Source organism: Diceros bicornis, chromosome 9, assembly GCF_020826845.1.
Source record: "Diceros bicornis minor isolate mBicDic1 chromosome 9, mDicBic1.mat.cur, whole genome shotgun sequence".
Classification (NCBI taxonomy): domain Eukaryota; kingdom Metazoa; phylum Chordata; class Mammalia; order Perissodactyla; family Rhinocerotidae; genus Diceros; species Diceros bicornis.
This window is the reverse complement of record NC_080748.1, coordinates 31,827,681-31,971,859: the sequence shown is the minus strand read 5'-3', so window position 1 is coordinate 31,971,859 and position 144,179 is coordinate 31,827,681. Positions and strand designations below refer to the sequence as shown.

At 42.4% G+C, this 144,179-nt stretch overlaps 1 pseudogene; it reads right to left on the bottom strand.

Moving 5' to 3' along the window:
- Positions 1 to 86,110: 86,110 nt before the first annotated feature.
- LOC131409942 (tubulin alpha-1A chain-like) lies at positions 86,111 to 87,391 on the bottom strand (annotated as a pseudogene).
- Positions 87,392 to 144,179: the final 56,788 nt, after the last annotated feature.

Here is a 144,179-nt window from a genome sequence, read left to right as displayed (position 1 = left end):
CTCAGAATCCCCAAATTTAGTTCTCCAGCCTTTATCCCCTTCCCGAGCTCCACCCTCATACCCAGCTCTCTCCTCAGTAGCTCCATGTGGATGGCTAGCAGGCATCTCAGATTTAACGTTTTCAAAAAAGAACCCTTGGTTCCATAGCCACTGCACTCGCCACTCCCAAACCTACTCCTCCCCAGTCTTCTCCATCTTGGTAAGTGGCACCACTATTCACCCACTTGCTGTAAACCTAAAAGTCTTTCTCCTCACACACCCACATCTAGTCTGTCATCAAATTCTGTCAGTTCTACCTTCAAAATACGTTCATAATTGTGACCTCTTTCACCACCTCCACCTCTACCGTCAGCTTCCAACTGGGCTGGCCCTTTTATGGTCTCCAGGATACCACTCTTGAACTTAACAATCTTTTCCCCATACAGCAGCCAGAGTGACCTAATATTTAAATCGGATCATATTGCCTTCCTGCTGGAAAGCCTCCTATAACTTCCCATTGCCCTTAACATAAAACCTCAACTCTCTACTGTGGCCTATCCAGTCCCCTCTCAACCCTGTTGAGCTAAATTGCTCCTTCATTCCAGTCACACCTGCCTCCTTACTTTCCTCTAACACATGAGTTCTTAACCTTTTCTGTGCCATGGATCCCTTTGGTAGTCTGGTAAAGCCTATGGATTGTCCCTCAGAAGAAAGTTTTTAAGTGCATAAAATAAAATACATAAGATTACAAAGGATACAATTACACTGAAATATGGTTATCAGAATATTAAAAATCAAATTTGTGATACAGTAATATATGTGCCTCTTCATCAACATGTTACATAAAAGGACCTAGCAGCAGCTCTAATAACGATCATAATTTGAAGTCGTGATGAGCACAAATGACATTTGCAGATATCTGCACTAACTGTAACGTGATATGAAAGTGTCTGTGATTTCTATTGGTGACAGAATCGCAGATGCTGCTAATACTACTGCAGTTGGTTTGCCTATATTCGTTAGTGGAGGAAATGCTAAATTTCAGTTAGAAGTTAGTGAAAACAGAGATGTAATTTTTTTCCCATTCATCTTCGGCGACCTTTGATTCTACCCATGGACCCCAAATTAAGAACCCCTGCTTAACACACCAAGCTCATTCCTGCCTCTAGAACTTTATACTTGCTATTCCCTCACCTGAAATGCTCTTCTCTATCTCTGTGTAGCTCACTCTCACCTAACCCAAGCTTCTATCCAAAAGTTTCTTTCTAAGGAGTCCTTCTGTCACCCCCCTAGCTAGAACAGCACCCCCAATCCACCTGCCACACTCCTTCCCCTTGTTCTGCTTCATTTCCCCACCTGCCTCACCACTCTTTGAAGTCATGTTGCTTGTGTGTTTGTCTACTTGTTGACTGGCTTCCTAAAGGTAAGCTCCATTGTCTGCCTGGTTCTCCATGGTCTCTTAGCATCTAGAACTGGGCCTGGTACAAGAAAGCACTTAGCAAATATCTGTGCGATGAATGGCTGTAAAGGGATGAACACGATCTAGACTTCTAGACACATAAAAGTATGTCTCCTGGGAAGAGATGTTTTGTTCCAAATTCCAATCAAAAGGAACATGTTTCTACAGGTTTTCAATTTTTTTCAAAAACGGGATTTCTTTTTTTTTTTTTTAATTTTTTGTTTATTGCAGTAACGTTGGTTTATAACATTGTAAAAATTTCAGGTGTACATCATTGTACTTCTATTTCTGCATAGATTACATCATGTTCACCACCAAAATACTAATTACAACCCATCACCACACATATGTACCGAATTATCCCTTTCACCCTCCTCCCTCCCCCCTTCCCTTCTGGTAACCACCAATCCAATCTCTGTCCCTATGTGTTTGTTTATTGTTGTTATTATCTACTACTTAATGAAGGAAATCATACGGTATTTGACAAAAACGGGATTTCTAACAGGGAAAATATGTTCCATATTTTATAGTCTTATAAATAGGGTTCATGACACAGCTTGGGCATGTGCCTGGATCTCTACCAGAGGATTCACTGTTAGATTCTCAGAAGGTTGGCAAACCTTTATCACAATGAGCAATTACTTGGTTTGACTACCTCAATTAAAGTATAACAGATTACTTCTAGTAATAGCTATTTTCTTTTAAACTTGCTATTGCCATTTTGAATTTGGCTGACCCTGAAAGGGAATTTCATTGAATTGGCATTATACTTCATTCAAAAGAAAATAATATTATAGAGGAAACACAATGGTTTTTCACACTATGTGGAGACAAATCAACCCTTTATTGCAAGAAGTGGTTTAATACTGGACATGTGTTTGAGGCACTGGAGGACTTCCTGGTGAAAACTCATTAGCCATTAAAAATACGGGGCTTGAACTCAGGAGAATAGACCCAGCTTCAGAGATAAATGGGTGTCATTCTTGCACGTGGGATGCTGGAACAATGGTTCTGGGTGGCATTTCCCAGGTAGAGTGTGTAGACTAAGAGAAGGAATCAAAATTAGCTTCTAAAGAACTCATGGAAGAGAAAAAAATGAGAAGGAAAATTCGGAATCAGAAATATCAAATTGTTCAAATATCTATTTGTTCAAGTATAAATTGACTTACTAATTGCCAAAGGTATGTAATTCCTGACTAAGGAAGAAGAGAGAGGGAAAGGTAATACATATCCTATGACCTTTATAAAAAAAGAGAATAAGATGTTGCACAAAAGTAGCAAACAACAGCTGAAAAATGCTAATTATTTCTCATTTGCAAATTATCTTACAAAAGCAAACACCTAACTGGAAGAGTAGGCAAAATGTAGAGCTTGGTAAAGAAATCCAGAGAAAAATACTAGGGCAAACCTCAAGTGAATACAGGAATAACTCAGAGGGCTAAAAAGGCAAGTTGAAAAAAGAAAAACTTATTAAATACCAACCAGTGGATGTGTCCCTGCTGTACCAAAAAATTGTTGGCATTCCCAGAGTATCTGTGTTAAGTAACTGAAACAAAATGTTTTTTATTCAAACAACTGCATTTTGAACAGAAAACTGAAAGCAAAGTAAAGCAGAAATCATGCAATCCTGAAACAAATGGACATACATGTTGTATGAACGTGTAGTAGTGAAACACAGAACAGGAAAAATCACTTACATTTATGCAAGGGTTTTGCCTAGTAATCACTGGCAAATAAATTGATAATACTTCTAAATGGCAAAGAGTACAGACTAAGGTGCATTATGCTTGACCCTGATGAAAATAAACTGATTGGAAAAATTTTTCCAACTTTTCTTCTAAGTAAAACACTTTCATTTAATGGAAATCTCTCATAGAGCCTCAATATATAGTACAATTGAATCTGATTGAATCTGGTTGGGGGCGTGTCCAGAGCCCTGCCCTCTGAGCCTCCCCCCGCCCCCTCCCCCTACCTCCCCCCTTTCTCCTCTTCTCCCCCACTACACCACCTTGCTCTGGCCCTCACTGTAGGCAGAGGAACCTCTGTGGAAACACAGGGGTCTTGCAGCAATGTTTGTAAACCTCTCAATTTAGGAAGAAAGACACGGTGAGTGTGACACTGCAAGAATTTTAATTCATTCCTGACATTTGCTTAGTGACTTGATCCAACATAAATGTATCCACTTCTTAACTGGAATTGCTTTAAGCATCAGAAAAAAAGTCAGCTTGGGACCCTGATTCCAGTTTCTTTATCTCTGCTACAGCTGCCATATATGCACACATTCTAGGTTCTACTTCTATCTGAGCAATGGTTGCAGCTACAGCCCCAGCATAGTGGTGTGGAGGGGACGGGAAGGAGAGTGGCATTTTTCTACTCCCTTTCTGGAGAAGCCAGGGTAGGAGGTAAAAGAGGCTTAAGCTTCAAGACCCTTCACTTGCATGGAACCCTCCCATGACCCCAATTAATGAGTTGCACCAATCCAAAGAGTGTTGAAGATTAGTTACTATGCAAACTTGAACTCTCCTGAAATCTTACAGCTCACATATGAAAGAAATTTGATAGAGATTCTCCCAATCCTAAAAGTTTACATGACATGACCAATAACATGTTGTGAAGCCAAAAGAAACTTTTCTATCAATAATAAAAAACAATTTTCCATCAGTCCTGCTAGAGGAAAGACTGAATTATCTATTATCTCTCTAGAAAGTGATACTACAAAATCATGGTAGTATAAAGAAGCAATTAATAAGGGTGCAGCCAAAAAAGTAAATGTAGTGAAAAAGAAATTAGAGAGGTATACCAGGCAGTTAGGCAATAGAAAATGTTATGATATTTTTCTGGGTTTTGTAGTGTTTTGTTATTGGTCAGCTTTTTAAACATTAAAATTTGTCATGATTTCTTTTCTCATTCTAAACAAATATTTATTTTTGTACTTGACTTTGTATTTGGCATTTTGTACTCTTTTTATTAAAGATGGTGCCAAAAATGTTACAAGCTTCAGGCCCCACAAAGCCTGGATCCACCCCTTCCACCAGCACAGCAGATGAGGGAAAGCTACCGTGGATGGAAAATTCGAGGAATAGAGAGCAAGAGTCTTATTCTAGACCACATTCATAACAAAGGTCAGATCATACTCCCTCCCCTCAAGCCAACTGGATCCTTTAATACTCAGTTATCACTACATACTTGGAAGAAGAAAACTACTAGTGTAATAGGGATCCATCTTGCATCTAAGCTGGGGTTCAACTATAGTTATAAATTGTAAGCTGCTGGGCTAGGCCAGGAAGACATTTATTTGCATGAAGAACAGAGGAGCCTTCTGGGAAAGAATTCATTCTGAGGGGGAGCAGGGGCCTCACATGGGCAGCTTGACCCTATTGTAAGTCCTTGTCATTCAAGTTCTGAGTGTAGCAGAGTGTTTGTCACTTTGGACAACACATCCAGATGTAATGACTTACCACTCACACAAGACTCTTGTATGAGTCCTTTAGAGAGAAGATCTGAGCCCTGAGAAAGCAGCTTCCCTAAGGTCTCTGTATAACTGTAAAGGTGAATGAGACCCTTTCTAAGTGGAGAGGGGTGCAGAGCCAGGGCAACTTTGGCATCTTGAGAGCTCTACTGCTTTCCAGAGCTGTGGCATGAGGCAGCAGCACTAGCAGGTGTCTGGTTGGGAAAGAGTTCTGGTGGACACAGCAGAATAAACTTGTCTGTGAGTATATGGAGACTTCCAGAAATACTAGACGACTGAGGATATGTGGGCACAAACTGGTGAAATTTGTTCATTACTAAGAATGTAGTCTAGCTTCAGGTAGCTGAGGCATAAGGAAAGTAGGGTTATGTTTGTAATGACAGGGCCAAGAGTTGGGGTTCTCAGGGGTAACATAGCCAAGGGGCCCTGGGTATTACCTGCCACAAACTTGCTGTGTGACTTTACGCCTCTGCTTCCTCATGTGTAGAAACTTGGTGCCAGTGTCAGATAGATAATGTCTAAAGTGTCCGCCAGCTCTGAAACTCTGTGGTTCTAATGAAAATCTTTATGGGTCTTCCAGAGCGACATCAAGGAATTACAAGAGATTTTTTTTAGAAAAAAGTGTTAAAGAAAGGCTGGAACAAATTGATCCTAGAATTGTGATGTGTGTCACCTACACAACCTTACACAGTGGCCCTGTTCTGTCCCCCTTGTCCCTACTCAAAACAATTTAGTTCCAAATCCTATGACTGGCAGTCCCAGGAGAAGGAAGGGGGGAGGCACAGGAGTAGCCCTCTGCCCTGCCCATTGCCTTTTCCTCTCCTAGGAATGCGTTTTTTTTAAGTTGCTTACAAAGTGGAGTCGATGGCTTTCCCAGATGCCCTGCAATCACACAAGGCTGCAAACACCCAGAAAGCTCAAATGAATTTTAATCCATGTCAGAAAGGTTAGAGATGACAATAGGAAATTAGGGACTTGTGAGGAGAATTGAAAATCCTTAGCTTATTTAGGAGGATGACAGGCTGGGATCTCCAGTCTCTTGCTTTTCTGCTAAACATAGCTACTGCTAAAGAGAATATGGACCAAAATGTAGCTCAGCCTCTTTCAAGATGGCAACCTTCAGAAAGCAGGTGGCTCAGGTGGAGGGCCAAAATAGTACTCAAAGAAGAAAAGGAAGTCAGATTCCTTGTAGAAAAGTATACAGCAAACCAAATTTTCCTCAAGCACACCCATTGACTTCTGTTGACATTATTGACTTCACTTCATTGGCACCATTGACTTCTATTGAAGTTGCTCTAAGATACGGCAGAAAATGGCCCTAGGATTACATATCCCAATCCATGTCCATAGCAAGGAAATATTGTAAATTTGGTATGGATCTAAAGAAACCTGCTTTGAGCTCCTCTATTACATCCTGCCTGCGTGCTCTTCCTGCTGAGGCCCCGGGGCTTACTGACACGCACAGACCCCTGTTGTTCCTCTGGAAAAACTCACCTCTACAGACCTTTTCCTCAATTTATCCCCCATGTTTCCCTCTGTGCAATGCCATGTCCAAGGAGGAACTGATAGCAAAAACTCAGCAAAATTAATGTTTAGACCATTAAATCTCAACCCTGGCTGCATATTGGAATCACCTGGGGAGCTTTGTAAAAATGCCCATGCCTGGCTCCCACTCCAGACCAAATAAATTAGCATCTGGGGCTGGAACCAGAGCACTGGCATGTGTCAAAAGCTGGTGCAGGTCAAGGTATCCTCCAACTCTGAGAGTTAAATCAGTGATTCTTAAACTTTGCTCAAATTCAAAGCTCTTTTCTTTGAATTTCCACTCTTTAGGAGCCCCAGATTCTGGTTGCACATTTTGGGGAGATTTAAAAGAGCCCAAACTGCACCCTGTATCAATTAAATCAGAATTTCTGGGGATGGGAACCAGGCATCAGTATTTTTTAAGATTTCTCAGATGCTTCCAAAGTTTAGCTAAATCTGAGAACCAATGAGTTAAATGATAATAACCCAACACAAACGCCAGGATCTGTGTGGGACACCTGAAAGATACAATGTCTTCTAAGCCAGGGACAGGAAACCAGCAGAGTTTGGCTGGAGCCTAGTTGGTGGTATTAACAAATCTAAAGATAGAAAGTGTCAACCAAAGGGGTATGTCTTCGTGGAAGGAGAAAGTGGGAGTCAGAGGAAAAGAACTTGCTACGGGGAGAGTGCATGGGTGAGCTGGCAGGAACATCCAGTCCTATCTGTCTGGTAGGTCCATTCCCAAAGGGGAGATGAATGCATGAGCTTAAGAAAATTTGACACCCTTTGACATTAAAACCATTCCTCTAATATCCTCTGCTCAGGCTGTGTACTCAAGCTGTGTTCTCATTACCATTTGTCTTCCTATTTAGTTTCCTACTGGGAGAGAACGTGTTAGTCAAGGTGACACAAATATCCACTCTGCTTAGAAGTTCTTGCTTCTCATTGCAAATTAATAAATTGTGATTTTGGTTTATATAGCAGTCTCTTGAGAGCTTGACTGATGTGAATCTGTACTGAGAACCTGATCCACTCTCGCATGTTAATAAAGTCCAGTTTCCAAGTTTGCAAATAAATTTCACCTAAGTGGCATCATCTCAAAATTCCTGGGACTTAGCACAGAGCCTTTTTCGTGATAGCTCTCCACCAAGTTGGGATATCCGGGAAGACAGGGATCAATGTTTTATTCTTCTGTGTATCACCAATACCCACCTCAGATCTGGGACATTATAGGCAAGGATGAGAGTCTAAGTACTTACACCCATGTCAGGGGCACTGCTGTTTCCACACAATGTGAGCCCTGGTGCTGGAGCAGAGTCCTGGAGGCCCCTGTGGGGCCAGGTGCGAATCTTGTAGGTACTTGGTCTTAGGGAATTCAGAGGGTGCTTAGTCTTAGGACATTCAGGAGGTCAAGGGGGGTTGGTATGTCTAGGGTAAAGGGGGAATACTTGGAAGGCTCAGGGTAGTAACATTTTACCAATCAGTGTGGAAGTATTTTGATACTTTAAAAACTAGTAGATTTAGACCTACTGGTGCAGAACCGCTAAATATCAGCTTTGTTTGTAAGTAACAAATATTTGTTGATTAAATGAATATCTCTCACTAAAGCATCCTTGCCATGGCTGGTGGTACTCCATTATCTGCCCACCCCCAGCAAATGCCGAAGACTTTCTTTCCTAGAGCTCCTTGACAAATGCTCTAGGAAATTGCATGCATGCATGCAAATGCATGCACAGACCCATGCAGGGGTGTGACTAAGCACGGCCTTAGCTTTAGATCATGTAGCTGTGGGAGCTGGTTGGGTCTGGTGGCTGGGACATGAAGAGTGAGAAGAGAAAGGAGGGTGGCCTCCTCCCAGGATTAATAATACAAAGCACAGGCCTGCTTTAGCTTTAATTTAAAAAGAAGTTACAAAAGCCCCATGTCTTTTGCAACTGTGAAACACGCTTGGCAAAATCACTGTTCTTTATGTGGTATTCGAAAACTGTGTTCTAATGTGAAAGCAAAAAATCTATTAGTCTAATATTTGTGGCAAGGCAGCCCGATCAGATGAGAACAAAATTTCTGATCCCCTTGAAAGTGGATCTACTGTGATTTCCCGACAAAGCAACTGTCTAAGAACTGCCTCTTTAGCATTCTGCTCGAACTCTCGCCTACATTTGATATTCTGCAACAAGTGATCGCTGGGGGATATCACTGGATGAGGACGCTGGAAAAGACTTGTTTACCGTGTCATTCCTGCTTTGTCATTCTGGTGGTGATTTGTCCATTTCCCTCCTCAGGGCACTTTAAAGGGGTGTGTGCAACCAATGAAATAGAACGATCTAAAAAGTGCTTTATGGGTAATCGTGTTGTTACTTTAAATATGAAAATATGTCCGTCCATAGTTCTTTGTGCTGTCCAAAGTTTTGGCCTTTCAGACCTTTTCTTCAGCTTTCTTACCCCGCCCCCAACTCCCCACTCCCCATTCCCCTAAATTTTAGTGAATTGTATCTTGTCATGCTACTGAGAAATCTAGTCTAGAGGTGTATTTAGAGAAGGTTGGTGTTCCTCCTAAAATAGTTTATATTCTCACTACTACACAAATTATTTCATCACTTCTGGGTGTACACCATTAGAAAGAAGGTTATTTAGTGCCCACTAATGATAAAGAGGTGACGTTCTAAACAGATGGATGGATACCTATCATACCAAAAATATATCTAGAACAACTCCAAAGATGGGCCACAACAGCTAGACATTTGTTTCTGAGTTATTATTTTGGTGTCATCTTCCAGGCATCTTCGAAAGCTCTCTGCTGAGATAGAAACAGAAAATGTTTCATTATCTAAAAGGAAAAATCTATTCTATCTTGTGAGCCCACAGTGAAAACAGCACGTGAACTCAGGGCTGCCAGCGTACCCTCGTGCCAGCTGGTTCAATGGGCAGAAGTGAGAATGTTAGTAAACACTCTAATGAAAGGAAGTTGTTGGATAGTAATTAACATATGCCATTAGTATCTGTCCCTTTGGCCAGACACTGCAGACAGGCTGAAACCATACATACAAATGAATGTCTGCTGGGACTGTGTGGGGAAGAAAGGGGGACAGTGTCACTGTGAGCGGCTGGTGTTGTCAGCAGCTTTAAATCACAGGCCACTTAATAACAAAAACAGGGAAGGCTTTTGTGTTCCCAAACAATCATGTGACTGAAAATTTTTTAATTTTAATAAACATTTTTTCATTCTTGTTTACTTTTCTTTCACCTCAAAACATGCTGTTTATAGTCCTTTTTTTTTTTTTTTTTTAAGGAAAATCCTGACTTAGCTTTTTTGTTTTTTTAATCAGTGAGTACAGGCCTGAAACTTAGGGCTTTTTGTTTTTAAACCATAATTTCCTAATCTCTCCAGGAACAGAGGTGATTACATGCATCTCAAGATTTACATTATCCTTTTCTGGTTGACCTAAAATGGCTTATAAATCATGCCAACTACTCCCAAATAATGCCTCTCACAACATGGTAAAAAGTCAGAACTGGAAACACAGAGGCCACTTGGCTTCAATGGCCTCTTTTTGCCAATGGTTAACTGAGGCCCAGAAAGATGAACCAGTGTTCTCTAAGTCACAGGCCTGGTCCCCTGACCATTAGTCATCCTCTTGGCCCCTCCCAGGCCACTCTATCTCATTGCTTGCTTCTTTCTCACTTTGACCCTGACTCAGAGTGGCCAGTCTCATACTACTTTGGTGAGAAAAAAAGAGGCATTAAAAAGAGACCAGGGGCCGGCCCTGTGGCCTCGTAGTTGAGTTTGGCACGCTCTGCTTCGGCGGCCTGGGTGCGCAGGTTTGGATCCCAGGTGCGGACCTACACCACTGCTCAGCCATGCTGTGGCAGTGACTCGCACACAACGTAGAAGAAGACTGGCACAGATGTTAGCTCAGGGTGAATCTTCCTCAGCAAAAAAAACCAGAGAGACCAAACCACATTTGGATCCTTTATTTATGTGTGTTGATTTGCTGGGAGCACACACATATAGCCAGAAAACTCAACATTTCAAGAATACCAGGAACAGTGAGGTTTGGTGCCATTAGGCAATGAGATGTTATGAGGAGTTAAAACTAGAAAATCTAGCAGGAACAAAGGATCAGGAGAAAAAGAAAAGAATTAGAAATCAGAGAGATGACAGTAAAATATGAGTTGACAAGGAAAAGTGACTCCACAAATAAGTCGAATGTGAAAGTTAATAAATGATTTTCCTAATAAATTAATTTGAATGACTGAATTTGGGCCTTTGTGATAATTAAAGTTGGCTGAAGTTTATCTTTGTGTTGTCTTTGAAGAAAGAACTTACTGGGCCAACCCCGGTGGCCTAGTGGTTAAGTTAAGCACACTCCGTGGGTTCAGTTCCTGGGCACAGATCTACAGCACTCACCTGTCAATGGCCATGCTCTGGCAGCAACTCACACACAAAAAGAGGAAAATGGGCAGTGGATGTTAGCTCAGGGCGAATCCTCCTCAGCGAAAAAAAAAAAGAAAGAAAGAAAGAACTTACTAACTAAATAAAAGGTAAACAAAAGGATAGACAAATTAGTTTAACCTGCTTAAGATAACAAAATAACTTTCCAAGCATTGTTCAAGCTTTTTTTTTTTTTAATGCAATGTATTGCCTTTAAATGTGTAGCATCTACTCGCTAAAATGGACCAAGAAAAACCTTCATTTGCATCTTTTCAGTAGCATTAGTTCACCTCCCTACTGTAATTGAAAAATAAATGGCTCTAGTTGGCAATGAATTAAACCTGCCTTTCTTGAATAACATTCTGTGGAGGGGTGTAGCCAGGCTCAGAGGGTGGCGAGTGTTCTCTTCCTCCCTTGCTGCATCTCAGGAAACTCTCAGTCAATCAGGGAGAACTTCCGAGGAAGAGAAGGCAATTCAAGGCTGTCAGAGTGCTGCAGGTCCTGGAGAATCTTCAAGCTGGACTGCAAGGTCTCTTTCAGGCAGCTCAATCTTTTCTCTAGTCCATTGGCCTTTCTCTCAGCTGGTGACATCATTTATTCATTAACTTATTTGTTCGAGAACTTGTATTGCACGCCTCCTTGGTGCCAGATGTGGTGCTGGACAATGGGCGTCCATCTTTGAACACGGCAGAATGGGTGTCTGTCCTCATGTAGCTTTTTGCTGCTTTCTGGACTTGCCATTTGGTCAGATTCCATATCAGGTTATAGCACCATGAGGTTTAGTTTGTTGCTTTGGAAGAAAGACAAGTGAGCAATCAAAAAAGAAAGGATTTAAACAATTCATTTATACTATAAGTTTGCAGACCTCACCATGGCCCACACAGCCCTGGGTAGAGGGTGTGTGTTTATTCAAAGGTTCATAGACTGGAATGTAAATGTTAGTGCTTATGAAGGTGCTGGAGATCATCAGCAGGGAGAGATCATCTGGTACAGCCCTTTCATTTAACAGATGAGAACCCTGAAGTGCAGAGAAGAAAACAGCTCTGTTCAATGTTGTACAGAAGGTTCGGGGCAAAGCCAGCCTCCAGGGCTCTGTCTCTTGTACCAACTTTGCACAAAAACAACCAATGAAATCTTGCTTTGAGCAGAAACTACTTGAGAGTTAATAGATATGTATTAGGAGGAATGATGAACTGAGATGTTACCTAAAAACAGAACGCCAGAGAGTAACTTACGGATATCCTTCAAAATTGTTTATGAATGCTTATAAAATAAAGGTCTGGATCGGGTGTCTTTTCTGGAGGCTCAAATGTGAATTGAACACACTGAAATACTGCCAGAGTGGCCTGGATTGGACATGGGGAAGAATGGTAAGTGAATTCCAGCCTGCATTCCCAAGGTGGACACTTGAATCCTCTCCTGAAGATGTTTCCAACAGGAAAGAAAACCATTTGTTCCCGATGGAGGAGCGATGGTGACCAGGCAGGTGAATATACAGGTTTCTTCCCGGGATTATGTTAATGTAGAGGTCAGTGGTGACAAGCTCACATTCCAGGGCAGCAGAGAGAGATCCTAAAAAAGAGGACAGTGGCTTCAGCTCTCTGTGTGGCCCACTGTCTGCTCCTCTCTCCAGGTTTCTGTGTCCTGTGTGTGTTTACTGCAATTCTGACACACTTCTGTCCCAGGAACTGCCTCTTTCTTTTAATGATTTGCTGGTGCTCTCGTTGTTTTTAATTGCAAACATAATATGCATTTATTATAACAAATTCAAATAACACAGAAATATAGAGAATAAGAACTGAACATTATCAGTCCCTTTCCCCCACTTTGTGCTTCCTCTGCAATGCCTTTTCTTAGAGGTAACTGCTGTTAACACTTTAATGTACATATTCTTCCAGAAAAAAATACATTATATATATGTGCAATATATATGCATGTGTATATATGTACATACACAACTTATATTTTTATTTACATTTATGTGCACTTAAATAGAAAGTTGTTTTCAACATAAATTGTATCATACCATATGTATTGTTTGCAACTTGCCCTTTTCACTAAACTACATATTATGCATATTTTTCCATGATAGTACAATGTGTTACATGATATGGATATACTCCAATTTATTTAATGAGTGCCCATTTGATGAACATTTACGTAGTTTCCAATTCTTTACTTTAAAAAAATCACCTTCAATTAACATTAGGTAACTTTCTTGATTATTCTCCCACCTCTCTGCTTTAAGCTCAGTTATATAAATGCACCACCATATCCCAGTCCTGTTATAAACACTGACACTGCCATTTGGTACTAGTGAAGTAATTGCTGTACCAAATGAAGGGATAAATATGAGCTTTAAAATGTCATAAAATCAAAAGATATTAAAGGAGTAATACCACCATTTGTCATCTGTGGGCTTGCCTGTTGTTTTGGTCTATTTTCTTCCCCCAGACAGCTGCTACATTTTACCTATATTTCCATCAAAAAGTTAACCTAAAAAAAATTAAAACCAAGTTCATGTAATTAGTTTCGTTACACATCTCATTGAAGATGTGAGCGCAGAGTAGACGTTGCTGAGCTCTGCCAGGGTCTACCTCACAGTGGACTCCCCGTAAATATTAAACCAACCACAGATGCCAAGCTGAGCTGCAGAGGGAACATGCGTTCGTCAGACCTCCATGGATCACCCACTTTGTACAAATTTCTGAAGGTTTACCAAAAAAGATAAGACAGAGTCTCTGCCCAAGAACCTTGGCTATAGTAGAAGAAGTATACACAAAACACCAACGAAAACACTGAAAAATGAATTAAGTGTACAACTGACAAACAAGCGAAGGGTGAGAGTAGGGCACAGGAAAGCTTCACATTCAAAAGGGAAGTCACAGGAGTATGCATTTGATCTAGGCCTTAAGCACAATTTTGATGGCGAGGTGATTCGTGGAGAGGGGGTTCAGGTTAAAGAATAAGGACGTAGGGTGCAAATGCAAATAACTGGCTAGGGAGTAGTGAACAATGAGTGATACACTCTGTCTGGAAACCAGAGGCTACGGAGGGACTTAGTATGAGGCTGGAAAGACACTGGGAATGGGATTGTTGAAGGCCCGTGATTGAGAGTGTAAGGAGTTTCTGTGCTATTTGGTAAGCAATGGTGTTTCGCGACCAGTTTAGGAATGTGCTCCGTCCCTTGCTTTGGGAAGATAATCTGAGATGGATCTTTAAGAAAAGCAAGAGATTGAAGGCAAACAGTTGGGAGATTTTTTGCAATAATCTGGAGGGGAAATGATGTGCTAGCTCAGGTCCTCTGAGAAGCAGATTGTCTGTCCGTGTCAGAGTTGTGTTTCAAACACCAGCTCTAAAAATTAGATCTGTCATGTGTACCAATGCATGAAGAATGTCTTGTGCTACCACCAATATAAATGAAAATGTGGCACAATTTGGAGAGTATTTGGTTACAGAAGGCATGAGAACTGGAAAAAAAGAAGAAATTTCTGGTTTGTTTTCAGATGATCAAATGTCTAATCTTTTCAGTCAATGCCACTGTTCTTCTTTATGTGACACAGTGACTTTTCTAAAATTTCATAATGATGAAATTTTAAGTTGGTGTCTCTTTTCTAGTTTTCATGCCAACAGGTAACAACTTTCCTGTATTCCTAGTTTTCTTACCTCATATTCAGCCTGAATCAAACTACATCTGCAGTCTACTTTAATATTGAGTGCTAACAAGCATTTTACAATTTTATTCTCCACGGTAGTGTTACAAGAAAGGCCCCATTCATTCACTCATCAAATATTTGAGTACCCATTATGAGGCAGGCACTGGGAGTACATTGATTCTAAAAAATGGCAAAGTCACTGTTCTCATGGAGCTGAGCTGACACTCAAGTGAGATATAAAGACAATAGCAAACAAATGCATGGTTCTGTAACATAATGACCAATGGTGGTGAAGACTAGGTGGAAAAATAAAGCAGAGGAAGGGAGTGAAGGCATAGAGAAGTATGATGGGGAGAGGGACGGGTGGGCAGGGAAAGACCCTCTGAACAGAAGCCTGGATGAATGAAGGAATGAACCACGTACAAATCGAGGAGAAGAGCATTCCAGGCAGAGGCGACACCTACTGCAAGACTACCTGAAGACCAGTCTTCAAAATTGTCTATGAGGTGAGACTGAGCTAGTACAGAAGGAAAAGCAAAGAGGGAGATATGGCTGGAGCCACATGAGCAAGAAGTAGGAGGAGAGGTTGGGTAGGACCCAGAGGCCAGATCACTTGGGACCTTGTATACTTTGGGATTTTGTTCCAGGTGTGATCAGACACTGGAGGATTTTGAGTAGACGAGTGACATGATCTGGTTCACAATTAGGATCTCTGTTTTACAGTTGGGGAATCTGAGGCTCAGAGAGGTAAGTAAGTTGCCCAATGTCACATAGAGGTTAAGTCTCGGAGCGTGGGCTCAAGTAATGTTGGTATGAGTCCTATCCTATGTGCCTGACCATTTGTCTTCACTGCCTCCTTCCTCACACAATTGCAAGTCAGCACAGCTCACACTCACCATTAGTTCCTGCTCCCAGCAAGAAAAAAAAAAAGTCCATGGAGCAAACATTCCTTGCATAAAGAGAAGGGCCATTTTTGTGCCCTACCACTGGAGTCATTCCCTTGACCACCAAGCTCTAGTTCCTCTGTCTGCCTTGACTCTTCCCATTTGGTCTGACTTCCAGACCCTGTCTTACTGCTGACCACAGATGGCCAGACACTAGCCCCTGGAAGGACTTCCTGATTTCACAGCCTTTGACTTCTTTTTTTTTTTTAATTTTTTGTTTATTGCAGTAACATTGGTTTATAACATTGTAAAAATTTCAGGTGTACATCATTGTACTTCTATTTCTGCATAGATTACATCATGTTCACCACCAAAATACTAATTACAACCCATCACCACACACATGTACCGAATTATCCCTTTCACCCTCCTCCCTCCCCCCTTCCCCTCTGGTAACCACCAATCCAATCTCTGTCCCTATGTGTTTGTTTATTGTTGTTATTATCTACTACTTAATGAAGGAAATCATGCGGTATTTGACCTTCTCCCTCTGACTTATTTCACTTTGCATTATACCCTCAATGTCCATCCATGATGTCACAAATGGCTGGATTTCATCGTTTCTTATGGCTGAGTAGTATTCCATTGTGTATATATACCACAGCTTCTTTATCCATTCATCCCTTGATGGGCACTTAGGTTGCTTCCAAGTCTTCAGCCTTTGACTTCTTAACTTCTGCAATCACTTTCAAGACTTGAGGAAAAGTGGCAGTGGTGTTGGCTGTGGCATTAGAATGTTTGCTTTCAAGACCTGGCTCTGCTACTTGTAGCTGTGTGGCCTTGAGCAAGTTACTTAGCTGTCGTCAGCTTTAGTTATCTCACCTACCAAACAACACTAAGAGTATCATGGGAGGTGTTGTGAGGAATGCTGTGAAATCAGCATAGAGCTCTCCATGCAGCGTCTGGCACACGGTGGGTGCTCAGCAGAAGTGAGAAGTGAGCCATTCTTCTTGACTGCCTTCAACGCCTCTGTCTCTGAAAAAGGATCTGACTCTCTGCCGTGCTCTCCTGGTGGTTCCAGGTCCCCTTTCCAAGTAGCCCTCTTGCAATGTTGCACATTTTGGGTTGACCACGTGAAAATCTGGTGAAAAATACAAGAGGAAGAAGAGAAGTGGTTTTACCAGGAAAAAAAGTCAAGTTGTACATCTCTTTTCATTTTCATTCAAAATGATTCTGACAATTACTTTGGAGCCACATCCTCTTTTTTAGGTTGTATTAAATTGTGGATGTAAGACCTGAAACCATAAAACTCCAAGAAGAAAACATAGGCGGTAAGCTCCTTGACATCAGACTTGGTGATGATTTTTTGGATTTGATACCAAAAGCAAAAATCAACAAGTGGGACTACATCAAACTAAAAAGCTTCTGCACAGCAAAGGAAACCTTCGACAAAATGAAAGGCAGCCTACTGAATGGGAGAAAATATTTTCAAATCATATATCTAGGTTTAATTCCAAATTATAAGGGTTTAATTCCAAAATGTATAAAGAAGTCATACAACTTGATAGCAAAAAAACAAACAATCTGATTTAAAAATGGGCAGAGGATTTGAATAGACATTTTTCTAAAGAAGACATACAGATGGTCAACAGGCACATGAAAAGGTGCTCAATATCACTTATCATCAGGGAAATGCAAATCAAAACCACAATGAGATATCACCTCACACCTATTAGAATGGCTATTATCAAGAAGAAAAGAAATAACAAGTATTGTTGAGGATGTGGAGAAAAAGAAACCCTTGTGTACTGTTGGTGGGAATGTAAATTGGTGCAGACACTATGGAAAATGGTATGGAGGTTCCTCAAAAAATTAAAAATAGAACTACCATATGATCCAGCAATTCCACTTCTGAGTATTTATCTGAAGGAAATGAAAACACTAATTCAAAAAGATATACACCCCCATGTTCATTGCAGCATTATTTACAATAGCCAAGACATGGAAGCAACCTAAGGGTCCATCTATGAAAGAATGGATAAAGAAAATGTGGTGCGTATATATATATATATATATATATATATATATATATACACACACACACACAATGAAATATTATTTAGTCATAAAAAAGAAAGAAATCTTGCATTTGTAACAATATGGACGGACCTTGAGGGCATTATGCTAAGTGAAATAAGTCAGACAGACAAAGACACATACTGTATGATCTCGCTTACATGTGGAATCCAAAAGCAAAAACAAAAAAAAAAACAAAGAAAACCCAGAACTCACAGATACAGAGAATGGATTAGTGGTTGACAGAGGTGGTGCAGAAGCGTGGAGGGATGGGCAAAATAGTGAAGGGAGTCAAAAGGTACAAACTTCCAGTTATAAAGTAAATAAGTCCTGGGATGTAATGTACAGCATGGTGAGTATAGTTAATAATACTGTATTATATATTTGAAAGTTGCTAAGAGAGTAGAGCTTAAAAATTCTCATCACAAGAAACAAAATTGTTACTATGTGTGGTGATGGATGTTAACTAGACTTACTGTAGTGATCATTTCCCAATGCAGTGGTGCGCTGCCGCATAATGACGTTTCAGTCCACGATGGGCTGCATATATGACGACAGTGGTCCCATAAGATTAGTACCATACAGCCTAGGTGTGTAGTAGGCTATGCCACCTAGGTTTGTGTAAGCACACTCTATGATGTTTGCACAGGAACTCATTTCTCAAGATGTATTCCCGGCATTAAGCGATGCATGACTGTATATACACACATTGAATCATTATGTTGTACACCTGAAACGAATATAATGTTATATATAAATTATGTCTCAGTAAAAACATGATTCTAAGAAGTACTTCGGAGCTACATCCTCTTTTTTAGGTTATATCAAACTCTCAATTTATAGGAAAAAAGTATGGCAGGTTTTAAAGATCTATAAAAAATAGGATTGAGCATTCTATTCCTTAGAAGTAATTGACACCAAAGAACATATGGTGGACAGAGGTTCTCAGAGTTTCTTAATTACCTCCATGTACCTTTGGTAGCAGTTTCTAGAAAATTTACTCATTTTTAGGGCTAGTGAATAGCATTTGGAATATAATTTATGTGTTGTGATTGGACTGAGCATGTCATGCAGAGGAATATTTCCATGATTCTTGTCTTTAAAAAATTTTTTTAATTTTTGTATAATTTTAGACTTTAAAAAAGTTGCAAAAATTTGACTAATCCAGTGAGTTCCCATATAGTCTTCACTCAGTACCTCTAATGTTAACACCTTACATAATCATGTTGCAATTAGCAAAATTAAGAAATTAGCATTAATATAAAACGGTTAACTGAACTACAGACTTTAATCAGATTTCCCCAGTTTTTCCACTAATGTCCTTTTTCTATTCCAGGACGCCACATTGCATTTAGTTGTCATTTCTCCTTGGTCTCTTCCAATCTGTTACTGTTTCTTGGTCTTTATCTTTTGCGATCTTGAAGTTTTGAAGACTACTAGTCAGGTATGTTGTAATATGTCCCTCAATTTGGGTTTGTGTGATGTCTCCTGGGTATCTTGAGGTTATAGATTTGGGGGAAGAACACCACAAAAGTGAAGTGCCTTTCTCATTGCATCATATAAGAGAGTAGAAAATATTGGTAAGTCTTAATCACCAGTGATGGTAACACTGATCATTTGGTTAAGGTGATGTCTGCCACATTTCTCTACTATCCTGTTTCTCCTTAAACTTTCACCCACTAATTTTAGCGTTCATTTAGTGCTTACCCTGGTGTTCAAATGATTCTACGGTTTCCTTCATTCCTTCTACATTTATTAACTTGAATTCTTCTGGAATGAAGAATTGTCCTTTCTCTCTCATTTATTCATTTACAACACTATAGACTCATAAATATTTATTTTGTTCTTGGCATTATAATCCAATATTACTGTTATTTATCTTGTTGCTCACATCGTTCCAGCTTTGGCTATCGGAAGCTCTTTCAGGTTTCAACAAGCTTCCCCATCCTGTTTTTTGAGCACTCTTATTTTGTAGCCTCACAAGATGCTTCAGGCTCATTTTGTATTTTCCCTAACCCAGCCCTGGAATCAACCACTTCTCTAAGGAGCCTTAATCCCTTTTATTGGAAAATGGTATTTAGAAACCAAGATCTGGGCAGTGGGTGAGCTCAAGTCTTAATGGGGTGTCACTGTTTCTCAGCCCTCAGTGAACAGAGCTAGGAAGTAATGTATATATACTAACCCATGTATACACACACATCTGTATGTACTTCTGTATGTGTCTAACTTAGTGGCTCTCAACCTGGGGCAATTTTTCCCCACCTCAGGGGATGTTTGGCAATGTTTGGAGACATTTGGGGATGTCACAGCTTGAGGGGAGGGTGCTACTGGGATCTAGTGAGTAAAGGCTAGGGATACTGCTAAACATCCTACAATGCACAGGGGAGGTGCAAACGACAACTAATTATCCAGCCAAAAATGTCAATAATGCCAAAGTTGAGGAGCCCTGATCTGTCTAAATATATGTTAAAAACACACAAACACACATGAGTTCATACTGATACTTCTGACCCAGTCCAGCACCACAGGGTTTGTTCTAGCATTCTTCCTTGGCTTACTTGTAGCTGGCCCTTATTGTCTCCAATATATGTACTTATTTGTTCAACCCTCGTGTACATGTAAAATAGTTTCAAAATTGCCACCCCGTACCTTGTGAGGCATAAATTTACTCACAAGTATGGTATAATGTTTGTGTACAATTCTTTTTTGTCTTTAGCCTTACAATACCCACTCAAAACTATTTTCCCAGCTTACCTCCTTTCTTCCCCATCCCCTTAAGTACAGTTATATCATTCATTTATAACACTGTTAGATTCATTTACCACATCCTGAGCCTCTGTCAACCTGGTCGATTTTTTTTTATTTGCATAAATTTTTTTATTTTCAGTAAAATTCATTGTTTGGACTATACAGTTCTATGGATTTTGACCAATGCATAGAGTCATGTATCTACCACCAGAGTAACATACAGGACAGTTCCATCACCCCCAAATTCCTTCGTGTTGCCCCTTTGCAGTCAACCCCTCTCCTATCCCCAACCCCTAGCAATTGTCCTTATAGTTTTGCCTTCTTGAGAATGCCGTGTAAATGGAATCATACAATATGTAGCCTTTTGGTTCTGGCTTCTTTCACTAACCAAAAGGTATTTGAGATTCATCCATGTTGTTGTACTGATCAATAGTTTGTCCCTTTTTATTACTGAGTAGTGTTCCAGGGTATGGACATATCATAGTTTGTTTGTCTGTTCACCAGTTGGAGAACACCTGAATTGTTCCAGTTTAGGGTGATTATGGTAAAGCTGCTATAATCATGCACACGCAGGTTTTGTGGAAGCATAAGTTCTCAGTTCACTTGGGTAAATACCTAGGAGTGGGGTTCCTAGGTTGTACAGTAAGCACATATTTAACTTTATAAAAAATTGGCAAACTGTTTTCCAAAGTGGCTGTACCATTGTGAATTCCTACCAATAAAGTATGAGTTCATCTTCACCAGCACTTGCTGTTTTTAGTTTTTTTCTTTTTTAAGCCATTCTAAAACTGTGTAGTGATACTCATTGTGATTTTAATTTGTATGTCTCTGATGACTAATGATGTTGGACATCTTTCTATATGCTTATTTGCCACCTCAAGGTCTTCTTTGGTGAAGTGTCTATTCAGATCTTTTCCCATCATTTTGCTCACCGTTTTTAAAAATTTGTCCCCTTTTTATAGACTTAAAACTCTCAAACACACTCCTGTTTCTGAAATGTCCACTTATGGGGGCTTCCCTCACTCTATCTCTTCCCCCATTATAATCACAGATTCTTCTGGGTATCCCCACCATTCAAGACAGCTTGTTGAGTTTTACCTTGTGTAGTATGTATTTTGTAAGCATTTTTAAAATTTACAAATAGAACATTAAACTTTTATATTGATCTGGTTTGTCAAAACACCACCCCTCAGATTCTGATACGACTCCCTGGGGGATATGGTTTCAGTATTCAGTTTCCTAGTGTCACGGTCCATTACTATTGCCATTAATGTTACATGTCCATGGAAACTGGACATGATCTTTGGCAGCATGAAGCATTCTAGAGAGGTTCATTGTTGAGTGTTGGGAGAATTTCAGTGCAGATTTCTCAGGTAGAGTAGGGTGGTGTCTGCGTGAGCATGTTTGGGATGGAGGCAATGATTTATTTCTACAGGACTCCTGACTTATGGAAGTATCTGGACCAACCTCACTCTCTAGAGTTAAATTTCATGAATTATAATTAAAATATAATTGACCAGGGAAGGGAAGTCTACCAGGTGCCAGAGACTTTGTATTTATTAATTCATTTAATCCTCATAACAACTCTAAGTGGTCATTTACCCCCATTTGGCCGATGAGAAAACTGAAACTCTGAGAGTTACAGAGCTAGTACATTGCAAGGCCCGGGCTATGTCCCAGGACTATCTGATCCAGAACCTTCATTCTTTCCACAGCATTATTTTACTGCCTCATGGATTTAATTCATACATATATTAGAAACAATATTTTAAGAAGGTGGCAGTTTAGAGAATCATAGAGACCCTGAGAAGTGGGAGCCTGCTATGATTGGGACCCTAGAAGGATAGAACTTATTTCTGGCTCTCACTCATTTGTTTTGTGAATTCGGAGAAATAACTGAATATTCTTTTGCTTTAGCTTGCCTCTCTTTAACAGGGGTTTCCAAATTGTTTGATTGCACATTTTGTCAGTAAAAAAATATTTGCGCATACTCGCTCATGAAATGTTTATCTATTTATAAAATTAAATACATATAAAACTCCTTTACCATATTATGTGGGTTAAAAAATATTTACAAAAATACAAAGTTCAAAAGGATGAGATAAACATAAAGTAACCATAATTCTGCTCTCACTAGTATTTTTAGTTGAGACCATGAATTAAATTAGGTTGTCCTTATTTTTACCTCATGTGACAGATGAATAAGAGACGTGTCTGCACTACCATATTCTTTTTGTTTTACTTATGCTTGTATTTCATTATTAGCTTTACTCTCTGATTCCGTTAGAAAAATATTTTTATGCCATTAGCCTATTTTTATAACGGTTAGTTTTATCAAAACTAGGTTATAAAACCTGTAAATCCATGCAACTTGTCACACATAAACTGCAGTGTGTCCCAGTACAGTACACAGAAAACAAATAAATTATAGTGATGCTATTAACCTCTCCAAATTGTGGGATTTCCTCCGGTTTTCTCCTCTATCATCCAGAACACCTGACCTTCTGGCATGTGGGCTCAGAGAGGAGACCAGTGTCAACCCATTTATTAAATACTGGTAAAGCTTAATTTCTGTTTTATTTTAGACAAAAATAAATCTAAGTTCAAATGTTTTCTTACTGTGCTCCAGAAGATTGCCTTGCATGTCCACTAGGTACAAACACTTCATTTTAGAGACCACTGATCTATAAAATGAGGGTATGTTTCCCCAAAATAGGGGAAACCTACGGGTCAGTAATACGAGTTCCATTACACGTCGTTGAATTATTCAGTAAAAAGGCTAAAATGCCTTTAAGAAAAATATTATTTCATCTCTAAACTAATCTTGCTGCAGGAATTGGAAGAATCTAGGAGCGTGGTTGATGGTAACCAAAACAGGGAATCCATTTAAGTGTGAGCTCCCTGCACTTCTGAAGCCAGCCTATTTCCTGCTGTACCTTTGACATTGTGGTCAGTTCTAGGACAGATGGCAGAGGCTACTTTGTTGAAGCTTCTACTGGTCAAGGAACCCAGAGGAGTCTAAGATCCATTCCAAATATTCTTATCTGAATTCTCTTTCCCATCTCAGGTTATATAAGCCATTTTTTAAATCAACTTGCTCCAGAACAAGCTGGAGTCAGGTCCCCAGGATGGAGAACAACCCTGGGCTGGTGCAGATAAGATCATCCAAGGCCAGCTCACAGGAGCAGCCCCTTGGCAAGCCTCAGCTGAGTTCCACCCCAACTCAAGGGTTTTAGATGGAAGTGAGTCAACTTCAGGAATGCGGTGAATTCTACATTTAGCCCCAAGTTAGTCACCGTGGCAAAGAGCAGTACAAGCTGGGCTCTTGTTGCACCTCTTTTTAGCTGCAACAAAGTGACTGGTAGAAACAGGAGCCTGGAGAAGGAGCAGGCCAGTGTGAGTTAAGCAGGAGCCCCGGGACCAGGCAAACCCCTGACACAGCTTTAAGGCCTGGCCTACTTTAGTGCCACTGAAGCAAAATGCTGTACGGCTTTATTGGAAGTCTCTCTCAGCTGTAGCTTAAAAAAAATAGTTCTGAAGTAGGAGTAAAAGAAATGTGAGATGAAAGGATCCACAATTTAATATACTTCAAGACATCCACAATTCAACAGAAAGAATAAAATTTAAATGACTTGGAGGAAAAGAAGTTTCCAGTCTCTAGAGTATAGTTCATGTCAACTAAAACTTCTACAGCTAAGGTGAGCCAGTCAGCAAACAAATGTAGTCTTCTACTAAAGAAAAAAATTTTAAATAGTACTTACTTTGTGGAATAGAAAATTGTTGCACATCTTTTCATCTACATTCAAAATTTACAACACGGCATGTAGTAAAAGTCTCCCTCCTTCCAACCCGAGCCACTCAATTCCTCTTCAACTCACAGAGATGCTGAGACAGCGCATCTTTATTGGCCAAAAAATATGTGACTTACGGGTGAGTTGGTCTGGCTTATGGGTAAGGGCAGTAATCCAAGAACAAATCCCAGCAGAATGGAAAAGTTGTTAATGAAGCCTTTTTTTTTTTTTTTAAAGAATTCTTCCATGTATGCACAACATAACAACATCAGTACCTTAGCTGCAGATACACAAGTGAAAACCATAGAGGTTATCAGTACTCAGGAGACAAACATTTTGCCAGAATGGGAAGAGATGCATAATTTACCTTTTTTGATTTTCTGCAGGATGTTAGGAGGCTCTTGACGATAAGGATCTTCCTGTAAGTGTTTGAGTTGGAGTTTGGCATCTGGCTTGACCTGAATTGCCCAGGCACAGCTGGCCTTAATTATTATAAAATCATGTGTGACAAGAAGAACTTCTCCTGTCTCTGGAATGTTCCAAACCTACAAGTGTAAAGTCTAGGCATTTCCCATTAATTTTTCCTTTCTTCTGATATAATTCTAGATTCTTCCAGTCATCAGACTCTGCTTTATGGAAGTAGCTCCTTACATCCCATCCATCACTCTGGTCCCAGCTTCCAGGAACCCAAGAAATGATTAGTCATAATTTGAGTGATTGCCAATTAACCTCCTTTCCCATGGCGGTGGGGGAGAGACAAGGTAGGAAATGTTCATTCAGGACCTGGTATTTTACATACTTTATTTCATTTAATAATAGATGCCTACCCATCCCTCTTATATTTTCAGTTTAACAAATATCATGAAATAGAACTAGTAAAGCCTTGTAGCTGTGGTATATGCATCCTAGTCCCAGCCATTCCAGAAATCATCATTAACTTTAAAAACCGGGGAGGAGGAGGAGTATTTACTAGGCAAAATTGTATAAATATACCTTTATAAATGAGTACTTCAAGTTTTTCAAGTGTCCTAGGTATCTTTCAGCTCTGGTTTATGAAACTCTGCAATGTCTCCATGTTATAATCCTCTGCACCACCATCCCCAAAATAATTCACTGTAATTTAAATAATAAATGCATGTGACTTAAGCTGACCGGGTATTATGACAACAAAAAACGACAATGGAGAGTGGTAAATTCACTGTTTCTTTAGATCAATGCACAGACTGTAGTTGCTTAAAAGTCTTCCAGGCTAGTATTTTCCAAAGTTCAGTCATTTGCATAATATCTTCATAAATTTTTAAATAGAATTTTAAAAATTGTAGCAAAACTTTATTGTGTATAGCTAAGGTTCAAAAAGTTCTATATTTGTTACAAAAAATAAAGCTGTCCTACCCCTTTGAAGTTACCACTTTCAGTGCTTCTAAATTATTATTCTCACATTTACCTCCAATTCTTCATTTTAAAAATCAAGTCCTGATATTACTATTTGGTTTTTTATTTTAGCGTTATCTATTGACTTCCTACTATGGAAGATTCAGGGTAAGCTTAATTTCAATATTCCTTACCCAATTCCCACCCCATCTCCCATCCTTCCCCATTCTTCCAATATAGACATTTGAGTAAAATCAATATTCAGTTGACTTCACTTAAATGATGAAAACACTATTGACTTCTGAGTCATGTAGTAAACTGTGATTATTTTTTTCTTTGCTGTGTAGCTATTTATTTTCCTTGGGAAACCCTTTGCAGAGTTAAAACAGTTCTATGGTTTGATAAGAATTTGTTATACACTTTTCACTAATACATCTCCAAATTTTCCCCTAGTTGCGTAAACCTTTTCTCAGCATTTATGCCCTTGTATCCCAACAGTTTCATCTTCTTGGGGCTGGCCCGGTGGCGCAAGCGGTTAAGTGCGTGCACTCAGCTGCAGCAGCCCTGGGTTCGCCGGTTCGGATCCTGGTCGCACACCGACGTACCACTTGTTAAGGCATGCTGTGGCGATATCCCATATAAAGTAGAGGAAGATGGGCACGGATGTTAGCCCAGGGCCAGTCTTCCTCAGCTAAAAAAAAAAAAAAAAAAAAAGAAGAGGATTGGCATTGGATGTTAGCTCAGGGCTGGTCCTCCTCACCAAAAGAAATATATATATATCTTCTAGAGTCTTCTGCCCAGGTGGGTGAGGATGGGCAGATTTCTGGCTGTGTGGAGTGTCAGAGGGTGTCCTATTCCTTCCTAAACAGACTTTTGTGTGTGTGTGTGTGTGTGTGTGTGTGTGTGTGTGAGGAAGATTGGCCCTGAGCTAACATCTATTGCCAATCTTCCTCTTTTTGCTGAGGAAGACTTGCCCTGGGCTAATACCATGCCCATCTTCCTCTACTTTATATGGGACACTGCCACAGCATGGCTTGATAAGCGGTGCGTAGCTCCACACCCAGGATCCGAACCTGTGAACCCCAAGCTGCCGAAGCAGAGCGTGCAAACTTAACCACTACACCACTGGGCCGGTCCCCTAAACAGACTTTTAACCACAGTTGTTTTGTTTTTAACCTTAGCTCCGCACCTGTGCTTCCAGAGGTAACAGATGCTACAAATTCCTCGGTGTTTCAGAGGTTCTGAGATACAAATCAGGTTGCCTCTCAGCTTCACCCACCACTGGCTTAAGAATCAGCTTTCTTGCGTCTACTGGTTGGTTACCCCATGACCATTTGATGCCTAGTTTCTAAAATTTTGTTGCTATATTTCTCATTTTAGTTGTACTATTATGTGAAAATTATGTACTATTGCGTATGCTTTAAAACACATATTTCTAGGCCCCATGGCTTAGCGGTTAAGTGTGCGCACTCCGCTGCTGGCGGCCCGGGTTCGGATCCCGGGAGTGCACCGATGCACCGCTTCTCCGGCCATGCTGAGGCCACGTCCCCCATACAGCAACTAGAAGGATGTGCAACTATGACATACAACTATCTACTGGGGCTTTGGGGGAGAAATAAATAAATAAATAAATAAAATTGTTAATAAATAAATAAATATTTCTAAATCCACAATTTTAAACTGAAACTCTTTTCAGTTTTTTCCTTATGCTAGCACTGTTTGAACTGTTGTTTACATAGTATTTGTCTTTATATTGACTTGATTTTTATATTTTAATTCATCTTAATCAATAATATTCATAAAATTACGGTTGGATATAGATTTTCTAAAATAGTTATACTTTCTAAAATACATTCATATATATTAAGAAGAAAAAATATCTGGTATACTACCAGTGATATGCACTTCATACACAGAAACACTATTCTGGTCTAAAGTAGAAACTAAGGTCCAGGGAGGTTGCATGGTCTTGCCTTAGGCCTAGTAAATGGCAGAACTAGAACATTCTTTGGATCTCCTGAATCCCCTACTTGTTCTTTACCACTCAGCCAGACTGCCTGGGCCTCTATCTAGATGGACTCATTAACTATATATCCTGCTTCTCTAATCTATCCACTACCACTTAACGTGTTATACCACTATCGAATTATCCAGCCTCTATGTAAGAGACCTTGTTTAAAGCTCATAGTTCCAGGGCCGGCCCTGTGGCTTAGCTGTTAAGTGCTCGCGCTCCGCTGCTGGCGGCCCGGGTTCAGATCCCAGGTGCGCACCGATGCACCGCTTCTCTGGCCATGCTGAGGCCGCGTCCCACACACAGCAACTAGAAGGATGTGTAACTATGACATACAACTATCTACTGGGGCTTTGGGGGAAGAAAAAAGGAGGAGGATTGGCAATAGACGTTAGCTCAGAGCCGGTCTTCCTCAGCCAAAAGAGGAGGATTAGCATGGATGTTAACTCAGGGCTGATCTTTCTCACAAAAAAATAAAAATAGTAAATAAAGCTCATAGTTCCAAATATGACCCACCTGTAGCCCTGACTAGGGAGATACATTGGTGGAAAAATCAATGAGGTCAGTATTATTTTCCACTCACCTGACAAGAATTGTTAGTTATTAAGTAAGCAACTTTTCCATTGTGGTTTCCAGAAGTCTTATTCGTTCCACAATGAATCAGGAAGGGCACCAGAGCAGTGTATGTTCTTTTCTTTGCTGTGTGCAATGTATGGGACCTCCAAGTCACAGAGACCTTACATATTTTCTCCAACAGAAGGCCGGCCAGTTTGTAAATGGCAGAATCAGTTTGTAAAGACAATTTTTTCTGAACCCATCATTTAAATAGAAATGGCCCAAAGCCAGCATTCCTTTAAGAATAGGAATTCTCACATAGTTTATCCTCACCAACAAATTCCACAGTACCAAATTTAGCTTGATGAGACCAGCACGATGCTGAAAATACTTCCTTTCCTGTTACTTGGCAATGTTTAATAAAAGACGAGCAGATGTTGAACTATAGAGATAGGTTAAATTTTTAAATTATAACTAATTAAAGCCAGAAGGAAAGACACAAATTTGAGAATGATAAAATAATTGAAATAGCACTTTGGACTTTGTTTTAACAGGACTTGACCTGTGTAATATATTTTGGTCCCCTATAGGGTACATATTACACTTTTTAACTTATAACAGTCTAACTTCAAATACTATTATTCTACTTTAAGTATAGTATTTAGTATAGAATCTTACGACCGTGTACTTCTATTTCTTCCTTCTTGCCTTTGTGCTATTTTCATACATTTTGCTTCAACATGTTGTGAATCATTTTGAAGATTTTGTTCTGTTGTCTACTGGATTACACAGTTTCTGACAAGAAATCTGCTGTCATTGTCATTTTTTGTTCCCAGGTATGTAATGTGTCCCCCTTTGTCTGGCTTCTTTTTAAGCTTTTCTTTTTACCAACTGATTTTCAACGATTTGATTATGATGTGTCTTGGCATGGTTTTCTTAATGTTTATTCTGCTAAGTATTTGTTGAGCTCCTTGAATCTGTCAGTTTATAGTTTTCATCAAAGTTAAAACATTTTTATTCATTATTTCTTCAAATATTTTTCCCCCACACCCACAGCATTTTCTTGGCACTGTAATTATACATATGTAGTCCACTTGGATTATACACGTATAGTCAGTCCACAAGTCACTAATGCTCTGTTAAATTTTTCAGTCTTTTTTCTCTCTATGCCTCATTGTGGATAGTTTATATTGCTGTATCTTCAACTTTACTTACCTTTTCTTCTGCAGTGTCTGACTAACTATTAGTCCCACCCAATATTTTTTATTTCAGGTATTGTATTTTTCATCTTTATATATCCCATCCATGTCATTTGTGTATCAATTTATCTTCTCATCATGTTTATGTTTTCCTCTACTTTCTTGTACATATTTAAAATATGCATATTTTAAATATTTTAAATAGCATATTTAAGATAGCTGTTTTAATGTTCTTATCATTTCTATAATTTGTGGGACTCTTTCTATTGATCAGTTTTTTCTCTTGGTTATGAGTAATATTTTTCTGCTTCTTTGCATGCCTGGTGATTTTTGACTCGATGCCTGACACTGTAATTCTACATTGTTGTTTGCTGGATTTTGTTGTATTCCTTTAAATAGTATTGAGCTTTATTATGGCACAGGGTTAAGTTACCTGGGATTAACTGAATCCTTTCAAGGCTTGATTTTAAGCTTTTTATGGTGAGTCCACAGCAGCCTTTCGTACACGTCTTATTTTGTCCCACTAATAAGATAGAGGGTAAGGTAAGGTAAGGTAGAGTCACTTTCTGAGGACTCTGCTAGGAGGTCTTTCTACTCTGGCTGGTGGGAACACAAACTATTCCCAGCCCCATGTGAGCCCCAGGAAATGTTCAACCTGCTGCTTTTGGGTGGATCTTTTCCCCCAGATATTTTCCTCTTGTGTGTACATAGATCAGTACTCAGCCCCAGTTTCAAAGTGACCCCTCTGCAAGTCTCTGGAGCTTGCTCTCTCTGCAGGTCCCCCCTGGAACCCTGACCCATAAATTCTAGTAACTTCAACCTCCTTTTCTTGGATCTCTAGCTCTTCATTGCGATGAGACTGTGAGCTCTGTTTCTCCCTCCCTGCACTGCATTCTGGAAATTGCCTCCAGGCAGCAATTTCCAGGCAAAAAAAGTCACCTCTTTTTTTCCCCTCAGGGTCATAGTTCTATGCTGCCTGTTGTTTAGTAGCTGAAAACTATTGTCTTGTATATTTTGTCCAGTTTTCTAGTTGTTTAAGGCAGGAGAGTAAATCTTGGCCAGAAGAAGAAGACTTTTGATCTCCTACAATGAATGTTTGTGGTTAGAAAAATGCTTTTCCTACAACTTTCCCTAGTGATTCTATAGTTCCTTACTAAGTTTGAAGGTGTTTTAATAATAATTCATGCTGGAACCTTCACTTTGGTCACATTAGCAGCAGGCTCCTTTTTCTATTCCCTGTCCTGACACCTGCCAGATCCCTAAAAGAAGATAGAGTCCAACTCTTAGTTTCCAAGGTTTGAGTCTCACCAATTCATTCACATATGCTTTATGTGGTGACCAGAGTTTTCATGTTTAGATCACCATACATGAAGATTACCTGGAGCCCAGGTACTGACTATAGTTGTTGGAAATGATATATAAAAGGTGGTTACCCTCAGAGTCCTAATCAAAGTCGCAAGAAGGCAGGAATTCTCAAGCACCCTCCTTCTTTTTTTCTCCTCTTGAGTCCTGGAGCCTGTCTTCCTTGACTTTAGGCGTTCAGTGGCATTCAGTTAGTTCCCTGACTCTCCAAAATTCCTTCTAGAGGCCTCACATACAGACACGTCCTATTTCAGAATTATCTTTTCTTCCTTCTTACAAATCAGTCAAACTCCAATTATCTCCTAGCTTAACCCATTCACTGTAAGAAGCTTGAAGGCAGGAATGAAATATTAGTTTTGGTGTTTCGTCAGCCTCTAGAACATCATCTGGCAATGGATGATTAAAAAAGAGGCTTTCTCTATGCTTTGTGTTTGCCAGCTGTGAAGACAATACAAAGCTGGAGATCTTGGTGGCCATCATTGCTGCCAAGTAGGGAGAGTGAGATGAAGGCAACACAGGAAGTGTGGAGAAAAAGAGAGTGCAAAATATTATCATGACGACATGATTTGGGTTTCTGGACTCAGCTACGTAGATTCACCCTTAGATTTCCCAAGAGCCTATAATTTCCCATTTTTGCTTAAATTAGTTTGAATTGGGTTTCTCTCACCAACAGGTTTAGACAACTTTTTTTTTTTTTTTTTAAGGAAGATTAGCCCTGAGCTAACATCTGTCGCCAATCCTCCTCTTTTTTGTTTAGGAAGATTGGCCCTGGGCCAACATCCGTACCAATCCTCCTCTACTTTATATGTGGGTTGCCACCACAGCATGGCTTGATGAGCAGTGTGTAGGTCCACACCTGGGATCCGAACCTGTGAACCCCAGGCCGCCAAAGCAGAAAATGCAAACTTAACCACTACGCCACTGGGCTGGCCCCTAGGCAACTTTTTACACCAAAAAACTAAGATGGGAATGAAGTATAAAGAAAATGGTGAGGAGAATGTTAAGGTAATTGGTGACTTACAGTGTAGCACCCCTCCCCATACAAACTTGCTGCTACGCCTATCTGGAGGCAGCAGGCAGAGCTGAGCCTCAGGTGGTAGGGAGCAGGCAAAATCCAAGCCTGGTACACTGATGGGTGAAGGCTGGACAACCCTAACCTATGGCTCTTGTTACTTTCAGGTGCTGCCAAATGTACCTCAGTGGGGGTGAGGAAATGGACAGAGACACTTCATGCTGGCTCAAATCTTGACCAAAATCTCCCTTTCTGAGTGGTGGTATGTCTCTTCATGGCCCCAAAGTTCTGTTACAAGGTGGAGCCATGGTTTCACATTTCACAGTGTTTCTACTTCTCAAGTCCTTGTGGAAGTTTCACTCTGTTCTACCAGTTGATCAGTTCAAGCCCTGGGTGTCTACAGGCAGGTACGCACAGGAGCGGCTAGGAGAGGGGAGCACCCCAGAGCGTCAAAGTACTGATGGATTAGTTAGACAAAAGCATTGCTGTCTTCATTTCCCCTGGTTGGCTTTGGTCTCCCTCTCCCAGTTGTCCTTTGGCAGAGGTGCAGAATGCTGATGAGGTGCCTCTTGGACTCCTTCCAGAAGAGCCTCCAATTAAGGCAATTAAGTGAGAGCTGGAGGACACTTTATGAGCCATGCAGTGGTGCCAAGGGTATACTGAGTCAAGAGGCCAAGACTTGGCTATGCTACTGATAGGCCCCTGGGGGGGTCTCAGTGAAACCGAAACAAGAAGAAATCACCCTTCCTTTTGTAAAACACTCCAGGATGCCCAAAATAGTGCAGAACAAAGATAATGTATTTTGCAGTTTCAACTCCATTTCCTAGTTGCTAAAATGAATTTGGCAGAAACCACATCACTGACAGACAAAACATGGTAAAATATGTTTTAAAAGTAAAACTTAAAAAAATAAATATTGTGGGGAGACCAATAATAGTGAACAGTTTTCTGTGTAAACACCATGTGGTAGGTATTTTCATAGACTATTTCTCTGTTTCTTCAGGAAGTCTTATTCCCATTTTACAGATACAGAAAAGCGAGGCCCCAAGAGGTTGAATAACTACAGAGTCTCTAGAGTCTCTAGAAAGAATCTTTCTTCAGCATCACAATGCCTCTCGCTATGCCATGCTACCTCCCAACAGCTAATGAGTGCCCCCACCCCCACCGCTCACACACGCGTGCTAGAAGGAGGTAAATGAGACTCCTTTCCTATGGGAACTTGTCCTTCAAATTGTCTTTAAAACTCTGAGTAATGAACCTTTTCCTCCCCATATTAGATTGTGGTATCTGACAGTGATTCACCAAAACTAAACCAACAGCAACTACCAAAGAGGCATATTCATGCTAATGTGATAAGCTGGCTGATAGCCACTTTTCTTTCCCTGTCACAGGACCCTTTAAACGCCAATGCTGTTTACTTAATTTTTTTATTGTGATAAAATATACATAACAGGGCCGGCCCCGTGGCTTAGTGGTTAAGTGAGCGCGCTCCACTGCTGGCGACCCGGGTTCGGATCCCAGGCTCGCACCAACGCGCTGCTTCTCCGGCCATGCTGAGGCCGCGTCCCACATACAGCAACTAGAAGGATGTGCAGCTATGACACACAACTATCTACTGGGGCTTTGGGGGGAAAAATAAATAAATAAAATCTTTAAAAAAAAAAAATACATAACAAAATTTTCCCTTTTAATCATTTTCAAGTATACAGTTCAGTTCAGTGCATCTAGTACATTCACATTGTTGTATAATCATCACCACCACCCATCCACAGAACTCTTTTCATCATCCCAAACAGAAACTCTATTCCCATTAAACAATAAGTGCTCATTCCTCAAACCCCCTTCCCCCTGGCAACCACCCTCCTACTTTCTGTCTTTATGAAATTGATTACTCCAGACACCTCATATAAGTGGAATTACACAGTATTTGTGACTGGATTTTTTCACTTAACATAATGTCCTCAAGATTCATCCACATTGTGGTATGTGTCAGAACTTCCTTCCTTTTTAAGGTTGAATAATATTCCATTGTATGTACACATCACATTTTCTTTATTTATTCATCCATCGATGGTCCCAATCCACTTTAGGACAACTCTAAGGGATAGAAAAGTCTTCCTTATTATTATTTTTTTTGTGTGTGAAGAAGATCAGCCCTGAGCTAATGTCTGTGCTAATCCTCCTCATTTTGCTGAGGAAGACCGGCTCTGAGCTAACATCTATTGCCAATCCTCCTCCTTTTTTTTCCCCCCAAAGCCCCAGTAGATAGTTGTATGTCATAGTTGCACATCCTTCTAGTTGCTGTATGTGGGACGTGGCCTCAGCATGGCCGGAGAAGCGGTGCATCAGTGCGCGCCCGGGATCTGAACCCAGGCCGCCAATAGCGGAGCGCGCGCACTTAACAGCTAAGCCAGGGGGCCAGCCCAAGTCTTCCTTATTTTGAACCCAATTCTGTTTCTTTCCAACCTGTGTTCACAGGTCCTAGCTCTGCCCCTCAAAAATTATACAAAATAAGTTGAATTCCTCTCCTCATGTCAGTCTGTGACAATGCCAGGTAGTCTTCAGGACTTTCCCTTTCTAACTCATGAGATGAGGCCTGAGAACAAACCCTCAGTGCTCGAGGAGCCACTTCAGAGGGGAGATACCTTCAGTCCATCCACTCTCTGCCTCAAGGGCGTTGAGGATCTTAATGCCCTTCACTCCACACCAATGAGCCTCCATCTGGAGAACTGGGTGAGAGAGTGGCGCATCTTCGCAGTCTCCTGGGGGGCAGTACTGTCTGCCACACTCTCCCCATAGCACAGAGGATCAGCAGAATCTTCCAGATGCCAGCCCCTCCTGAGCAGAGCATAGCTTCAGCTTGCACCCTCAGACCAGTGTTAACAAAGCTGGGGAGCACATCAGCTACTGGCCCCATGAAATGTTTGTGGAAGATTTCTGAACACACATTTCTGCCTCAGCAAATTATCTCCAAGAACACAGTCAGTATGAAGATAAGTAAGGGAGAGAAATGAACGAGAAACTAAATTGGGTACTCCTCAGATGGCCGGTGCCAATGGCTTGCTCTGGATATAAAGAGGAGATTTCACCACAAGCTTCTCCCCAGAGGTGGAAGGAGCATATCATGTTGCTTCTCACTCCTGCCCCACCCTGAGGAATGGACTCAGTAACACTGCAGGCCTTTCTCTTCCCTGATATCTTTGAGTCAAGGCGCCGTGTTGACCAAGGGTGTCAGATAAAGGACTACAAAAGCATTGTCTGAATTGCCCAGGGAGGATGTGGCCAACATTCCTAGTGTGTTTGCAAATATGGCTGAGAGACTAGGTGCAAAGTGAGGGATGCTGGCAAGGCACGCTCATATTTGGAGACGGTAGTTCCCTCCTGCCACAGGTACTTCTGACGAATCGCTCCAACACAGTAGTACATACACTTTCACACTTAACTGCAGAGGAAGAATCCTACACTCAAAACTGCACACAGTGAGTCCTATCCAGGTGGGTTCTAATTGTTCATTACAATAGAATTTTGCTTTTCCAGAATTTAGTAATCCATCAATTGATAAACTTCTCTGGTATATATTTTTAAGATTCTAGAAAATCCAGCTCATTTGGTTATTACTCACTCATTATTCACTTCTAAAATCATTGAGGGACCAGCCCCGTGTCTTAGCAGTTAAGTGCGCGCGCTCCACTGCTGGCAGCCAGGGTTCGGATCCCGGGCGCGCACCGATGCACTGCTTCTCCCGCCATGCTGAGGCCGCGTCCCACATACAGCAACTAGAAGGATGTGCAACTATGACATACAACTATCTGCTGGGGCTTTGGTGAAAAAAAGGAGGAGGACTGGCAATAGACGTTAGCTCAGAGCCAGTCTTCCTCAGCAAAAAGAGGAGGATTAGCATGGATGTTAGCTCAGGGCTGATCTTCCTCGGAAAAATAAATAAATAAAATAAAAATAAAAAAATAAAATCATTGAAAACTGCATTTTATAAATAACCATAAAATTATTATATCAAGGACCTGTATGCAGAAGTCAAGTAACAAAATGGGTTGAAAGAAGAAAAGAATTACATCAGAAGATTTACACTAAGGAAGTAATGAAATTAAGTATGAAATTTAGCTCTGAGCTTCCTGGCAATAAAATAGAAAGGGAGAAAAGAATTTAGGCTGCATATGTCCCATTATTTAATTAAAGAGAGCATACAGATTCATCAGCAGATGTTGTCTTGATAAATTTCAAATAGAGATTTTTTACAAAAACTTAATTTAAATATGGCTTTTTAGGAATCCATCTATATGTAAAGACCTATCTGTATGTGTGAGTGTGTCTCAGTGCACGTATGGATGTACATATCTGTCTGTCCATCATCTATAGTCTCTTTGTGTGTCTGTGTATTTCAGAGATTAAAAAAAAAAATCTATCAGGAAACTTGACAAGACCTCATCTGTTTCAGTTTATAGGAATGGCTGCCTCTCACAGGAAAGAATCTGGTGGGAAGGATGAGGTAGATCCCCAGGATATCCGCACACTTACTCTGTCCTGCTAGGTAGCTGAGCTGATCCTACACAAACCTATTGTTTCATAATCTGGGACGGTTGACCACTAGTGAGAGAGGGGGAATCGGTCGGTCTCGCTACCCTAAGCCCAGGATCCAGGTGCCTGAGGAAAGCTCTTTGGCACCCAGGTGCCCTGCAGCCCAAGCATTTCTGTCTAAACCCACTCTGAGGGCCAAGTCTAGCATATGACTGGGCGCCTGCTCAGCTCCCATTTGGCACTCCACTCCCCTGCTGGTCCTGGAACCCTGCCCCAAACCACAGCTGCCTGGCTTGGGGCCTGACAATCTGCCCACTCCTTGCCAGAACTCTCTCTTTCTCTAGAGGGCTGGGACTTGTCATTGTACCCTCCCCCAGTTGCCGCAAGGGGTCCTGCTTCCACCCTGAGGGCCCATACAGGCCCCACCCTCATGAAGTCACCTGCCTGTTGTGAATGTTCCTCCGCCCAGAAAGCCTAACAATCCCACGCCTCCACCTCTCTGATTAAACACCCTGGAAGGTTAGACCCAAGTTCACCAAACCCCTGGGTAGCCATGATGTAGATTCCAGACTGTCCTCCTGAGAAATCCACTCAGACTGATCCTGGATCCTCCCCTCTTCCCACTGACCCACTGCCAAAAACATGAAAGCAGATGGATGTCTCGCCTATTCTAGAGGGTAGCCCATGTGGAGGGGGTGTCCTGGCCCCCTAACATCAGGGGGGTGTTTATAGGACAGTGACTATGGAGGGGGCTGTTCCTTGACCCCACAAGCAGAATCAGGAAGGATTCAAAAGGGTCCCAAACTACCACATTGCATTGGAGCGAACAAGGTTTGCTGGCGTCACCCGGCCATCTGTCGCGTCTCCTCACCTGCTGTAGAGAGACTGGAATACACGCCCCATGACCATGGAGGGAAAGCCAAGGTTATCTCCAGTCCCTCCCCTTAAGGTGAGGAGTGCCTGAGTAAGAGCTGAAATATTTTCTGAACCTAAAGGGCTTGCTGTAAGAGGATATCACTTTGGGGTCAGTTTTTAGATAAATCCAAGGTTGGGGGAGAGGGAACTGCAGGGCTGAAACAGACAACTGTGTTCTCTGCTGGAGTCGAGTTTCCAGATGCCCCCCGCAGTGGAAACAGCCAGAGGAGTTGTGATGTTTGGGAGGCCGTCAGGGAAAGCCGTCGGGGAACGCTGCCAAGCTCAGGTTGTGGGGTGTGTGATCCCTGGGGCTGAGGTGTCCCAGAGAGTACCAACCACCAGGAGAGCCACAGCTGGTAAACCAGCACATATAGCCCCATCTGCTTGAAAGAAAAAGACGTCTGTAATGGATCAAAGTAAGAGAAGCAGGTCTGCGGTGCCTGGTCCAGAGTAGGCACTCAATCAATTCACAGCTTCCACCCCCCAGAGACTACGCAGCTGAGGTGGAGACAGCGACACCCCCCTCCCCCAGGGTTGACAGATACCACATGTGGCAGCTCAGGGATCCTTTGGGTGTAGTGGAAACACGCCCTCCATCCCTCCTGCTGAGGCCATGCCTCAGGGAGAGGCTGTGAGAAGCCATCACCACGTGAAAGAATAGTCTTCTCTGGATTCCCTTCTTCTGCCTTCAATTCTGCCTTCCAGGAAAATCCTCCTGTAGGGAGTCGGGGGACCGTGGCCAGTGGAGACCGAGGCATGCTGTGTGAGAACACAACATTGACGGGTCAGTGCAGTTTTGCTCTTCAAAGCATATAAACGTGTTAGCCGTTACCGCGCCTCTCTTTTGTAACTTGAGTTGCAAGTGCTGGGGTATTTATTTTCAAGTAGCGATTGAAAAGGAGATAAAATTCATGGTGAGCCACATACCTTAAGGGACCTTCGAATAGAGTAGTAACAAAAAGCAATTACATAAAGAAGTACGTTTCAAAGCAAAGTTTGCTACTGCTGTCCAGATTAGAAAAGATGACTGCTCAAATGATAGTTTTTAAAACTCTATGTCCATTTTTAAATCATCATAACATGTACTTGGAGAACAGTTGCCCAGGTTCAGTATTGTCTGTGCATGGAAATTGGGAAAACAAATAGAGACCCCCAGCAGTACTGGTTTTCCAAGTGTGGTCTACAAGCCCCTTTCCTTGCATCACCTGAGGGTCCTACACAGTTCCAGGCTCCCCTCAGAACCGCTGAGTCAGTCTCTGAGAGCAGGGTCCAGGAATCTGTATTTTTAAGCTTGAAAGTATAGTAATTTTGAAAACCATTAACCCAAAGGGTAAAAGACCTAATTGTTAACATATATCCCCCCTTAATCTTGCAGTCGGGCACTGGAAAGCACATTGGATTTGGAATCCAAACACTTGGGTTAAAATTAAACTACTTAGCCTTGAGCAATTCACTTTTAATTTCCTATGGCTCCAGTTTTTCTCATTTGCAAAATGGAAATTCTACCCAGAGTTGTAAACATTAATTGACAAAGAATGTAAAAGCATTTGCAATGTAAACTCTACAGGATAATGTTTATTATGATCATTATGATTGACTGTCATGGTATCAGAAGTTCCCACCCATAGTGCCAGCACCCTAGTCTGAGCTACCATATCCCTTGCCTGGACTACTAATAGTCACCCCTAAATCACGTTGCCCTCCCTTCCCTTCTATTTCATACTCTGCTGATTATGCATCTCTCTTACTTAAAACCTTTGAAAGTTTCCAGCTGCCCTTAGAATACAGTCCAAAATCCTTAACAGGACTAGCCTTATCCTTACCAAGACCTGATTGACTGAGAGAACGTAGATTGACATGCAAAAGATCCGGAGTATCATTGGCTGTCCAGCAAAAATCCACCCAGGCTTAATTCTAGCATTTGGGAGCCCCACGAAGCCAAGGCACAGCAGAGAGGACGAGGCCCTGGCTACATCAGAAGCCCCAATCAGAAGTAGGGCAGGATTAAAGAGAAAGCCAGGACCTCACAGGCATGCCTGAGGCGGCCCTATTGAAAAAGGATAAAGACACAATATTAAAAATGGAAGCTTTTTGGGGCTGGCGAGGTGGCATAGCGGTTAAGTTTGCACCCTCTGCATCAGCAGCCCGGAGTTCACACCGGTACACACTGCACATCAAGCCACGCTGTGGTGGCATCCCACATACAAAATAGAGGAAGACTGGCAAGGATGTTAGCTCAGGGACAATCTTCCTTACCAAAAAAAAACTGGAGGCTTTGGACTGTGTGGGCCTAAAGAAATGATTCTAATTCATGGTGTTTATAATAACATAATTAAATATAATTTAAAGAATTAAAAGTAATTTGTTTTTTTAATATACAAAGATGTTTGCTGATTGATAGATATTTATTGATGGAAGCACTTTTCATTTTATTAAAATAAACCTTTTATTTTATAATAGTTTTATATTACCAGAGAAGTTACAAAGATAGTACAGAGCATTCCCATATACCCGCTGATGTCATCATCTTATGTAACTCCACTACATTTATCAAAAGCAAGAAACCAACATCGGTATAACACTGTTAACTAAACTCCAGACTTTTCAGATTTCACCAGCTTTTCCACTAAGGTCCTTGCTCTGTTCAGGATCTAATTTAAGATCCCACACTGCATTTAGTCATCGTGTCTCCTTTGTCTCCTCTAGGCTGTGACTATTTCTAAGATTTTCTTTGTTGTTGATGACCTTCACAGTTTTGAGGAGCGCTGGTCAGGTGTTTTATACAGATTAGACTGGATAATGGTTTTTATGGGGGAGCAGGAAGACCACAGAGGTGAAGTGCCATTTCCATCACATCATATCAAGGGTACATGCCATCAACATGACTTATCACTGTTGAGGTTGACCTTGGTCACCTTGCCGGGGTAGTGCTTGTCAGACTTCTCCACTGTAAAGTTACTTTTCTCCCCTTTCCATACTGCACTCTTTGGAATCAAGTCTCTAAGCACAGCTCACCACACTCAAAGTGTGTATATGTGTGTGTGGAGAGGATTCAGCTCCACCTCCTGGAGGGGAGAGTATCTCTGTAAATTATTTGGAATTCTTCTATAAGAAAGAGTTTTCTTTTCCCCCTCCCCCCATTTATTTTTTTCTTCAACCACTTATTCATATTAGTATGAATTCACAGATATTTATTTTATACTTTGGCTTATAATCCCATACCATTCATTTTGTCACTCATGTTGTTCCCTCTTTGGCCACGGGGAGCTTTCCTGTTGGCACCTGTGTCCCTTTGACACACTCCATCTTTTTGCCTCTTGAGCAGTCTCTTACTTTTGGCACTACTGAGGTCAAGGTGCTGGGTGTAAATTAGATTTTAAAAACACTTTTTTGTGTTTATTCTTAATTATAAAATTAATACACACTGTTGGTAAAATTTTCAAACAACATAGAAATGTATCAAGTAAGACATGAAAAAGTCCCACCTACTTTTTCCCCAATCTACTTTCTAAAACTAAACTATAATGTGTAGTGTACCTCTGGTTTTTAAAAATTTATAAATTGGGCCGGCCCCGTGGCTTAGCGGTTAAGTGCGCGCGCTCCGCTGCTGGGTGCCCGGGTTCGGATCCCGGGCGCGCACCGACGCACCGCTTCTCCGGCCATGCTGAGGCCACGTCCCACATACAGCAACTAGAAGGATGTGCAGCTATGACATACAACTATCTACTGGGGCTTTGGGGGGGGAAAATAAATAAATAATTATAAAAAAAAAAAAAAAAGATACACACCTGAATAAAGGGCATTGCCATTCATAGCCTTTGTTAAAAACTCTGAATGGTTTAAAGTGACCCCTAAAAAAAAAAAAAAATTTATAAATTAATGTATCTTTATAGTATAATATTTGAAAATTACTAAAATGTATAAATTAGGATTTTAGAATTTTTCCATTGTTTATAATGGGGAAAATTAGAAACAATGTAGTTCACCAACAAGGGGAGATTAGTTAAAAATACCATAGTCCACCCATAAAATGTAACTATAAGAACCAGATAAGAACCACGTAAAAGAAAAATATTTAATTCCATGAGTAAAGGTTCACAATATATCTATTAAATGAAAAATAGCAGATTACAAAATAGTATGTACAGTATTATCCCCTCTTTTTTGTACAAAAAAAAAGCATATATTTACACATAGAAAAGACTAACAAACAGGATATACATATCAAAGTGTCATAGTGATTAACTCTGAATCGTTTTGTAATTACACCTTTTTTCCTTTTCTTTATATACATTTTCCAATTTCCCTACAGTAAATATGCATTACTTTTTTTTAGTTGGTGAGGAAGATTGGCCCTGAGCTAACATCCGTTGCCAATCTTCCTCTTTTTGCTAATGAAGATTGGCCCTGAGCTAATATCTGTGCCATCCTCCTCTATGTTGTATATGGGTTGCCACCACGGCATGGCTTGATGAACAGTGCATAGGTCCACACCAGGGATCTGAACCCGTGAACCCTGGGCTGCCGAAGCATCATGTGTGAACTTAACCACTATGCCACCAGGCCGGCCCAACGTGCATTACTTTTGAACTGAGGAAACAAAGTAATACAGACCGTCCTCACTTTGCACAATATCCTGTTCGTTGAAACTCTGCATATTGGATCCTCGACCTTGATTTGCACAATTCTGTGAAAGGTGTAGTTATTATTAAAAAAAAATCTTTGGAGTTGAACAATACAGAGTATGAAAAGAAACACTAGTGCCGAGAATGGAAATTGAGTTGATATGTTCCCTCACTCACTTGACAAACATTTTAGTGAGTATTTATGAAGTGCCAGTTACTGTTCTAGTTGTCAGGGATACAACAGTATATAGGCTCAAGGACGTTCTCCACTGAGTTATTTATGATAGTAAAACATTGAAAACAATCTAAATGTCAAAACTACATAAGAAAATTACATTATAGCCATAAAATGGTAGAGTACGTAGCCATTAAAAATCATGTTCTAGATCAGACTTATTGACACTGAAAATGTTTAAAATATACTTATAATTGAAAAAGAGCAGGCAACAAAAAATATGTAGAGCATAATGCCATTTTTTTTTTACTAACAATGTATGTATACTTAAGTTCATGTATAAATATTTTTATATTTACACGTACAGTCTATCTATATCTGAGTAAAACCATCTCTCTCTCCCCAGATAGAGACTGGGGAAGAAAATGGTCTTTGTCTAAGAACTAAATCAGACTTTTTAAAGTGAAATCTCAAAGTATCTGCTAAATCTTTGGGTGTGTAAATAGAGGCCTGGAAGTAGTTCTGGGGTAGAGGTGAAAGAAAGTGGTATTGCTTTGCATAAGAAAAATAGCAGACATTTGAGGGTGTTCTGAGTAGGCAGAGAAAAGCTGGCTGAATTAGATTCCATCTGACTCCCTAAGCTTTCAGTCAAGCCACCATGCAAAGGCCTTGACTTCTAACATAGTGTGTGTAAATTATGTATGTGAATCAAGAAAAAGGGCTGAATTCCATATTTAGGCTAATGCCCATCTGCCAATGAAGAAAGAGCTAAGAATGCAAAGAATAAGAACTCAGTGGAGTCAGGAAGTTGACACTAATGGTGATCATGAAAACATAAACTTCACTGAGGAAAAACCCAATGTCACATTTGTATTTGCATCCCTGGCACCTAGCTAAGTAGTGAATTCATTTAAATTTAATAGGGGCTGGAGTCCTTGAAAGCCAAATAAGTTTGCATTTCTCAACATCTGCCTATATAGTGTCAAGTGTTGCAATAGGAAATACTAAAAGTTCAATTATTTATCCTTTGTGATTTCATTCCCTATGTCTAGAATCATTATCTTTGTGATAAGCACAATGTTAACTCCACATTATGCGTAACCCCAACTTCTGCCACTTCCTGCCCCAGTTTCTTTGCTCTTTACACTGTCTTTTATATCAACATCATCAGTATCCCCACACTCATCACAGCTAAGATGTACTGTTGGCTCATTATGTACAGGCATTGCTCTAAATGCTTAACCTTCGTAACAACCCTGTGGGGTAGTTACAGATGAGGAAACCAAGATACAGAAGTTAAGTCCTCTTTTATTCTTACTCTATATATAATCCCTGGGTACCTGCATTCATCCATATTGCCTCAAAGATCACTTATACACTGAGGACTCAGGCTTCACTGTAAGCTCCGTGAGTCCAAAAAGTTTTTATGACTATCGAGTTCTCCCATATATCCCCATTAATCTAGTCCAGGGCCTCCCACAGAGCTGGCCTTCAATACAATATTTGTGGAAAGAGTGAATAGATCTAGCCCAGAACTTTATGCTCACCTGTAGTCCTAGCATCTCTCTTTGCATGCCCCATAAGCACTGCATACTCAAAACATCCAGAACACAACTTATCACCTCCAACTCTTCTCTACCCCAAATATGTTCTTTTTTGGTGTTTCCTCTTTCTCTGCAAGTGGCACCATCATCTCCCTGGAACCTCAGTCATGTTTCCTTTACTCACTGTATTCAGCCAAGTTCCACAGCTTCCACCACCTAAACATCTCTGACACCCCTCTGCTCCCCTCCATTCCCGCTCTATAATGCTATGATCACACACTCTAATAGTGATACTCAGTGGGCGTTGGAGTGCCCTTACGAAGGACGCTTGGTAAGAGAAAGGAGGGCTGGCAAAAAGGATGAAGGGGGTCCATTTTGAAGGGAATCAAAACCATGTTGGTGATTGAAAATGCAAGATTCAGGGAAAATATCTATTTCTTGTTTTGTTTTCACTAAACTTCTGTCAACAAGTTCAGGGTCACCTTTAACTGGCAATAAAATGGTTGGAAAAGATCATTTCACTAAGATAGACTGTGTATCTGAGGTTAGCATAACTATCAATAATTGGTTTTTGTCTTTTCAGAAACAAAATGCGCTGAAATTCAAGAACTGGGCCTGAGTAACTATCCGTGTGACTCACCAAAGCTGAGCCACTTCCACCCGGTGAGCCGGGCCGGTGGTGTGGTGCCCTGCAGCCTTGGTACAGCGTCTTGACCCCCTTCACCGGGGAAAGCAGGAAGGACCGTCCCGTCTCAGCTCCCCTGATGGCACTCTGGGTTTTTCTGACTCTGTAAAAGACAATCAAATAAAAATGATATCTTCCCGTAATCAGAAAATATTCTCCATTTGGACTTTTCCCAGGACCTTAAATTTAAACTGTTGAAATTCTTTATTTCATGCTTCCCTTGTCACTAACCTTTTGAAATGGAGAATTTACCTCTAAGGAAAATCTGCACTTTATTACATGAATGGTAAAAGTTAAGTCTTTAGTCAACTCTCAAAAGAAACAAATTTCTACCTTGTAATATATATATGTGTGTATAGTATATATACTATATATAGAGTAGCAAATGTATTCTAAGAAAGGGAAGACTTGAGACACTGACATATAGATCATGCACCTTTAAGGATGTCTCTTTGTTAGGATTCTGAGTGTTGTATACGAAGTTAATTGAGTTACAAAAAAAGAAAACAAATGAAAAGAACATGCATAAACTTTTATAGAACAGCCAATCTATCAAGCACAAAGTGGTCATCAAGCACTTACCATATGTTCTAAACCACTCTGCGTTTACCCAAGCACAGTACAGGCTATCTCCAGCTTTACACAGAGGTGTGTGCCCAAGTTCATTGGTAGGTCTTTTTAAACTCGGAACAAATTTCTTGCAGGCATAAATCTTCATTTCCTGTATCATGTGTTAAATAGACTTTTGTGGACTAGCCTAGGGCGTAGCCAGTATATTGTTTATATGGAAAGTGTTACCCATGTTCAGTTTACAGCTCAGTAGCTGAGACTCAGGACCCCATCCCTTCCCCCAGCCACAGAAAGAACCACAGACTGTGGTGAGAGGGGCAGGATCACCACCATGGACTCTAGCTACCTTCCGTTACCTCTGAACACTCTGCTCCTCGGATCCTCAGCCACTTGGTCCATTCTTTTTTTTTTTTTTTTGTGAGGAGATCAGCCCTGTGCTAACATCTGCCAATCCTCCTCTTTTTTTTTGCTGAGGAAGACTGGCCCTGGGCTAACATCTGTGCCCATCTTCCTCCACTTTATATGGGATGCCGCCACAGCATGGCTTGCCAAGCAGTGTGTCGGTGTGTGCCCAGGATCCGAACCCGGGCCACTGCAGCAGAGCGTGCGCACTTAACCACTTGCGCCACCAGGCCGGCCCTCACTTGGTCCATTCTTAAGGAGAGAACTGTTCCCCTTTGAGTTTGGGTCCTCATGTAACTGCTGGTTTGAGAATCCCCGACTCCTGATGTAGGTTGTGTTGGGCGCATTCTGAACTCCTCTCTTGGACCCACGTTCTCTCCACTGGCCCTTAGAGGTGCAAGAGCTCCACAGGCTGGTCGTGATCAGCACAGGAGATGATCTCTGGCCATCAGAAGAGAAGAAAACTTGGCTGGCTCAGTCATCTGGACTAGGCAGTTTTCCCAAGCCTCCTTGGGACAAGGCCCGCTAGGTCTGGGAGCTCTGTTTGAGCTTCCCACATCCAAACAGGGAGCCCTTCAGATGATATGGAGCCCCATGTATCAACTTGAGAACGAGAGGAATGGTCCAACCAAGGGACCCAGATGCCCCAACAATCATCAAAGCCCTCTTGGTCAGCACCAGACATCCACTTCTAGGACAAGTTTGGAGGCAATTCCAGGGATGGAGCATCAAGTCACTCCTGTCTTCAGTGGGCATTCTCCATTTTTCCTGCTTTTGCAGGGCCAGGATGAGGATATGCTAAATGACTCTGGGCAGGCCTTGCCTCATTGAGTCCTGTTCTCCAACTGCCCTACCATAAATGGGTGGACCAATCTGTTGCAGAGATTCCCTTTGGCTGGTTTCCAAAGTAGAGTCTCGCCAGAGAACTCCAGTGTGAGTTCTGATTTTAGAGTTGTGGGTGGGGGATAGGCACTGGGTACATGGAAAATTGAGAAGCTCATTTAGTTTCTCAAAGTGCATTCAAGGTCCTGATATGGACTCAGGATACCTCTATTAAGTGTAGGCATTTATAAAAGAAATTGCTTTCATCACTCTCAAAGAATAGTAGAAGGGTAAGCAAGAAGGGCTTGAGTAGGAACCAGAGAAAACTGAGAAAGAAAGGCTGGTCCTATGCAGGGTAGAGGAGGACAGTGGTCAGGAGTTCAAATTCAGTGTTATATTCAAGAACAAGCTCAAATCAGTCCTGGCAGGTGCCAAAGTCCCAGCGAGCCAGTGGCGGGGGGGTGGGGGGTGGGGTGGGGGGGGTGCTCAAGTTTGGGCAATATTTAAGCCTCTGTGGGCAGTAAGAAATCTTGAATGGATTAGGGAGGAGTTGAGACATCAGAAAAGATTCTACAAGAACTTATCAGAAGCTTATCCTAGCCCCAGGGTTAAAAGCTGGTATCTGCAACTTTTGATGTAGATTCTTCTTTAGAAACACTAAAAAACAAAAAAACAGTATCAATCTGACAAAAGGGCAGACTCGCGTGTTGGCTGAGTTTAGGTAGGCTGCCATGCTGGCAGAGAACCTGGACTCGGAAGATCCAGGCTCAAGGTCTGTTAGGCAGGCTAGCCACACACAGGAAGGTAGGATGAAGGCCACCACACAACAGTATCACTGGCATTTAGGGCTCTGTAACTATCAACACAAGCATGAGTCATAGCCCGGCCATGGACTCTTTATAGAAGCTCTCCTTCATAGAAAGAAATATGTGTATTAGTCAGGGCTCTTTTCGTTGCAAATGGCAGAAACTCACTCCAAAGTAGAAAGTGAAAAAAGAAATCCATGGACTAGATAACCGAAAAGTGCACGAGCAGAACTTCAGGAATGGATGAATCCAGGGACTCAAATGATGTAATCTAGGATATGTCCTTCTCCATCTTCTGCTTTCTTCTGTGTTACTTTCAATAGTTAGTTTATAGTTAGTTTCAATAGTTCAGTCCACAGGGTGATAAGGTGACCATTAGCACCTCCAGACTGACTTCATAACTTCCTTACTTCCTCTTTTAGTGGAAAGAGAGCCCTTACCCAGTAAATTCCAGAATCAAGTTTTTATTTACCTGGTTTGATCTTGGAATCATTTCTGAACCAGTCACTGTGTCCAGAGGACTTTGTTACTCTGATTGGCCATACTTACATCACGTCAGGCAAGCCCTATCCAATCACATGAATTAAGAAGTAGGAAAGAGATGGTTCTCCATGGAAAATTGATGTACTATTACCAGTTTATAGACAGGCAAAACCAAAGATTTCCTCTACAGGAGGTGATTAATTTTCTCGCAGGCAGAGTCTCCCAGCCTGGTTTTGGGCAGGGCTGAGCCTGCAGGTAGCCAATGACCATTAATGTTTGGTCATTGTTAGAACAGACAGGGACTGATAAAGTCGTGGCGGGGTGAAATGTTTCAGCAGGTCTTACAATGTCTTATATTTGTTTAATGTTAGAGTTTTTACTGAGTGCTTTTCTCAGAGATTATATTTTCAAATATTATTTAATTAAATGAGCTACTTAATAAGAAAAAAATATTATCTTCTCCATTATAGGGATGGCAAAATTGCGGCTCTGAAAGCTTAAGCAAAAGGCCCTCTTAGTTATAGATAATCTGGGTTGTTGACAGAGTTGAGCCATAAACCCAGCCTCCAGGTCGGTTGTTTATTTTATTCCACCACTATTGCATCTGGGGAAAATGTTTCCAAATGTTGCCGAAAGTTTTGGCTCTCTCTACATGAGGTGATAGGGAGGGTCATCTAGTGAGACAAGGCCCTTGAGGGAATACTTCAAGGATAACCTGGCTGGTCAGGATAACCACATGGATATGTATACCTCTAATGTTAAGCCTGCGTTTAAAATCTGATAAAAAACATGGTGGGATTTTGTGAGCTCTTAACTGTTAGTACTTTTTACATCTGTGTGTATTTATAAGTTACATAGGAGAATACTTATTTGGTAAAAACACTGAAAATTCCCTTACAAGACAATTGAGAGAAAAAAAATCAGGCACTTATAAAAATGTAGCTTTGAGGGAAATGGGAATTTTAAAGTCATCTAGTTAATTATTAGTGCAAATGATCAAAACAGTAGATGATATTTTTATATTGGTAATGGGATGTCTGGCAAAAATGTAACTTTGTGTGCATTCAAAACACACTGGTTTCTGTGGATTATTAAGGAGGCTAAATTATCATGCTAACGTACCTATAGACAAGCAGTTCAAACACTTTCCACAACTGGAGAAGAGTTTCAGAGATCCACAGTTAATACTCAAGAAGAGAGCTGCTTGAGAGAGCTCAGACTGTACCAAGTTGGCACCTCTGCCAAGAACAGAAATAGGATCACAGGGTCTATCTCCTGACACATTCTTAGTTCCCTACCAGGAAGGGGCAGTGAGCAACCTATTAGTCAGGGAGGTGTTTATACTTCTGTCAACTCCAATAATGCGTTTACTTGAACTAAGCTCTCGTGCTTTTATTTATTATTATTATCAAATGAGCGCTTAATGTTGCATCAGGGATTTCTGCAACTATATTGAAATTTTTACAATCTAGCATAACCCGGCAGGTACCTAAGTTTAATGAATATTTTCACATTTAAATACTCTTAAAGCTAGAGAATATTATTTAAGTTATTGTGAGTCTTTTTAACAATACAACTGCAAGTTGAATTCTCATTAATGAATGTGTTCATTTTTCTTCTTTGGCTTTAACCTCTGTGAAACAAGGGGCTTAAGATAGTAGAACTTGCTAGAAGAGAGCTCCTCATAGATTGTTCTACAACATTTAAGTTAGGTTCTTCTTGAGGCAAACTGTTCACTTAGGCACCTTAAAGCACCTCTGGGGCCTTCTCTACCCACAATGTTTCTGCTCTGAATTCTGCACTGAATATGGATATTTTGAGTGGCTGTGTCTTTATAATGATATAAATGCCACACTCTTCTCTTTCTACAATAACAAGGTTTTCAGCACAGTGAAGATCATCTCTGATTTTCTTTTTGGTAGAGAACATTTCTGCATAATAATGGCCACCCTTGGCCTATGCTTTTTGCTAAGTTGAAACCTTGTGTATAATAGGCGCAGGCTCTTATCTATGTCATCAACTTTTCGGGGCTCTGAAAAAAAGAATCTTGTGAAACCTCCATTCCCCCACTCCCCTCCAAAAAACAAACCTATTGTTTGCTATCTGATTCCTGAAATTCCAGCCTTGGCTTAAACCATGATGAGTAGTTTTCAGCATACCTGCCAACCTTGATTGGGAGAACAGATGGGTTCCAAGACCAAATCCAGGATTATCAGGGAAAAGCGCTGTTGGGAGGACATTGAACTCTGAGGTAATGCAAGTATCCCAGGAAGAAAAATCTTCTGATCTGTTGACAGTCGTTTGCACCTTAGTAGATAGAAGCTTGGAGGAGAGGGAAACAGAAGATGTAACCATTGGGAGGAAGAATGACAGGGTGCGATAGCAGGGGAGGTCAGAAATCTTCACAGTTGTGTCTGGCTATCAAAATAAAACAACATATTTTCATAATAGAATTGTTAAAGATTATTGCAGGACTGGATTTGAGGTTATTAAGGGACAATGACTGTCCACTCTTGCTGGTCCCAGTACTTGGGATATAGTGACAGCTCAATGAATATTGTTTTTCTTTAATGAATATCTGTTTTTAATACAATTGGGAAAAGCCTCTTTTCACTGACAAGAGACAATTCCCCTGGCCAATGATTTTAAGAATATACTCCTTTGAATCAAAAGTATGGACAAGTGAACACTAGTTTCATGCTCTGCCTTGATGAGAGCCTGGGGTCCAAAACAACCCTACCTTGGTTAAACATGCAGAACTGATGCAAACGCCCTAAGGGATAGTAGGTGAAAATATTAGCAACTGGAGCTCATCTTAGAATGCTTTCTCATTGCGTCAAACATTCAAAAGAAAGCTTAAAATCACTTCCCTTACGGAACACCCCACCACACAAAGACTTACACATGCGTACACCAGTCTTTGGCTGTCTCCCCTTAATATCATTTTACAGTTAACAAAGAGTTTGTCTATGCTAGGAACCTGAAGCTAAGAGAGTGAGGTGAAATGCCTCTATGGTGTCATCCAGATCATGGCAATGGTTCCTGAACACAAGCCCAGTGTTCTTCCCCATATGCAAATAATGAGACTCTAGAAATACTGATCAGATGCATAATCTCAATCTACCTAAGTTTCTGTACATCTCACAATACCAATGATGTTAGAGATGTTTGAAAAGAGAGATATTTAAATGGATTGGAGTGGACTTCACAGGGCTCTTAACTTAAGGGGCATAGTGGGAGGTCAGTAGAAATTTCAAACCATCCACCATGGTTTGCCTTCTTCTCATGTTGTTGCTTCCCTCTGCTCAGTGACTGGGTCAGGGTTGTTTCAACGCATGGTAACATACTAAATTCCCCTTCATCTTAGACTATTCTATAGTTTCCATAAGAGATTATGGCATAATTAATCAGAGCCAGAATTTGTTACCCACCTTGCCCACATTTGCTATGTGTTCCTTATATATTAATACTAGGTAGATATCTATTAACACTAGAGGATAATATTGGGAGGATATAAGTAGATCCTAGGAATCTCCATGGTACTAAGATGGTGGATCCATATGAGAACTCCAGTACTAAAGGGTGCATACCATATATCATCAAATGCCCAGAACCAACAATAAAGACATAAAGTCACTGGGAAGCCCACCAAAGGCAAAGTCCTCTAACTGGTTGTAAATACAACTTAAGCAGGTTTTCCCTTCTCATCTCTCTAGATCAGAGGTCAACAAACTTTTTCTGCAAAGGACTTATCTTTGCAGGTCACACAATCTCTGTCACAGTTCCTCAACTCTGCTGTTGCAACAGAAAGCTACTTAGACAATACACAAACAAATGGACATGGCTGGATTTGGCCCACAAGCCATGGTTGGCCACCCCTACTCTAGATGATAATTACAATAAATAACATTTTGAGTGCTATAGGTACCAGGTACATTATTTTACTTTGACTCCCCAGCAACTCAATGAAGTGGATACTATTATTTTCATTCCCATTTTACAGATGTAAAATTTGTCTTATATAGATTAAAGGAAAGTGCTTCCTATCATATAGCTAGAAACCAACATTACCAGGATTTGCTAACTCCGAGCCTGCTTTGATCCTTATTAAGGCGTAAGAGTTGATGTGGTGATGGGCAGAGGGGAGCTAACCTGGAATGGGGAAAGACATTAGAATATGGAAAGAGAATTTAACTATTAACCTTTGATTGATGTTTATTCTTCAGAGTTGGACTTGGGATGTATCTTCAAGACTTGGAGACTGGGCAATCATGCCTATCCTGAAATTCTGTAAGCTGGTAAACTGGCCTTTTCTCTGAATCACCATGTTATCTTATTACCTAGAGGCCATGGCTACTGGGAAGGGTGAGCAGTGGCCCCAGTAGAGGTAATAAGTAATACTTTATAACTGAATAGTGCTTTACAGTTTACAGACTCATTTGATTCTCATGGTGACCTGTCTCTGTGCTTTGGTCTCACTGTCCCTCTACTTGGAAAGCCTTTCCTCCAAATCATCCTCCTTCAGAGTCTTGTTCAAATGCTTCTGGGTCCGTTAAACCTTCTTCAAAGGCACCAGCCAAAATTAACATTCCTTTGACTTGCTTGCTCTGCACCCCTAATACCTAGATGGTGCGATGCTTTGTATTGTGAACATGTATGTACTGGCTCTTCTTCCTGTGCTGATCCACAAGTTCCGTGAAGGCAGGAAACAAGCCTTTTCCTTCTTTTGTGCCCACAGAATTTGACATGGTTTAGTGGTCCCTAAATATGTGCTTAATTGACTGAAATTTAATTATCCTCATAACAAACTTGGGAATTAAGCAGGGCAAATGCTATCCTCTTTTGCAGATAAGGAATCTGAGGATAAGAGAAAGAATTATTTGTTTTGGGAATTCCATAAGAAGGGGTTTGCCAGAATCTTCATGCGGTCTTGATTATGTGGCTTCTCATTGCAATGAAACTGCTCTGGGGTTTTCAAGCTCCTGGCGGTAATGGGCTTCCAATGACTCTAATTATGTATGCAGAAATTATACAGGGTAAAACGTGAGCACTTGTCACCTTTGAAAAACAATTGCTTATGGCATTTCTCACAGCAACAAGCACTATCTTTGCATAACAATAATATCAACCGAGATACTGTCGAGGGCGGTGATCAACACATAAATCCACTCGAGATGCTTAAACTCTCCTTAAATCTGCTACAATTGGTAAAAACAAAACTTCTTTTTCTCACTGAGGTGTAATTTACATATAATAAAATGTACAGATTTTCAGCGTTTAGTTCAATGAATTTTGGCAATTGTACATACTCTCTGTAAATACACAACTTCTTGTAAATCTAAATTTGTGTGCGAGACAGTGTATGGTATATTTGAGAGAGAAAGGAACAGAGACAGGTACAAAGAGATAGACCCAGAAAGACAACATAAAGACAGATGTGTGAAAAGAACCAGCATTGCTCACCAGTTCTGACGTGGTAAGTGGTCAAAGAAATAACAAAATAAATGCCAAACCACCTAAACAGTATTCTTGGAAAAAGAGGTTAAGGATTGCTGAGTGATTCAGGGATGTGTGGGCAGAAAGGAAAAGCTGAAGTTTCTGAGATCAAAGGTTAAGTTCCTTTCTTTGACAACTCTGTATACACACAAAGATAAAACCATTCATAGCAAGGAAAAAAGCAAACTATTGACAGCTACAGTCCTGAAAAATAGTCGATCAGAAGCAAAGAACCGTCAAAATGGACACAGGAGCAAGTCTCATATCCCAGGGGCTGAAATAATTTCTGCCCTGATGGATGAGGAGATAGGGTGACAAGCACCACAGCGAGACTAAATTTCTTGTCTAACACATGGACTTACAGGATAGACGGATTTTTTTTTTCCTTTACTCCAAGCTCTTAGTTTTTTAAACACGCGACAACAACAACAACTTTTAAGTTTTAATTCAACTGAACAAGTCAAAAGATCAAATCATGTTTCCATATTTCACATCCCTAGGAACTACACTGGGCTACAAAGACGTTAGTTGTGAGGAATATTCCAGGAACACTGGCTACAGATTATATTATAGGATCTGAAAGTGTTTTATGACTCAGGACTTCCTTATCTTATCTAGATTGCAAGTTCCCTGGGTTGGCACTAGGCTCCTTATAACCAAGATGGTCCTTACATACCACTTTTGCTCAACAATCCCTGTTTTATAAAGTAAGTAGTATCTAGAGCTGCAATACCGAATTGGATTACTTTTCCGAGGTCTTTAAAAAGAATGCCATTTAACCAAAGAAAAGCTGTAAGTCAAATTGCAGTACTCTCCTCACAGCTGTTCCCATAGTGCAGATACTCCTGCGTGCAAGGCTCTGGAATCAGACTGCCTGGGTCTGGATCCTGATTCTACCACTCCATTGGCTGTGTGACCTTGAGTAAGTTACTTGACCTCTCTGTGCCAATTTGCTCATCCACAAAGCAGGGAAAAACCGTACCTATTTCATAGAGATACTGTGAGGATTAAAATGAATGATATCTATTCATTCATTTAACAAATATGTATTTCTTGAGCACTAAGTATGTGACAGGCAGTGTTTTAAGCTCCAGGGAAAGCAGTAGTGAACAAAACAGGCAAAAGTACCCGCCATCATGGAGGTCACATCCCAACCGGAGAGACAGACAATAAACAAGTAAAGGAGGATATATAAACTATCAGATGGCAGTAGGTACCAAAGAGAAAAGGAAAACAGAGTAAGAGCAACAGGAGTTGGGGGTCTGCTGTTTAGAGTGCCCAGGACAGTCTCACTGAGGTGACACTTGACGCTTAGAATAATATCTGATGCATAAGTAAGCATTTAATAAGTGTTACTGTTATTATTGTTATTAATTAGACCTATACTTACCAAACTCGCTTATGACAAACTCCCAGGAGGAACTGGGGAACGTTAAATTTCTGCCAGGGAGGTTCTAATCACGATAAAATACAACCCCAACTGGCACTATTGGCTTTGGCAACCTATAGGCTGTGCTCTCTCCTCCTCCCGCCCCATTCCTGCCATGTCCCCCGCATCCTTGACAGCGATGCATAAATGTCACCTTCCAGGATGCTCCAGCCTGGGAGTGCGTTGTATACCAGCACAGCACCTTGTATTTTTTCTTCCTAAAACTCATCTGTCATGTAATTATAGTTTGACATTATTTATTCTTATTTATTTAAGTCTGTCTCCCCACTAGACTGTACTTTCTGTGAGAGCAGGAACGGTATCTGCCTTGTTTACTTCCAAACACCCCTCCACCCCCCATGTCTGGTAGAGGAAGTGGATGAATGTGTGGTTACAAGTCTCCACTCAACTGTGCCTGTGATGAGGCAAGTGAAGTTGGCAGGGCACCGGCCTCTTGGGTATCTGTATCACGTACCTCTTCTCGAACTTCCATTCAACATATTTTGAACTTCCCATCATTCTAATTGTAGACAAAGATCAAAGCTAATCTACAAGACAAATAGTCGTTAAAGAAACAGACAATAACTGTCCAAAGTAAAGAACCAAGCTCACTATTCTAGGGAAACAGGAAAAAATCCCCGCAGGGTCATGGTGGCCTCATCCGTGTAGCCTGGTATTTGGACCTTCTCAGCATAATCTTATTTGTAGTCATTATTCTGAACCAGCCATAAGCATCCTGACAAGACAAACCGTCACAAACTCTTAATTCATGACACATGGAGAAAAGAGATCGTAACATTCAGATTTTAAGTTATTAACCATAAGATACACAGAGATGGTAAGTCAGCACGTGGTGTGTGTGTATGTGTGTGTGCACAAGTAGGAAAGGGCTCAGGGCAAATTAAAGCTGATCTGAGCAGGTCAGATCGAGGGGCAAAACTGGTATGTTTTGATTTTTCTCTACAAAGCAGGGCTGCTGGGGAGCGATAATAACCATATCATTACCTCCTGGGGTATCACAACACACACATCACAGGAGTGATCAGAAGAGCAGAGCCAACGCCGAACAGAACAGAGGCAGCGAACAATTTTCAGAACAAGCTCTGCTCACCCTGAGCGGCAGTGAAATGGTTCAGCAGGACCAGGAAATGAGCGAAACATAGTCTAGCTGAGGGCTGTCTGTCTGGTTTATAGATTATCCACCCCTTTTGCCTTTGTTTCCCCCTCAGCCTACATTTTCTTAATATAAGCCCTGCTCATTCTCCATCAGTGGGTAAGCAGCAAGTAGAAGTAAACTGTAATATTCAGTCACCAGCTCTTACTCCAAGTAAAAGATGGAACGCCATTAGCCTAGCTATTGGTTTATTTATTTATTTAGATACAGGTTTCGTTTTTCCAAGCTTTCCTCCTGGTCCCACCTTCTAATACAACAGATTAGCAAGAACAAATTGTCGACAAGCTTTCGATTTTCCCCACTTCTACCACAGGAGAAGGAGAGTGTTGCTACGGGGAAGGTAAGCATGAGTCTGCATCTGCCTGGGCCACTCTAAGGAAGAAAACGGCATTCCGAGGTGGAAAGGTGAAGAGGAGGTTAAAGAAAATGGCCAGGGTTCAGGAACTGACTCACACTGAGAAATTACTGGAGTGAATATCACAGGCTCTATCTGAAGCAGAGGCCAAGGCCAAGGGACAGGTTGACACCAGGGAGGAGAGTGGACTGTTAACAATTCGGTCATGGTTTCTTTATGCAAAGCAAATGAGAATCACAGAGCAAGCTGCCAGATCAAAAGAGGAGGCCACTGGAGAGGAGCCAAGTAGGAAGTTGTGGGGTGAACGGCTCGGGGTGGGTGGGGGCGGGCAGGGAAGGAGAAGGAATCAAGTCATTGGCTGTATTTGATTGATTTCACACCCTGTAAAGGAGCATTTAAAAAGAAGCCTGGCTGGTTTTGAAATATGAGGCCTTGGTGTGGCTGACGGTACATCTTTGGCTATTTTTTCCTGCAAGGCAATTACATTAAGTGCTTAACATCAATCCAGAAAGGAAAAACGAGGGCACCGTGTTTTGGGTGGGAAGCTTGGGGGAGGGGACCTAAACAGTCTCCCTGCCATATGCAAACATGGCAGATATAGAAAAGGAACCCTATAGACCCCAGGTTCTGACTACAGTGGTAAGGGAACACATAAAGCCCCAAGAGCATGAGGGATATTAGTTGTGTCAACAGATGCATGTTACAAATGCTGAAGGTGAATGAAGCTTGCCAAGTGTTAATGGAACTGCTGGAAACAGAGACAACGGGGCCCCTACCGCAAGCAGCCTGTCCTGGCCCACCCCGCCTGAGCTGGGGCCAAGACAGCTGTCTCGCTCTTTTCTTCTTTCCTGCTGGGTCAAATAAAGGTTGTTCCTAAGTGTTTCTGAGAAGCTGGCCTGACCCCAGCACAATCGACCAATGTCTGAGGGTATGCTGGGCATCAGACACAAGGGAAGAAAGGCCACTTGCAGGTGCGAATGCCCCGGGTCTTCCTGAACTCTCACTCTAATCATTCCTCAGGCTGGTGTTGTCCCCTCACGGAAATCAGCAGAGCAACCAGAGAAACAAGAGGCCCCAGAACATTCTGTGGAAACTATGCAAACGGCTGATGGTGAAGGAAATACACAGACAAATACCCAAAACTGCCCGAGCTGTTAGCTCACCTGGAAACAAGAGACACGGCCTACCCCATAGGAAGCCTTCAATACGTACCTGTAAAATTGACTAAATAATTCTGCCCTGCAAGAAACACCAAATAATGGAGGTGACAAGCCGTAAAGGGAATCACCAAAAAACTCTACACAGAAAAATACATTCATTTAAAAAGGGTCCAAGAAAGGAGTGTTGTGACACAGAATAATCCCTTTTTTCTAAGTTAGAAAATTTTTTCTAACTTGTTTTATAGACCTTTACAAAAATACGGAAAGGTAGAAAGAGTAATAGAATGAACCTCCACGTACCCATCACTCAGCTTCAACAAATATCAACACAAGTCCTTCTTCTTCTTCTTTTTTTTTTTGGTGAGGAAGATTGGCCCTGAGCTAATATCCATGTCAATCTTCCTCTACTTTGTATATGGGACACCACCACAGTATGGCTTGTTGAGCACGTGTAGGTCCATGTCCAGGATCTGAACCCACGTACACTGGGGCCACGGAAGCAGAGCACGCAAACCCAACCACTACACCACTGGGCCAGCCCCTGTCCTTCTTTTATCTGGTCCCACCTCTCTTTTTTCCTAGTCTATTTTAAAGAAAAATCTCAGGCATTTTACCATTTTACCCATAAATATTTCAGAATGAATTTATAAAAGATTATTTCATTTGCATTTTTTACAGAAATTTCTATCTGAAATATTGAGAATTTAAAGAGAAAAATTAGGAGAAGAGGACCTTAGGGAGGCAGTAGCTGAGAGCTTCTGGCCTTCATTCCTGCCGACCTGCTTTACTCTGAAGAATCATCTGAAGTCTTTGGCAGGTGTGTTGTGCTAAACACTATTGTCTACAGTTTCCTCAGCACCAGTGGTTTCTTTTCCCTGGAAACTACCCCAGCACCCACAGATGGACCCCTAGTGGTCCATCACTAGGTCCGTCATCACCCTAGTGGTGATATCTGCCCAGCTGGCATGGGTTGTTGCTGTTTTGCTTTGTTTTTTCCACTGAGGAAGACTGGCTCTGGGCTAACATCCATGCCCATCTTCCTCCACTTTATATAGGACACCACCACAGCATGGCTTAACAAGCGGTACGTCGGTGCACGCCTGGGATCCGAACCTGTGAACCCCAGGCCGCTGAAGCGGAGCATGCACACTTAACCACTGTGCTACCGGGCCGGCCCCTGGCATGGGTTATGTCAATGGTAGAGACTTTGGGCCGCTGTGGGCCAGTGAGATTCTCTCTGCTGGGAATTAGAACTTGGAAGCAGAAAAACATGATCAGGCAAAACTCTAGACTGGTGGAGAAGGTCCCCACCATTCTGCTGCTGAGAGCCTGGAAGCTGCCCTTCCCAAACCTTGAGAAGGTTCTTGTCCTTCTCAAAGCTTGGGATGGAACAACATTTGCTTAGATTCCATGAGATACCCATTGTCTTTCTAATAAATTCCTCTTTTGTGTGTTAGTTAGCCAGAACTGACTTTTACAGTTGCAGCCAAAAGAACTTTACTAAAGACTTCTCTAGGGCTGGCCCCGTGGCTTAGCGGTTAAGTACGCACACTCTGCTGCTGGTGGCCCGGGTTCGAATACCGGGCGTGCACTGACGCACTGCTTCTGTGGCCATGCTGAGGCCGCGTCCCACATACAGCAACTAGAAGGACGTGCAGCTATGACATACAACTATCTACTGGGGCTTTGGGGGAAAAATAAATAAATAAAATTATTAAAAAAAAAAAATCTTTCTAGAAGGATCCCATGGCCTAAAGATGCAAGCCGCACAAAACTAATATATGGATGAGAATTTTTTTTTTTTTGAGAATGTTTTGAAACAAACCTTGTAAGTCATGTTCACTACTGTCTCCCCAACACTTAGCACAGTGCCCAACATAGAGTGGCAATTCATTACTTATTTGTTGAATAAATTAATCTTCCCAGGAGAGATAAGATTGTGGAATCTGCCCATCATGGAGCAAGTCCTAGTGGGCTTGGCTCTGACTCTGCCACCTTCTTTCTGTGTGAGTGAGTCACTTAACCTCTTTGGACCTCAGTTTTCTCATCTGTACATTGGGGATAATAAACTCAGACAACCTAACAGAAATATTGTGAGGCTCAAAATGAGGTGATGTTATATGAAAGTGCTTTGTAAACTATAAATTGTTTGCAAATGAAAGGTGTTATTATCTTTTCTAGCTGGGGATTCCATTCTGCCTACCTCAGCCTTTTGGCCTGAGAAGACTTGAGGGCAAAAGTAGATTTCTAACCACTTCTTTTAAGCTTGGTGTCTACTTTGAAGACTCTGTTTTCTAGATTAAACTATGAGAAGCCCAAGAACTAAGAAGATTCTTTTTTCTAAAACCTATTGCTTCACCATTCATCTCATTAGGAATTCAAGACAATTCTTCACCATGTTGACTGGTCCACATGTCTCTCTGATAATTAATGGTGTGGAGGCAGCGGCTTGATCCATTTATACCAACCTCCTTGGGAGACTTACTCATCTTACTGGGTAGAGGGATCTGTGGAAAGACAGAGGCAGAGGAGCAGAAGAAACAAGTAACTTTCGGTCTACCAGACTCAGCAATCCTGCCCAGGAGGCCACTATGTTGGCAAGAAGCAAGTGGGTTGTCCTAGTACCTGAGTCATGAAACAGCTTGAACTCTCCCATTACCTGAAGAGCCCAACACTTACAGAACATTACTGCATTGTTCTGTGTCCTTAGATTTCTCAGTGGCAGGCGAACCCTGGGCGGTGCCAGCAAGCACATAGCTGAGAAGATTCGTCTGCACCTACAGTCGTTCATTTAATTGAGTACACTGGGACATCATCTCATAATGCTACTACCCAAGGAAAAAGGAGCGGGGTTATGGAGGAAGGGGATTATATCATCGTTATTATTGTTATTCACTTATCAGATGATTATTAATTATACTTCAATTAAAGGCTTGTACTCTTTACAAGCATGAGCTCATCAGCCCTCACAATGCCCAAAGCGGGTCAAGAACCAGAAGAAGGCTGATTGGCTCGTGAATGCAGCTGACTTGAGTTTCAGAAATCCTGTCTCTCTCTCCTGTCTGGCCACTTGGCCACTTCCCCTTGGGGGCCCCCAATTTCCCAGATGTATAGTGGACAGACATGCCCACACTGCTGACTGGACACTATAAAAGTGGCAAGGATTAAATTTTCCTTTCTCAACCCTTGCATGGGCTTTCAAACAAAACAAAACAAAACAAAACAGTTAAGAACCAGGCGCTCCAGTGCAGCAAGCTCGCCCTCAAGATAAATACGCCCAGGGAAGTAACTTCACAGTGGATCCTGCGTATTTCAATGAAGCCCCGCGCAATTCTTGGTTGGCTTCTTGGCCCAGGGAGGCGGGTGGGGCCGGGCTTTGGTAATCAGGAAGTCGTTTTTTTACTGGAGGTCAAAGAACAGGGCGGCAATGGAGGGACAATAAACGGTGAGTGGATGCCAGAGCCTTTCGGAAGGGGCTGCGCCACAAAGAGACGCTAAGTGGAGGGCCAGGCAACCACAGGCTTGTCACCTTTGCTGGATACAGGTCGCGCCCCCAGCAACCGCATCCCTGGGGTCCCCGCCTTTCCACCCCAAGGCACCCCAAAGCCATGGAACACCGTCAACACCCAGCCAAACCACGAGCCCGAGGAAAGCTTTCCCATTAAAGTCAGAATCGTGGAGAACAACTGCAGAGTTTGTTTGTTTGTTTGTTTGTTTTTAATTTTTCTTTGTTTTGTCCGAGAAGAGGATGGAGTAGGGGGTGGAGAGGAATCTCTTGGCCGTCAGGGGAAGGTACCAAGTTGCTTAGTGGGCCGCCATCTCGCAGCTGCCGCCTCCAGGCTCCCTACCAGAGTTAGGAAAACCTGAGGGAAATGGAAAAGAGAAGTAGAAACCTGAGGCCAAAAGGGCCTTATCTTGAAAGAGATCAGCGTTTTAGTTAGTGGAAAGATTTACCAATTAAAAGGCCCTTGAAAGAAGTAAATAAATAACCCCCCAGTTAGTCATCCTGTGCTGGGGTGGGGTGGGGGTGGAGGGAGTCCTGGGGCATTGTAAAGGGAATGGACTTTGCAGAAGCCTTTTGAGTGACGGGAGTAAGGGCTCACCCTCCCCAGCCCTCCTTCCACTAGCCTTACCCAATGAGGCTTGCAGTGATCTAATCTGAAAGCCATAAAGCCTCATTTCCTCAGCTCTGGAGCTGATAAACAGCAAGCCCCCACAGCTCTGTTCACAGGGCGATAATTAAAGCTCTCAGGAATCCAACCAGTATGGTGGTCAAAAGGACGAGGACAAACTCATATTTCTCAGTGCCATTCTGGGCAGCTGTAAGCACCTGTCCTCTTGGTGGAATTTAAACCAGTAGAATTAGCTTTGCCATCATCCATGTCTTGATGGCTTCAGCTAGACCCTGTCGGCACGTGACCAGTCCAGCTAGCGTATAACTCGCTGATCGTGGGCACCAAACATGCCATTAATTTAGCGTGCTATAGGGAGGTAAGATTCAGCAAAAATAAATACCAACATATTTTCTTACTGGTCAAGAAAGGTCTAAAATTCTAGAAATTATATAATCCCACGTTGAGGTATGGTGACTTCTTTATTGAAAAAACACACACGGCGAGATATTATCTGACATTGCTGCAATTTATTAGTTCTGCAGAGCAAGGTCTGTTCTCGGGAGTATTTGGAAATCGTATAATAATGTGTGTTATGAGATGGCTCAGAGAAAGCGCAGCAAAAGGAAAGAACGTGTGTGGCCGTGTTCTCCACAAGGAGAGGTTTCTCAAGGTCTAACACTGTGGGAAGTGGGGAAAAATGGGGCAGAGACAGGGGGACATGCCCCCCCCACACCTGGGAAGTCAGCCATACCTTAGTACGTTCCCCTGAGAACATCCGTGCCAACAGGAAAGGGACAGTTCTCCATTTGGAATAGAGTTGATCCTGGCTGGAACAGAAAACGTGGCTGTAGACATCTGGTGGTTCTTTTGTCTTCTGCATTAGGAGAAGACACCTTACTAGGATCAACAGAAAGATAGTCATGCTGAGACCTCAGTGGTTCTCACTATTTTTTTTTAAAGCACTGCAACCTGTCTTTTTAAGTGAAATTTTTCTTGGGGCTCAATTATATAAAACAAATAAATATGATATTTTACTAATATAAATTTATCTTGAACATTTGTATTTTTATATTTTAATTTTTTATTGAAGTATAATTGATATACAATATTATATTAGTTTCAGGTATACAACATAGTGATTTGGTATTTTTACGTATTATGAAATGATCACCATGCCGCCTAGTTACCATCTGTTACTATACAATGTTATTACAATATTATTGACTATATTCCCTATGCTGTACATTGTATCCCCATGACTTATTTTATCTTAGTCTCCTTCAGCTATTTCACCCATCCTCTCACCCCCCCTCCCATCTGGCAACCACTAGTTTGTTCTCTGTATCTATGAGTTTATTTCTGTTTTGTTATGGGTTTGTTCATTTCTTTTGTTTTTTAGATTCCACATATAAGTGAAACCATACAGTATTTGTCTTTCTCAGCCTGGTTTATTTCACTTTGCATAATACCCTCTAGGTCCATCCGTGTTGTTGAAAATGGCAGGATTTCATTCTTTTTTATGGCTGAGTAATATTCCATTTATAATGGAATATATATCTCAGTCTTCTTTATCCATTCATCCATTGGTGGACACTTAGGTTGTTTCCATATCTCGGCTATTGTGAATAATGCTGCAATGAACATAGGGGTGCAAATATCTTTTCAGATTAGTGTTTTCATTTTCTTTGGATAAACACCCAGAAGTGGAATTGCTGGATCATATGGTAGTTCTATTTTTAATTTTTTGAGGAACCTCCATACTGTTTTCCATAGTGGCTGCACCAATTTACGTTCCTACCAACAGTGTATGTGGGTTCCCTTTTCTCCACATCCTCGTCAACACTTGTTATTTCTTGTCTTTTTGATAATAGCCATTCTGACAGGTGTGAGGTGGTATCTCACTGGGGTTTTGACATTTATATTTTTATTTTTTATTTATTTATTTATTTTTTAATTTTTATTTATTTATTTTTCTCCCCAAAGCCCCAGTAGATAGTTGTATGTCATAGCTGCACATCCTTCTAGTTGCTGTATGTGGGACACGGCCTCAGCATGGCCAGAGAAGCGGTGCGTCGGTACACACCCGGGATCCGAACCCGGGCTGCCAGCAGCGGAGCGCGAGCACTTAACTGCTAAGCCACGGGGCCGGCCCCTACATTTATATTTTTAATATTTACTTATCAATCAATAAGAACAACAGGATAAGTTTGATGAGCATAAATATCTGAAATTAGGTGTTCTGCTTGCTTCATATCATTCTCTGCATCCGAATTATTTATTTCAATTGTCTATGGTTGCATTTAGGCCTTTAAAACATTTTTTTTATGTATTTCAAAGTAACTAGAAAACCCTAATTCACATAGAGAAGTAGATGCAAAAGGAAAGTATGGTTTTTTAACAGCTCTCCTTTCAATCCGAGTCTACCCTTCAAATGAACTAATTCAAAAACTTGGGCAAGAAATTGAAGAGATTTTAGTTTCAAAATTTAATCACAACAATACTTAACAATGGCTTGCATTTCTCCTCATGATGTAAAAGTCAGCAACACACAGCCCAACCTTAAGTAAGTGCTGAAATGTCTCTAGTGAAATATGATGCTCTGACGGGTAGCTGTACTTGTGCCAAGGCTAAGGGCCTTCGCCTCGTTTGATATTTAATTGAGCTCTGCAGTAATGATACACAATTTTTACTTGAGCAGATCAGCACTGGCCTAGTTTCAGGAAAAAAAAAAAAAAAAACCTGACAAAACTACCAACTTTTAAAGTCAATGACACATTTACAAGAACTTCAAGTATATTCACAAAAAAGTAGAAGTTCCATCCTGAAGAATTAAGTTGATAGTCCAAATTAATGCATTGATGGTCCTCAATACATAGAACTGTGGTATATAATACATTTGAATGAATGCTTTTTATTATAATTTTTGAAAAAATTAAAATATACTTAAAACATAAATTTGAATCAAACATTTGTAGAAATCCTAAAGAGCCTTCCAAGAAATCTATGTGTCCAGTACGGCTAGAGTTTGGATTTTGGATGGGGAAAGATGACGAGGAGAGATACTTGAATGGTACAGGAAAGAAAGGCTCAGATTCTAAAGGACTTTATAAATGATATTAAAGAGTTTGAACTAGGTTCTGAGAATCATGAGCAAGAGAGTGACATAATCAGGTCTGCATTTTAGAAAGATCGCACTGGCTACTGTGCGGCAAATAATGGATTTGGGTGGGAGTGAAGGGGGGACAAGGAGGGAGACAGACTGCTCAGTGAGAAGGTGCTATGGCAATCCAGGTGAAGGATGATGGTGGCCAGAGCTCAAGTCATAGCCTCGTGGCAGGAAAGAACAGGGGTGTAAATTTAAGAGTTATTAAGAAGGCAGAGTTGACAGGACTCAGTTATTGATTAGATGGAGGTTACAGGATTGAGGGACAGAGGAGAAAGAGTGGCACTAAATTCCCTGGCATGGGCAATGAAGTGGATGGGGCTTCCACTACCAGGTGGGAAGTTTGGGAGGAGGAGGTTGAGGTGGGTGCAGAGAAAAGAGATGCTGAGCTCAGACACGTCAGGTTTAAGATTCAAGTCAATAAATAGTCACTGAGTCTTTGCAAAAACTACGATAAACAGAGTCCAGCTCACAAAGACAAATAAGCAACAGATCGCTCCTTCTGTATCTGGAATTTACAACAAATGAAAACAAATAATCCAATTATAAAGCATAGCAGGTCAATGCTTTAAGGAAGGAACATATCTTTGGAAAAATAAGAGAAGCTTTCTGAGAAAGGTTCGTAGACCTTAGAAGTTGAATATGATTTGGTTTTCTGCAGCAAGACAATCCAGGCAGGAGCAACAACATGAACCAGAGATGGAAGCAACAAAAAAGTAACATTTGTGGGGAACTAGAATAATTCAGTTTGTTTGGCTTAGGGTAAGGAATAGTGATAGGGAAGGCTGGAAAGGCAGAGGAGGGCAGATTGGGGAAAGCCTCGACTGTAGTGTTTTATTGCGGGATCTATTCTGCAGTGTGGGGAACCAGTGAAAATTTTCAACAGGAAAAAACATGAGTTCTTGGGTTCCAATCCCCTGAAGAACAGTTTGCTTCCTTTACTTCTAAGGCCAAGGACTCTGACTGCAGGGGCTGCTGGGAAAGTAATGTCATCTATTTCCCCATCAAACTCTCCAGGTAAATGTCACTGTTAGTGCAAAGGGAAATACCAGCGGCAACTGAAAAACCACTGCAGCGGGGCCATGTGGATGAAGTCATTCTGTCTGAGTCACTAATGCTGCTCTTTAACCTATTTTGGAATCTTTGCTTTGTGGTGTGGGGATGGATAAATTGGCAGAAGTTACAGAAGTATTGCTCCATCTTGATTTGGGGAGCTTGTGTAGAAATTTAAGAAACTCTTATTTTACTTTTGGGTTTGTGCCTCATTCATGTACTTAAAAAAAAAAAAAAAAAAGATCCCAATGTAATGAGGTGATGTTCACATCCTATGTCAGTGGTCCCAAGAATGCCAGTGAATTGGTTTTGTCATTGGAATATAAAAATTGAACTTTCCTCTCAATATAAAGCAGACTGTGGTTTGATAAATACTGTGAATGTAGAGCACAAAAAAAGAAAAGAAAACTAAGAAATTCAGTGCAGGCAACTATTATTGCCATCTCAATTTTAACCACTGCCAATGGAAAAATCATGAGAAATGTGTCTGAAAAGGCCAAGATTTTCCAAATCAAGAAGTTTCTCCAGGCTTCTCATTTTGTTTATTTTCTGTCTGGCTACATCAGACTATGACATACCTAGTACATATATCTATGGTTAGTTTTACACACAAATACATATGCACATAATGCATGTTAGGAAGGTAGCAAGAAAACCACTTGTAGAGTTCTGTTTAGATGTGCTTTAAAATTTTATTTCATTTAATATGTTCATTTAAATGTGCTTTAAAATTTTCAAATGCTAATAGGTCCTATCCCATTTGAAGTTGCTCCTAAAGCATCTGGAAGCTTGCATCGATTACTAAACAATCCTAAATTAGTAGTCGTAACCAAATGTATACACATTGGAGAAGGAAACTGAGAAGAAAATTGGTAAGAGTTATCATCAGAGACTCCTGATGAGAAATGACTGCTGTTGGGAGAGTTGGCATGGAGAAGCAGACGACCAGATGGTCTCTTTCAAGCTAAGCCAAGTTGGATGGAGTAGTAAACAGGTTTTTTCTATAAGAAGTTAAAGGGGAAGTAAATATCAACACCCCAAAAGTAATTAGGAATGTTCAGAACATCAATAAATTCATTTTCTCCAGCAAGTTACAAATCACAAGCCAGAGTTTTTCATCTGATGTGGAGGGATCAAAAGCTGTAATTGCTCTAGAGTTCCAGAGTGCTAGACTAGAGATCAGTGTTTATGTCCAAAGACTTTTGACTCAAGCACAAGATTTAGGTAAGCTAAGCAGCGAGGTCTCATGGAGAGCCAAGGTCAGATTAAGCAATGGTTATGAACCATTAATGTTAAATGCTCAAGGTAGCACATTGCAGGTAAGTGTTTCTCTTTATATCTTGATCTAAGTTGGTTTTTCTTTTTATGCAAGGTTAGCAATTAGTGAATCAGTGGTGGCAGCTACCTGAATTGCAGGGATTGTTCTTGGGAAGTAAATAATATCTGAAGGATTATTTTTTAAACTGAAACTCATAAAATTGACCACAAATATCAACTAGATATTTGGGACTTTTTTTGCTTGAATTATATAGTTTGATCATGCTTTTCAATGAGTGAAACCTTAGGAAACATAAGAAGTTAGTCATCAAAATTCTTTCTTAACGAATCTGTTTCTTTTGCAATCTCACATTATCAAGGATTTTTGGAGTTTTTTCATTTGTTAATTATACAAGTAATACAGTCTCATTTTTAAATCCCAATAATCAGGTAAATCAGAAGTTATCTGATTTAACCAACCCTCCCTTCTACTTCAGGCCCCTTCCATTATTACCGGTCTTGCATTCAAGATCTTTTTCTAATATGTTTGCAAAATATATGTTTGCATATATATGAATATATAGTTGTTTTATACTTATTCATATAAATGTTATTGTACTGTACATATTTTTCTATAATTTGAGTTTTTTTCTTATCAAATGTCTGGGAGATTTTTCCTTACCAGTGTGTAGAGATTAAATTCATTTTTTTCTTGTATGATTTTTTAAAACTTTTTTGGAAGAATTGTAGATTCACAGGAGATTACAGAAAAAAAATGTACAGGGAGATCTAGTGCACCCAGCCTTCCCTAATGGTCACATCTTACGTAACTATAGTGCAATATCAAAATCAGGAAATTGACATTGGTACAATCCACAGTGCTTTTTTACCTTTCACCAGTTTGCATATACTCATTTGTGTGTGTTTGAAGATAGTTCCATGCAATTTTATATGCCTATAGCTTTGTGATAAAGTAAGCTGACTTCATTTTTAAGACTCTGTAATCTTGGCAATATATTGTTGGCGTAAATTCCTGAAGAAAGTATTTTCAAAGTGGTTTTTTAAAAAAATGGTCTTAGAAATGTATTTTATTAAGAAGTATTGGTTTGAGTGATTATCAAGGTTAAAGATTTAGAATCTTCATCACATACTGTCCTTTTCAGATACTCTTTTGTTCTAGTGTTTATTTTATATATGAAAATGCATAGATAGAGAGGTGGATGTTTGGATGGTTAGATAGATATTAGCCTTCCTTGCTAGACTACAACTCCTTGGGAGCAAGAACCGTAATCTTAGAAGTGTTTGTAAAACTCACCATGTCCATGTACGTCTAATGCATGCTTCGTGCGTGCCCAAGAAATGCCTGCTGGTTGGATAAGCTGATTGGTTGATGCCAGAGTTATCCCCGCTACCAGAAGTGCCTCTGAGTGATATTTTCAGGGGAGCAGCAGTGCCAGCTGATGAGCCAAGTTACATATCTCCATGCAGAAGTTTCTTCCTGGAAAACTTGAAAGAAAAAATTTGCTTATACTGCTCTCAGTATAGTAAGCCTTAGCAAAATATTCTTGGCAACGTTATTAAGAGCTCCAGAGTACTACAGCAGTAAGTTTTATAGAAACGGCTAGGAGGGTAAGTAGCTAGGTATTCACACTCTTAGTCCCAGTTCCATCCAAGACGGTGGCAATTCCTACATGACTTCTGGCAAATGTGTTGTGCATATTAATGAAGCAAAGGATCAGAAAATACCCACTGCATGTTAGTTATCCTGGGATTCTCCTGGGATGCACACAGGAAGGTTCAACCAAGGCCACATTCGTCTTACTTTTGTTCTTTTTCAGGACACTATTATTGTATTACACATTTTAATTTCACTGAGGTGAAGTCAGCCAGAAAAAGAAACCAGAATATTAAATATTCAATCGATTGTAATTTTAAAGGACATTGCAATGATTATTTCTTACCAAGAAAAAAAATCCTATAAGTGGATAAGAATAATGTGGCACAGAAAAGTTAAATCTTTCTTTACCAGTCTTATTCTTCCTTTAACACGGAGCGCAAATCCTCCTACCTTCTTGAAAGTTTCTTTGACCAAAATCCAATTCCTGTGGAATAGTCAAGAATGTGGAATTTGCCATCAAAAATACCTCCTGCCTGAGTCAAGTCTACCACTCAAGTGTCACTACCACTTAAGAGATCTGTGACCTTGGACAAGTTGCGAGATCTCTCTGAACCTCAGTTTCTTTATCTGTAATAATGTATAATAATAATCCATTACTTGCTTTGAGAATTAAAAGTAAAGAACTTAGCACGATACCCAACACACAGTAATCTTTCAATATGTATTAGTCATTGATTATTAATATTATTTTATGCTGCTATTTTTTGGCCTGTTTAAAGTATATCATAAACTGGAAACTCACTATACCAAGGATTGCAAACAGTGACCTCCTGTAGGTCAAATTGTGTTTAGCCAACATAGCGTTTTTTCATACAAGTAGCCCTGGCACTACTCTTTAGTTAACTACCCCTCCCTGCTGTTACTTCTTGTTGCTTCACACATTTGCATGACTTGCTTGGTCTGTGAAGGCATTTGAGTTTGTGACTACTGATTTAAATTTTTGATTTTGTCTTCCAAAAGTTTAAAAGAGGAAAAGATTGGCCAGGCTTCAATGGCTGTCATCAAGAAAAGGAACAGGAGAGAGTGGGCAGGAGATGGTAAAAATTTGCTTCACTGATCAGTGCCCCAGGACTTGAGAATTTCTGTCTATTCTACTCTTTAAGCACTTAACCACAGGCTGACTTGTATTATTATCTATTTACTCCTGTTTGTTTTGTCTTCCAAAGAAACCTGCAATCTTCTTGAGAATAAAAATCATGTTACATATATTTTTTTAAAATTGCTCAGAACACCTAGCTCAGTGCCTTCCCATAATACTCCCCATCATTTTGTTTCAGTAAATACATTTTCAAAAAAGCACTACATTGCGTTCACTGAGCACCTACCATTCGCCAGTGTACTGTATACTAAACGCTTTGCTGCATTTGTCCTGTTTCGTCTTTACAATAACCAAATGAGGCAGGCACTATTATTAGACCTATTTGTTAAATGAGGAAACTGAAACTTACAAAGGTTATGAAACTTGCTCAGAATCACACAGCTGGTAAAGGGCAAAACCAAGATTGATACTCTGGTCTGTCTGACCCCAAAGATCATGCTTTTCATGCTTTTGGATATTGCCTCCCAAATAAATAAACCAACAAACATTTCTTGATTAATTAGATGCTGAATAGCTGGACATGAATGAACTCTTTACGCTCACTTGTAATATCTAGGTCACTTGGCAATAACTAGGTATTTACTATTGTGGATGTTGGAATTTGAGTTTTATTCAGTCAACAGAATATTTCCTAGCCATGTGCCCCCAAGGATAGATGAATGAGACAATGTCACTGGAACAAATAATTATAAAACAATAGAATAGGGCCTTAATGACCATTTGGAAAAATGCTATGGAAACATAGAAGACAAACAGTTTAAAATAGTTCATCATATACCGTCAGCATTTCTAGAATTCCTGTATGTGCTAAGCACTGTGGTAAGCAATTTACAAATATTTATTTGTTCACCTCTTACAGCTGCCCCATGAAGTAGGTTTCATTATCCACATTTACAAATAAGTAAACTGAGGCCTGAAGTTGGTAAGTGGCTTGACCAAGGTCACACAGCTAATAAGTAGTGGAGCAGGGATTTAACCTCAGTTCTGCAAGATGCCAAAGTGCATGATTATTTCAGTTTACTGTGCTGTTATTAGCCATGTTTTCCTCTGGTCCTTTGCACTATAAGAAAACACCAAGGAAAGCACGGTGTATGAAAAAGGCTTCAGATCTGTTTCTTTAAGTTACCTCCAGCCAGCTGAGTGAACCAGCAGGGTCATGTGGTTAAATCATTGTCTGATTTGGGGAATCGATATTTCGATATTTTGCTTCTCCCCTTTTTTTTTTTCCTCAGCTAGGATTTGTATCTCTATTGTTCTTTAGGCTGACACCAGTTTTTATGCCTGATGACCTTGTTTAATGGTTTCTTATCTAGTCATCTTATCTCGTTATATTTAAGGGAAGCATGGTCCTTTCAGTTTCTGTATTTTTCCCTATACTCTTATCACATCAGACAAAGAGAGTCTTTGCAGTTAGTTAGTTGGTTGTTTGATTTGCCATTCTCATGATGAAGGTTCTAGATCAAAGCAAAAGCATGATCAATAACATTTACAACATACTTTAAGGAAATAGAAAATCAAGCAAATGTGGAACATTTTCAGTGGACCCTCAGGAGATGCTTTGGGACTGCCCTCCGGTAAGATAAATTCTGGAGCCTGGCGTGTGTCCTCCAGATCTAACTGGGGAAATGAAAGCGGAAGGGGAGGCAGGACTGTGTTACCAAAGGAGAGAGAAGAAGGATTGTTACTGATGGAGGATATTTTGGTGATGTGGAACCCATGCCTTAAATACAAGCCTACATTTCGGCCCAGCAGTTTCATTTCTAGGAATCTATTCTAAAGAAACAGAGATACGTATAGTGATTTACACATCTTTAATAGCAAAAAAAATGGAAACTACCTAACAGTTTGACAATGGAAAATTGTGTCAATAAATTATGATACATCCATACAATGGAATGCTACATTGAAAATTTCATTGCAGAAAAATATTTAATGACATGGAAAAATGTTTTCTATATCTTTTAATCTTCTTACAGCAGAATGTATCAAGCACATACAAAGTAGTGAGATTATTATAACAAACCTTTCATCCAACTTCAACAACAATCTACTCGGGGTCAATCTCATTTCAAATGCAATCACTCCTATTTCCCTACCCTTCCCTCCCCCACCCTGAAGCAAGTCCCAGAGCTCTTATCACTGCATTCATAAATATTTCAGCATGTGTCTCTAAAAGATAAGGATTTTTTTAAAGGCAAAACCACAATACTATTAATGCTCCTGAAAATTTGACAATAATGCATTAATATCATTAGCTATCTAGACAGAGTTTAAATTTATTGGACATCTCATAATGTTCTGCTTTTTTTTTTTAAGTTGGTTTGTTTCAATTAAGATTCAAACACGGTCCATAACTTACATTTGGTGATAGGTCTGTTAAGTTTCTTTCTTTTTTTATGTCTAAGTATAGGCTTTTTTTTTTTTGGCTGGGAAAGATTTGCCCTGAGTTAACATCTATTGCTAATCTTCCTCTATTTCTTTTTTCTTTTTTTTTTCTTCCCCAAAGCCCTAGTACATAGTTATATATTCTAGTTATAAGTCCTTCTAGTTCTTCTATGTGAGCCGCAGCCACAGCATGGCTACTGACAGACAAGTGGTATGGTTCTGTGCCCGGGGACCATGCCCAGGCCGTTGAAGTGGGGTGCTGAACTTTAACAGCTAAGCCATCAGGACTGCCTCTCTCTTAAGTTTCTTTTAGGCTTTAGGTTCTACCTCCCTTTCCTTTTCCTTGCTATTACAATTATTTGTTGATGAAACCAGGTTATTTGTCCTGTAGAGTTTCTCACTTCCTAAATTTTGCTAATAACTTCCCCATGGTACTTTAAACATATTTCTTTCTCTATGTCCTGTATACCTTGACTTGATCTTTGATTTTTGGCAAAAATACTTTATAGATTGTTATGGGCTGCATTGTGTCCTTCTCAAAATTTCTTATGTTGAAGTCCTAACCCCTAGTACCTCAGAATGTGACTGTATTTGGAGCTTGAGTCTTAAAAAAAGATGATTAAGTTAAAATGAGGTCATTAGGCTGGGCCTAATCCAATGAGTGGTGTCCTTATAAGAAGAGGAAATTTGGACTCAGATTCAGTACAGAGGGAAGACCAGGTAAGGACACAGGGAGAAGAGGACCCTTTGCAAGCCAAGGAAAGAAGCCACAGAAGAAACCAACTCTGCCAACACCTTGATCTTGGACTTCTAGCCTTCAGGACTGTGAGAAAATAAATTTCTGTTTTTTAAGCCACCTAGTCTATGGTGCTTTGTTATGGCAGTCCTAGAAAACTAATACAGAGATGGTACGGTGCTCTTTCATTGAAAGGTGCATAATCCATTCTTGAGTAGAGAATTCTGTAGTGGAGAGAAAAAACATATTACTATCAGTAATTTTTTAAAAATCTATGTAATAAGAATGGCTACTGTTTCAGAACACATCATGTGCCAGGCACTGTGCTAAACACTTCACATTCATTATATTACGTGATCCTTACAAGAGCCCAGCAGAGTAGGTATTATTGTTGCCCCATATAGATAATCAGACTAATTCAGAGAAATTCAGACACCAACCCCAGGACACACAGCTCGTAAAGTGGTAGAACTGGGACTCAAAGGCAGCTGTGTAACTTGGGCCATCTGTAAGTCCTGGGCCACGTCTGTACTGAGCATTCAATCATTGGGAGTCTGGATGATAGCAATCACAGTTGAGTGCCAGCCAAAATTGCTAAGTTCAAACTGGAAAAGAAAGCAGATGTGGAGGGGATAGTTCTCCCAGTGAGAACCACTTCTCTGGGGTACCAGTTATGGGGTACCATAACTTTGTATGAAATCACTCTGCAGTTGCCAGCAGCTCTCTGGTGGCCACTTATGGTGACCGTCACAGTGATTCCTCCTGGATCATCATGGAAAATCACTATGTCATCATCTTTCACAAACCTCCTGCCTCTTCCCTCACTCCCTTAAGCCCACTAACCACCCTGCGCTTCACCTTCGCGTTCCCGGCTGTTTTGTACTACTTTCATTGACTTTGAGTTGGATTTCTTTTTCAATTCAGAATTAAGAAGCAGTGAGCGGGAGGCAATATAATGTTGAGGCTGCAAGTACAGGCTTTGGAATAAAACAGGTGGCTGGGGTCCCTGCTCTGTCCCTTTACCTGGGAGACTTTAAATGAGGGCCGTGTTTCCTCTAAACTTCAGTGTCCTTGTCTTTAAAATAGAATTAGTTATAACATCTACCTCACAGGGTGACTGTGACAATTAAATGAGATAATGCATATAAGCACACCTCGCAGAGCCTGGAGTAACAAGGTAGCTTTGAAATGTTAACCCTGAAGGAAAAAGGACGGTGGAGAGAAGTGACAGATGTCAGTATTCCACAGTATTCCCTGTCTGCATATGCAGGGGGGACCTCCACCATGAAAAAGCAGGTCAGATGACTCCAGGGAGCTGTGTCACTAGCAGTACTTGACCAGAAACTTCCGGGCACTCCTGCCTTCCCAACAATGGCCCCCAGATCACATTTACTGCTTTTTCCAGTGACTTTTGAGCTATCTTATCACTCGATCAGCTCTGGATAAATGGCATTGACTTTCAAAGTTACAGTCTGTGTACAGTTAACTAAATAGCAGGGAATTTATGAAAGAGAACCTAGAGCCAGCTTCCTCTTGTTTCCTCCTGAAATTTCTGGCCACAGCTTTGACCAGTAATGGGAAATTTCAGGTCTGTTAAGCACGTTAAGCTTTATCTTACTATGTCAATGTCGGCGTTATCTCTCCCACTTCCCCAGTGGGAAAAATGCTTTCTATTTAGGACCAGCCAGCTGTGTTGATATTACCTTTGTTGATGACATCCAGTGTGATGTAGTCAGGGCTGGTCTAACATCTTTTCTCCACTTGCCTAGACCATTAGCTTCTTCATACCATGCTTGTTTTCCTGCTTGTTGGCCCGGTATCATTGATCAATGCCAGCATGGTTTTGTCTTCTGTCTTCTTCATGGTGGGCTCCATGGTTGGGGAAGCACAATGCTGACCTGGTGATCCAAAGTTTCTCTAAAGGATGCTGTGCCAAGTGCACCTTGGCCCTGAAGTGGCCTGGGTTTGAGGCTGTGGGGCAGCATCTAGATCATGTTCCTGTAGATGTGGACACTTTCAGTTTGGCCTTCTTGGCTTTCAAGGCCTTCACTCTGCTGGGGTGGGGTGGGAGGTAGAGGCTGGTGCAGAGAGGGAAGCTGCAGCTTCCTTTTTCATTTTCTCTGCTTTTTGGTGAGAAGAGTCTGAAGTTATGTGTTTGAAATAACTGATTCCAGAAAAGATAACCATGTTGTTTTATCTAACACCCCACGAGTGCCATCAAAACCAAGCATCCCTGGTAATCTTTGTTGTTCACAGCTTGGGGAGTTCAAGTAAGATTTGAGAGGAAAGTTGGTGGTTTTTCTCCCTAGGTCATTTTTTGCCTTTATTTCTGCTTCTTCTATTTTTTAACTACCCAAAGAGAGCAATTGATTTATTTTTTGATTGGTAGGTTTGAGGGCTGTCTTCCAAGCAAAATGTTAAAATAAGGGTAACAGTCACAATGAAATAGTATTTTTTATCCTATGTAAAAAATTTGCAAGAAATTTGCAGTAGGTTACATGTTGTATTTCACCAGAAATGCCCTGCACAGCTTTTTGCGGGGGAAGTGATGATCAGGGCATTGGAGGTTTTGATGTTTGATTTACTTCTGTCAACAACAATATTTCAGATGTACTCGGTCTTCCATCCAAGAATCCCCAAGCACATGGCATTGACTGCCCAGCAAAATAAAATAAATCCTTCAGTCCCCCATTTGGGAAGCTAAGTTAAGAAAAGTGAAGAAATTTGTCTGGTTACTCAGCCAATTCAGTGAGACCTAGAGCGGAGAAACTAAAGAAATAGGTAGCTTCCAACTTTAGTCTTCAGCACTGAAAAGTTAGAAGTTTGTGTTTTTTTCCCCATTTTTATAAACTTCAGGAATTTTTGGAAATAGGGACTGTGATCTAAATTTTACTCTTTACTGGTCAATATTAGCTAATGTTGCTATCATTAGACCTTTACTTGAGATCACAGTTTTTCAAGATACAGATTCATACATTTCACCTAATTCTACTCATGGACCAATAGTTCTATTATCTTTGCTTAAATCTTGAGCATTCTTTTAAAATTCTTCATACAAAAGAAAAAGGGAAGCAATAGACATTTTGCGCCTATATGTGCCAGCTGTTCCTCCAGGCATTCATAAACAGGGCTTCAGCGAATCCTCTCCACCATGTATAAGGAAGGCACTTTTATTCTTACTATATAAGAAAAGATTGAGGCTCAGAGAAATTAAATAAGAACTTCCCAAGATGATACGACGACTAAGATGTGGGGAATTGGATTTTGACCTCAGGATTCTGTGAGTCCAAAATCCATCATGATTTTTTTTTAAATTTATATAGTAGGCTAAATTCCTTACTTTCATATTCTCCCAGAAAAGGAAACACTTGGACACAATGAATCTCTTCTATCTAGAATTCAAGTAAATATATGGCCCCTCTGAGGAGTTGGCTCTTTTCCATAGAGGATCCAAAAACAGACTGGAACCCTTGCAGAAAATTTTGAATTCTCTGTCAGATGCCTGATAAGGGCTAGGTTTTGATAACTGTCGAGAAATGTTGATAGCAAATAGTACTGTTTGGTTTAAGAATTTTTACTTCTCAAGCACTATCATCAGTGATATCATTTCCAAATTTCTATATATTATCATTGCCTCTGATAAAAGTAACATGGTGATATCTAGAATGGGTACTTTCATTCTCGAAGTAGGGGAAAAAAATGAATAACCGAAAATGTGAGTTGGCTATAGGCACAAAATAAATTTTTTTTTTTTGAGGAAGATCAGCCCTGAGCTAACATCCATGCCAATCCTCCTCTTTTTGCTGAGGAAGACTGGCCCTGGGCTAACATCTGTGCCCATCTTCCTCCACTTTATATGGGACTCCGCCACAGCATGGCCTGACAAGCGGTGCATTGTGTGCGCCCAGGATCCGAACCCAAGCCGCCAGTAGCAGAGCACGCGCCCTTGACCACTACATCACAGGGCCAGCCCCCAAAATAAATTATTGAAAAGTAGACTGGCACTGGATCCAAATTTCCCAATTCCTGGTCCCTTTCACTTTCTTTTTGATGGTATAGTCTCTTTCTAGATCATCTAGATCATCATCATGAGCACAAATTGTAATAGAGGGACTTCATGTTTTGAAAATGTAACTTACCATAAGGTTTAATCATTTGACCAAAAAACGATTATTTACTATCTTACCCTAGAATGGTATTAATAACATTCAAAACTTTTAGGATTGATATTAGGTCTATACTGAGACTCTATTGTCTTATTTAAATGTGCTTTTATTTGCTCCATTGATCTCACTCCTAATTTTTATGGCCCTATTTACTTTATATAGTTTCTTCCAACAGGGATTTCTGGGTGTGGGGCTTTGGGCTGGAGACAGAGAGCTGTATGCAACATAGAGCAGTGGTTGGTAGGCATTAGTTAAAGGTGAAGAAGTCCAGGACGTGCCCAGAACTCCTTTCCAGACAGCTCACCTTCTCAGAGCAGTGGCTGGGAATAGCGCCCCAGGGCCAAGATCACATTATTCAATATTGAAATGGCTGGATTGCACCATTGCAGTGAAGGAACAAACAAGGAAAAATGAACACAAGCGTGGAACTTATGGAGGGAATGGGGTGAATCAGAATACAGGTGTGGGGATCACATTGCTGATAATTCAAGTCATAAAGGTAACAGAGATGGTTTGGAGAATTTTTATTATTTTTCTCACCATCTGCACAGATTTAGAATGCTAAAAAAAACTAGGAGAAGGTAAGAGAAAATACTAATCTTGGTTTGCTGCCCAGTGTCATGAGACCTAATAAATATTTGAGAAGGAAGATTTTGCAGTGTTAGTAAGGAGAAACCCATTGTAGAAGCTGCTAAGAAATTAGTCCTGTGTACGTGTTCACATGTGTGGGAGAGGTAGCCACATGCCACAGCTTGATCCATGGACTATAATCTTTCCAATGGACTAGAAGCTCCATGGAGCAGGTCCAAGAACCATGTGTAATTTGTTGGACATCAATCCCCTGATGCAAGGACCTCATTGTTGAAGGAATGAATCTAATGAGTGAATGATAAAGGTGTCTAGAAAGATATACATAACTAAAATATTCAGGTAATTTTTATTTTCTTTGTGATAGTCTCTGAACTTTTTTCTTTTTAGAATAAGTATTTGTCATTTTTTTCAAAGCATTTAAAGATTCATTTCAAAAGGAAGAAATAGAAATATATATGATACTTTAGGCCCAAAGGAGAAAACACTTCTTGTCAAACAGCCCAAACTCTCAGGAAGCCATCTGCATGAAGATCTTCTACCACACATTATCTCTGGAAAAAATAAAGAGAGAGAGAGAGAGAGAGATCACTTGGCCAGCAGGTCAAGACAACGACTCCACCATTATCCCAAGTGGCCCATCCCTTATTGGAGGGAAGACTGCAATCTGGAATTTTGCACCCAATCCACCAGGAGGTCCCCCTAGTTGGACTGTTAGGTCCTCACACCAGCCCAATGGGGAGTTGCATTAGACAGAGTTCTCCAGACAAATAGAACCAACAGGATATATATAGAGAGAGGAGGAGATTTATTATAAGGAATTGGCTCACATGATTATGGAGGCTGGCAAGTCCCAAGATTTTCAGGGTGAGTTAGCAAGGTGAAGACCCAGGAGAGCCAATGGTTTAACTCTATTCTGTGTCCAAAGACCTAAGAACCAGGAATGCTGATGGTGTAGTTCAAGTCCAAAGGCAGGAAAAAAGCCAATGTCCCAGTCTGTAGGCTGTCAGGCAGGAAGAATTCCCTTTTACTCATGGGAGGGTCAGCCTTTTTGTTCTATTCAGGCCTTCAACTGATTGGGTAAGGCCCACCCACATTATGGAGGGCAATCTGCTTCACTCAGTCTACTAATTTAAAAGTTAATCTCGTTCAAAAACTCCTCACAGATGCCTAGAATAATGTTTTCCCAAATACCTGAGCACCCTATGGCCCAGTCAAGTTGATACATAAAATTGATCACAGGAGTCATTTCAAGGGCTGAAGCCTCCATTTCAATCTATGCTGCATGGTAAAGGTAATTCAAACAGTTTGAGAGATTATCTTTCTTCTTTCCCTATATTGCTTAGGATTCCTAATTGCAAGCAACAGAAATCAAATCTGATTAACTCATGCAAAAAGGTATCTGTTGGAAGGATATCAGGTTGCTGACAACATGGATAGGAGGGCTGGTGAAGCATGATTAAAAATAGCTGGCTTCCAGGAAGGCTGGGCAGTAGAAACCAGCTTGCCAAGTCTCTACCTCCACCAATTTATACATGACCCCCACCACTGGACACTGAAGCCACACAGCTGCTGTTGCTAAACCACCCCTGCCATGGCTGTGAATCGAATCTCATCATCTGTCTCTCTGTCATTCTTTCAAGGTCAAAGTCCCTGGCGGAAGTGTCTGATTTGCCCAAGCAGGTCATATGCCTTCATCCTGATGCCAGAGGGATGGGGAGGAACCATCATGTTTCTATTCTGGCTTCCTTAGTGGGAGGTGGGGGCCTGCCTTCCATCTAACCTACCGCAATGGGGGATTCCCTACAACTAGGACATGGTTTCAGACGCTGGAAAACCAAAAAAGTAGCAATTGTGCTCTACAGTCCTGTAGAAGCAATCTGCTATTTACGTGGTGGGTCAGCACTTAGTATAAAGTGGACTCAAGACAAACAAGCCAATTAGTAAGCTTGGCACGGGCAGTTATGATCGGAAGCAGGAAGCAACATCTGAGACAGGGCAGTTTGCTAGCTTGCACACAGCCTTAGTGTTTGAGTCCCAAGCAGAAATTTTGGAAGGAGTCCCTTAATCAATTAGCCTCCTGAAAAGTATTTAGTGCACATTGGTTATGCACCTGGCGTGGCATGTACGAAAGAATAACTTGCAAAATAAGTAGGTCTCAGTCTCTACTCCTTCAAGTGAAGGAACTCCTTGCATACTATTTTCACTTAGCAAGAGGGAAAAAGGAGGAGACTGTCAGAAGCTGGCTCCTTGCTCTATCTGGAGTCTGTTTCCCATTACTTCTTGTACTCTCTGGGCTTCTCTCTCCCTGGACCCACAGGTCCCAGGCCCCAGATCAACCCTTGGACGTAGAATAAGCTGAGTACAGAGAGAGCCAGTAACTACACTCAGTGGTCTCTCTCTATGGGAAAGATTCTTCACCTGTTTGGAAACCAGATCCCTTTGAAAATCTGATGCAAGCTGAAGTTCGATCCCCAGAAAAAATCATGTCTTCACAAAACACCAAAAATTTTGCAGAAAACTTTAGAAACTTGACAAACTCCCTGAGACTGAAAAGAATTTAAGAACCCAGATTAAGAATTAGTATTTTAAGGTTAAGAAGAACACACGCTTTGTGAATATTTCTTCCTTCCGTTCCCTTTAGGGTTGAGCATAAACGTGGAGGAAAGGCCAGCTTTCTGCAGGGGCCTCTGGTCTCAACCACCCTCTACCAGACTAGGGCCCCGGGCACCCGAATTCACTAACAACCCGGTGGAATTTTCTCCTCCCCCGTATCAATACTTCAAGACAATCATTCAGTTCTTTGCTGTCCTGCAGATTTAAACTGGTCAAGTGTTCCAAACTTTTAAAATTCTCTGAATATTGTAACTCATCTCAATAGACTACAATGGCTAATTCTATTAGAATAGAGTAGCTTTTGAACAAATAATTTCCTTTCAAGGACCACAATCCACTTCATCACCCAGGCTCAATACCTGAGAAGCATTCTGAACTCTATCTCCATGCCGTCACTCTCTAATTCAACTGCTTAGCTGGCTCTATCAAGTCTTCCTTTAAAATGTTTCTAGAATCTAGCACTTAATTTCCGTCTTTTCCACTGCAGCTCTTGTTCAGGCCTCTGTAATCTCATACCCAGACTACTACAGTAGACTTTTTTTTTTGTGAGGAAGATCAGCCCTGAGCTAACATTCGTGGTAATCCTCCTCTTTTTGCTGAGGAAGACCAGCTCAGAGCTAACATCTATTGCCAATCCTCCTCCTTTTTTTGCCCCAAAGCCCCAGTAGATAGTTGTATGTCATAGTTGCACATCCTCCTAGTTGCTGCATGTGGGACACGGCCTCAGCATGGCCAGAGAAGCGGTGTATCCATGCGCACCCGGGGTCTGAACCCAGGTCGCCAGTAGTGGAGCGCGCGCACTTAACCGCTAAGCCGTGGGGCCAGCCTGACTACAATAAACTTTTAACCACATTGTCTCCATTTTTATCTTCCTCCAACCCATAATGTACAATATAAGATTAATCTTCCTTGAAATATCAATTTCATCAAATAGATGCCTCCATCAAAACCTCCTATGTTTCCACTGCCTATAGAATATAGTTATAACTCTGCAGTCAAACCCCGTGATGGGTTTGTATTGAGTTAATTTAGCTAATCTGGAACTAGGTTTCCCTGATTCCCTTCCCCAAAGGGTTCTAGGTTAGGGCTGCCCAGAAGAGAAGTTTGTGTCATATTTGCAAGGCAGGAGTGGAGGGGCAGCCGTTTTTTATGCTCTGAGGGTCAGATTAGGCCGATTGCGGCAGAGCTCACACACGTGGCTGTGGGTCTCCTGGCTATTGGCCTGCGGTTTTCCCAGCTCCTGCCTGTTCTCATCTTTCAGCTTCTCCAAGTACAGAGTCAGGTATATGTGCAGCTCTGAAGCAAAGGGCTCCTGTTCTACAGGCCACTTATGTCATTGAGGCTGGGGGTGGTGAGAGACACATATGGGGTCCAGTTTGTTCTAGAGGGTTTCAGTTTTTCCTCGTGGGTTCCCATTTGCTCTTGCCCTTTCCTCTTTCCTAGCCAGCTTTTCTTCCCAACTGCCAGGATCTGACCTATGCAGATTCCAGGCCCAACATCACGACAGGCAACAGCCTCACATAGGTCTCTCCACCAGCTCCCCTGATCACCTGAGGCCAACAGAAGCGAGGAGAGAGGCAAGAACAGATTCTCCCTCACAGCCCTCAGAAGGAGCCAACCCTGTAGACACCTTGATTTTGGACTTCCAGCCTCCAGAACTGTGAGACAATAAATGTACATTGTGTAAGTCACCCAGTCTGTGGTACTTTGTTATAGAAGCCCCAAGAAACTGTTACCAAATTGACCTCACTCAGGTGGGACACCAACCCACATTCGGAGGAGCTCTGAGGAGGGACTCACGGGTGGGCCTCGCACCCACAATCCATCCCCTCCTCAGAGGGTTCTTTTCTGTTCAGAGTTGTGGATTTGAAACGAAACCGAAGCTGAGCGGTCAACAACACAAGCTTTTCTTCAATGGCCGAAGAATGGAGAAGTGGGAACTAAGTTCACAAATCAACTTCTCAGCTCATGGGGCACGTAAGCAGCTGTTATAAGGGGTCCAGGTAATGAAGCGGAGGAATAGTCATTGTATTTGGGGAACAGGCCAGGCTTTTCGGGGGAACAAGGGTGCCACCTCTTTTCTCTCCTTATTTAGTCGTATCCTGCTGTTGCTGTGGCAATTGTAAACTGTCATGGCACTGGTGGGTGTGTTGTGTAGCCTGGTGATGCATTACAACGAGCGTATAATGAGCTGCGGGGTCTGTGTCAGGACAAGTCAGACCACCATGTTGCCTTCACCTGGTTTTAACTGGTTTCAACTATATGTCTCAACCATCTCCTCCTTCCTCTCTTTGTGGTTTCCTGTAAGCTAAAGAGAACATATTAGGCTTGTTCTGAGCAGGGTTGTGGTTAACGTCTTACGGGCCCAGGGGCCGGGGTAACAAAACTAATACGATCCCCTAGTCATCTTTCCTGAGGAGGCGCCCCTCCGTATTGCTAGTGCTGTCCCTGCACCCCGGACTTGTGGAAAGGAAAAAGAACTGACAGTTTTTGAGAGCACCACACTCTGCGTTAGATGCTTTACTTTCCTCATCCCATTTAATCCTCAGAAGACCCTAGAAGGTATTTGTTACTATCCAGATGTTAGAAATGAGCAAATGGAGACAAACCATATGTTAAATACTTGCCCAGAATAAGTGATGGAGGTGAGATTCAAACCCATGTCTAACTCCAAAGCCAAAACTCTTTCATGATTTCATCCTGCAGATAATACATAGCAGATAACTCAGCCTTTCAAACCTTCCTGTCCTCTGCCTTTTCTCACTTTCTCTCCATTTTCCAAAGGAGATCCTCATCATTGCAAGAAGAAACTGAGAGGCAGGGGATTTGCTTTATAAGGCTCAACCCCTACCCACACGTACCTAGACACCACATACTTCCTATCTTGTAGAGATATTCAAGGAAATCTCAGCTAATTAGGCTGATTGTAGGGAATGTCAGGAAGAAATTGAAAAAACTAGCATTTACAGGATGTCTTTAAAGTTGTAATTTTATGACATTCAAATGTACATGAGTATGCTAACAAAGTACTACTTGGGAGAGAATTCTTGGGGGAGCTGCTTTAATGAATAAATAAGTATGTTTTGAAATTAGCTTCCATTGTCTATAGTAAATCCCCCATGGGGCTTGAAAGTAGTTGCTTTCTTATTCATGAAAAGAATTTCCCTCTATTGTCTTGCTTACCCTGTTGGGGGGATGGTGGCTATAGAGAACTTCAGTTCAGGGAAGGCCACTGATGCAGAACCCGCCAGTCAGAGCCAAGGTCAAAGGGTAGAGGCAGATGCTGTCAGGTCCAGCCCAGGGAAGGCCCCAGACCCAGAGAGGGTCAGATGACCTGGCATCCTTGGATCCCAAGAAGCTCACTTGTGGGCCCTATTACAATGAGGACTTCAGAGAAGAGCTCCTGACGTAATGGAGACTTTGTTGTTAGAACCCAAGAGCCCTTGACTTGATGTATTGGTAGGCTTGGACCCAGGTTCTTATATGTTGCTCTTAACCCTGAACATCTCTTGTCTTGTTCACCACTTTATGCTGGATGTTCTCTCTTGCCCCCCACCCCATCCCCAACCAGAACCATTATCCACCCTTCTCCATCCTGCTCTATGCCCCAATTCTTAGACTCTAAGATCTTTAGATTCTTAACCTGGCTTCCATTTGGGTTCAACAACCTTCGAGATATTTATGACCCCAGATTCCTCAACACCGGGCCAAGATTTGGCAGTAACTGCATTCCTCTATCAAAGGCCAGAGCTGTTCTCTGGAAGCCCTGTTTCTACAGCTGCATTCCTGGCCTTGTTTCTTTAGTCATTGTCTCCTCTTGCCTCTCTAGGCTTAGCAGTGCTAATAGCTTCCAGTTTTTGCTCTCCTGGGGTCTTCCTCATCTTCTGCTAGTTCCTTTAGCTCTGCCTACACCTTTGCAAATAGTCCCTTCATTAACTCTAAAATGTACCATCTATTTTCTGCTGGGACCCTGACTGATACGCTACTGTGTCTCCAATATCTAGCACTTTGGCAAATAGTAGGTACTCAAGAAAAATTTTGGGGGGAAAAAAGGTTTGAAGGATGGGGAATAGGTTTTTCTTCAGCTTTGAGATAATTCTACTCTCCTTTCACTCTCTTCCCAGCAACTCTTTCTCTCCATTCTTTTCTTAAATTTTTGACTCTTCAGCCTTTGGATTATAATCTTGCGCCCTACTTGTCCCCAGAAACCTGAAGGGACAATGGCTTAGCCACAGTTACCCATCACCACCCCAAAAAGAACTAGAATTTGAAACTTGGGACATCCAAATACCTGGTTCCCTAAGCCAGTGTTTGGATTCTGCCTAAATTGTCAGTGGAAAATGTGACACAGGTGGTTGGCGAGATGGGAGATGTCTGCGACGTATGGAAGTCAGCGAACTGATAAATTACCAGTACATCCCATCTGGCATGAATGGGCCATGACGGAGAATAAACCGGGCTTGCGGAGGGGAATTCTAGATTCATACACACTGTGCCAGAGGGTTTCTCTTTTGGCATTTTAACATGCTGACAAGCTGTGCTGAAAGGCCATCTCATTTTCTACGCCCGTAATGAAATGATAAAGGAGAGAGAGGTCAGCTGACCTGGGCCCTTCTTTAGGCAAGGCCACAAATGCTGAATTGGTGCATCTGGATAGGGAAAGGTAACTGAATATTAGTACACGTGAAATTTATTATCAGGGATCAGAACTAATCAGCAGTAAAAACCAGGAGGAACATGTTTAACGGGAGCTTCTGGGATCAATATGTGAGAGATAGGGACCAACGGCTCAATTATTGATAGAAACTTTGACCTCCATTTCTTTCTATCCTGATGTTTTTTACAAAAGCCTATATAAACATCCTTGCGTTAAAGCAAGGACATTTTCTGTGGCTTCTAGAAGAAAATCTCTGTGAAGTTCAATCGCCTCATATCTTTTTGGTTTTGTTCCATGTGATGTAAGTATTTGTTGAACATCAGGGACATTCCGGGCCTTCCAGATCAACATCCCTGGAGGTACAGGTTAGAGGAGAGGACTACGTTTGGCCTATCACACATTTGTAGCAGGTAGCAGGTACATGTTGGGAACAGCAGTCAGCTGGGAGCAAGCCAAGCCCGAGTATGAATTCTGACTCTGCCACTGTTAACTAGCTGTGCGACCTTCACCTCTGTTTCCACATGGCTACAGTGGGGATAATCCCCACCTCATAGCATTGTTGGGAGGATTATATTAAGCAACACGTGCCCAGGACCTAGAATAATCCCTGGCCCTTAGTAGGCCTTCAGTAATTGCTGTCCGTGAGGATTGCTGCCTGCAAAGCCTTCCTGCATTGGTTGACCACAAAGACCGTGGTGAGGGTGCATGATGAAATGAATCACTTTTGTTTCCCCTGCCTGACAAAAGAAGTCCCCTGGCTCTTGCTGGGTATAAAGCAGCCAAAGCAGAATGAGTCCTAAGAGCCCCCTTTGTCCCGACAGAGGCCTCATTTGTCGGACACAAATGCTGCTCTGGCAGTCCTGGACGCCTGGGCCACTGTTACAAATCTGTTTGGGTTGGAGTGCCACCAGTTTGCTGCTGTGATGCGTCCAAGCTCCCAGGCTGCCGGAGAGCAGCTGTGAATTCATTCAGAGTGGCCCTGCATGAAGGGCTCTTGTAACCGGGGGCTTTAAATTCTGAGAATCAGCAATTAATTTTGATGACCTTGGTCCTCTCTGGGTTGAGGTTTCCCAGGGGCCCTGGCCTGCCAGTGGGTCAGATGACTTGTGGAGAGACTTCCTGGGTTCCAGGAGCACACATTATTGGTGTTGGAAGTGAGGAGACTGGCAGGATTCCTTCTTGGTGGCTGCTCTTGGAGACTGCACATTGTCCAGGGCTGAGGGAAAGCCACTGCTTGTGCTTTAAGTGGTTAAAGAGAAAAAAAGGGGGACTTGCAGCAGAATTTGATAGAGGAATTCATTAGGAACAGTTCCTCACTCTGCTCAGATCAACTGCAAACCTGAAGACAAAGACATCTGGAAGCTAACTTCTCGGACAGAGCATCAAGCCAGTCAGCATATAATATACCTGAGACCTGGTGTGTGGGTGCGGCAGCTCAGGGCTCCGTCTGGGAGGGCCTCACAGTCACACCAATTGCTCTCTGGCAGTTACCATTTCTGATCTTCTACTTGGAGAGGAGTGAGTGATCACTAAGAACAGAGCCATGAATCTACAGAACTTTACTGCAAAGGAACTCGTGAGCCGTCTTTTTAAATATATTTTTTAAATTTCTATTTTAATTTTTTTTTCATTTAAGACAGGGAAGACTTTATTCAAACCCATCAGAGAAATGGACAGCTTAGGTCTATAATAGAGCGTCATGTTTTAAAGCAAAGTCAGTAATCATATCTGAGAGTGTATGCTGCTACATACAAATTAACTGATCAGACCACAACTTCTCAATGTTTAAAACAGAATAAGCTTCCCTGTAAAAGCAGCACCTTTGTGACATGTTAACTTTAGTATTCCTCTCTTTCTTCTTCACCCTTTCCTTCAACAGAATCTGCACCAGCCTCCTAATAATCCTTCTCAAGGGCAGCCATGTCCTCACAGCCCTCAGAAAACTCTCTTCCTCCATGCCGTCACCCACAGACCAGTGAACAAAGTCACGCTTGGCATACATCAGGTCAAACTTGTGGTCCAGGCGAGCCCAGGCCTCAGCAATGGCTGTGGTAGCCCGCTGTACTTTGGCCAGGTTCCAATGGGTACCACAGTGGGAGGCTGGTAATTAATGCCAACTTTGAAGCCAGTGGGGCACCAATCCACAAACTGGATGGTACGCTTGGTCTTGATGGTGGCAATGGCAGCATTGACATCTTTGGGAACCACACTACCATGGTACAAGAGGCAACAAGCCATGTATTTACCATGGCCAGAGTCAGGTTTCACCATCTGGTTGGCTGGGTCAAAGCAAGCATTGGTGATCTCTGCTACAGAAAGCTGTTTGTGGTAGGCTTTCTCAGCAGAGATGACAGGGGCATATGTGGCCAGAGGGAAGTGGATTCAGCGATAGGGCACCAGGTAGGTTGGTCTAGAATTCTGTCAAATCGACATTCAGGGCTCCATCAAATCTGAGGGAAACAGTGATGGAGGATACAATTTGACCTATCAACCTATTCAGGTTAGTATAGGTTGCACGCTCAATACCGAGGTTTCTACCACAGATGCCATAGATGGCCTCATTGTCTACCATGAAGGCACAATCAGAGTGCTCCAGGATGGTGTGGGTGGTGAGAATAGAGTTGCAGGCCTCAACTACAGCTGTGGAAACCTGGGGGGCTGGGTAAATGGAGAACTCCAGCTTGGACTTCTTGCCATAATCAACAGAGAGATGCTCCATCAGCAGGGAGGTGAACCCAGAACCAGTTCCCCCACCAAAGCTGTGGAAATCCAAGAAGCCCTGAAGACCTGTGCACTGGTCAGCCAGTTTCCCAATTCGGTCTAAGACATGGTCAATGATCTCCTTGCCAATGGTGTAGTGGCCACAGGCATAGTTATCAGCAGCATCTTCCTTGCCCGTGATGAGCTGCTCAGGGTGGAAGAGCTGGTGGTAGGTGCCAGTGCGACCTTCATTAATGATCTTGAGTTCCAGGTCTACAAACACTGCACTGGGCACATGCTTGCCAGTGCCCATCTCACTGAAGAAGGTGTTGAAGGAGTTACCCCCCCATAGTGGTCTTGTCACTTGGCATCTGGCCGTCAGGCTGTCTGCAGTGTTCCAGGCAGTAGAGCTCCCAGCAAGCATTGCTAATCTGGACACCAGCCTGGCCAACGTAGATGGAGATGCACTGACACATGGTTGCTGGTTCACGGCTGTGGAGCAGATGGCAGAGAGGAAAAGGAGAGGTTGTTGCTTCTTACAGCTCAACTCTTAGGCGATCAATGTAAGAGAACCTGCCCATTTTAATTTGTAATTGTGGTAAAACACATATAACGTAAAATTTACTATTTTAGCCATTTTTAAGTGTACAGTTCAGTAGTGTTTAGTACATTCACACTGTTGTACAGCCAATCTCCAAAACTCTTTTCATCATGCAGAATTGAAACTCTACACTCATTGAACAATAACTCCCTGTTCCCCCTTCCCACAGCCCCTGACAACCACCATTCTACTTTCTGTCTCTATGAGTTTGACTACTCTAGCAACCTCAGATAAGTGGAATCACATGATATTTGTCTTTTTGTGACTGGCATATTTCACTTAGCCTAATGTCCTCAAGGTTTATCCAGGTTGTAGCGTGTGTCAGAATTTTCTTCCTTTTTAAGGCTGAATAATATGACAAGTTGTTTTTTTAAATTGACCTAGATCCCAGGTCTATTAGAGATCCTCTGACTATAAAGGAGAACAAGGTTTTGTCGGGGAGACCCATTAGGCTTTGCATTTCCATCACCCACAGTCGATATCCACCATCACATGCTGCCAGTAAGGCAATCAATGAAGCTTGATCAGTGACCATGTAGATAGCTTTGTGTCATGGCTGGCCCTCTGTACTGAGCTCTGGGGAAGATCAGGCCTTGCATTCCTGGGAGAGGGAGGCCCAACCACAACACTGCTCTGACATTTATTAGTGTAAGATCCTGGGTGAGTCACTTCACCACTGTGACTATGGTACCTCTGGGATAAAATGGAGATGACAATATGAACTCTCCCTACGTTGGGTGGGAGTTAAATGAGACTATATATTAAAGCACCAAGCATAGTACTGGGTAAGTTTTCAATAAATGGATGTTAAATATTAATACAAAGAAAATTAAAGATGAGATTCCTCCTCTCACCAGACATAGCACCCAGATAGACCAGTGGCTCTTCAACTTTTTTTGTGTGTGTGTGAGGAAGACCAGCCCTGAGGTAACATCCGACGTCAATCCTCCTCTTTTTGCTGAGGAAGATTGGCCCTGGGCTAACATCCTTGCCCATCTTCTTCTACTTTATATGGGACGCTGCCACAGCATGGCTTGTGCGACGGTGCGCACCTGGGATCCAGGCCTGCGAACCCCAGGCCGCCACAGCAGAGCACGTGCACTTAACCGCTGCGCCACTGGGCAGGGCCTTCAACTTTTTTTGTCAAGGACTCCTTTGAGAGTCACATACACAAATACACAATTTGACATTGAGTTTCTAGGGAATTCATGAATCATGTGATGCTCATCCATGGACTTCAGGCACATCAGAGATCCGGGATCTAGATAGCAGAGGAGAAAATATTCTTAGAAAATGCAGGTCGTGTTTTGCACAGTGTGAATAAATAAGGAGCAGAGTCCTGTGTAGTGCTAAAGAGACACTAATAGAGAGGGCTAAAAGAGTCAGGTGGATCCAATCAGGAACACTCCTTCACCGATATTCAGAAATTTCCCAGAAACTCTGTGCTTACTTCCCATTATGCTGTGAATGGTTCACCAGTCTTAAGATTTCTCTTTCCCTCACCACCCTTTGAAAGCACTTATCCTCTTGGTAGCTACACAATGTAAATACTTATTGGTGTTTGTCTTGAGTCTTGGTTGATTCACTTGCTGGTACAACCTTTGTGCCTTCCTCCTCATGTTGTATGCTCTGGAGAGCCTGTCTATTGTGAGTGCCTCTCCCAGGGTCCCGCAGCCACAACCCTTTTGATGAGACTGTGAGTGAAAAATCACAGGCAATTGTTTTCAACTTTCAGATACACCATTGTCCCATAAGGTGGAGTCAGTTCTCAAACTGATTTAAACTCACTCCCTATGTGTCTCTATGGATGCTTGGCACAGCATGGAGAAAGATGGCCTTGTGCTTCCAGGGGAATTTTTTTTTAAGGTCTCAAATTGCTTAGCCCTGAAATCTAGCTACTATCCTTTCCCCTATAGAGTTGTTTGTGTAAAATTGGGCACCAGGAGTAATGATGCAGGGAACCATCCAGTCTCCTGCCTGCCTGCCATCCTGGACCATTCTCCAACCAGTCCAGGGCATGGACATCTTGTAAGCAGTTATACAAGTGTTGGCTGTCATTTCAAGCCCACTTCCACTGGCACTGTTTCAACTGCTGTTACAGATATCATTTCTGCACCCTCTGTGGCCTGGTGTGAGCATTTTACTAAATTTCAGTATCCTTGTAATCGCTGCTTCAAGTGTAGCATTAAAGATTTATATGGTAACAAAAAGCCTCTTGTCTAAGCACATAGCACAAAACATATAGGGAGTCTAATCTTCTAATTGCCTAGGAACTGGCAGGTTAACTGGCTCTGCAATTAGAGGGCCTTTGATTTAAGTCAAATAGCAAATCTACTAAATCTGATACCTTAGAATGGTTTGAGTGGTCATACTGTTATAAACTACTTCAAAATAGCTGTAATCTGAAGAATCCTGGGTAAGATAAGAAACAAGTCTACTCACACGGCCAGAACAAATAACACGACTGGTCCAAAATATGTTAAGCCTTCCAACCCCAGAGGCATGGAAAAGATAGCATCAATCAAAAAGATTTCTATTCTCTTTCCTCTGATAATCTCAACTCCAGCAAACCCAATTCTTCTCAGTGGCAAGAAAAATAAGTCAGGATATATGCTTTGTTTGACATTGTTTTTAAAATATCACTTTCCCTCTAATTACGAAATGTATTCGTGCTTCATGGAGAAAGCTTGGAAAATGAAAACAAAACAAAGTAAATGTTCTAAAGATCTCACCAACAATGACCACTTTAAGCATTTTGATATTTATCTTTCCTTTCTTTTATATTTACATAGATAGATAATTTTTTAATAAAAGTTATATGCTGATACATAGGTCTTTTGGTCTACTTATCTATTTATTTCACTTAGCAACATATTATAAATATATTTCCATACCAATAGATGTTCTCCTTAATATGTTACCTAATGGTTACATACAGTTCCATCGTTTGAATGAACTGTAATTCCATCTATTTAGATATTAAGGGTATTACAGTGTTTTTCCATCATGAATAGGCTTTGATGGACTTCTTTATATGAAAATCTTTAACTTCATCTCTGATCGTTCTTAGGGAACTTCCTAGATGTTTACCTCTCATCATTTACACATACATATACTTTTAAATCTTAGGCAATCTTCAAGTTCTTCCTTTGATTCTATTTATTTAGGAGTAATTTCACCACCAAACAATAATACAAATGTAAGTGCAAAGCAAAAGGAATGAATATGCCTTCTGTAGACCCAAAAACATATCAAAAATTGAAGTTATTCATTAAGGAAAGCTATAAGGCCAAACCCGAGATGAGCTATTTCCTGAAAAGTCAGGTAGAGAAAATGTGCTGTCTGGGGATGTGAATGGAGAGATTCAAGAGAAGTTATTGAAACATAATTTCTTTCAATTTCCAACAAAGCAAATGTCATTGAGGAAGGTAATGCAGTTAGAAAAGACACAGGTCCATGTGCAAAAACAATGCATTGTTTTCAGTGACTCATATATAAAATTGCAATATCTGTAGATTAACTTGTCAAAGACAAAATTGTTGGTGATATGAGAGTCACACTTTTTTTTGTTTGTTTCTTTCTTTCTATCCAAGTTATGCCCGCAACCATTTAAAGAATGAAATAGTTTTACAAGGCTTATGGAAAGCAGCAGTAGTCACGCCCAGCCTCCCGCATTTTCTCCTTGCCAGAGGCAACCACTTTCTTTTCAGCTGATTCTCTTGCCATTTACCTCCATGTTCCTAAACTGCTTATTTAGATACTTTACTTATTCATTTTTTATATGAAATCATTATACTTAGACGTTCTACTACGGAAGATGAGACTTGAGCTCTCTTTCATGACCATCAACACACACATGCATCCTCTCAATATATTATCTATCAATCTATCTCTGTGTGTGCGTAATTTTGGTTAGATCAATAATCAGTGATCACATTAGTAAAATAATATTCTCTGATTATTTTTCTGCACAATTTTGTTTTCCCTGGAGTTAATCATTATTTTCTTTGTTTGCTTAATTTTGCATATACTCATTGTTGAGTCAACCTCAACCTTTCCACCCATTTAGTCAAGAATTGTCTAAAAACATTCAGTTGTCTGATTCAAGACATTCAGATGCATCAACTCTTCTGTCATTTTCGTCTTGAAGCCATCTCTCCTGGAAACCCTGCTCCAGTCTGATATGGTTAGCCTCGTGCCTCACACAGGTCACTTATCCAGAAGAGTCTCTTCATGTTAGATCTCCTGTTCCTTAAAACTCATGCCTTCCTCTTTCTTGATTAATTCTCCCAGGAGATTTTAATAAAGAGTGCTTAGGAATTAAACATTTTGTGAGCCAGAAAATGTTTTTATGCTACCCTCTCATTTGATTGATATTTGAGTAGATATAGAGTTCTAGTCTAGAAATAACTTTACCTCAGAATTTTGAAGGCATTGATCCATTACTGTCTGGATTTCAGAATTGTCATTGAGAAACAAAAGCCATTCAGATTTCCAATCTTTTGTATGTAGCCGAGTTTCCCCTCTGGAAGCCTATAGTATCTTCTCTTGGTTTGAGTGATCTGAAAGCTCATGATGATGGACCTTAATGTGGGATTATATTCATGATTTTCTGGGTGCTTCATTCTGTGAAATTTTCTTGAATTAGTGGTGATTTCATCCCCTCTATTTTTTTAGTCTAATCTTTTCTCTCTTTTCCCTCACTTCTGCCTTTTTGTTCTACTTTCTGAGATATTTCCACAACTTTATCTTCCCACCTTTTTAGTGAGTTTTCCATTTCAGCTATTGTGTTTTTAATTTCTAAATGCTCTCTTTTATTCTCTTAATTTTTTTATAGCATCCTGTTCTTGTTTCATGGATGCTTTCTCGGAGAATATTAATTATATTTTGAAGTGTTTTCTCATATGATTTCTGTTTCTCCAAGTTATTTTTTTATTATTTGTTTTGGTCTCCATCTTTATATTTAAAAGCTTACCTCAATTGTCTAATGACCCTTGGTTGTCTGCTCATATTTAAGAGCAAAGCACTAAAGCTCTGCTTGGAAGCTCTGAGTATGTGGATGGGGTTTATTGGATGTGGGCTTCAGTGTAAGGTGATCTGGCTGGGCCATTCCCTTAGGGACTCTGATATTAGTATCTTTAGGTCTTTTCTCTTGAGCTGGTCAAATTCCCTAGAGAAAGATCATCTGTTCTCCTGCCTGGAGATTACAGGCCTGGCTGTCAATATTCTGGCAGCTTAGTGAGGGAAGAGAGCTGGGAGTCAGTCCCCTTTTTCTATAGTATCCCCACTAGCAACTGTGCCTGGTACTTCCGAGGCCAGAGATTTCCTTTTTTAGCCTCTCTAGAAAATAACACTCATCTTCTGCTGGAATGAGTAAGGAACAGTCCCTGGGCTACATAGGGTGGGAAAAGATATCTAGAAATCTAACTACCTCTTAAATGGACTTTTAATAAATGTTTGTGTTTCTAGCCTCTCTTCAGATCCAATTCCATAGCTACCAGTATCAAGGATTTCTGAGCATTTAGGTGTCCTCTGTAAAAAATTGGGCTGTTTTTCTACTTTCCCTACTATTGGCCTAGGATCCTGCCCCCTCAGGTCAGCCACGTTGGTCAACATTCATCCATCTTCTTACCAGCTTCCAAAATTTGTTGCTGTTATCTTTTCACTCCTTTTGGGGTTATGTCATGTAAAAATACTGTCATTTTATTGGGGTTTCAAAGGGGAAAACATAGGTGCATGCACTCCTAGAAGCAGGGAATACTTTAAGGAAGAGGAATCACAACAGGAACAACTATTACCACAAAATTTCAAAGGGCAACACAGTGAGGGGTGAGTAAGGGTACAAGAAAAGGTGCATAAGCTTAGTTCTTTCTCCCAAACAGCGAAGCAGAACGCAACTGAAAGACAAAGCACGAGGGGACGCTTCACAGTGGGAAACCAGATTTCAAGCAAACTTTATGATGTTGGGTGATTTTTTCTGCCCAACCAATAAAAACAGCTACCATTTTCAGATTGCTTCTATCTAAGTATTGGTATAGATAATTCACCTACATTAGCTTATTCACCTCATAATATTATCATCCTCATTTTTTGAATGAGGAAATTAAGGCACAGGAAGGTAAATTATCATATCTAAGATTATAGAGATGATAAGCGATAGAGTCAAGATTTGAGCTCCAGTCATTCTGACGCTAAATTTACATTCCTGGGCCATATTCATAATGTGACACTCTTAGGCCATATTTCTAATATTATACTTAAAATTGACTAGCCGTCCATATTTTTCCCACAGTTCCCCCCACCCTCACCCCTACGAACACTTAAGAGTCATATGCTTCTTATTTCTTACTCTCCCTGTTGGACTGTTTGCTTTCTTTCTTTAACTTCTTCAGTTAGTCAAGATCCATATTGCTGACAGAATGATCAGGGTGTGGTGCTTATTGATGTTTGTGGATAATGTAACTTGATCCAAATAATATTTAGGGCTTACTTTGAGAAATTTAGCAGATTAGAAGGAAAGAAATTTGACTTTATCTTTACCCAATATAATGGATTAAGAGCTAAGGACAAGAAATTATTTCTTTTGTGTACTATTTATAGCATAGAAAATTATTTTTTGTCTCTTTGAGTAATTAGTTTCTGGTCCATGCTGGGATGAACCAGAAATTAAGTTCATTGGTATTCTGGTTTTAGACTTTTTCTTTAATTCTTCTTTAAGGTTTTATATTTTGCTACTCAGGTCTTCTTGCTATGCTAACACCTCTTCCCAGAATTAACACTGTCAGATATTAATATTGTGCAGTGGGTGTGGTCTGGTATAAGATCAATGAACCAATACTGCCCTCCTCCCCCAATTCAGAATGTCACCACTGAATCTTCACAATGGCCCTAGGTACCATTGGGCACCATGCCAGGCCTGTGGGGGGACAAGGGAGAAGACAAATGTGGGAAGAAAAGATAAAAAGAGATAAAAGAAGAGAGGGCAAAAAGAAGTGGCGGAAGGAAGAGGAAACAAATAAAACAAGGGGTGTCCCTGGGTAAGAGTGGCTAATCTGGTAATGGAGAGAGGCTCCCAGTGTCCTCTCTGGATAACTGGTTTCTGCCTCCAGAGCTTGGGGTCTGCTGATCACCACTTCCCATTCCTCTCCACATCTGGGTTTCTCACTGGGGACTGGGCAGGCCATCCCAGGTCCAAAGGGCAGGATTCTTCATCTTTCATTTTGGCCATAATAAGGTCTCCTCAGTTCTCCTCTCATCCATTTTAACCCATCCTATTTGGCTTTTCACTTCAAACCTCAGTCATTACAATAGCTTCTGGGCATGATATAGCCCTTAAATGTGATTGGTACAGCCCACAGAGTGTTTTTAAAACTGATTTTGAGTGTCTTTAGATGGACATCCCTCTTAATGCCTCAGGATCCCCCATGCCTATTACATCCTCCACTTCTCCTGCTCAAGCCCCCAGCTTGGCTTTTGAATGCATTTGAGTATGTGACACCTGGCTGATATCCTGTGTGCCCTCATAAGTGTTGTTTTATGTGCTCATGTTCTTCATCCACCAGCCCACAGTGAAGCTGTTGAAGGCAGGAGCTCTGGTAAAGGTGCCTCCCTACTGCTCTGCTCCATCACAGCTGTAACAGGAACCATATGTGCTATATGAGCTGCCATCTATTGAGTTCCTAATATGTGCCAGACCCTGGCCTAAACACTTGACATCGGGTAACCCATTTAATCCTAAAACACAATGAGGTAGGGATAGATGAGGAAACTGAGGCACAGAGTAGTTAGCTCGACCAAATTCACCTTGTGGAAAACCCAGGACTCCAACCCCTTCCGACTTCACAGCCGGTATGCTTCATCATCACACCCAAAGTCAGGGGCTGCCATTGGCCGTGGACATCTGTGGAGTTAATTAAGTTGGAAAAATCATGGGAAGACTGAGAGTCAAGGCTTCTGGATTCCAATCTCTACTTACTCGGTTCCTTAACTCATTTCCTCTCTGTGTGAGGGGGTATATTGGGCAAACAATCTATGGTGTACCTCAGGTATTCTGACTCTAAAATGGGGCAAACAGACCACATGTATCCATCTATCACCTCAAGGAGCCTCTTTGTTTATTATGCATTTCTTCACCAAGAACCAGTCAGGATGCAACTCTTCTAAAGAAAGGTTAGAAAAAAATACTAAGCAAAATTGAAGAACATACCTTTCACAGCAAAGCACTAGCATACTTTGGAAAGGCTCAGGGCGTGTTCTTGGTTTTTTTTCAATGATATCTTTGAGCATTACAGAAATGCAACACACCAGGTATAAGCTCTTTTCTTAGAGAGTCCAGAAGTTTGCAATACAAAAGCATTTGGAATTGCTTTTGAATGCCAGGTATTTAAAGCCCCCAACATAACGACTTATTAATAAGGCTCTCCACTGCTCATAAGTGAATGTTATTAACAAATTCTATTTAATCAGTCAATATAATCTGATTAACTGGAATAAAAGAGGCATCTAGATCCCCAGTAATTCGCTGAATTTGCACTACACCAAGGGATGTCTATGCTGCAAACCAAAGTAAAAGCGGTTTTTGAATTTGTGTGTGAGAGGTATGATGATGCCCAATACCTTTCCCAGGGGGCTGTTAGATTCTGGATTCATCCATCCTCAGCTGCAGGCTCGCTAGGGGCCATGTCTGTCTAGCCAATTCCTGCTGACAGGATAGCTCCTGTTCCTCTGCCTTCCACATTCTGAAGTCAGAAAACTGTGCCATCTCCTGTGGGCCCCCAGAGGCTCTGATGGGAGGGAGGGCAGTGGAGCTGGAAGCAGCCTCTGTTTGAGCTATAGGAACAGAGAAGCAGGAGCAGCCACCTGGGGTCACCACCTGGGGTCCACCACCCAGGGCCACCACCTGGGTTCTACAACCCAGGGCCAGCCACCCAGGGCCACCACTCAGGGCTACCACCTGGGGCCACCACCTGGGGCCTTCCTATAGCCAGAGCAGGTCAGGACACCCATCTCTGCCTCCAGAGCTTGGGGTCTGCAGGTCACTACTTCTCATTCCTCTCCAACAGTCTCCTGGGGTATTCAAGCAGACAGCTGCTTCACTCTTCTCAACCCCAAATTTGAGCAATCACTGGGGGAAAAATGGTAAGAATCAAGCAAAAAGGTCCCATTAACATTATTCTTAACTCCCCCAATTCAAGGCTCTGATCTACTTTTCCAGTTGTATTTATCATAATCCCTTGTTTGCAACCATGTCACAACCAGCTCTGTATGCACCTTTCACGTTTCCAGCATGCACCCCTGCATCTGCTTCTCCCCAGACCCCAAATGTCCTCTTCCTCACGTTCAGGGTTGGATAAGGTAAGTAGGGAGAGGGCTGTATGTACTACATCTTCCCCAGCCCCCTCTCCATTGATTTTTCTTCAAGCTTCAGGTCAAATCTCACCTTTGGGGCTCATTCTCTGACAACTTGACCTACAGGAATTTTTGTTCCTAAACTCTGATAATATTTCAGTCAATGAGTCATTTATTTAACATGCAATGAGCCCAGGTTGTTTACACTCTATCCTCGGGGGTGAGGAAATAGATAAAGAAAGCACGGCTGCTGCCTTCAGGGGGCTTCCAATCTAGTGGGAAACCTACGATTCAAACCTGGTGATATTAGAGCATGGAGGTGCTAGACTACTTGTGTGAACCAAGTTGTGGAAGTGCTTCCCAGTGGTGAGAGAAAAGCCCCCTGCAATGGTCAGAATTCAGCATGAAATCCATCATCAGGGAAGACAATGGGTACCCACTGCAGCGTACCTTCATGGCGGATTCAGCCATGTTCCACTTTTACTTAAGTACAATTCAGCATACAGTTCATAGTATTTTTATTTGGATTTTTAAAAATTTCATAATAAATGATCCTTCTTTTTTTCCACTTGCTTCTAGTCTAGAAGCTCTTGGTCCTACACATATCGCTAGTCACTCTTGTGCTTTGCTGGGGCTCCAATTTAGGACGTAAGCAGCCCCCGGGGAGTAACAGTAACATTCCTAAACAGTGCCATCCTGTGGCCACATGAAGATATAACAGGAAATGGCCACGCTGCCGCCATTAAAAGGGAGAAGTCAAGCACGTTTGTGGTTGCCCACCACCCTCCTTCCCACTCCACATCCCACTGTCAGATGATTGCCAGCACCCATAAAGACAAATTCCTGAATCGAAAAGCTGCTTCTCAAAAGCAGATCCGCAAAGAGCATTAGGAGGAAGGCCTACCTAGCCACTCAAAGGCTCTGCATCATCTCAGGGTCTGATGTTTCTCAGGAGGGCGGTTTGGGGTGAGCTAAAAACTGGTCACCTCTTCAGAAAGCTCTGGTCTTGAAGAAGGTTGTAGGGAGCGTGTTCTCAGAGGCTGCATCTTTTGTCTGAATAAGGCTGCTTGGAACACCACCACAGATTTTCGAATGTCTCCGTGAAGCCCCTGGCACCTGGTAGCCCTGCTGTTAGGCACTGACAGTGCTGACCCTACCTTCGGGAATCGTGAACATTGTGTGGCCAATGCTGGCAGGGGAGGGAGGGGGATAGGCCAGAGTCTCTTTGCCTCCTGATGAATGTGGGTAATTGTCACTGAGGGTACGTGGAATTCCCCCCAGGCAGCTAAGCATGAAGAGAAGAATGGACCCCAAGCTCTGTCTGGGTGATTGACCTGCTCATGGACACTTGATAGGTAAGGAGACCCACCTGGGTCATTATGTTTCCTGTCGGTACTGGCCTGGTCTGGTTCAGGTAGCCTGGTCAACCAGACTGTCTTACGTCTGTGACAGGCTCAGGTTTCTTTGCTACAAGTTGTTTCCCCCGCTCACATAAACGGAAAAAATTGATCAGAGACCTGCCTGTTTTGTCACCTCTGCAGCTTATCACATGAGGTGATGGGCACGTGACTTTGTCAGGCTGGCTGCAAATTTATTGGATTAACTGCCAATGAACAAGGAAAATAATCTATGCCAACCCCTTCACAATAATGACAGAAATATCTTACATTTTCATTGTGCTTTTTATACTAGGTACCATGAGATAGAGATGTTAATTGTTTAATTGGGAAATTGAGACTCAGATCACGTACATTAACTAGATTAAGACTGGAGAGAAGTCTTGTAATTTTAAAACATAGGGTTTGTTTTTCTAGCCTTGAGTAAAAATAACTAGTGAGGGTAAAATAAAAACCAATTACCTTCTCCTGTTTAACAGAGAATGGTAGTAAGAGTCATGCCCATGATTAGAATTCCAACATTCATTCAATTAAGTAACACATTTGATGAGTACCTGTAGAGTACACTGGTGCAGACTAAAATTGCAGAGGTTTCTGATGTAAACAAGGATCTCCAGTGCAAGGCAGTTGTGTGCCCAAGCATTGCATACACATTGTAACAGTTCACAGCTACAGCACTGCAGCAGTGAAAGGAAATCATTCCAGGCATGGTAATCAAGGGCATCTGGGAAGTGGGAGATTTTGAAATGATCCTGAGAACACCCAAAAGATTTTGATGAGCAAAGGCAAGAATGGGGGAGGGGCATTCTTTGCAAAAGGAATGGCTTGAGCATGTACTTCCTGAAGCAGGAAAGTACATTTGAAGAAAACCATGTGGTTCAGGTTAGCTAGAATAAAAGAATCTGGGAGATAAAGTTGAACGAATAGTTTGGGGTGATATGAAAACCCCTGAAAGCCAGTCCATCAGTCAGGGTTGAGTCAGAACCTATAGCACCAGGCTGGGAGACCAATAGAAAGAATTTGAGAGAGCTGAGGAGCTAACTAGGGGATGGTGAAGCCACCTTGGAATTGGCACTAGCAGGAAGCTGCTGCTATCCATAAAGCTGGAGCCCAAGAGCGGTGGGGGAGGTGGGGGCAAGGGGGGCTGGATCCCCAGGGGAGGCTGTCCAGGAAGAGCTGGGTTCATGGAGGGAGGGTCTGCCTGGTGGGAGCTGGAACCACGAGGGAGAGCACAGTCGCTACAGAGACGCTGCCTGAGTTGGGGTGGAGGATATACCTGAGCTTCTTCCTCCTGCCCCTCAATCTCTCACCAGCACACTGCCCAAACCCTGTGAGGAGCTAGTTGGCAATGGAGCCTTGGAAACACAATTTGTCGGGGAAAGGCAGGAAAGGATCTGGGAACAATCAATCAGGCAAGTAACAGTACAGTCAGGTATAGGATTGAGCTGTATTCAATAAGCAATGAGGGGCCATAGCTGGGGTTTCTGAAGGAGACTGTAGTGATCATGGCATTGGAGGATGACAGTGAGACTTATTAATTGGCTATTTCAGTTATATAGGTGTGGTTGGCTGAAAAAAGGCCCCTGAAAGCTGTCCAAGCCCTGATCCTCGGAACCTGTGAATGTTATCCTATACGGCAAAAGGATTTTGAAGATGTGATTACATTAAGGGTCTTGAGATGGGGAGCTGATCCTGGATTTCCTAGTGAGCCCAATGTAATCACAGGATCCTGATAAGAGAGGGACGAAAGAGGAATCAGAGTCAGAGAGAAGGCGAAGTGATAACAGAAGCTGAGGTTGGAGTGACACACTTTGAAGATGGAGGAAGGGGCCACAAGCCAAGGAACACAGGCAGCCTCTAGAAGCTGGAAAAGGCAAAGAAACAGATTCTTCTCTAGAGCTTCCAGAAGGAACCAGCCTTGCCAATAACTTGACTTTAGCCTGTTGAACCTAATTTAAGACTTCTGGCCTCCAAAACTGTAAGAGAATAAATTTGTGTTGTTTTAAGGTACTGAGTTTGTGGCAATTTATTACAGCAGCAATGGGAAACTTTTACAGTACCTTTGAGATAGAATGGGCCAAATGAGTAGATTATAGTGACTCCATATTCCTGGGTATAGTTTCCAGGCCCCACAGACCGGAAATACTCTTTTTGTCCAATGTAAATCCTCTGAAAATGTAGGTTACCCCACAGGCTCCCAGATACACAGTGAAGCAAGTCCCTGCAGGCAAGGAGTGTCTGTTTGACTCAGCTCTGATCACCAGGGCCTGCACAGTGTGTATGTCACACATGGAGCATTTGTGGTAAGTTGCTCTTAACACGGGTCCTGGCATTCGCGCCCTTGTGTGATCCCCTCCCCTGGAGCATGGGCTGGACCTAGTGACCTGCTTCCAATGGAGAGAATATCTCACTTGTGAGATTGGGTTGTAAAGATTGTGACTTCCCTCTTGCTTGCACATTCTCTCTCCCTCTCTCCCTCTTTTCCTTCCTTCCTCCTCCTCCTCTTCTTCTTCTTCTTCTTTTTCTTCTCTCCCTCCCTCGCTCTCTCTCTGTGTCCCTCTCTCAGGAGCCAGCTACCAGATGCATCCAGGAGACCTCCCTGCCTGTGAGGACTCCTTCTTCTCTTGAGGCCTCATGCCTTGAATATGAGACCAAGAAGGGTCAGCGTTTATTTGTCTTGGGCTGCTTTATTTGTGCAGGCTGTTTCCCTGAGGTAACCCAAAGAGTCCCTTAAGGAGCGCCGGCGGGAAGAAGGCGGGGGAGGCAAGCTCTGCGGCCTCCTCGCCGCCTCGTCTGAGCTGCAGCTCCTGGTGAGAATGCTTTCATTGGTGTGAAGGCTCCACAGGCCCCAACCGTGGATTGTTTATTTACCTTCAAGAAAAAAATATTGAAAAAATGAAAACCAAAACCAGCAGGAATTTAGACGACGAAATTCTGGGTGGTAGGGAAGATTCTGTGATGATTTCACAAGCAGGATTTCAGAGAGAATTCCATCCCAATACTAAATATTTTTGTGAAAGGAATAATCCCTTTCCTCACTGCAGTGTTGTTCCCTCGGCACTTGGATTCCAGGCCCCTGATCTTGCCTGCCGCTGCTCTATCTCGCCTCCAGTTCTTGGGTGCTTGCTGAATGCTATGCTTCACACTGAATGCTTTACACACTTCCCTCATCTAACTATCACAATTCAGTGAGGGGAGCATCATTACTACTACTATTTTACAAACTAGAAAACCGATACTTAGAGACGTTGTCATTTGCTCAAGGTCACAGAGCAAGGAAAGACAGACCCTGGAGTCCAGCTAACGTCCAGTTGACTTTACAGCCATGCCATTAACCCCTGTGCCTCACTGCCTCTGCAGGAGACGACTGCTCCCTGGCTTCTGCCTTTTTAAAACTTTGCTTTTTAACTTCTACGTTGATTTCATTTGTAAATTGCATTATATTTAAACCCACATCCTCCCGCTTTTATTTTTAAAGAGATTGGTGTAATATTCAGGGTTTCTCAACCTCAACACCATTGACATTTGGGGCTGGATAATCCTTCGCTGGGGGGCCATCCGGTGTCTTGCAGGATGTTTAGCAGCACCCCTCGCCTCTACCGACTATATGCCTCCCCCCAAGTTGTGACCATCAAAAATGTCTCTAGATATTGCCAATGTCCTGGGGGAAGGGGGACGAAATAACACCCAGTTGAGAACCACTGGGCTGGCATTATACTCAGTAGCTATTTCAAAAGAGGGCCGTGGATTTCAAGTGCTCCTTTCTCACAGTTCCCATCAGCTCATACATAAAGTGTTTTCACCCTTCCCTTATGTTATCCTGGCATTAAGGTCATTTTCAACTAACCTTTAAGAAAGGAGCCGAAAGATGATCTGCGGAGGAAAAAGCCTATGCTTTTTTTTAAGGGAGCTTTGGGATGCAGGACAGCTGGGAAATAGGCCTGTGACCAGGGCCGAGGCGGCCAGTGGAGGAGCCTACAGGGGAGTCGGCAGTCAGGAGCAGAGACCACCAGCCATTCTCTCTCTCTTTTCGGCATCAACGTCAACAGGATCCTTTGAGACCAATCACACAGTTTCACTATTTGATTGCTTGGGAGTATCTAGGTTCTAGACTCTAAAACATGTGTTGTTTGTGGTTGTCATTGTGACGAGTCCCAGGACTCTTAGAATCGTGGAGATTCATGAAATGACAGAAGAGATATAAAGTGCTGAGAAAGTGCTCCAACTAACCTGCTACTCTTCACCCTGACCCAGAGATTTGTCATGGCCTTAAATAACGGGATTGAATGCAGAGTTGGAGGTTGTGTTGGCTATATTACATCCTTACGAGAACTTTTGGAAAATAGAACAAGGAGGCTTTATCTGAGTTTGGATTCCTCCAAAAACAGACGCTGAAAAAGGATTTGGATGCTAGTAGTTTGTGTGGGTGATGATCCCAGGGAGCATGGGAAGCAGTAGAGGAAATAAGACAGGGAAGGGAAGAAAGCCAATAAAGGGTGCTTTAATAAATAGATTACCTTCACCGACTGTGGCTGAGTCCCCCGGGGTCCTCTGAGAGACTCTGTAGACCACACCTTAGAATTGGCCCCAAGGGCTAGGAAGCTGGAATATCTATCTACCAAGTCCCACACTTCATTGGTTGGCGTCTCCTGGGGACATGAACTCCAGAGCACTTCTGGGCTGCCACTTACGTGGCCAAGGATGCTCCTACGAGCAGAAAACAGGTGTTTGAGCTAAGCACATGGGTGGGTTGCATTAATTATCTATGGCTGCATAACAAATTTCCCCAAAACTTAGTGGTTTAAAACAACACACATTTGTTATATCCCAGTTTCTGTGGGTTAGGAATCCAGGCGTAGCTTAGCTGGGGGATTCTGCTCAGGGTGACTAATAAGGCTGCAATCAAGGTTTCAGCTGGAGCCACAGGCATCTCAAGGTTCGCTTGGGGAAGATCAGTGTCCAGGCTCACTCAGAGGGTTGTGGGCAGGATTCACCCTCACGGGCTGAAGGGCTGAGGGCCTCAGTTCCTTGCTGGCTGTTAGTCAAAGGCCTCCTTCAGTTCCTTGCCACATGGACCCTCCATAGGGCAGCTCATAACATGGCAGCAGACTTTCCTCAAAGAGAGCGAGAGAGGGCAAGGCTGACAGAAGTCACAGTCTTTGTTTGTAACCGAATCTCAGAAGTGATATCCTATCCCTTTTGTTGGATTCTATGCATTAGAAATGAGTTGCTCAGTCCATCCCACACTCAAGGGGAGGGGGTTACACTAGGCAGGAATACCAGGTGACCCCCAGGAAGCCACTTTAAGAGGGTGCCCATCTCAGGAGTGTATGAGAACTGCCCACTAAAGCTTTGGTGACCTCTGGGCTGAGACAAAGGAATGTGACCAGGGTGCTGGTGCTGGTGCATCTGCCCCAGGGATATAACGTCACACTGTTACGTTATCCCTGGGGAACAGGAAACATTCTGGCTGTCTTCAAACTGAGAGGCCCTGGAACACAACATTTTGAAAAGGTAAGTATTACTCTAAATGGGGACATTTCATGGACCCAGTGCAGACTGAAAGAGCCCTTCAGTCTTGAGACCAATCTGACACTGACTTGACCTGAGTGACAGGCACCATGCTGAGCTCCAGAGATGCAGAGTTAAATCCAGAGCAGTCCCTGCAGGGTCAGGGGCTGGGGGGCTGGAGGCCAAGGATTGCAGATCAGGACCGTTAGTACTGTACTGTGCTAGATGTAGGAACATCGAACTGCAGGCACCCAGGCATCTAATTCCAGCTGGTGAAGGTAGGTGATGGGGAAGACATGGGAGGTGGACCGAGGAGGGGGCGACATGTGCAAATCTTCCTGTAGTTATGTAACACTGCTGCCTCTCCTTCTGTGTAGGATCACCAACATTCCTACCATAGCCTTCATATGCTTAATCTTTTGTAAAGATTCACTCTCAGGCACTTTCCAGGTGGACCATGCTTTAGGAGAGACACCATGCCCAGGCCCTGAAGAAAACCAGGAATCAAGGAAGAAGAAGAAGAAACAGAATGGCAGAAACAAATTAACACACCCCAAACACATCAGATGACAAGCAATTCCCCTCCTCCTGCCAATTAGTGCCCAATAACTGCCCCCCGCCCACCCTCTTTTACCCTCTAACAGGCTGTCTACACCTCTCCACCAGGGACTGTGAGCTCCCAAGTGTTCATCTCATTTATACTTGCCTACCAATAATATTCAAACCACAAATGCCTCCAGAGCAAACAACTCCCTACTGTGCAAGCATTTCCCGCCTTTATTTAACAAAGACCTCATCTTGAGGTTAAATCCATTGTCCTAGACATTGGAATGAAGTCTAACACCTGATGAATAGCCCTGTTGCCTAATTCTTGCCTCTTATCCATTCAGACTAAATGGAGGGAGGCCCCAAAGATAAAAGGGGAGGGAGAATTGAGTATGGGAGTTACTGATGGGACTCTACAGGGGGGCTTCCTTGGGCAGAGCCACCTCTGATTTTCTCAACACCTCTCCACTTCTCTTCTTTCATCTCTGATCTTCTTTTTTTTTTTTCTTTAATCCTTTCCTTCTCCTTATACTTCTTGTTATTTTTTAAAATTAGCTTCTCATCAATTGTTCTCTTCAGAATATGATTTAAATGATTTATCAATTAATAGTGAAGAATTATTTAATGATTGGCTGTGGGATTTAATAAAGGTAAGGAGGGGTAAGAGGATGTAAGGGGTGAGGAACATTTAATTTATTAAATGATTTAGACAATCATTTGAATACTTTCACTGCTGTTGGTGAGGACGTGAGAGCTTGTTTCAGAAGGAATGGGGATCATCCAGGCTGGAAAGGGTGCTAGAACCCCCATGGCATGTGCTACCCGCTGCAGCCCTTCGTGTGTGTCTTCTAAATCACACCCCACAGAATCCTGCAAGCAAAGAATGAGGGCCTTGTCTTACACATGAAGACACAAGGTTTGGTTAACCCTCTCTTAAGTGAGTGAGCTGAAAAACTGAACTCATATCTGTGTGGCTCTGAAGTCCAGGCTTTTTCAACAGTGCTGATTACCCTAAGTGCCCAAAACAGACAGAAGAATGACACTGCACTTAGCAACTACATTTAAGGTTAAAATCCCTTCATCTTACCACTTTTCATTGTTCCTCACCCCTCACATCCTCTTACCCCTCCTTACCTTTATTAAATCCCACAGCCAATCATGAAGATGTATGGTCCATCAAGATCACTCTCTCATACACCCTGTAAACTACCTTTCCTCTCTCTTAGCTATGCAGTCTCACCTGGCAAATCTCCAATCCTGGTAAAACCGCTCTCTCTGCCTACCTGAAAACTGCAATCAGGCAGCTGACTGTGGCAGGAGAAAAGGACACACTGGGATGACCACAGTGCTCCAGTGGGCCCTCAACGTGACCCAGCCATCCTACCACGTTCCCCTGGTCCTCTCCTTCCCACTGTGTGCTCTCCCTTACAACTTCATATCCTCTCCCAGCCTCTCCCTCTCAGCAGGTACTGGGGCTTCCTGTTTCACTGAGAGACCTTAAGAGAGCTCCCTGATCTCCGCTAGCACATCCACCTCCCCCTGTAAAGTGTCCTGCTCCTGTCTGAGGAGTGCATTCTATGCCTGTCTTAGTCCATTCAGGCTGCTGTAACAAAATACCATAGCCTGGGTGGCTTATAAACAGCAGAAATTTATGCCTCACAGTTCTGGAAGCTGGAAGTCCAAGATCAGGGTGCCAGCATGGTTGGGCTCTGGTGAGAACCCTCTTCTGGGATGCCAACTCCTCATTATATCTCAATATGGCAGAAAGGGCCAAGAAGCTCTGTGGGGTCTCTTTTAAAAGAGCACTTATCCCATTTATGGGCTCCACCGTCATGACCTAAGCACCTCCCAAAATCATCACACTGGGCATTAGGATTTCAACATGTGAATTTGAGAGGATACGTTCAGACCACAGCAATGCCCTCCCCCCAACCATGTGCCTGGCTCCAGCCATTCTTGCTTTCTTCTGCAGCATCAATTTCTCTCTCTACTAATCATTCCCATCAGCATTCAATGCACTGTTATCTCTTCCCTCTTAAAAACCCTCTCAACTCCATTTCCCATGAAGCCACTACCCCATTTCCCTCCTTCCTTATGTCATGAAACTTCTTCAAACAGTTCTCTATATTCTCCACCCCTAATTCCTTCCCTCTCACTCCCTCTTAGAACCACTGTTATAAGACTTTTGCCCCGACGTCTCACTAAAACCAACCTTGTCACTAGTGACTTCACTTTGCAAATCCAGTGGTTGCCACTCAATCCTGCTCTTCCCTGGCCTATGACACAGCTGATCCTTCCCTCTGCTTGGAAACAGTTTCTCCTCTTGGCTTCCGGACCATCACACTCTCCAGGTTTTCCCGGAGCTCACTGGCTGCTCTATCTCAGTCTCCTCCTCTGGTCCCTCCATGTCTCCCCCACCTGCTAATGTGGGAGTACCTCAGAGATATCCTCTGTCTTCTCTTCTTAATCATCCATCACTCCTTTGGTGAGCTCAGTCAGTCTAGTAGCTTTAAATATATATAAATGCTGCAGACTCCCAAATTTACTTCTCCAGCCCAGTCGTCTCTCACTTGAACTCCAGAGTCACAGATTTATCCGCTCACTCAGTGTCTTCATGTACATGTCTGATAGACCTCTCACAGATCATATGTCCAAACCTGAACTACACTCATGCTAGTCCCCACCTCCCTGCCAAACCTGCTGTACCGTGAGTCTTCTCCGTCTCCGTTACTGGCCATTCCTAGCCCAGTTGTTCAGCCCCAAACCTTGCTGTCACACTGGTCTCATATTTTTTTCTCAGACCCCACATCCAATCCATCAGCAAATCTCTTCTTCTTTTCTTTTAAAATATATCCAGAATCTGCTCACTCGCAGCACCCCCACTGCTACCATCCTACTTTGAGTCATTATCATCTCCATCCCAGATTGTTGCAATAGCCTTCCCATTGGTCACTCTGCTTCTGCCTCTGCTCCCGGCAGCCTATTCCCAATACAGCAGCGAGCCTTTAAAAACTCAAATCAGATGACATTCCTCTGCTGAAAATCCTCCAATGGCCAAAATGGTGAAAGCCAAAGTCCTTTAAATGACCTGGGATGCCTGTGTGCTCTGCCCTTGTACCTGCTAGTCCTCATTTCCTGCCACTCTCCACTTACTCTTTCTGCTACACTGGCCCCTTTCTGGTCCTTGAACACATCAGGCATGTTCTCACCACAGGGCCTTTGCACTTGCTATCTCTCTGCATGGGAACACCTCCTGCAGATACGTACATAGCTTGCTCCTTCAAATCTTTGTTTGAATGTTGCATTCTCAGTCAGGCCTTTCCTGAGACTCCTCTTCAGAATTATAATACTTTACATTTCCAAACTCTCTTTTTTTGGTTTTATTTTTCTCCATAGTGCTTATCACCTTCAATGTTCTATAATTTTTATTTTGTTGATTGTCTTCCCTCATTAAGAGGGAAGCTCCTTGAGGGCAAGGATTTTTTAACTGTTTTGTTTACTACTTGTATTAGTCAGGGTTTTCCAGAGAAACCCTGGGATACAGGGATACAGAACCGATGGGATACATATAGATATATAGAAACAGATTTATTGTGAGGGATTGGTTCACATAATTGTAGAAGCTGAGAAGTCCCATGATCTGCTGTCTGCAATCTGGAGGCCCTGGGAAGCTGGTGGGGTAGTTCCAGTCCAAACCTGAAGGCCTGAGAACCAGGGTAGCTGATGGTAAAAGTCCCAATCTGAGTCCAAAGGCCTGAGAACCAGAGGACCAATGGTGTAAGTCCTGGTCGGAGTCTGAAGGCCCAAGAACCAGGAACACCAATGTCTGAGGGCGGGAGAAGATGGATGTGCCAGCTCAAGCAAAAGAGCAAATTCACCCTTCCTCCAAGTTTTTCTTCTATTCAGACCCTCAACAGATTTTGAATGATGCCTTCCTACATTGGTGAGGAAAATCTTTATCCAGTCTATTGATTCAAATGCTAACCTCTTCTGGAAGCACCCTCACAGACAGACCCAGATATAATGTTTTACCAGCTATCTGGGCATCCCTTCGCGCAGTCAAGTTGACACATAAAATTAACCATCACTCTATTCTATCCCCAGAGCCTAGAATTGTGCCTGGTCCATAGTAGGTGCTCAATAAGCATTTGCTGACCGAATGAATGCTTAGCCTGATTCTCTACAGTGCCCACATCCTTCCTTGGTCTTGTAGGGGATCAGAACACGCCATCCCAAAATATGCCACTTTGGCATATTGATTATTTTGAGCTGAAGACACTTGAGAAACAGCAGATGCGGGAACAGCTCTGTGACCTCCCCCTTTCTACCTAAATCAGGACATAAAATTTCCCATAAGAAAGGCTCCCTCCCTGTACCAGGAAGAGGAAAACATTCTTACCACCAAAGACTAGGAATCAATGCTGAAATGGATCTGTCCAAACAAACCTACTAAAAATAATCCTTATCATCCATTAGTTTCCCCCATATATTTCCTAGTCACTTTCCCACAATTTATTGCCACTAACTCAAACCTTTTCCCTTTGTCTTGGCATAGCTCCACAATTTATCCTTCCTTGTCAAAATGCTATATAAGCTCTCAGGCCTATCCTCTTCTTTGGGTCTTCATTTCTTTCCTCTGAAGGCTCCCATGCCACATAAAAATAAAAGCTGTATTTTTTCTCCTGTTAATCTGTCTTTTGTCAATTTAATTCTCAGGCCAAGCCCAGACCTAAGAGGGTAGAGGAAAAGTCTTTCCTCTGTTACTCTGAGAACTTGACTGTTCAGAAGCTCCCCAGTGTCTTTTAGACCAGGGAGGCGAATAATCCACAGGTCAGCATCCTCTGGCCCTTAGGCCTTATAATAGTACCAGCATCCTCCAGCGAACCCTGAGCTCCAGTGTAGGCTGGATTCCCTGCTCCATCCTCCAAGCCGTGGGCATACACTTGAGGGTCAGAGGTGCAGCCACAGAGACAACCCAATTCCAAACTACCTGCCTGTCCAGGTTCCCTTGGGCTGGTGGTCTTCTCCATCTTCCCTCAACTTGTCATCTAGCACTCTGATGAAGGAGAGTGTGGCCATCAGCAAGGCTGCAGGGCCTGTCTTGAGCTCACCAACTATGAACATTTGTCATCTCGGTAAGATTTGTCACAATGATAATAATGACTTCCAGTTCACCAGCTCTGCCTCTTTCTTAATTTCCAGTATGACCAGAATGGGGGGCAGGAGAAGGAGAGAAAAGGCTAAGGATGACACTAAGGAGGCTGAATTTTCTCCCTCTTTAAGGACTTCATCAGTTGTGTCTCCAGGGCATTTAAAGAATTAACACATCAATTGATGAATGGAATTAAAAAATGTAGTATATCCATACAACGGAATATTATTAAACAATAAAAAATGAATACTGATACATGCAACAATATGGATGAACCATGAAAACATTATGCTAAGTGAAAGAAGCCAGTCACACAAGACCATAGACTGTATAATCCTGAATGTGCAGAACAGGTAAATCTATAGAGACAGAAAGCAGAATAGTTTTTGCTTAGGACTAGGCAAGTTGGAGGAAGTGGTGAGCAACTGCTAATGGGTACAGAGTTTCTTTTTGGGGTGATAAAAATGCTCTAACATGAATTGTGGTGATGGTTGCACGATTCTGTGAATATATATACTAAAAACCACTAAATTGTACACTTTAAATAGGTGAATTATATGGTATGTGAATTATGTCTCAATAAAGCTGTTATTTAAAAAAACAAAACAACAAACAAAAGAGTTAACACATCCTCTGAGGAAGTGGGATTAAAGGTGGTTTGGCTTCTCATTTTTCTGTAACGAACCTCAGGGGCAGGTTGAACCTGAAGCTAATGAAGCGTGAACTTCTGGCCCCTCACTTGCACGGGCCCCTTCAGAATTAATAATCAAGTCATAGCTTATTTTGTATTCATAATTTATTATTCTTTCCCTTTAAAAAGTATCCCCAAATTGTATAAGCTTTACAACCCACAAAACCTGGATTCGCTAAGGAACGTACATTACGTTTATAATCAGGATAAAAGGAACTATGATTCTTTTTTTTTTTTTTTGTGAGGAAGATCAGCCCTGAGCTAACATCTATTGCCAATCCTCCTCTTTTTTTTTCCCCAAAGCCCCAGTAGATAGTTGTATGTTATAGGTGCGCATCCTTCTAGTTGCTGTATGTGGGAGGCTGCCTCAGCATGGCCAGACAAGCAGTGCATCTGTGTGCTCCCAGGATCCAAATCCGGGCTGCCAGTGGCAGAGCGCCTGCACTTAACCGCTAAGCCACGGGGCCGGCCCCCGGAACCATGATTCTTAAAAATATTTTTTTTATTTATTTTATTTTATTTTTTTGTGAGGAAGATCAGCCCTGAACTAACATCCATGCCAATCTTCCTCTTTTTGCTGAGGAAGACTGGCTCTGAGCTAACATCTATTGCCAATCTTCCTCCTTTTTATCCCCCCAAAGCCCCAGTAGATAGTTGTATGTCGTAGCTGCACAACCTTCTAGTTGCTGTATGTGGGACGCGGCCTCAGCATGGCCGGAGAAGCTGTGCATCAGTGCGCGCCTGGGATCCGAACCCGGGCTGCCAGTAGCAGAGCGCGCGCACTTAACCGCTAAGCCATGGGGCTGGCCCAAAAATATATTTTTTAATCATTAACATGCCTCCCCTTGTACAGTGCTGGAGCCCCACAGAACACAGCCATTGAATCTTGTGGCTTTAGGATATTGGTCCTCCAGGAGCTATTCCAAGACTAAACTGCTCAGGAGCATCTTGAGCAGCAAGATTTAAAAAAAAATAATAATTCATTTGTTTATTTTTTCTAATCTGTGATTTGATTCTAGCCAGGTAGAGTCACCCTTCCCTTTAATGTTTAAGATAAACTGGTTCCAAGTCTCTAGTGCAGAGATGGTAGAGAATCTAGTGCACCCTCCCTTCCCACATCTGGGGATCCCTGGGTCTCAGGTTCTAAGGAGCAAGACTTTTGAACCTTTCACTGACAGTTCTAAGTACAGAGCCAAACCAAGAGGCAGTAGAGGCGATAAGATGCACAGTAAACCTGTCATTTCCTCTGGGCACTTGGGGGCCATGGGAGTTTGGTTTGGGCGCAGGATACTTTTGAGCTGAGTCCTAAGGAATGCCGATTCGCAGAACCCATCAGAGGGGCAGGATGAGGAGAGGCTCTTCCAGGCTCAGGGTACAGGGTGTTCCTAGACCTTGAGAAAGACGCCGAGTGACAGGACGCATGTGATTTTACCAAGAGAGAGATGCCATTGCTGCACAATAACTACTCGAGGGATTGGGGAAACACACTGCCCCCGCATCCGTCTGCTTCTACTGTGTGGACCCTTAGCAATCAAGCCAATTAGAATGAGACTCGAGGCTGCTAAAATTCAAGCTCATGCAAGAAACACAAAATGCAGTTTTTTACATTAATATAAGATTTTACTTGGGGCCAGTCAAGAGATCTCCTTATTAAGTTAATGGGATGGAATATTCTGGTTCCAGGGTCCTGACAGTAGTCCTTTAACAACGCTGGCTGGACTCTACAATATCACAGTTTCTGAAGAAAGATGCTCATCAATATTCAGGACTCATCTCAGTGGGAAAAACCTTCAATGCCTTTGGGATTTTCCCAGAAACCTCGTATAATTTTAAATATTTAAATGTCAAAAACAGTCCCTAGATTTAAATAGCCAAGTTACATGAAATAGGAAAAAGTTCATCTTAACACATACGTGGTGGAGCCTAGCACCAAGCCTACCTAGCACTGCGCTGCGAAGAATGTGTGAAGTGGAGGACGGGTTCTCCTCCTCTGCACGCTCTCCTGGGGCTGCCTCCTCACACCAGCGTGCATTTCCCCACTCCCCTGGGAGAACCTCCTCATTACTGTTACCACACCAGGTCCATTTTTGCCCACCGCCCAGAAAGCCAATCACCGAGATGATGAGATTGCAGAGAGGGAGGGTTTAATCACAAGGCAGCCAAGTGAGGAAAACCGGAGAACAAGTCTCAAATCCACCTCCCTGAAAAGAAGGACTCAGGTATTTATGGAGAAGGGGGCAAGGTGGTGTGAAATGATTGGCGGTGAGGAGAAATGAGGTAATAGATGATCTGCGCAAGCGTAGTCAGCCTTCATGTCTCTTCATAGGACACATCTTCACAGAATGGCGGCATTAGCGTGCCCTGAGGGTGGAGTTCCAACCTCTTGCCATCAAAAAGGCCCAGTTGATGGGTTGGTGGTCTCAATCCCGTCTGAAGTGGACAAGCGGTTCAGTTTCTGAAAAAAATAGCTCAAACCCTCATTGCTATGGTAACCCAGGCTCCAGGGAGATGTCATCTATAGGAACCTAGTGGGAGTCCGATAGCATATTACCTAAACAGCACGGTTAACAATGGGTAAATTTATCATGAAGATTTAAGTCTTCATCTTCTGTTCTGATAAATTTCTAGGTAAGGCCATCCCCCCCTTCTTCCTGGTACAGGGAAGAAGATACCTTTACAGATGGAGATTTTCTTTACAAATGTAAATGTCTCTCATAAAGGGTAACTAGAACTAAGGATCAGCTTAGCACGGACCCACCCAGACACTGGAGATGCCATCCCAAACTCCTTTGGTTAGTTAGTGAGGGTGGGGACCGATTCTGATCCCCCGTAGTTACTAGCTGTTTAGTCATCAATGGCTAACTCTTTGCCAGTTTCGTTACTGGTGAACCACTTTGCTATAAATACCATGTAAGCAGTCTCTACCAGGAGGAAAAGAGCTAACATTGTTCAGTGCTTCTCAGCTCTGTGCAAGTGGACTGCTTATCCGTTATCAGATATTAGCCTCACACAACCCTGGAGAGGTACAGCTTAATCTCCATTTCTCTAAAGGAGAGGCTCAGAGAAGTTGAGTAACTTGCTCAAGTTCACCCAGCTATATTACGTAGTGGCCCAGGATTCCAACAGGTCTATCTGATGTCAAAGGCTTTTTTTCTTTCCACTGAAGCACACTTTTTCAATTCTAAACAGCAATGGGAGTTTTGGCAATTAACAGAGTCTATGAAGGATGTTTCTGAGATTTTTGCCTGGGGGCCCTCATTTAATTTTATAAACATTCTAGGAAGACATGGATGGAAAAATAGACTCCCAAATTTTTATCCAGTCCAGTTTTCTCCCCTGAACTTCAAAGCATAGGTATGATTTGACATCTCCACTTGGATGTCCAATAGATCTCCCAAATTTAACATGTCCAAACATGTCTCCTGATCATCCTCAAAGCCACCTACTCTCGCGGCCTTGCTGGCTTAGTGAATGGTGACCACAGCTTCCAGCTGCTTTTGGCCATACATTCTGCTGTCATCCCTGGCTCCTCTCTCTCTCACTCCCTCCATCTCACCCTTCAGCAAATCATGCCAGCTCCACTTCCTAAATGCATCCAGAATCCACTTCTCACCACCCCCTTAGCCACCAACCTACTCTTACCTGAATTATTATTTCGGAGTCCTCCTTGGTCAGCCTTGCCCTTGCTCTCCTGTAGTCTTCTTAACACAGTAGCCAGAGTCGTTTTGTTGAAGCATGAATTTTGTTTCCCATCTTATGTCAAATAAGAGCCAAATCCTCACTTTACCCCACCCCCAAGACCCTGTGCTCTGGTCCCTCCAGCCCACCTCTTGCCTTTCTCCCTTCCATCACTCTGCCCCAGCCACACTCGCCTCCTTGCTGTTCTGACACCAGCCAGGCAGCTCCTGTATCAGGCCTTTACCTGGACTGCTTTGGCCCCAGGTTACCCACAGGTGAGCCTCCTACTCTCTTAGTTCCTCACTCAAAAGCAACCTGTCAGGGAGGGCTTTCCTGGCTGCCCCTTCTAACACTGCAACCCACACTTCCTTCTTCCCTTCCCTGCATTGTTTCCGCCCACTAATTGCTCTCTGACACTCCATGTATAAATGTGTTTATCTTGTCTATTGTCTGTCTCCTCCACTAGAATAGAAGCTACAGGAGGGCAGGGAATGTCATGTGTTCAGCAAAGTATCCCTAGAGCTTGGAAAACTATCTGGTACTCACTCAATAAGTATTTGTGGAGTGAGTGAATGAACAAATAATTCCTCTCCTCCTAATCATACTTTTTGGTGCATACTATGTAAAAAGAAACATGAACTTAATGATCCCTAAAGAATATAATTCAGCCAATGTTGGTTGTGGCTCCAAATTCAGTTTCAGTATAAACACAATTAAAGAATATATATTTTATAAAATGCCTACAAAAATATTAGTAAGTAAATTGTTCTTTATAATACTCGATATGTGTAGGTATTTAACAATTTTTTTATTGACAAACTAATGAATGAACTCACAAATGAATAGGTGAGACCGTTACTCAAACCTGAGCCCTGTTGAAATGAGATTTAATATAAGTCTCTCTCAGAGGGAAGACACATCTTGGTCACTCGAGTTTCGTAACAGTGAAAAAGAGTCAACAGTCTCCTAAAACTTGGAACACTAGAATCCTTCTGTAGAAGGATTTCTGTAGAAAAAAGTACCAAAGTCATGTCATAATTAACTGCACAAAATCTATTTGTAAAAAGTGTTAGACAATTGATGAGAAGAGACCAAGGGGAACAAATTTGTGTTAGCAATCAAATTCCGCTTTAACAAAAAGGTAGAAGGGAGGAGCATTAAGGAAAATATGCATTACAATAAGCAAGCTTTTGAAAGTCTTGTCATAGAAGAGTGAAAAGAGGGTCCACAGGGAGGATGCCTGGATGATTGCTGCTCCTCAATGACTACAGAGCTTCATCTGAACCTCAAATAAAGACAATGAAATGTAATCCACTAGGGAAATTGCGGAGCAAGGATATCCTTACAGGAGGCAAGTGAAATAACTCAGAAAATTTTAGAACATTTTATTATGGTAAGTTTCAAATATACACAAAAATATAGACAATAGTATAATGAATGCCATCTACCCATCACCCCATTACAATAATCATGGCCGATCTTATTTCCTCTATAGCATCACCCATTCTACCCACCCCCCTCCACCAAATGAATTATTTTGAAGACGGTCCCAGATATCACATCATTTCGATATGAATCTCTGAAAACGTAAGGAGGACACGTTTTAAAAATCATGACTACAACACTAATATCACGCTTAAAAAAAATTAACAAATGACCTGAGTGATGCTGAAAGTCAGCAGAGAAGAATGAGCTGCACTCCAGCCCATAGTTAACTAGAGTTACAGGGCACCTGGATAAAAAATTCCAGTAGGGAGACCAATTCTGCACTCAGAATTCACACTGGCCAGCCTGACTGCTAGTCAACATCTCCAATTTCTCCTTCATTTGCTCGTTTATGGCTTCAAGGCCCCCTGGCCAGAGAGCAGTGATTGAGAGCGTGGGCTTCTGGAGCAGGCTTGATCCCAGTTATGTCATGTATTACTACGTGATGCTGGGCGGAGTGCTAACACTCTCTAAGTCCAATATGCAAAAGGAGGACAATAATAGTACCCACCTTGTAGGTTTTTATTTTATTTATTTATTTTTTTTGCAAGGAAGATCAGCCCTGAGCTGACATCCATGCCAATCCTCTTTTTGCTGAGGAAGATCGGCCCTGAGCTAACATCTATTGCCAATCCTCCTCCTTTTTACCCCTTTTTCTCTCCAAATCCCCAGTAGACAGTTGTATGTCATAGTTGTACATCCTTCTAGTTGCTGTATGTGGGAAGTCCCCTCAGCAAGGCCGGACAAGCGGTGCGTCGGTGCGCGCCCGGGATCCAAACCCCGGGCCGCCAGCAGCATGCGCACTTCACCGCTAAGCCACGGGGCTGGCCCCCACCTTGTAGGTTTTTATAAGAACTAAATGAGATAGTGCTCTCAGTCACTCAGCGAAGCATTTAGTACATAAAAAGTGTGCAAAATCTATTAACTTATGTTATTATCATTGGGAAGTATGGTGGGTGGGGATATCAAAATTGGGATTAAAAGTGGGAATTTTCTAAGATATCTAATATTTCCAATTTTGAGCCAGTCACTAGGACATCTGGGCAAATTTTGATTGTTGATTTTGAGTAGCTGAGTATCTTGGACTCCATTGATATAGCCTGTAGAAAGTTTTTCTTTCAGCGTCAGCAAAGCATGTTATTCAAAAGCATGGGACATTTTTACTGTAATGTCAACTTGACATCTTGGCCAAGAGCACTTAAAAATGCCTAAATCCTAGTAAAAGCATCATATAGCAAGGATGATGATCAGTGTGAAAGAAAAGACTATATTCCAAAGACCATTTTGGAGATTAAACAAACTTTAAAGTCTTTGTTACTAATAAGACAGAAAGAATTAAATGAACTGATGACACTTAAGAGTGATCTTCAGTTGAAGGTACTAAGAATAACAGGAAAAAGTGGGGGAAAAAATAAGACTTCATAGAATGGGGAGAAAGGAAATGTAAAAAACAACAGATTAAGTCTAAAAGGGTAAAAGAAGTTAAAACAAATATTCCCTAGAAGGGATAACTCCTGGGAGAGGGAATCCTGAGCAAGACTCAAAGGCAGCCGATGGCCTGAGGGAAGCAAAGGGGAGAGGGAAGCAAGGCAAGATCTGAAGACAGCACGAAGAGGAGTGTCACACTAGCCCCTCTCCACAAGATGCAATAATTCTGGCCTTCACTTGGCACCTCTGAACAACAGAGAATAACTCAAAAAGAATGAAGAATGCAGAAAAATAAAGTAGTTCCATTTCTTTTCATTCTTCCTTACTGCACCAGTGACTTGAGGAGGTTGGATGGCAGCATTGCAGTTATCCTGCAGTTATCTCTTGCCTCTAGGATTTTGCACATGCTGTTCCAGCTGCTTGAACATCTCATCAGATCCCACATCACCTTTTGGTTCTAGTCACCCTTTCGGTGTCAGTGGAGACACCCTTCCCTGACTTCTCAAAATTGGATAGGGGTTCCGCCAGGGCACTCCTACGGCAATCCCAACTCCCATCCTATTATGTCCACTTATTTACTCACCTGTCTCCCATCTTTGTACTGCAAGCTCCCAGAGAATAAGGAACACATCTCGTTCACTGTTATGTCCTCACCACCCAGGACAGTGCCTCATCAGTAGTGGATACTCATTAAATAATGTTGAAAAAAATCAATGCTTACATGTATCGAATGCTTACTATGGGCCAGACACCATACTAAGCACTTTCCATTTAATCCTTACAACCTTATAAAGTAACTGTTGTTATTTCCCCCATTTTAGGGGAGAGGAGGATGACACTGAAGTACGTGATCACCCAGTTAGCAAATGATAGAGTTGGAATTCAACAGAAAGTACCCTCTTCGTTAATCATGCTCATACAGGCAGAAGAAAATTAAAGAAGGAAACACACACACAACAGTGCTCAGAAGCTTCACTAAGCAGTGATTAATGGCAAAGTGAAAATGTTTTAAATAATAGTACTTGAAAGAAGGGACAAATATTATTTTGTCTAGGCCTGAGAAATATAAAATCCTAGGTGATAAAAAAAAAATAAAATTCTCTTTTGTAAAATGTTCCCAAACAGATAAAGAACATGGTTTTGTAATTTTTATGTTTGAAGATATGAGGTTTCCATGCCAGAGATACTTAAATGGGGCTACAGGATGCCCTTTCTCACGGGTCAGCTGTACATCAGCGTTTACACCAATAACCTCTCAGTGCCTGCCATTAAAAACCTTTCATTCCAACATCCTAAAGTACCACCACATGAAGTCATTATTATCTAAAGGAGGATTCTTTGAGCACAAAATTAGAAATCACAGTCCCTACTTTCTAGAAAAATAGGAAAAACTTTCCTTTTTTGAAAAGTAAGAATCAAGAGAAGAGGGGCTGGCCCCGTGGTATAGTGGTTAAGTTCAGCATGGTCTGCTTTGGCAGCTTGGGGTTCGTGGGTTCAGATCCCGAGTGCAGACCTAGACCACTTGTCAGCCATGCTGTCACAGTGACCCACGTACAAAATAGAGGAAGATCGGCACAGATGTTAGCTCAGGGCTAATCTTCCTCAGCAAAAAAAAAAAAAAAAAAAAGAATCAAGAGAAGAACCCAAAATATTCTTCCACGAGGAATAAAATACATTATGAAAATTAGTTCTGGAAATGTTAACCCTGTTTCTGATCTAAAAGCCAGAACATTATAAAGGAAGACAGAATTAGCAAACTAGTTAGTATAGCTTCTCAGGAAATGGGACTCACCAATTACTGCATTTTTGCAAATCTTGGCACATTGGGACATATTAGGACACATTAGGACTCTTATAGAGTTAGACCATTTATACAAACATTAATTTTAAGCAACTTTTTGTATATTTCTATATTTCTTTGAAAAAGCTGAGGGAATAGAAACAGCATTGAACGTTGAACGGTTTTCATATTTCCCATCAATTTGGGTTTACTTCTTGTGTGTGTGTGCTGAGTGACTATCTTAATACCACAGCATGAGGAACAACAGAATTGAGCAAGCAAGACGAGATCAAGGGTGGAAGTCCTGCTGGAGGAGGGAGGTCAGTATAACGGATGCACCAAGGCAGAGAGTCAATTAGAGGCAGACGCTCGTAAGACCTGGGCAAGAGGGGTCCCAGGCCCTGCCCTTCAGCAGGCTCCCCTCTGACCCTCTTCTAGCCTATGCCCTTGGTCCTGCAGTGAGAAGCTCGCAGGATGAAGGGAATGATCCCACCTGGAGCCAACTGCTAGATTATGTTCCAGGCACCTAGGACTCTGGAATTCCCATCTAAACAGCTCTGAGCCTGGTTCTCAGGCCTGTGGGGGCCTCTCCTCTGAGTCCACCTTCCTGAGACTGCACCTCACTGCCTGTGGGCAGATCTCTAGCCTAAGTGGTGGCCACGGGTCAGCTTGGATGTGTGGGATGGGATGTGCATACTCTTGAGTGTTAGGCCTTTCCCAGTGTGAGACAGATCCAGGGATAGGAAGGAGACAGGAGTGGGAGGAGAAGAGAGTGAAGATGGCTCCACCCCACTGCCACGTTTTGGCACAGAACACTGAGGAGTCTTCTAGATTCGGGAGGGACTTGTAGATTCAAACCCGGCCCTCTTTGTCAAGGGAGAAATGAAGAAAGAGAAATGAAGGGACAAAGAGAAAAGCAGAGTCACCATCAGCTAGGCTGGTGTCACAGGAGCTGGCCAGGCACCCCCAAGTAGGCCACGGAATTCTCCAGTTGACCATAAAAAGTCTCACGAAACACCAGCATCAGACAAGGCCACCCTGTGTCTCGGGATGGAGCAAGAGAAAGACAATACGTCTCTATACTCACGTCTGAGCTCAGACCGAAACAAGAACATGATCCAAACCACAATAATGACAAAGATCCCCCTATCCAGACTAATACGAGTGGCTACTGCTTCTTTACCAGTCACAGCATTAACCCCACTTTGTTGAGATACCCAGTCATGGGACTACCCTGCTTCCTGAGAGCATCCATTTATTCCTGAGCTGAGCCATGCTTCCTTGAACCCTCCCCAAAATCACCCATCATAAGCCCAAATCCTCTAAGAGGATTCTAATACCCTCTGATTGAGATGTCCCTCGGTTCTCCATGGGGCATGGTCTCTCCATCATTGCAATGATTCAATCACCCAACTTTGTTCCACTACATGTATGTCCCTAGTGGTCTTTGCCTGAAGGGCATTCACAGGAGATATATTTGTCAAGGTTGGAGGACAGAACATATTTTATTTAGCAGTTCATAAGCTTGCTTTATAACGTTTAAACACATGGACATGTAGTATATGGCCTCCATTTGGACTCTCGCCCCCATAAATGTTAGAGCAGGCCTGACTCTAAGGCCGGGCTTGTGACTGTGAACCTCCAGAGAGCAGAGCTATGCCCCCAGGAGATGCTCGGGAAAGCTCACCCAGAGAAAGAAGTTTCTAGGTATGCGGTGAGAACAGGACAAACGGACCTGGGTTCCAAGGCAGAAAAATTAGGAATAGTGCTCCAGGGTCCAGGAAAAACTTTAAGAAGGCCAAGTACAATAAGGTTATGACTACTGACCCTAGATATGTGCCCATTTGGAGATGGCCAGAGAGGACAGCAGACACTCTCATGAGCGTGAGCCCACAATTGCTGTGGTTACTGATGCCGATGAGGGGCCATGTGTTCTGAGGGGCCCACCAGAGAGGAAGCTCTTCAGCACCTGGAGGGAGGAGTCAACACCTGGAATGCTAGGTTGTAGTTATGACTTCACAAAGATGTCTGAGTGTCTGCATCAACTGTTTAGTTTTGTTCTGATATCCCTTTCTGTGCCATCTGATTGTTCTGAAACTTTCAAGGTAGTATATATTTTTTATTTTTTCTTAAGCAGGAGCAGAGGACAACGGTATCCCTGAAGTGAGAACCTCCAATCATTTTTTCAAGTGTCAGTATGAAATTATTTCCTGGGTTTAAATATGAAAAGTCACCTGGATAGGTGTTAATTGAATAGGAATTGAAAGTATTTTCCCCATCCTGAAATTCATGACTAGTATGTTTTTTAGTGAGGTGTTGATTCTTTGCAATGCAATATGTGTTCCAAAGTAAGTTAAAAAATATACGAAAAGAAAAATAATATTTGATGCATGTCTTTCATGTGTCTAGAACTCTGCTAGTTAGTTGATTTATATAAATTATCTCATTTAAATAAAGAGACAAAAATGGATGGCTTGAGGAATTGAGCAATTAAAAGCATCCCAGATTTGCATCTCTGCAATCCAATGAATGAATCAACTTGAATGATTCCATGGCAGAAAGCTCACAACTTACCTCATATGAAAATCTATCTTATTTTTTCCTTACTTAAAAAAAAAAAATTCAAAACCACAGAAAAGTTGAAAAAAGAGTACAGTGAATAATTTTCACCTCAGTTTAGCCACTTTTGCTGTTACATTTGCCATCTCTCTTTCTTTCTTTCTCTCTTAACACATACACACACACAGACTTGCTCTCTCTCTTTTTTGGCTAAACCACTGAGACTAAGTGGTATACATCTTGAATACTTCAGCATGCATCTCCTAAGAATAAAGATGTTCTCCCATATAACCACAGCACTATTTATTATCACATACAACTAACAAATTAACATTAATCAAATAACACCATCTAATATACAGGCTCTATTTAAATTTTTGCAATTGTTCTAAAAATAATTTCTTTTGTCGTTTCTTTTTTCCCCCCAAATCTAGGATCTTATCAAGGTATATGTACTGCATTTGGTTGGTATATCTCCATCCTGTTTCAGCACCCCTGATTCTCAATAAATTCCTCCCAACATTGAGCCAACATCACCTCCTTATACATTTAACCTCTTGGCGTTCTCCAGCGGCTCTCAATAAATCTCTTACAACATATCTGCAAATCTGAGAGTAGTCTGTTTCCCTTGACAAGATTGAAAAAACAGAGGTCAAATACCTAGCTCATTCCTGACTTACATTCTAAGAAAGTCCTATAGCAAAGGTCTCAAACCAGTGGCCTGCAGGTTGCATCCAGACTAAAGATGTGTACTGTTTGTTCCACTCGGTGCGTGTGTCCACACACGCACACGTGTGTGTTTAATATGAATTTGTTGCCAGAATTTAAAAGTTAGATTTTTTTTTAAAGATCTGGATTTCTGGTTCTTCTTGAAAAATGAAATCAGAAGAATTGGTAACACTTGCCCCGTATTCCCAGAAAGCACATTTGGCTGAAATTAAACAGCAGCTGCTTCCTTCAGGTGGGACTGAGCCCCATTTCCATAGTCCACAAGCTGGATAATGCCTCCTAGTGTCAGCTGCCATTTTTCATTGTGATGTAACAGTTATTTTTCTTACACCTGGTCTTCTCTCATTCCTGTAACGTGCCTGGTCCAAGCAGGCACTTGCATAACCCATGCCATGTGCTATTTTATAGCATTCCAAGCGCCTTCACATCACCATCTTATTCTTGAACAAATCCTATGAGATAAGGAGGACTGTTATTACTTTCTCCATTTTCCAGATGAGAAGACTAAGGTTAATACACGCAGTTCCCCTGTCATAAGAGAATAATTTACTGAGATACAGAAATCTGGGGAACAATGAAATGTGAAGCACTTGTGATGCAGAGGAAAGGATTCTTTCAGAGACAGTCATCAGCAGTGTGTGGAATCTAACTCTGCTATAGAGAAGGGACACCTATTTTAAGTGATGTTACATCATTTTCATTAAGGTTATTGTAGATGGACTTGAATGGATCCTTCAGCTGGTTGCCATGGAAACCACGAACTAGTGAAGGCAGTCTAACAGCCCGGGTCACGTGAATTTAAAAGAAAGAAACTTTTGAAAATACCTCACTAAAGAATTTCTGGAATGAGAAGAAGGATAAATTATTCAAGGTGCTTATGAATTCCATCTGAGAAGCACATGCTATCAAAAATCATGTCTGAAGGCTGGGGCCAAGCGAATGAACCCTCATTCCTTCCTGTTGAGCTCAAATGCCTGTTTGGGACTGAAATGAGGGCCTCGGAGCTCAGGCCTCAGGTCTTCCTAGGCTAAGTTACTGCAAAGAGATAAAGGAGCTTTTGTCTTCGTCTTAGCTAAACACGATCTAGTTACAGGCTCCTCTCCCTGTTTTCTTCCCTCTACTATATGGAACATTTGCTTATGTAAAAAAATATAATCAACAGGGGCCGGCCCGGTGGCGCAAGCGGTTGGGTGCGCGCGCTCCGCTGCGGCGGCCCGGGGTTCGCTGGTTCGGATCCCGGGCGCACACCGATGCACTGCTTGGTAGGCCATGCTGTGGCGGCGTCCCATGTAAAGTGGAGGAAGATGGGCACCGATGTTGGCCCAGGGCCGTCTTCCTCAGCAAAAAAAAAAAAAAAAAAAAAAAAAAAAGAGGAGGATTGGCAGATGTTAGCTCAGGGCTGATCTCCTCACAAAAAAAAAATATATATATATAATCAACAGAGATTTACAAAGACTTTCTTGTCTATTGAGGTGGAATAGAGATCGTAGACTTCACCCCTAGACTCAACTTGGCTTACGTGTTCTTGCTCAGATAATTAACTCTCCAATTAAACTCAGGTCTGGAAAACAGGGCCACAAAGTCCTCCGAAATGTTGGAGCCAGAAACAAATGGTCATGACTTAACAGTCAGAGAACACCGTGTTCCAGGACAGTCAAATATAGAAGCTTTCAGGGCCAAAAAATTCACCAAATCTCCCGAATGATTTATTTTTCAATTTAGACAAGTTTTAGGATAAAGATTTTAAAACTCGTTTATTCTTAGGTAAACCTCCCTCCTTTCAGAAGGAAATACTCCCTAGCCGGTGACCATAAGAGGAAGTCAAACTCTCTGTACCGTACCAGCAATGGTGAGTAAAACAGGGAGAATATTTTTCAAGCACAGCCTCCAAGATTGATTCAAGTATATAATTGCTATGCTTTATTAAAAATAGTAATGGATCTTTATAGTAATTACCATGACAGAGAAGGTCTTTGTTAGAAGTGAGAGTTCAGAGCACACACTTGAGAAATCCATGCTTGATAAGACTGAGCCCCATGGGTGCAGAGGAAATACTGGTACCTGTGCACAATGTCACCGGGTGTGAGACCGTCAGGAATAACATCTCATCCACATGCAATTTTGTAGAAAGCAACCAATGAAGTGAGTGTAAGCCCTGGGAATAGTGGTGAACAAGACAACACAGTTTCTACCCCCAGAGAGTAGTGATCCTGGGGGAACAAGCATGAAGCACATTTTTGCAAGTGTGATCAATGATTTAGAAGAAGTTTAGAATCTATGGGTAGATAAAGCAATTTGGTACACTGGTTCAACCTCACCCTCAGCATCGGCAGAGCAGCTAGCGCGGGCTTGAACGCCAAATGTGCACATCTTCCCACCTCTGCAGGCAGTGACCTCGTGTTGGTAGTTCAAAATCAGCCCTGATGAGAGTATTTACACCACGAAAATCAGCAAACCTCCTCCTCTGGAGAGCTGATTGTAAAGTAACACCAGCACACCACTGCGCACGTCCACTGAAAGAATAAAAGATATAACAAGTAGGAATATGCTTATTAAACCATGAATTATGAACAAATGTAAGGTGATAACAAAAAGCAACAACATTAGTAAAAACAGTGGTGCTGTAGTTCTTTTACTCCAAACATTTATAAATGTAAACATATAAAGAAAATCGAACGGTAATATTATGGCATTCCTATAAATCTTAAATCTGGGTTATCTCTTGCTTGGGCTCCAGCTACATGTAGTGGCAGAATTTTAATTTCATTTCCAGAACGACATTTTTAAAGATTTCCCCTTATTTGCCCGTCAGGATAATAGAAAACACAAAAGACCTAGACACCCACAGGCATGAGTTCTAATCCAGTTCTCTTTGAGGAGCTGGGTGGGTTTTGAGGTAAATCTCAGCTCTTATCCACTCTATGCATCAGATCCCTCACCCACCAAAGGAAAATACTAAAACATATCCTGTCTACCATCCTGAGGGTGTTTCAAGAATCTGAGAGTCATAAATATTCAGAGCTGGAAACTTAGAGGTCATCTGTCCCACCCCTCACTTTATGGAAGAGGACAGTGAGGCCCGACAGATCCAGTGGCCACACAAGGTACAGCTAGAGAGTGGCACGGCCACAACCAGAACTGAAGGCTTTCTCCTGTGCTCTGTTCGCCATGCCACACTCCTCACATGTGGAATGAAAGGTTGTTACATAAATGGCTCAAAGATGGCTTATGTGTATCGGCTCCTAGGTTGTTTATTTCCTACTGCAGGATGAGACTCATTTGTTCAAAAGCCCACTGGCACCAAACTCAAATTTTTACACTCTTGTTATCTAAAAGTTAGCCCAAACAAGCATATTTTTAGCCATTTACAGCCTGCCTGTTTTGCATATGCCTCGAAACCTCACCCAGCACCTGTTGGCCATTGATAAGAGAGAGCCTTGTCATTACAAGACCCCAAGCTGGCTCTTCAGAGCTCTCTGACCCAAAGACCCCCCTGCTGTGCTGCTGAGCCCCAGTCTGATCCCCCTCTGTCCCAGGGGTCCCCCTAGCTGCTCCCCTTCTGGATGCTGGCCTCCTGGAGCCTCTGGCCTGTCTCATGCTGTGAGAGACGTCCCCTCTCATGCAACCCTGTTGGAGCACGGTCCAGTAAAGCTCGTTGTGTGGTGCTGCCTCGTGGTCATACCTTTTTCCTTGATCAGCCCCAAACCCCTCAAACCTCCTACAAAAGATGCAAATGTACTCTGAACTAATGTCACAGAGATGTTTGGGGCCATCACTAAGACTAAGGAAGAGAGCAAAACGGACCCAGAATCCTGGTTTCCTGACTCCCTGTGGGTCTTACTATCGTGCAGCGTCACGTTAGTACTCCACGGTCAAGCAGTGTGCGGATAAGCCCTGATAATACGGTCTAATCAAATCTCACACCTCTCTTACACTCATTCACAGGCGCCGAAGAAGAGATTAAGAAAAAATTCGTATAACAAACTGTCCCCTGAGGCCACAAAGCAAATGCTCCACTTGTTTGATGGGCATCTGGAGAACCAAAGTGAGACCTTGAGACGGGGGACAATGCAGAAGTCACCCAGGACGTGGCTGTCACCCAGAGGCAAAACTGCTTTGGAAAACAAGGCAAGAAATTCCAGTTTAACACCGAACATTTTATTATCTTAAAAGCTCCAAAATCTAAATCCTGCCCTCAAAACCTCAATGCATGCGCTTTTACAGCGTAACCATGCAAAACTATTCAGCCGCCCTAAATATTACTGACAAGGCGGGGAAACAATCGACAGGTAAGTAGTGAACTATTCTTGCTTTCCCTTGCCGTGGGCATAGGGGAAAGGCCATTTTACATTCTAAAAATTATTGGTTTGATGAAATCAAAGAATGAAGTATTTTGAATATATTTCCTGGTTTGGGCTGCTAAATAATTGCCCCTCCCACTCAGCATTCCCCTCCTCCCTCAAATCTGAGCTCTAAATTCAACTCAATTTCCCTTGGTTTGGAATTACCATGTTTTGGAGAAAAACTAACACTTTCTCTCTGTACTTTTGCCAAAACTAATAATGATAGTTGACACAGGTTGATCAAACATACACCAGGCACTGCATTGAGGGCTTTAAATATGTTTACATGTCATCTTCACGACACACCCAATAAGGTAGATAATATTATTATCATTTTACAGATGTGGAAACTGAGGCACAGGATGCTTAAGTTACTTGCTCAAGATCAGATAGCTTCTAAATCAATTCAGTTTGACTCTGGAGCCACCCTGCCCAATACAGCAGCCAGTAGTCACCTGTGGCTACTGAGCACTTGAAACTCAGCTAGTTTGAACTGAGATGTGCGGTAAATGTAAAACATACACTATATTTTGATGACTTAATGTAAAGAAAAGAATGTAAAATATCTCATTAATAATTTTTAAAATATTGATTACACATTGAAAATAGTATTTTGGATACATTGGATAAAATAAAATGTCATTAAAATTAATTTCACCTGTTTGTTTTTACTTGTTTTGTGATGTGGCTACTAGAAAAGTTGACACTCCACGTGTGGCCCACACTCAGGGCTCACATTATACCTCTGTTGGACCACGCTGCTCTAGAGCCTGAACTCTCCACTATTTTGCTTTACCCTCCAAGGGAAAGAGTTTATACTACTCGCATTAATGAAAAATCTTTCATTGCAAGATTTATGTTTTGTTTGTATGTGAGGAAATTAAGGCATAAATTACTTAAGACCCAAAGTCAAACATTAACCCTGAAACAATCTTCAAAGCGTGCTGAGAACAAAAGATTGCACACTCCCCTCTCAGCTTGACTTGCTTAACCTGCTTTCCAACCTGGACTGAAGCCACCATGCTCAAGAAGTTTAATGACTGTCTGAGGTTTAATGTCTAATCAAAAGCCAAACACAGCCTTTGCTTGTGTTACTACCCTCACTTTATTCCCACTTGTGCTATGCACACAAATAAGAACACGGCCAGGTTGGGGAGGATGCCAGTTTGTGTGGCTTTTTACCAGGGGTCATGGGTTGGTTTTTATACGATTAATACTTCAGTTATTTCATGATAACCATTGGGTTTCCATTTTCAAGGAAAGTGTATAAAACATACACTCAGAAGCAAATTCATTGAATGCCACAAGGACTCCTTAGCAAGCCTAAGCTATTTGTAAGCTCTAACCATGGCTCCAAGGCTGGACTTGTTCAGAGCTGAGGCTGGATTTTCATATTTTCCTCTGAAAGGTCCCTAAGCAGAAAATATTTCCTGAAATGTGAGCAACTCCACAGGTGCCATCTAACAGAACAGGACGTGGCAATTAAAACCAAAGATGTTCTCGTACTTTTGGCTGAACTCTTGGTTCAGCCCCGCCCCCACCCAGCTCTGCACATTTGACGTCTGTGCTTATTTACTTAGCTCCCTGGAGCACAGGGCGGCCTTTCTCTGTCACTGCGTTCACCTGTGAGAGCTCTATTTAAAGGGCCTTCATAATGTTCCGAACATTTACATTTGAGCCGAGCCTTCAGCTCAACCTTTCAACACTCCCTCTCCTACTTTTTCTCAACACCTCTCTCCCTCTTTAGTCCTCTAATTCTTCTTCCTTCTTTGCAAACATGTAAAGGAAGATGTCGTGACAGTGAAAACCTTCCTGGGGAGGTGATAGGACTGGTCCTCCACCCTGGGGCCCCTCCTTAGTGGGGATTAAGTGTTCCTTCCATGTGTCCCAACACTAGGCAGCTGTCCCGGAGCCATTCAGGATCAACCGATGACACTCCAGCAGGCTGCAGTGGAGGGAACAGGGGCCGGTGCGTTTTAGTCACAGGACTGTGTGTGCTTACATAACCTCTCTCTATATATAGTAGACCCAACTATTACCTTTCACTATTCCTCATCGTTTAACCTTATCTCTCTTGACTCATTCTGTGTTTGACGTTCCTAATGGACAGCATTCCATGTGGCATGGTGGAAGGTGTACATAAACCTGGAGGCTCAGATTCTAATCGCTGTTCTGCTGCTAAGTAGATGCTTGGCTTTGGACACTGAACCTCTCTGGGCCTATTTTTCAGTGAAGTGAAAGTTCGAATCGGACGATACCTGGAAGCCCTTTCTGTCTACAATTCCATGATCCTTGAACTTAACAGATCATCTCTAGTCATTAGCATCCATTTCTTAAAATCTTTATTTCCTGTGACTCTTGACTCCGAGGGATTCACCCTCCTTGGAGATTTGTGGTTGCCCCATAATAAGCAAACTGACCCGGTCTCCTTAGCAGGTGGCTAATATGACTCCATCCCAGACTCCAGGACAATGCCCAAGTTACATTGTAGCTGCAAAAGAGTTAAAAATAAACATTTAAAAAAAACTTAGAGGGAATGAAATTAACACATAAAAGGGTAATTTGTAGGAAATGGAGTGTGAATAAGGCCTATACTTATTTGTATAAGAATCTTGTGAAGTTTTTATTGTTTGTTTCTTTGCTTATTTTTGGATTCTTGGCTAAAAAAAAGCACTCCTTCTACCTCACAGGGTACTTCCAGAATTACTGCTGGAATCTTCAAGTCACGTCTCTTTGTTTCCAGTTCTCCCCATTCCATCCCAGTTTACAGACTGCCATCAGATGATTATCACTAAAGCTGCTCTCACCACTCTGCTCCTGCTCAAAAGCCTCCCAGCTCCCTCTTGGCTAACTAGATTAAGCACAACCCACTCAGCCTGGCCAGTGGAGGTACCCATCACTGCCGCCATCATCCTGACCAGCCTTTCCCACCACTGCTCCCTAAACACCATGCCCAGGGCTCTCCACACAGTGAGCATCCCTGCATCACCCCACATCACATCATCGCTCAGTCTCCTCCCTCCCAGGAATGCCCTCTAGCCTCTCCACCTGACCGATCCAGTTCTGTAAAATTAACGTCAGACACGCTCTCTTTCATGATAGGCTTCTCTCTCCCTCAAAACCCCATAGACCAGCACTGTCCAAGAGAAACAAATGCAAGTCACATATATAATTTAAATTTTTCTAGTAGTCATATTAAAAAAGAAAAAACGCCAGATGAAACCAATGTTAATAATATATTTTATTTATCCCAATATATCCAAAATATTATTACTTTAACATGTAACATTTATCAAAAAATTATTAATGAATTATTTTAATTTTTTTTGTACTAAGTCTTCTAAATCCAGGGTGCATTTTATACTTACAGCCCCTCTCACTTAGGATTCTACATTTTCATAGGAAACACTTGATGGGTATTTAGATCTCATAAAGTTTAAAACTGAAAAGAGAAGATTCACGTGCCCAAGTTGTTCCAAACATACTAAAAAGTCTGCCAGTAACCAAACCTAGTATTGGTTTTTAAATTTAAACTTAAATTCATTAAAATGAAATAACATTGAATTTTCAGCTCCTCAGTCACACTAGCCACATTTCCAGTGCTCAGCAGCCACATGTGACTAGTGGGACTGTGGGGCAGTCATAGACGGAGACCGTGGCCCTCCCCAAAGGCATCCATCCCATTTGGCTCTGGTTGGGCAGGTCTCCTATGTGTGTAACCTCAGCTGGACCCCAATACCCCAGAGGGCAGAACTGCATCTTCCCCTCTCACCGCCCCATCCCCAGTGCCTGGCACTGAGCTGGACACATACTAGGCTCTGCATAAATGTGTATGGATAAATGGAAGAAAGAGTAAATAAATAAGTGCTCTGTTCTTCCTATTAGGTTATTAACGATTTGATTGTATCTTTCATCCTTCTTAGTGTTTCTTATTGTGCTAACACAGGGGCTTGCACTTAATAGATACTCAACAGCATTTCTTCCTCACTTGATGAATTCAGGATGCTATGGCCACCTAAGTTGCATTTTCCATATTATTTTATGTTCACGCATACAAGAAGTACATATGTATCATACATTAAGATATCTCTTAGGGTTTAACTCTTTAAAATTCCTTTTAGCGTTAAAATCAACTAATTTAACCACATTTAACATTTAAGTGTTAGAGCCACACTGTAAAGTGAGCACAGGAATATCTTTCGTTCTTCAGCAGTGCTCTCAGCAGGGAATTCTGACAGGTTCTCTCTTTTTGCCCTCTTTTCTTACTCATGCATTCATTATTCAAAGAATTGAACATTTGACTTCTAAAGAAATACAGGCATGCTATTAAAAAACTTTAAACGGGATGAAAAAAAAGAAAAGAGATTCAGAAGGAAGAGGACCATGGGACACGGAGCACAGAGCCCAGCTGGTAGCAGCCCCACCTGAGGCAGACAGTCCACACGGGCAGGGCGGGGCCGGCTGGGAGCAGCGGCGATTACACCCATTTCCAGGATATCTGGAGCCTTATCTGGAGATCAGTACCTTGAGAGACAAGTCTGGTTTCTATGACAGAAGTATTACCACAAAAGAATAAGCCTGATTCTTATCAAATATTCTCATCAGAACATGGAATCAGTCTCATTGTTTCGTGCAAAAACTCACGATCAGGCAAGGTGAGGGCGATGAACAAGACCAGTGCAAATGCAAAGTCTTTGGACCTTTCTCCTGGAACCGGAGCGCTGGGGCTCTGGGACATTGTTCCGAAGATTCCTGAGGAGGCCTGGGTTAGGAGAGTCTAGTCCCTACCACGAGCTTTCACTGTGCCATGGACCCCAAGAAAGGGTTGTCAGAGTGCTCTTTCTCTCTCAGCAACAAGATGGAATTAATGTGAGCTTTTTCTCGTACCCCATTTACCTCACCCTGAAAGCCCTCCATAGGTCTGGTGAGTGGGTTTGCCTTGCACTCAGTGTATTCCCTGCCATTTATCCTAACTAAGTCCTTGTGATAGATATCAGGATGCCAAGGGAAATCCTCCTACGGCACATCCCATTTGTCACTGTTCTGGTCCAGTGGCTCCTCTTCACGATTCCATTTATCCAACAGTACCTGACATCTGAATAGGGGAGGGAGGGAAGACCTGCTCAGAGGAAACACACAGCACAGGTAGCCACCCGACCTGGATTTGTAATGATCCCAATATGACTAGGGGCAGGGGTTTGCTCAGACCTTCCCTCTTTGTTTCTTGTCTTTCTGTTATTTCTAAATGTACTGGGAGCTATTAAAAAATTTTGTTTTTAAAAAATTAAAACCACAAGAATATCCAAGGCAGCAATTATAAATGGAACTCTCACTTTTAAGTCCAAAATGTTCCACCCAAATTGGAATTTCCTGTCAGGTTTCCTCCCTTGAATAATTTTCCTTATAGCTGCATGATTTCCAATTGATTTTATATTTAGTAGTGGTTCCCAGAACTCCTAAGACAGTAGACATTTTATCAAAAAAAGCTACATGATTAAATGAATCCTCACATTAGGGGAACTATGACAGTGGAACAGATGTGATTCAGAACTACCCTTTATCATCAGATGAAAGATAGTATAAGACTGACTTTCTGTAGGGCAAGGTTCAGTGACCGAATTAGTCAGGACCCTTTAGGATGTAAGTGACAGAAATCTAATTCAAACTACTTAAGCAAAATGATTGTGTACTGCTTTATGTATGTGGGATGTTTATGAATGGATCTGGACTGCAGGAAGGGCTGGATCCAGGTGCTGAAACAAGGTTGTTAAGACTCTTACACTCATGATCTTCATTTCTCAGCTTGGCTTTCCTCTGAATTTTTTGGTTTTTTTTTTTTTTTTTTTTTTTTGGTGAGGAAGATCAGTCCTGAGCTAATATCCATGCCAATCCTCCTCTTTTTGCTGAGGAAAACTGGCCCTGGGCTAATATCTGTGCCTATCTTCCTCCACTTTATATGGGACACCGCCACAGCATGGCTTGACAAGTGTTGCATCGGTGTGCGCCCAGGATCTGAACCCAGGCCACCAGCAGCGGAGCGTGTGCACTTAACCGCTATGCCACGGCGCCAGCCCCTCCTCTGAATTTTTAAAAATTTTTATTCTCTTCTGTTGCAGCAGGCTTCTTTTAACACCTAGGGGGAAATGGCTATTGGCTATTTTAGATCACATTCTCCTGGCTTAGAAATCCTAGTGGGAAAAAACATCTCTTTCCTAGTATGTAAATAAATTAATCCCTCAGAAGAATTCTCATTGGCCCTGATTTTGTCACATACGCTCCTCTGCATAATCATTTTTTTCGTGGGAATAGGGTACTATGATTAGATGGAATAGATCATGTATGCAAACTTGTGGTGGGAGGGAGGGCAAAGGAGGTTATTTATCAGAAGGAGAATTGGGGATAAATACCCAGTGGCTGCACTGAGGGATGGCTTGGAGTAGGAATTACTTCCTCGAGTTTTCATTTAAAATGTATTTACCAACCATCTACTTTGTGCCAGGTAGTGAAGAAACAGATTAAAATGCTGCTCTCATGCAGTTTATATATATATATATTTTGTGTGTGTGTGAGCAAGATCAGCCCTGAGCTAACATCCATGCTAATCCTCTTTTCGCTCAGGAAGACTGGCTCTGAGCTAACATCTATTGCCAATCCTCCTCCTTTTTTTCCCCAAAACCCCAGTGGATAGTTGTATGTCATAGTTGCACATCCTTCTAGGTGCTGTATGTGGGACACGGCCTCAGCATGGCCGGAGAAGTGGTGCGTCGGTGTGCGCCCGGGATCCGAACCCGGGCTGCGCACTTAACCGCTAAGCCACGGGGCGGCCCCGCAGTTTATATTTTATTACAGTAATCTTCATCAAGATTAAAAAGCCAACTAAATGCAAAGTGTGACCCTTGATGGGATCCTGGATTTAAAATATATATAAAGGACATTTTAGAGACAATTGGGGAAATTTGAGTGTGGAGCGTATATTAGATGAGTATTGTATTGTTGTTAAATTTCTGGAGTATGTTTTATAGTTGTGAGAGAATACCTTGCTCTTAGGAGACACATACTGAAGTATTTAGAGCTAAGGAGTCATAATGCCTGCAACTAATTCTTAAGTGGTTCAGCAAGAACTAAAATGTGTGTCTTTGTGGGTACTTGTGTGTGATCTTCATCAACGAGTCATCCATGAACCACCTCAAAGAAACATACAATCCAAGTAGGAGCAAATTGTCTATACAAACCCTGTCTCTTAGCTCCCTCCTAAAAGCAAGTGTCATAGCCCCCTTCTAAACTGATAAAAACCTTAGCTCAACCTTAGCTTGGCCTACAATGAGGCCAATCAGATGAATTTCTTTCTTCTCAGATGTCCACTAACCTCTTGCTGAGATTATCTAACAAAATACCGCTAACTTGTTGAGATTATCATCTGGGTATTAATAGAAAGCAAATAATAGTGAATAATCTATGAGGTTTCAGTACATTATAACAGTTTTTATTACTTATTCATTTAACAAATATTGACTGAGATTCTCAATTCATTGATTCCCTCCATGTTTAGTAGTAAACTAAGCACACATAATTGCTGCTATCACGGCCTTGTCTGGCTAGGGGAGTTCTCCCCACTAGACTATGCAAATTAACATATAATTACCAGTTGCCTTTTGCAACTCCAAAAGAAATCACGTATCTAGGCAACAAACATCAATGACTGCTAAAACCAATAGACAACAGAGGAGTAAAGAGGTGTCCTATCTCTGCTGTACCAAATTACTACAAACATGGTGGAGTAACACAAATTTATTGTTGTCCAGTTCCGGAGATCAGAAGTCCAAAATGGGTCTCTCTGGGCCAAAATGAAGGTGTCAGCAGAGCTGCGTTCCTTCTGGAGGCTCTAGAGGAGAATCCATTTTCCTTGTCGTTTCCAGATTCCGAAGGCTGCCCACGTTCCCTGGCTGATGGCCTCCTTCTTCCTTCTGCAAGGCCAGCAATGGTGGGCTGAGTCCTTCTCATGCTGCAGTCTCTCTCTCTCCTACCTTTCTCTTCCACTTTTAAAGACCCTTGCAATTACATCAGGCCCACCCAGGTAATCTCCCCATTTTAGGGTCAGCTGAGTAGCAACCTTAATTCTCTTTTGCCATGTAATATAACAAATTCACAGGTTCCGGGGATTAGGCCATGACATCTTTGGGAGGCCAGGATTCCGCCTAACACAACTTCCAAACCCCCTCTCCCAACCTACCATGAGGTACCAGGGCCAGTGTGCTGTGTCTCCACTGACGCCTGCACTACCTCCACACCTATGCTCTGGTCAAGGTGCTAAGCTGGGCCTCTCCTAGAGGCCTCAGCCTGCACTTCACTACTTCTCAGACAGTGGGTCTCTAGCCCCTCAATCCTCAAGCTCCCTAACCATCTGGTGTTTCTAAAAGCTTCTTCCATCCCAAACTCCAGATTTAGCCTGGAGCGAGGTAGGAAACAAGAATCCAACTGACTTAGTGTGACCTCAGTCTCCCTCTGCCTAATTTATACCTTCCACAACCTCAACAGAAGGCTCCAGGCTGTTCTCTTCCTCACACTCCCTTCCCCCTCAGGGCTGATGACAGCCTCAGCCCTAAACCATCACAGGCAAAAGGGGATGCTTCTTCACAATTTTCTGAAGAAACTCTAATGATTTAAGTTCTCTGGGCATAGCTCTTGATAAACTAAACTAATTTGAAGATTCTTCCTTTCACATTCCCTCCCTTCCTCATTCTCTCCAAGCTATAGTCTGCTTGGGGACTAAATCAAAATTATAACAATCAAAACTGACCAATTATCTTGTTGTTCTAATAGCTTTCCACCCTCCAGCTGAAGCCCCACCCCATTGTTTCATTGGGTGCCAAGCCCCCAGGTAACAAGATTTATAGGCTACAGAAACACATCTGAAAATAATTCCAAAGAATACTCCAATTTCTCTCATATAGAAACATATGTGAACTGAGGAGGTAGGGGAAGGAGGATTAAGCTAGACTCCAATCTGAAAAGTGGTTAAAGCAGTTTCTAGCAAAGCCCTGAACTGAAAAGAGAAACTTCTCTACGAATGGTGCATCACGTGGTTCTCACAATAGGGCACAGACAGGGGGCCAGTGGAGGGGGGCGCTTTTAGCTACAGACTGTGAGAACAGTTCACGAGAGTGTTGGAAACCATTAGGCCTCTTGTTGCTCCTCTTGCTGACACTTACAAATTGTCCAAAACCCCCCAACACAACCCATTGCCAAATCATTAAGTTTCTGAATTCGTTTGGCTGAATGTGCTGTGTACTTGAATTTAAAAGCAAGAGAGCTTTCCTTTGAGACATTGTGAGGTAACGAGGTTTGGTCTATTATTAAAAATCCAATTCAAAGCCCCATCATTCAATGGGCCAAATGATCTTCTTATGTAAAAGGGCTTTCAAGAGAGTTGTGCACATATTAATTATGGGAGAACTGGGATGGAGTTTGGTACTACAGCCTCTACTGAAAAGACACAACTAAGGAGCAGCCTTGGAGTGCTAAGGGGCCAGAACTTGTAGATGGAAGGGAAAGGATATCAGGATGCACACACAGACTTCCTTTGGAGGAACCATTTGTGATGGGTCCCACCCCAAGCCATGGGATGTTGGAGAAGTTGGGGACACTAAGTTCAATTCTATTTCTAAGGAAGAAAAGAAAGGAGATTTCTGAGGCTTAACAGCACCGGGGGGTCAGCTTCTTCAGGTGGTTGCTAAGATGTGACTAGTGTCTTGCCAAGGGGAGGTCCCCGGGGGTACTCATAATTTATCCCCTCACTATTTTGTTCCACCTGTTGTCTTTCTAGTACAATGTGGAATCCATCATGCAGGGTTGTTTAAAAGTCCACTGAGCTTAATGCTGTGGGTATATGCCCATGACATTCTGCTAAGTGAAAAAAAGCACCTTACAATACAGTCTACACTATATAATTCTAATCTTGTTACGTGCATGTCTATAGATATGCTGTATACAGGTGAAAACGATGTTAGGAGGAAATACACAAAAATCTTGGAGTGTATGGCTCATGAATGATCTTTTCATCTACTTGTTTGTATTTTTCAATTTTTCTACAATCAATATATATTGCTTTTATTTTCCTAAAAACGAAGATTAATTAAGACAAAATGTCATGTAAGCCTCTTGCTAGAGAGACCAAAGTTTAAATTCCCTCTATCTCCTACTCCTTTGGCATGTGATCCTATCTTCTAATGAATTAAAAGCAGACTATAGAGAAGAGAAGAGAAGGAACAAAAACTCTTAGGTGACCTCCCAGGGACACAGGGAACCAAAGGGTTAGCATGGCTGCAGATCCCGCAGATCCTGAGGTCTTGGGAGGAGAGGTCACCATTTTGCTGAGGGTCTGCTCTTCTCTCTTTGGGGGATGGAAGGCGCTCATCCAGGGCCCTTTGCTGGACAGAAAGGTTCTTAACCAGGGTCTGGATGACTCACAAGATTCAACCAGGGCTGGGGAGGCCGAGACCCTTGCAGGCCTACCTGGGTCCCTCAGGTATCAGGTGTGAAGCAGGGAGAGTGAAGTCACAGCCTGTGTTTGCCCAGCTCAGCCACTTCTGTTTGGCAGGTGGGTGTGGAGGACGGAACATTGCCTGCCGCTGTGAGCACAGCCAGCCGGCCCAGGAGCAGGTGGCTCCCACAGCTGTGTCCTTCCAGAGGACAACACCCTACCCCTCGCCAGGCTTTCAGATGGCGCCACGCCCCACTCCAGGTATTAGAGTGTAAAGAAAAGAGCACGAAAGAAGTCAGGTTACTAAGTTTGAATCTCTTCCCTCCTAGCTGTGCAACCTTAGGCAATCATTTAGCTTCCTGAACCTGTGTCCTTATCTGAAAAAATGGAAAGAATATAATAAGGATCTGACTGAGTTGTTGTGAGTTTTAAATGAGGACATGAATAATAAAGACACTTTGTATTGTATAGGAGTAAACACAGGTTTGTTATTCTTATAAGGAGATGGGGCCTAGACTTCTGCACCATTTTTCTCACCATGGCAGGACCTGGGAGGCAAGAGCATGGTCATAAGCCACTTGGACAAAGAAGCCACTGCCCACCTTTGTCATCTCATCTGCCATCCTCCCCACACATGCCATCCTCCAGCAGACCTCCCACTCGTAGCCCCCCCTAATGATAATGATGGTCACTAACGGTTGTGAAGGAGGTTAAAATGGAAGTTTCAGCTGAAACACTGAGACAACAGATAAAAGACACCAAACTGAGTTGTGAGAAGAAGCATCCTGGAGCCCCGGCAAAGGGCGAGTGGCCGAGAACTGCCGGGAGGTTCAAACTCCCCACCCACATGGGGGGCATGAGAGCACTAACGGAAGAGACGGTTTGTGAAGAGGACTTTAGAAGAATCCACTTGTTTGTGAGTCCCACCCTCTCTAAAGAGGAAGAAGAGAGGTGAAGTCCACCTTTACCCCAGTTAAAGAGAGCCGAGCTTTAAGGAGATCACTTAGAGATGAATGTGACACCCTTATAGTGCAAGGACAGGGACGGAGGAGGCTGGCGTCTGACTCCAGGTGAGAGTCAGCTGGCTCCCCTCCGCAGGCCACCTCTGATCTCTAAAGGATGGAGGGAAGCCTAGATAGGTGCCGACAAGCAGGGGAGAGGTGCCTGCGGTGGGAGGGGCCTGCTCTCCCAGAGTTTGTTGGGGCAAACATGTCTGAAAGTTTCCCAGGGACCTGCTCTGGGTTGGGCAAGAGGGGGTTGTGTGGGGTTTTGCACTGCTGTCCACCTGAGAGCTAGAAGTGGACTACTGGAATCCTGGGCTCCAACAAGTCAGCTCCAACCATCTGCCAGCCCAGAGAGCACAGAGCCAGTTTATGACAGTGAGTGCCAGATGCATACGAACTTTTCTGCTCCCTCATCTCTCCACTCCCTGCACCCCATCCCAGTGGGGTGGGGAACAACCGCTGGTCAATGTGAGAGGAGGTGAGCAAGAAAGAGAAAGAAAGCTGACCTCATCCCTGCCCCGCCCATGCAGACTTCTTGACCCAGCCAGCCCCCTGATCAGAGATGGGAGATTGATGTGTTGACCAATATATGAGAGTGCACACTCTGATTTCTGAATGTGAAAGTGACTCTATAGCTTTGTATTTCCTCAGAGGGACCAGGAAGGTCTTGAGACTTTTCATCCAGATGCATGTGGCAGTGGGAGAAAAAACAAAGCTGCTTTGTGATTACACCCCAGGAATTTGCTTATTCAATGTATCAGTGTACTAATTATATGTTTGCTGAGCACTATTGAGTGCTGTGGCAAGGCCTATTGCAAGCACTTTACTTGGATTAAATCATATAAGCCTTACAATAGCCATATAAGGTATTGTCCCCATGTTACTGATGAGGAAAGTGAGGCACAGACAAGATAAGTAACTTGTCCAAAATTCGCAGAGGTTGGGTTCAAACCCAGCTTCATCCTTCAAGCCTTAGCTGGAGCCCTCCTCCCTGAGCCAGCTCTGATCTCTCCAGGATCCCGTAGCAACTCGCCTCTCACGCTGAATTGTGACTACTCGTTTGGGTGCTGATGTCTCCAGTTATGTACCGTGCTCTCCTTCAAGGCAGGGGCTAGACGCTTTCATTTTTGTGGACAGGACCGAGGCTCAGAACATCCTGGTTCAGCTCCTGCCTTGTCTCCGTCTCCACTGCAGAGGGCTCTGGCTCTATGTCCTCCTGCTTTACGATGGCCCGGCTGGCCCGTTCGGTTTTCCTGACAGAGAGCCCAGAGCAGGGACAGGTCAAGCAGAAGCACCTGAAGGATAGTCCCAGGGAAAAGGTTTTTAGGAGTTTGGAGGAGGCACAGGACAACTGTAGGGTGTGAAGAAAGTGGAAAAGGGAGAAGAGGGATGTTTTAAGAGAGGAGCCAGAATCCCATCTAGGGGTGGGATTCACATATATATATTTGCTTGAAATTGATTTTTGGTGGCTGGACCGGTGGCTTTTGTTATCATTTCATTTTGTTTGTTTCCAACACTGCTCTGAGGCTGAAACTTGTCTTAGTTCCCAGGCCAGGGATAATCTATATTCCTAGAACCTAAAGTCTGACACACAATAGGTGTTTGGTAAATAAATGATTGGTGAGTTGTATTTAACTAAGCAAATGGCAAAGCGCCCTGTAACTTGTAGCCCGCTGCCTGCTTCCGAGGGTGAACGAGTACGGGAGGAGGGGCTGACAAAACAGCCACAGAAATAAACATTGAAGGCAGCCTTTGAGCAACCTGACCTCAGCTAAAAACCCCAAAACCTACTGGTGTGTGGTTCACGGTTAGGACGAGGCAGCTGACAAGAACCTGGGGTAGAGCTCGAAATGTCAGAGCTTGGTCAGAGTGAGTGAGTGCAAGGCCCCCCCGCCCCCCAGACCTAGGGCTCAGATGCACTGTTGCTTCTCGGGGTGGTGTGAGTCAGAGGAGAGGGCGGGAGATCTGACCTCCCACAATCTGGCCTCGTCTATCATCTCGACTCGGTTAGAAGGTGTCCTTCCAGCCCTTTTTGATTAACTTCTATTTACCATATTCTACTTTTAGGTGACCTTTGACAAAACCCACTCTTTGAAATGGTCTGTCCAAAGGATTTCAAGAGGTCAGCATCTTGTATCGGGTATTGTATAAAAGGACCCTTCTTTTCCACATGTGGAGCCCAGCTGGGTGGAGGTATTTTGCTAGAGAAGCTGGCCTTGAAATACCCACATAACACATAATCAATTCAAGACTGGTTCTTGTTTTCTCCCACTTCCTTAGAGGGATTTCTCAGACACCGTGGAGCAGAGGTGGCTTTGAGAGGGGTCCGTGCCCTTTCCACTGGGAGTTCAGTTCAAAGTTTCATCACTGCCAGCCTTGAAAATAAGGCCAAGAAGGGAGATTCTCTCAGTTTACAGCTGGACAGTTGTGGCCCCCAGAATAAATGTGTACTAGTCAGGAATCTCCAACAAGGGCCAGAACTGGTGTACTCTGATGTCTTCAGTGTTATGAGTCTTCAGCATAGCCTTGAAGATAACTCCTAAAAAGCCTCAGTCAACAAAAACGTGACTAACTCCAAACTAAACCCGCCCTTGACCCATTGCTGGTGCTAAGGAAGAAAGGCCTCAAGGAAGGACAGCCCAGCGAGACAAACGGGAGAGGAAGCAGTGAGACCTCAGACTTTCCTGCTGCTTGGGAACAACAATTTCTTCTCTTCTGCACATTTTCAAAAATTCCAGGACAGTGACCTTATTCCTTATAACTAAGCTAGGAAGGGGCTCCTTGCAAACACAAATAACAGAGAAATGTTGTGAACAGGCACTTCACTGACTTTTGTCAAAATGGTTTTAAATGTTTGATACAGATGATAAGAAACAAGGACTTTGTGTTCCAACTTGGTATAATTTCAGTAGAAGTTGTATCTCTACTTTTCAGCTGAATGAGGTTCTTCTTAATGCAACATGGTGTTTTTTGAGGCATAGATTAAATAGGTACCCGCAGAGAGGAGTATGTATAAATTATGGCGGCCATCTCATTCCTGAGGAGAGCTCCAGGTCACCTGAAGGGGCATCATCATGCCCCTGAGAATCATATCTGGGGGTTCTCTTCTTAGTTATATAAATTACACATAAGTTATATAGAGCCAGGAAGCATCTGCTGCCCAGAGGGAAGGGGAGCTGCCCAGAGGGAAGGGGACAGTGGAACCATCTGTGGCCAGTCAGACACAGGGCTCTGAAGGGGGATGGGCAGCTGTTCTCTAAGGATTCGCCAACTTGCATGTTTCAAAACAGCATGCAAAATGGCAAGTATGCCAGCATGCTTCAAAATGGCGCTCAGCAGGAAAGCCAGCGAAGTCTGAGTGAGGACGTGGGCTCAGCCCAATGGTGGAAAGTTGTGCCGTTAGGCTGGTGTTGGCACAGCAGGCGTCTGGAGCTCAACTCCCCAGGACCCAGCGACCTCAGAACTGCCGCTGTGCTTGGGGACCATCCGCGAGCACAGATGTGTGCACTGAAGAAGCCCACGTGGCGCACCTTGGCTGAGCGCAGCAGTGAACGAGGAATGGGGCTGACATCTTTCAAATAACCCTGAAGCCTCTGCAGGATCAAAACCCAAGGGGGAACCAAGTCTGTGGAGGATCAAACCATGCAAGACGCGTCTCCAACAGCAACACCGTGTGGCATCGACGCGCAACTGCGGGAGTGTGGTCAGATCGGGCTGGCTGCCCGCTCAGCCCACAGAAGCAGGACTGAATCCCTTTGGCCTTTTTAAAAAGGCCCTGGGGTCATTAACCACGTGCCCCAAGCTTGTGCAGCACCTTATTTCCATCTCTCTCACAGTTGTTATGTGTGTAAGCATGTGGATGGCTTTTAGCTGTACTGATTTATGGGTTACTTGCCCTGCATTTCTGGCCTCCCGATAAGAGTCAGTACCCCCAAGCGGCCCCGTTTCTGGAGAGGGTCTCATGGGGCAGCTGGCAGCAACAGGATACGCACTGCTGGAAAAGTCCCCTTCCTCCTCTCACTAGGTGGCAAAGGATGCAATGTGTCCCCGGAACCCACTGGCTGCTAGAATCATATCCAACCCCTTCTCTTCAGGCCAGTGACCACCTACGTGGCCTGAGGGGGTAAGAAACTGTGACCCCTCTGTCTGCTCTTTGGCTGGAGGTTCTCGTCTTTCTTCTCCTCGGGTCTCGGGAGGACTGCAGCTGCCATTGCAGCTTTCTCACGTCTTCTTGTATGTTGTGAGTCTGTGCTCCTTGTGCAAAGAGAGGGAAGCTCCTCCTGGCTCACAACTACCCCAATACTTTTTCCTCCTTAAAGCAGTGAAAAGTGCCCTAAGAAGACCGAATGGGCTGGTCTCACCCTGCATATTCTTATCCTTCTTAGTCGTGCAGGGAGGCCACTTAAAGGTGGGAAGGAAATGGATCTGTGCAAATTAAGTGGAAAGCTATTTGAAGTAAGATGGAGGTAACGCTCTACAATTTGCCTCCAGCCTCCGGTCACAGACCTGCAGTTTTCCACTCCATCTCAGTGTGTCTTGCCCTTAACTCGAAAACGCAAAGCGCCTGTTGACACCAGGTGTGTTGGCTGTCCCAGAAGATGGTGAATGAAGCATATGAGACTATTCAGACCTCCCAACCTGTCTTAGCCCGGATTCCCCAGAAAGCAGAATCTGAGGCAGAGGGCTCATATGGTTCAAAACTTTGTTAGGAAATATGTATAATCTCCTAGGGATTACAGTAGCAGGAGTGAGGGAGGAGGAGAGGGAGACAGAGAAGGAAGGAGAACCAATACAAGGACGCCAGTCGCTGAGCTGCCTACCTCTACTAAGTGCAAGTGATGGCTTCATATGTGGGCAGTCATTCAAAATATATTTCTGTAACACTCATTAAACCCCAGGTATTATGCAAAAGGCTATACAGTTGGTCCCTGCCCTCACAGAGAAATCATGTAAATGGCATCTCAAGACCACCCATGTTAGTGTGGGGAGGGGAAGGATTTACTGGTCAGCTCTTGCCTCCCATTGGTCAAAGGTTCACCCACAGAGCATTGACTTCCCCCCACTTGCAGCTGGCACGTGTGTGGGCACCGGGCAGGTCTCAGGGAGGCAGCACTAGGGATGCCCTGAGCGGGGAGGTGAGAGATGACCAGCTTGCAGGTAGGCAAGGCACTGCTGGACCCATGTGAAGTCAACTGGACTTGCGCCATGTCCGTGCACCATGGCGCTGGGACAGAGACAGGTCAGGCCAAGAGGGGCTGAAACGTCAGCAGTTGCAAGAATTGGAAGGACAGGATAGTAGCAACTGTCTGCAGCTCCACACGAGGACATCTAGAGCTGTGTGTCTCGGCAGCAGCCGGCACGTGTGAGAGAGCCAGATGGAGGCGACAGCGAGCACATACTAAGTCTGGGAAGTGAATGAGACTTCACAAGCCTCCAGAGTCTTGTAAAAATGTTCTATGCACTGATTCATAATCCACATCCTTCACCACTTCAGGGCCCAGAAAAGTCACAACCCCCTCCTCTCCTGGGGAGGCAGTCAACAATGAAGCCTTACACATTCGCAGCCCATGTTCAAGTCCTGGGTCTGCCATCTACGGGCTTTGTGACCTTCTGCAAGACTCCTAAACTCCTCAGCCTCAGTTTCTTCACCTCTAAAATGGGAAATTGTGATACCAAATGAGATAATTCAGTGTGACGTTTAGCCCATCAACTGGCACACAATAAATTCTCTATAAATAGAAACTACTGTGGTTATTATGCCACCAAACTCTGTGTGCCTCCAGGAGTATCATGTTTCTCTGGGGAAAATCAGGATGGTATGACACTCTAAGAGGGTTCTAAAGCCTTAAATATGTCATCAACTGCTTCTATTTTAACAGCCCTGTGAGCAAATAGAAAATTTGGCGACAGTAAAATGTCCTGAAACAGAAATAAAATCGGGTAGTAAAATTAGCATCACATTTTCCCATCTTCACTCCAGGGTACAGTGCTCCCCAACCCCCTGGGGTGAGTCAGTTCTGGCAGAAGAGAAATGAATCCATCCTAAAAGAGAACCTGCTATTCTTTGCCCCACTCATCCTTTTCTTTCAGACTCAGAGTTTCAGCCTCCAGGAGGATGCTTATGAATGTATGACTACATTGGCTTATGAACATGGCTCCGCGTGCTTAACTTTGCATCAGCGGATATTCCCTGTTCCTTGACACTAAGTGGTCCCACTCTGCTTCGCTTTGAGTGCTTGAGACTCTTCCGAGAGCTGTTTTTCTCGTTTTCAGTGACAGATGTGTGATCTCTGTCACTCATCACTGATGAGTTATCAGTGATGAGTTAATGACTTCGTTAGCCCCTCAGATGACTATGGAGCCCCGAATTTGTGCCAGGCCCTGCGTCAGACTTGGGGATACAGAGGTGAGTCTCTAGGGGAAAAATGCTTACAGAGGGAAACACATCACAAGACAGGTGAGCACAGAGGCTCACAATGTCTGTTCAACAGATACTTAGTGAGCGCTTATCAAGCCCAAGACTGTGCTAAAG